This window comes from Peromyscus californicus, unplaced genomic scaffold (assembly GCF_007827085.1).
Source record: "Peromyscus californicus insignis strain IS unplaced genomic scaffold, ASM782708v3 Scaffold_17__1_contigs__length_78620276, whole genome shotgun sequence".
NCBI lineage: Eukaryota > Metazoa > Chordata > Mammalia > Rodentia > Cricetidae > Peromyscus > Peromyscus californicus.
The window spans coordinates 72,477,780-72,621,958 of record NW_026294469.1 but is presented as its reverse complement, the minus strand read 5'-3'; the positions used below and the strand labels follow the sequence as shown (position 1 = coordinate 72,621,958).

General features: G+C 46.7%; 2 protein-coding genes and 1 long non-coding RNA gene across 4 annotated transcripts; 2 read left to right on the top strand and 1 right to left on the bottom strand.

The window, feature by feature from the left end:
• Window positions 1–36,952: 36,952 nt before the first annotated feature.
• Window positions 36,953–51,032, top strand: LOC128113035 (uncharacterized). The gene is made up of 2 exons (XR_008219317.1): window positions 36,953–44,363; window positions 46,570–51,032. It is a non-coding gene; the product is annotated as an uncharacterized LOC128113035 (long non-coding RNA).
• On the bottom strand, window positions 50,794–57,931 carry Ptgr3 (prostaglandin reductase 3). Its single transcript, XM_052742696.1, has 2 exons — window positions 57,606–57,931; window positions 50,794–51,866 (listed from the first exon to the last, which is right to left on the bottom strand). Exons 1-2 carry the CDS (start codon window positions 57,812–57,814, stop codon window positions 50,942–50,944), a joined length of 1,134 nt encoding a protein of 377 aa, XP_052598656.1. The 5' UTR covers window positions 57,815–57,931; the 3' UTR covers window positions 50,794–50,941.
• A 2,549-nt stretch (window positions 57,932–60,480) lies between these two features.
• Window positions 60,481–133,612, top strand: Tshz1 (teashirt zinc finger homeobox 1). 2 transcript variants are annotated; one of them, XM_052742695.1, is made up of 2 exons: window positions 60,481–60,620; window positions 129,030–133,612. In XM_052742695.1, the coding sequence occupies exons 1-2, from the start codon at window positions 60,581–60,583 to the stop codon at window positions 132,254–132,256; spliced, it is 3,267 nt and encodes a 1,088-aa protein (XP_052598655.1). In that variant the 5' UTR covers window positions 60,481–60,580; the 3' UTR covers window positions 132,257–133,612. The 2 variants fall into 2 exon arrangements, with proteins under 2 accessions (XP_052598655.1, XP_052598654.1); XM_052742694.1 differs by lacking the exon at window positions 60,481–60,620 and adding an exon at window positions 101,447–101,573.
• Window positions 133,613–144,179: the final 10,567 nt, after the last annotated feature.

Genomic DNA, 144,179 nt, shown 5'->3' with positions numbered 1-144,179 from the left:
TAAAGCACCTTGTAAATCTGCCTGCTTTAATGCTTTCTCTCTGCCTCTGATTTCCAACTGTGACTCCAGGTGGTGCTGGCTCATGAGTACCCTGCAAAGGTTTCCAAGGCATGTCTGGTGTGTACAGAAGTATGCCTTCCATCAGTTTCAGAAAGCAGTCATTATTCCTTCTGATGCTGCTCGTGCTCCTTTCTCCCTTTCCCAGACTCTGATCCTGCCAATGTTAGACTATCTATGATGTCCTGTGTGCCTTCCATTCTCTTTTCTGTGAGTTCAGGATGTTGCTCTCTTCTGTGTAGTCTGAATTTTCTATACATTACTAATCCTCCTTTCTTACCAGACCCAGTCTTCAGTTAAGCCCATCATCTGATTTGATTTTTCTCACTCATCTCTACAGTATTAATTCCTTTATATGGATTCTGGTTCTCTAATGGAAAAACTCCACTTTGTCATCTGTTTCTTTGACCACATCAATCCCAGACATTGCTAAGTGCATGCCAATGATTAAGCATGGTCATCTATTTGTCTATTCCTGTTTCCTTTTTCCTCTTGGTACAGCTGACCTCCTCCGACCCAAATACCAAATCCAGTGGATGAACCATAGTGGATGGTCTACCCTGTCCTCTGGCAATGAGAGTAGAAAGTATCACCTCTGTTCAGTCTATGGCTGAGCATTTCCTGCTGGGCTTCCAGATTTTCTAAGCCTCTCACTTCTCTCCATTTCCAAGCTATACCTAGAGTCAGTCAGTCTTTCTCTCTCTCATGTATATATGATATATATGTATATCAGTATACTATATATCATCTCCACCATCAATCATCTACCTAGCCTATCTATATATGCCCGTATCTACCTATCCATAGTATATTTATCTATATAACTTCTGTAATAGTTCTTGGCAGAAACACTGACTTCTCCAAAGTGGTGCTCTTCACTTACTTGTGGCTGAGATCTCTCATGTTCCCATTGGCTCATCAACTGAATGTTGAACATTATTGGGAGACACAAGTACAATTAAAATAGTCTTTCCCAAGGGTCTTTCTGGAGTATAGAAATTACCAAAGACATTGCTCAACAAAGAGGACCATATTTATTTACATAAGTTTGGGGGTGTTTGTGCATAATTCTCTCTTGACAATTTGCCATTAAATGCTCCTGGAAGTCATGCAGTTTAAAAAAAAGATTAATATTTTGTGGTGTGTGTGTGTGTGTGTGTGTGTGTGTGTGTGTGTGTGTGTGTGATGTTGGGAATTGGATTTAGGGCCTCATACATGCTATGCTAGCCCTCTACTATTGAGCTATAATCCAGCCTGAGTTAGCCCTTTTAACCTTATGTTTCCCAATCCTATCTGCTCTAAAAGTCTTCTTTCTAAGTGTACTCAATAACATCACAGCATACTTTGATAAATACACCATATCTTCCTTCTTAACAAACATGAATGTCAGTAACCTCTAGCTGATAGCCACAGAATTCAGTCTTTATAATCTCAGGAGCCAGTGTGAAAAGTCTGAAGCCATGGATAAGTAGCCTGGGTACAACTGGTGTTGGCATGGGAAGAGAATGTCTAGGGTAAAAGGCCAAAGAGCATAGCTGTGATTAGGGAGGAAGTCTGAGTGGCCCATGGCCTCTTCCTATATTTCAGAATAGACTAGAATGGTAGTTTGAATGAAAATGGTCTCATAGGCTCATAGGGAGTGGCACTATTAGGAGGTGTCACCTTGCTGGATAGAGTAGGTGTAGCTTTGTTGAAGGAAATGGATTACTCAGGGGTGGGCTTTGAGGTTTCTCTTAGAAGCTCAAGTCGGGACTAGTGGGTCAGTCACTTCCTGGTGCCTGTGGTTATAGATGTGTAACTCTCAGATACCTCTCTAGCATCATGTCCGCCTGCATGCTGCCATGCTTCTCACCATGATGATGATGGACTAAAGCCAGCCCCAATGAAAAGTTTTCCTTTATAAGAATTGCCATGGTCATGGTGTCTCTTGACAGCAATAGAAACCCTAACTAAGACAGAAGTTGGTACCAGGAGTGGGGTATTGCTGTGATAGGCCTGACCATGATTTTGCTTGGAGGAATGTGATCTTTGAATTAGGAAAGCAGTGGAATGCTTTAAGTGGGGCTTAATGGACCATCCTAGTAGGAACATGGAAGACAGTGGTGCTGAGGGTGATTTGGACTGTGGGAGCCTGGCTCAAGAGATTTCAGAGAAGAGGAATATTCGTATATGACCTAGAGACTGTTCTTACAATATTTTGGTGAAGAATGTGGCTGCTTTTTGCCCTTGTTGGGAAAAATCTGCCTGAGGGGGAAATTGAAGAGTTTGGATTAATTTGCATTCACAGAGGAGACTTCAAAACAGCCTAGTATGGACTATGTTGTGTGGTTATTAGTGGCCATGCTTATGCAGATCTGTAATGAAAAGGAGCAAGCTGACCAAGGAAAGTTATAACATGTACAATTTGAAGAAAAAGGGGCACCAGGAAGTAGAATAGGGCTAAGTCCTGTGTCTTGAGGAGATAAACAAATTAAAGACAATTTTGATGTTAAATGGAGTGGTGACCTCAGGGCAAGATTCCACCCAGCTAAGCTTCCAACTTGTGAAAAGAAATTAAACAAAAGCTCAGACTCAGGTGTGGTGGTGCACACCTTTAATCCCAGCACTCCAGAGGCAGAGGTAGGCAAATATCTTGAGTTCAAGGCCCGCCTAGCCTATAGATCAAGTTCCAGGACAGCCAAGCTTAGGTAGTGAAGGAAACCATTGAAAATAGAAACCTAATGAAGATGTAATTGAATGAGAAGGCCAAATCCAAGCCCAGCAAGCAGAAGAACTTGGCAGCTCTAGCCATATAGTTCTGGCTTTAGAGTCAAGGATACAAGAAAGAGGTTACAGAATCTCCCTCCATGGCTAAGGAAAACCTCTGAGCCAGGCATGTGTCAGGGGTGTCCCTGCATGGAGGCCACGAGAGGCTACTGTGTGGAGTTATGAAGGTAAAGCCTGGATTGCCTTGGAGACCCCAAGATGTTGGAGATGCCGCCAGAGTCATGGGGTACCTGCCGAGGAGAGCTGATAACAAGAAGTGGAACCAGCCCAAGAGAAAGTGTATTGCAGTCAATAAAGCTGAAAGGAGTTGTAGATCTGAAGAGCTCTTTGACATCAGACATCGAGGATGCACAAAACTCAAGTCAAAGACCTCAACATAAATCCAGATAAACTGAACCTAATGGAAGAGAAACTGGGAAGTAGCCTTGAAATGCATTGGCACAGGAGACAACTTCCTGAATAGAACACCGTAGCACAGACACTGAGAATGGCAATTAATAAATAGGACCTCCTGAAACTGAAAAGCTTCTGCAGAGCAAAGGACATGGTCAATAGGACAAAATGGCAGCCTACAGGATGGGAAAAGATCTTCACCAACCCCACATCTGATGGAGTGCTGATCTCCAAAATACATAAGAACTCAAGAAACTAGACATCAAAATACCAAATAATCCAATTTAAAAAATGGGGGTACATATTTGAACAGAATTCTCAATAAAAGAATCTCAAATGGCCAAGAAACACTTAAAGAATTATTCAACATCCTTAGCTCTCAGGGAAATGCAAATCAGAATGACTCTGAGATACCATCTTATACCTGTCAGAATGGTTAACATCAAAGATGCTAATGACAGCCTATGTTGAAGAGGATATGGAGTAAGAGGAACACTCCTCCACTGCTGGTGAGAGTGCAAACTTGTACAGTAACTTTGGAAATCAAAATGACAGTTTCCCAGAAAATTGGGAATCAATCTTCCTCAAGACCCAGCTATACCAGTCTTGGGAGTATGCCCAAAGGATGCTCAATCATATCACAAGGACATTTGCTCAACTGTGTTCATAGTAGCATTATCCATAATAGCCAGAACCTGGAAACAACCTAGATGCCCCTCAACCAAAGAATAGATGGAGTATTACTCAGCAGTAAAAAAACAATGACATCATGAAATTTGCAGGCAAATGGATGGAACTAGAAAAAATCATTGTGGGTGAGGAAACCCAGACCCAGGAAGACAAACATGATATGAACTCACTTATAGGTGGATATTAGACACAAAGCAAAGGATAATCAGGTTACAATCCACAGATCCAGAGAAACTAGGTAACAAGGAGGACCCTAAGAGGGATGCATGGATTTCCCAGGGAAGGGGAAATGGATGAGATTGCCTGGGAAAACTGGAGGTGGGGGTGAAGGGGGGATGGGAACATGAGGGATCAGGTTAGTCGAGTTGGGGGTGGCACAGATGGGGAGAGTAATGGAAAAGATATCTTGATAGAGGGGGGCATTATGGGGTTAGAGAGAAACCTGGTACCGGGAAACTTTCAGGAATCCACAAGGATGACCCCAGCTAAGATTCCTATCTGTATTGGAGAGAGTGCCTGAACTGGCCTTTTCCTGTAATCAGATTGGTAACTACCCTAATTGTTATTAGAAAGTCTTCATCCAGTAACTGATGGAAGCAGATGCAGAGATCCATAGCCAAGAGGTGGGCTGAGTCCAGTCCCTGGGAGTCCAATTGAAGAGAGGGAGGAGGGATTGTATGAGCAAGGGGGAGTCAAGATCATGATGGGGGAACCCAGAGACAGCTGACTCGACCTAGTGGGAGCTCAGGGACTCTGGACTCTAGGAGCCTACATGGGACTGACCTAGGCCCTCTGCATGTGGGTGATAGTTGTGTAGCTTGGTCTGTTTGTGGGGTCCCCGGCAGTGGGATCAGGACCTGTTCCTGGTGCATGAGCTGACTTTTTGGCATCTATTCCGTATTCTGGGATGACTTGCCCAGCCTTGAAGCAGGGGGAAGAGCTTGGTCCTGCCGCAACTTGATGTTGCATGCTTTGTGACTCCATGGGAGACCTGCCCCTTTCTGAACAGAGGGGTGGATGTGTGTGTGGGAAGAGACAGGAGGTCAGGGGAAGGAATGGGAAGAGAGGAGGGAGGGGAAACTATGGTTGGTATGTAAAACAAATGAAAAAATTTAATAAAAAAAGAAAAAAGATTGGGATGAATTTCAGAAGAGATTTTGGACTTTAAAACAAGTTTGAGACTCTAAGAGACTATGGGGACTTTGAAATTAGACTAAATGCATTGTGCATTATGATACAGCTATAAGCCTATGGGGGCCAGAGAGTGGGATGTGATAGTTTGAATGATAATAACCCCATGAGCTCATAAAGAGGGGCACTATTAGAAGGTGTGGCCTTGCTGGAGTAGGTGTGGCTTTGTTGGAGGGAATGGGTTATTGGGGGTGGGCTTTGAGGTCTCAGAAGCTCAAGCCAGGACTAGTGGCTTTGTCATTTCCTGCTGCCTGTGGTTCAAGATGTATAACTCTCAGCTACCTCTCTAGCACCATGTCTGCCTGCATGCTGCCATGCTTCCCACCATGATGATGATGATGATGTACTAAATCTCTGAACTGTAAGCCAGCCCCAAATAAATGTTTTCTTTATAAGAGTTGCCATGGCCATTGTGTCTTTGCACAGCAATAGAAATCCTAACAAGACAACTAGATTGTCAATAGTCATAAGGAGATGGATTATGGAGTACCTCATACATACTGTTGTTTGGATATCCCCCATCTGTTCTGAGACAATGCAAGCAATTAGCAGTGCCCCTGACATTTAATTAGTAATCAATGAGTATTGAATATCATTTTGATTTCTAGATATTCATAGTGCTTTCCTAGTCCACATACTCACTTTATTTCTATAATCTCTATCCAGAGTGATAACCTAAATGTCATATTTCATACCTTTCACCACTCCACCCCTAAATTAAAATCAGCAATTTAAAGAATCCTTACCAATATACTTCCTCGAGGACAACCTGGATTAGTCATCTTTCCTCTGGTCTCCTTGAGCCAGAGATTGACATTTCAGAGAAGGGTCTAGAATCAGTCCAATGGCCGATTTACCATTAAATTATGAAATACTGATTGCTTAGCCTTCTTGCAAACACATGCCCAGGATTCCATTAATTCATCCCTAGTAAACCTAAAGTAGGTACCCGGAGAAACAACAGAGCATTTCTAGAATAAAATGGATTGACCTTGACCCCTAAAACAAGATGGAACTCTTGGGCTCAGGCAGTGTATTACACCAACACTACAGTGCCCCCAAGACAGCTCAGGCACTGCATGAGTGACAAGAAACAACCCATCACGGGCAGGGCCAAGTGTTTGTCCATTTGTCTGTCTCAGAGGTCGGACCCGAGGCTCCGTTCTGGGTGCTGAGGGACATGGTGCTTGGCTGACCAACACGGATACTTCTTTCATTTGTTTCCTTCTGTTCAAGGAGACTAACAACAAGATGTGTGCTGTGTGCACATCTGGATGCTGACAGGGGCGAAGATGGACTCTAACAGGGTAGAGACCCCAGAAGCAGCTGGAGAGCTGCATATGTGAGGGAAGAGGCAACCCAGACACCAGGCTCGAGACCTGTGCCATCCTCTTTGCTGCTCTGTTTAGGGGCACTTAAAATTGGCCTCGTAGGAGGTGTACACCTGAGGATTGGAAGACACGGCCAGTCAGGGCCCAACTACTCCTGTTGCTTGTCCCACAACAGTGTGGCCAGAGCGCAGTGTGACTGTGTGGGCTTCTGAAGGTCATTCGTGGAAAACAAGATGATGGCCTTGTAAGGTGGCCGTACCAACCCTAGACGCCATGCGTGGCACTGGGAACAAGGATATTGCAGGTGTCTGTGATATCTGTGGCCTCCATGTTGTCACCGGGGTGCTTGTGATTAAAGAAGAGGCAAGGGAGACAGAGGGTGTGACAGCGCCGCTGGAGTGGGAGCAGTGTTGGGTTGCAGGCCAACGGAACTCAGAAAAGGCAGTCAAACGGAAGCCCCGCACACCCTCCAGAGGAAAGAGTCCTGCCAGCCCCTCGAGCTTAGCTCCATGAGACCATGTGGGACTTCTGACCTCCGAGGCCGTATAATGTGGAAGCTGTACTGTGTAAGCCTCTCCATCAGTGGTTATCAGTTACAAAAACAGCCGGAGAATGCAACGCCGTGACAATTTAGGCTTTCTTTGGAGACAGGTGGAAGGCCTCAGAGAGGAGAATCTGGCATATATGTACAAGGTACCCTGCTGCTCTGAGGGAGAGTAAGGGGGTTGGAAAGAGAAGGGGGGAACATGGGTAGAGCTGTGATCACGAGATACAGCTAGTGATGGTCCGTACAGAAGGATAACATGGGACTGATAATTTATTGGCCTGGGGTGGGCTAGAAGGAGTGTCTACAAGGCCAGCAGCAAGACTTGCCTGAGCAGGAACAGTACTGGCTCCAGCTGAAGAGAGAGGGTGGCAGACAGAGAGGGTGCCCAGGGAGACAGTTGGTGTCTGGCTGGCAAGGATGGAGGAGAAAGGCAGGCCTGCCTACAGGGGTTGGGTGCTTCTGCATAGATGGACCAAGGACTGTGTTCCCTGCAAGTGGCAACAATCAGCGGATGCTTCCAGTTCCTAACTCGCAGCTTTGCGACTCCAGAAAGCCCTGGATCTTCAGATCGGTGGTCAGCGCTGGGGCCGCCCAGGTTATGACACCCGTGAGTATCAGAGTGAGGCTGGCTTGGCCCTGGATGGTGCTGAGTCAGGCTATAAATTTCACATCTTCATTAACTATCTTCAGGAAAGGTAAAGATTCATTAATTAAATGTACAGCTTGCACCAAGTTGGAGGTATTGTGAAGCCCGGCGCAGGAACAAGCAATCATTCAAAGAGCTGCAAACCTGGACAAGAGATGCCATGAGGCTGGTGTGCAAAACCACGGGAGGATTCGGCTACAGGGTGTTAATCCATAGCATTGGAATTCAATGGACAGTAACAGCCAACAAAGTAGAAATGCTAGAACCGCCAATGGGTATCTGGACAACAGATTAATTATAATTCCACTGAGCTTTGGGAAAATGATCTATCATGTTTTTGCCCAAAATTTTTGGTCTTATTAGCTTGAATTGAGAACTCATACCCTCACACACCCTTGCCCCGTGCTCACATGCTTGCGGACACACACACACACACACACACACACACACACACACACACACACACACACTTTCACTTTCCTATTCCCTGGATAGCTCAACAGAGTGACAGAGCCTCAAATGAGTCCCCCACTTCCTGCTCCCAAGCCCTATTTTTCCACCTCCTGTGTCCTTGAGTGAAGGAAGGGCTACACAACTCACTAGGCACACAGGTCATGAAGGCAGACATGGGGCCATACCAGCCCTTGGGTAACAGTCCTTCAGTCTTCGTCAAGATGGACGCCACCAGCAACTAATACTTCAGGCGAGACACAGAGAAGGGAAGGCCTGTGACAAGAGCCATCAGAGGCTGGAAGAGGCAGCAAGGGTATTTGTAGCTAGAGTTTTCCTGCCTGGCCCACAGTCAGGATAAATCTCTCTCACCTGCCAGTCCCACGGCTGCTCAGACCCAACCAAGTAAACACGGAGACTTATATTGGTTACAAACTGTATGGCCGTGGCAGGCTTCTTGCTAACTGTTCTTACAGCTTAAATTAATCCATTTCTATAAATCTATACCTTGCCATGTGGCTCGTGGCTTACCGGCATCTTCACATGCTGTTTGTCATGGTGGCGGCTGGCAGTGTCTCTGACTCAGCCTTCCACTTCCCAGCTTTATTCTCCTCCTTGTCCTGCCTATACTTCCTGCCTAGCCACCGGCCAATCAGTGATTTATTTACTGACCAATCAGCAACACACTTGACATACAGACCATCCCACAGCAGATATTCCTCTGTTCTCTTCAGATGGACAAGCCTTCTGGATGCCCCAACCAGGACCCCAGATGGAGAGAGAATGTAGGTGGTTACCTTACACTACTCACCATGTTATTGGTTACAGAAGTCACTTCCAGAAAGGTAGGAAGTACCCCTAACTGGGAGCAATATGCCAAGTGCCGTCTTCCTTGTGGGTTCCCAGCGGAGTTCCCAAATGTAGGCGAGGCAAGGAGTCCGCACCTTCTTCTACAAGATGGGCCAGAGAAGCTCAGACGGCACTAAGCGCGATCTGATAACCAATGCAGACCTCAGAGGGCTCAGAGCTCGCTTCCTTCACAGAACAGCAATCTTCCCGGGGAGCTGCACGCCCACAGAGACTGTGGAGCTGAACTCCAAACCCACAGAACCGGATCACCTGTTGTGCTCAAGTTTCACAATGCAGCTCCTCTTAGAAGCTATGCCCCTGCCTCCCTTTCTGTGAGTCCTATGGATTCATTGCCCACACCTGTTGTATTGGTTACCTTTCCCATTGCTGTGGCCAAATGCCAAGTAAGCTGAGGGAGGCCTTGTTCTGGCTCACAGTTTAGGAAGGGATAGTGTCCGTCACGGCAGCGGGAGTGTGAGGTGGCTGGTCACATTGCGTTTGTGGGAAAGATGAATGGTAGTGCTTAGCTGGCATTTCTGCTTTTTATTCAGTCAAGAATCCAGCTTATGGTGCTGCCAACATTTAGGGTGGATTCTCTCTCTCTCTCTCTCTCTCTCTCTCTCTCTCTCTCTCTCTCTCTCTCTCTTTATACTTGCAGAAGTATTTAATTTTTACTAAATCCCACTCACTTTTCTAAACATTTTACATGCACTGACACAATCTTTATAAAGATCACAATCAGGTGTTATCATTATCTCTTTTTAACTAAAAAATAAAATGTTTTTTCAAGACAGGGTCTCTCTACATAGTCTTGACTGTCCTGGAACTATGTAGACCAGGCTACCTCACAGAGTTCACGTGCTGGGTTTAATTGCATGCACCACATTATCTCTTATTCCACAGGTGAATGAAGTGGGGGCATTTAAAGATGAATTCATTTCTCTAGGGGTCATAAAACTTGTAAGTGGTGAATCTAGAATTTGTACTCATGAAGTTAGACTCCAGAGCTCACATAAGAAACCACCACACCATGTATAAAACGGACAGAAAAGGGGAGGCAAAAACTGAGTACTCAGCGTTTGGCCATTACATGACACGAAACCTCTGCCTGCCTTGACACAGAACAAATACAGGGTGGATTCTCTTACCCCAGTTAACCCAGTATAGAAATTTCCTCACTAGCATGCCCCAGAGGTTTGTCTCCTATATGACTCTAGACCACTGGTTATCAACCTATGGATCGAGACCCCCAAAGACCTTTGGAAAACATGGATATTCACATTATGATCCATAACAATAGCAAAATTGCAGTTATGAAGTAGCCACAAAAATGATTTTGTGGTTGGGGGTCACCACAACGTGAGGAACTGTATTAAAGGGTCGCAGCATTAGGACAGTTGAGAAGCACTGCTCTAGATCCTGTTACATTGACAACATTAACCATCACACCTCTGCTCCAGCCCCCTTTCCAGTTGAGTAATTGGATCCTTGGAATTCTTCCACCTAAATGTTCCCAACTGGCCTGTCTCCACTGCCTCTGCTTCCGGGGCTCCGGGGGGGGGGGGGGGTTCCTTGCTTCCCGTGTGAACAGTGACAATTTTCAACTCTCCAGCACCTTGACCCTGCTTTGCTTCCTCATCCCAGCTCAATCTATTTTCATATCACAAGTAAAATGATTTCTCTAAAGTGCAAATCCACTCAGTTTTCTGCTGAAAAATCTCCTAAAAGCTTAGCCACCATCACTTTTTAAATCTACTTAACTCAGCTCCAGGCCAAGGGTGCATAGAACACGCTCTGGCTGGTGGTCCTGGACAGCTGGAGTGAGGACCAATGGGTAAAGTGTAGCCCAACGACTGTGCCGTGTCACAAATGCGGTGAGGAACACACCGGGCGCTTCCAGCCCACTTTACAAGACCACTGAAGACATCAGGCTATGGCATCTGAACTGAAGGATGTCACGGGTGGAAGGGACAGAAGACTGGCTTGCTTTTCAAGGATCCTGAAAAAGGAGGTTGAGAAACCTGAGAATGTTTGAGGACAAGCACAGGCAGGGACCAGAAGATGGCAGGGGTGGTGGGGTGGTGGTGGTGCTAGACTTCGCTTTGTGGGATGGGGGGAGATGCTATGGACCTTTAAAAATATTTTAGTACATTTTTAATGTGTGTGTGTGTGTGTGTGTGTGTGTGTGTGTGTGTGTATGTGTGTGTGTGTGTGTGTTTTCATGCACATGCCACAACCCATGTTGATGAGCTGAGGGGATTGTTGTTTGCACTCCACAGTATGGGTCCTAGGAATAAAACTCAGGTCATCAGGCTTGGTTGTGATTGCCTTTATCTAAACTGCTGTGGGATGGTCTGTGTGTCAAATTACTCTGATTGGTCAATAAATAAAACACTGATTGGCCAGTGGCTAGGCAGGAAGTATAGGCAGGACTAACAGAGAGGAGAAAAAAAGAACAGGAAGGCAAAAGGAGACACTGCCAGCCGCCACGATGACAAGCAGCATGTGAAGATGCCGGTAAGCCACGAGCCATGTGGCAAGGTATAGATTTATGGAAATGGATTAATTTAAGTTGTAAGAACAGTTAGCAAGAAGCCTGCCACGGCCATACAGTTTGTAACCAATATAAGTCACTGTATTTACTTGGTTGGGTCTGAGCAGCTGTGGGAATGGCAGGTGAGAGAGATTTGTCCTGACTGTGGGCCAGGCAGGAAAACTCTAGCTACACTAAACTGCTGAGCCATCTCCCTGGCTCTCTAAGCACCTTTATATGAGAAAAAAACATTTTTTAGCATTGTATGTGTACAGGTGTTTTATCTGCATGCGTGTCTGTACATCATATGTATGCCTGGTGCTTGAAAAGGCCAGAAGAGGGCATCAGATTCCTTGGCACTGGAGTTATAGATAATTGTAAACTACTATGTTCGTGCTGAGAATCCAACCCAGGTCCTCTGGGAGAACAGCCAATGCTCTTAGTCATGAAGCCACCTCTCTAGCTCCTCTATGGGCCTTTAAAGAGGACAGGCTGGTATGGTGACATCTGTGGCTGTGTCCTGGCTGTAGCAGAGAGCACAATATGTGAGAGCCAGCTGTTCCTTCACCTGATTCATGTCTGAAACACTCTGTGAGAGTCATGGGCAACGTGCAGCCAGCAGCAGGCCTTGCTCACTGCAAGGACGTGGAGCAAGCAGCATAGTCACATGACCCACCCTGCACAGGACAGTGCAGGACCCGGGGAGCAAATTGGAGATTAGAGCAATGGGAGACACTAAGGGATGCTCCAGTTTTCTCAGCCCTCTCCTGACTCACAGGTTTTATTTTTTTTTTTTTGGTTTTTATGTTCCACGTCATTCTAAGAAATGAAAAACTCAGAGAATTAAAGTTTTAGAATGACTGTTATTCATCTCTCATGCAATGCCAGGATTAAATCCTGATGTTCAGAAATAGTATGTGCATGGGGAATGACCAGAATGTCGATAGCTTGTACGTGTAACTGGTGCACAGGTCTTTGCACCCACCAATGATGGACTGACACCCAACACCTCCTCAGCATGTTTCAGTGGCTTCTAGATGTCATGTGTGTCCCAAATACTTTACCTCTTCAGCCTCTTGATTTGCAGAGAATAAAAAGGACATGCCATGTGCATTTAAGATGGGGGCGCCGGGTTCATCGGTCCTTTGGGTAGCACTGGCTTTGGTGTTCAGTCCTTCACTGACACTGTGGTGACGGAAGGCTGGCTTTGGATCCCCTGCAAGCTTGTGTTCCCCTTCAGTACCCGTGGGGAGGTAGCAGGGAAGGTCCATGAATGGCCAGTTGTGCCTGGAGACTCTACTGTTCGTCTCATTGCTTCAAGGGCAAAATTATCCAGAATTTCACAATGACAAGAAATCATGAAAGCAAGCAAGAATCACTGAACCAAGCAAAGGGACCATTCATTAAGCTAAGCAAAGAGATCCTGAAGGTAGGTCCGGTCCTTCTGAGCTCAGACCTGTGTGACAAGGCAGGTGGGCACAGCCCCCAGCTGCTGTGGAAAGGCTGGGATGTGGGCACTCCTGTCGGTTCTAGTGTGATGAACTGGAGAGCCTGGCTCGACCAAGTGCAAAAGAAGCAGTTCCCAGCCAGTGCCTTGTGTTGTAGAGTTCACACACTATTCTTCCTTCACCTCTAGCCTGTGCCATCGGTACAGCCCACTGGAGTGTGCTGCACCAAGCCACAGCACAGGCTTCTGGCCACCAGACCAGCTGTGGTGGGTGCTAAGGTCTCCTTCAGCAGCACACTTAGCAAGGAGAGCCAGCTGCCCCACCCTGTGTCTCCTCCCTCCCTCCCTCCCTCCCTCCCTCCCTCTCTCTCTCTCTCTCTCTCTCTCTCTCTCTCTCTCTCTCTCTCTCTCTCTCTCTCTGCATGTGTGTGTGAAAGCAGATCTTGGGGATGGCGTATGTGCACATGAGTGCTTGTGTGTGTGCAAGTCTAAGAACCACTTCATTTTTTCTTCCATCCATCTTGTTTTTTAAGACAGGATCTCTCCCTTGCTTGGAACTTGACCCAGCCTAAACCAGCAGGCCAGCCAGTCCCAAGGTCCACCTGTCTCCACCTCCCCGGTGCTAGGATGACAAGCAAGTACCACCACACCCAGCTTTATTTTTAATGTGGGTTCTGAAAATCGATCTCAGGCCCTCATACTTGGGAGGCAACCCTTTTATCTTTCTCTTAGATGCAGAATCTATGCCATCTCATGTCTGCCATAGATCTGAAGGTCTGGATCATTCCTGAGCATAGGCAACCAGTTTCATTCACTGAGAGTTTCCCCACCAGGTCCTGCAGAGGAGCAATCTCCCACATATGTGAAACACATCCCTGAGCAAATGTGATCTGAATCAGCATGGCAATGCTCCCCAGATGTGGTGCATGGGAACTGGCGCATCCCATGAGTAAGGGGTTAGCCAGTTGGGATGGAAAGATGGGCCCTTGGGACTGACTCCAGCTGAGCAGAAGGGCTGCTTTGCCCTCAGGAGTACCCCAGGGTTGGATAGAGCATGGAGGAGGCAAGGGCAGGGATTACATTGATCCTATCTCCCTCTCTGCAAGTCCTTAAGTAGAAGCTACCAGGCAAAGCCTGGACTCTCTGCCACAGAGGCCTTGCTCTGTAGTCACAGCATACTGGCACCATGGAGAGGACAATGGCAGCCCTGCCACGGAGGCAGGAAAATTGTTGATTTTTTTTTCATAGTTTCAGCAATTTTAGGTGACACTTGCCTGGAGCTAGAGGGTGTTCATTTGTCCATTCTTCCTCTTTTGTTGTTGTCTGCATCTGATTTCTGGGGTGGATCTGAATTCTGGACACCCAGCAGCAGGAAACCTCAGACAGTCTCCTAATTCTTTGGAAGGATCTCTCCAAAAAGATTAGGAAGCCTGGCTGGAGGGATGTCGGTGACGTCTTACAAGGAGCAGGAGTGTGTTTCATCGAGGAATACCAGCATTAGAGACTGAACAAAAGGATGAAATCGGCGAACAGATGGGTGGGTGTTCAGCAAAGGCTCATGATCTATGTGAGCAGTGTGGGCTATGCCCTCCCCTTTTTCCTGTTTCTGATGCATCGGGGTATGATGTGATATGATATGACAGAACACGTCAAAAATTTAGGGGAAAATAAAACCCTGTTTTTTGTCTGTTTTTTTTTTTTTTTAAACATCAAACTATTGCTATCAATAGGAACAGCAACTGTTCAAAAATTTGTTTCAGAACTGCCAAGAAGTGAACGCTGGTAGAAAAAAAAAGTCTTTTTCCCTGCTGTTTGCAAGGTGGACACAAATGCAAACGGTAGGAGGTTGACAACTTGACACATGTCTAATAAATCTAAAGCATAAAAAGTCAACAATTCCCCGCTCAAGAAAGCATCACTGGAATAAAAAGTGCTACGCAAAGAAAGAATAACCATTAAAAAATAGATTTTCTGAATTCAGTAAGTAATTTAGCCCTTGGAGTGCCAGCCTTGATAACAGGGAAGCTTTTTCTTCTCCCTTCTTCAACAAGACAGACAGGAGGCGAGGTTTAGGGAGGGGGCTGCTGCATTCAGAACAACCAGGTGAGAACCAGCAACCAGCCAGCAGATGTGTATCTATAAGGCTGGTGACCAGGTCGGGGTGCAGAACCTTCCAGATCCCGGCTGCTCTGTAGCTTGGAGCAGGAGTGGGTTTAATTTGACAAGTTGGTCCGTGTACAGGGAATTCACAAATCATAGACAATGCCAAGCAGATTTGGCCACCGACAGCACTATCTGGTACTGGCCAAGAGGATGGCAGTTGGGAAGCCGGGTCTGTTATCCAGGCACTTGAATGCAGACAGAGAAAGAGACAGAGACTCAGCGAGGGCTGGAGGTGCCTGGCTCAGTTGTTCAAGAAGCGAAGAGAAGACTGAATCATGTCCTTAATATCAAAATAATTAAGGATTTTGTTTTAACCACTTTTTCTCCAAGCTCGGAGTGCTTTCTCCTCTCACCATGAATCCAAGGCTGAAGAAGATTGTAACTGAATCTGAAAACAAATGGTAATTTGCATGCCAGTCTCATGTAAACAAAAATATCAGCATTAATGTTATGAATCCTAATTTGTGCCACAGAGCTGAAAATCTGCATCTTTCTGAATTATAGGGATATAGACACAGAGCAGTGGGTAACATCTCTGCAGTTCAGAAAACTGACAAAGTCTCTCCAATTTATAGGGAAATTGACATAATTTTGCAAAAATACAAACGCATTTGTGAACTGGGTTTTGCATAATGGGATTAATTTGGTTGACTGTCATATCCACTATAGTGCGGAAGGGAAGTTAATCACAACATCATCCCGAGTTTTTTTTTTTTTAAGGGAAGAAAGAAAAGGAAGGTCCCCTCACCCCACCCTGACACATCCCTATCTTTTCATTAAGAGAAAACACCCAGCCCTCCAGACGGCACCTCGGGTGGCTTTAGGAAGCAATGCTAGACAAATTCCAAAGAGATGCCTTCTCGGATGGAGCCGAGTTGGCCCAGCTCCAGTGAGAAAAATTAGCAGCTTTCATAGTAGCAAGAACAATTGCTTCCAAGGAAATGCAGTATTTGATGCCTGCGAGTATGGGTGTGTTTGCTTAGAATTGGACTGTACCCCAGAGCTGAGGGTAGATAGCGCCCACAGTTTATCACGGCACTCAGCTGTCGGGCTTCATGGTGTCCAGCTTCTTTCCATCAATGACCAAGAAGCTACTCTGTTACGTGCCTCTGTTGGTCTGAACGGCTCCGTTTAGCCCACGGTAGCCAACAGTCTCAGCGGTTTAGGGGCTCGGCGAACGTGGCAGTGGTTCCTCTTTCTTGCTAACTGTCCATGCACAAGTAGCAGGGCAAATTTGCTGACTGATGTCCCCCCAAAGTCCCTGGTCATCTGGCAACCATCCGTGCTGACCCAGGTTTCCTGGAGCGGTCAGGCAAAGGATGCTGGGAACAGCGGGAACGGGTCAGCTTTGGAGGTTCCACCTGGAAGGAGTCCCCCGCATTCATCCACAGCATCTAGGCCAGAGCAAGCTTCACGGTGCCTCCTTCCTAAAGGGCTCCTGGGACCAAAAGATGGGAAAGCTGACGGGACAGTTGCCCTGGTCACCGCTGGAATTCCCCGTGTCTCTGTCTATCACTGTGAGGGGTGGTAGTGGGGCCGGTGACAGGAGGCGAGTACTCTGCAAAGACTCCAAGACAGGGTGGCACTTACCCACACCAGGTTCATGCAGTGAGATCAGGGTCCACTCCTGGCCTAATAAAGCCTCTGTTATCAAAATGCTGCAGAGGTAATAGGGAAACTTATGTGCCTTCCATGAAGCCTCACACCAGCAGAAATGACTCAGATGGGAGAGAAGGTGTGTAGCCGGCTTTTTCTTTTGGGCCGCTAACCAGCTCCTAAATCCTGACACAGAAATTTCCTATTAGCTTTGAGTGTTCAGCCTTATCTTAGCTCTTATTTTAATCTGTTTCTCTCTATCGTGTTTTGCCCTGGGGTTTTTTACCTTCTTTCTTTCTTACTTTCCTGCTGTCTCTGTGTCTGGCTGGCGGGTGGCTACTTGGCTTCTGGCCTGGGGTGTATCCCTCTTTCTCCTCTTTGTTCCTCTCTCTTCTTCCTAGATTTCTCTTCCTGCTTATTCTTTCTGCCTGCCAGCCCTGCCTAGCCTTTTCTGCCTAGCTACTGGCTGTTCAGCTCTTTCTTAGACCAATCAGCTGCCCTAGGCAGGCAAGGTGAAACAGATGTAACGTATCTTTACACAGTTAAAGTAATATTTCACAGCATAAGCAAATGTAACACATCTTTACATAGTTAAAATATTCCACAAGGGCCTGGATGGAGTGTGGAGTGGGGTGAGGCAAAGTTAGGACAGGATGCTGGTGTCTTAGCCACTGTAGGGCTTCCAAGCCTTTTGGAGCAGGGAGAAGGGAACAGCTCAGATGCCCATGTGGGACATCCATCGAGAGTAACAGTTTGCAGCAGGGCCTAAAGCAACCTATGTAAGCAACCATGCTGGGAGTCTCCTGCACCTGGGACAGGGAGGTGTGGGTTGTCTTAGCAGCATTAGAGAATGCCTTAGTTCTCCTCAGCCTTGTCCCAGACCTGTATGCTGTGGAATGTTCTGTATGGCAAATGTGTTGCTAATTAGTCAATAAATAAAACACTGATTGGCCATTGGCTAGGCAGGAGGTGTAGGCGGGACAAGGAGGAGAATAAAGCTGGGAAGTGGAAGGCTGAGTCAGAGAGACACTGCCAGCTGCCACGATGAGAAACAGCATGTGAAGATACCGGTAAGCCACGAGCCACGTGGCAAGGTATAGATTAATAGAAATGGGTTAATTTAAGCTGTAAGAACAGTTAGCAAGAAGCCTGCCACGGCCATACAGTTTGTAAGCAAAATAAGCCTCTGTGTTTACTTGGTTGGGTTTGAAAGGCTGTGGGACTGGCAGTGTGAGAGAGATTTGTCCTGACTGTGGGCCAGGCAGGAAAAACTCTACCTACAAATGGGTCGTCCAACGTGGTGGCAAGAGTTTACCACCTAAAAACTGAGAAAGAAAAGATTCTAAAACGGAGCTAAAAAACAGCTTCCTAATTGTCTCTCTCAAATGAGCGGCAGCTGCCTGTTTGAGCTACTGGTGGGTTCCTAGAGTGCGTGCTTGACCTGCAGTATGGCGGGAATGAGGCCTCTGCAAGTGACACATTAAGCAGCATGGTGGATTTAGCCTTTGCAGGTACAAAACAAAAAAAGAGGTTTCTGGGCTACACGCTGCTTGGCTAAAAGCATAGACCCCCGGTAGCTCCCAGAGCTCGTGGTAAACCACCATCATGCTGGGAACGCTGAGGTGGGTGGATCCAGCAGCCACAGCTGCTGCAGTTTAAGGCAATAGATTCACAATAAGACAGATTCAGATGTAATAGTTTGCAATGTGTGTAAAAGATACGTAGGCTTGAAAGAGACAAAAAAGATGATATATAGAGTTATAGAAACAAATACATAGTTTTAAAAAATAAAGTCTTTAAAGAGACAGTAAAGGTAGTATAAAAAATAAGCCACGTAAAAAATGGATATTATACAGAGAATCTGCATTGTGTTGTCTTTGGGACTTTTAACTGCAGAAAAAACATTTGATTGTAAAAGCTGTTGAGTTATGCCAAAATGTATATTTTAAAGGTACCTTGACTTCAAAATTTGGATATAAGGATATGTTACTTTGGAAAGGAGACTCTGCTTTTGTTTCCACAGAAAGCCAGAGGCTATGGATTTGTTCCAGATTAAGACACATCAGGTTTGACCAGCCAAGACCCCCTGAAAGGTCTCTGATGACACCATGGCCCAGATGATCCAACATCCAGAAATGGTTTGAAGGCAACTGGCTCAGACGATACACCCTCATGGACTATTCCATAATCCTAAAATTTTCTTTGTTTCCCCATAAGATACAGCGCCCCCCTCCAGCAGGAAGTAGTAAGAGAAGCTACGCCCAAATTCCCCAAATTATATGTAATTTTACTTTGTTAAGGTTAAAACCTTCCTTTTTGAAAAAAAAAAAGGGAAGTGCTGTGGAATGTTCTGTATGGCAAATGTGTTGCTAATTAGTCAATAAATAAAACACTGATTGGCCATTGGCTAGGCAGGAGGTGTAGGCGGGACAAGGAGGAGAATAAAGCTGGGAAGTGGAAGGCTGAGTCAGAGAGACACTGCCAGCTGCCACGATGAGAAACAGCATGTGAAGATACCGGTAAGCCACGAGCCACGTGGCAAGGTATAGATTAATAGAAATGGGTTAATTTAAGCTGTAAGAACAGTTAGCAAGAAGCCTGCCACGGCCATTACAGTTTGTAAGCAAAATAAGCCTCTGTGTTTACTTGGTTGGGTTTGAAAGGCTGTGGGACTGGCAGGTGAGAGAGATTTGTCCTGACTGTGGGGCCAGGCAGGAAAACTCTACCTACAAATGGCGTCCAACGTGGTGGCAAGAGTTTTCCACCTAAAAACTGAGAAAAAAAGATTCTAAAACGGAGCTAAAAACAGGCTTCCTAATTGTCTCTCTCAAATGAGCGGCAGCTGCCTGTTTGAGCTACTGGTGGGTTCCTAGAGTGCGTGCTTGACCTGCAGTATGGCGGGAATGAGGCACTCTGCAAGTGACAACATTAAGCAGCATGGTGGATTTAGCCTTTGCAGGTACAAAACAAAAAAAGAGGTTTCTGGGCTACACGCTGCTTGGCTAAAAGCATAGACCCCCCGGTAGCTCCCAGAGCTCGTGGTAAACCACCATCATGCTGGGACGCTGAGGTGGGTGGATCCAGCAGCCACAGCTGCTGCAGTTTAAGGCAATAGATTCACAATAAGACAGATTCAGATGTAATAGTTTGCAATGTGTGTAAAAGATACGTAGGCTTGAAAGAGACAAAAAAGATGATATATAGAGTTATAGAAACAAATACATAGTTTTTAAAAAATAAAGTCTTTAAAGAGACAGTAAAGGTAGTATAAAAAAATAAGCCACGTAAAAATGGATATTATACAGAGAATCTGCATTGTGTTGTCTTTGGGACTTTTAACTGCAGAAAAACATTTGATTGTAAAAGCTGTTGAGTTATGCCAAAATGTATATTTTTAAAGGTACCTTGACTTCAAAATTTGGATATAAGGATATGTTACTTTGGAAAGGAGACTCTGCTTTTGTTTCCACAGAAAGCCAGAGGCTATGGATTTGTTCCAGATTAAGACACATCAGGTTTGACCAGCCAAGACCCCCTGAAAGGTCTCTGATGACACCATGGCCCAGATGATCCAACATCCAGAATGGTTTGAAGGCAACTGGCTCAGACGATACACCCTCATGGACTATTCCATAATCCTAAAATTTTCTTTGTTTCCCCATAAGATACAGCGCCCCCCTCCAGCAGGAAGTAGTAAGAGAAGCTACGCCCAAATTCCCAAATTATATGTAATTTTACTTTGTTAAGGTTAAAACCTTCCTTTTTGAAAAAAAAAAAAGGGAAGTGCTGTGGAATGTTCTGTATGGCAAATGTGTTGCTAATTAGTCAATAAATAAAACACTGATTGGCCATTGGCTAGGCAGGAGGTGTAGGCGGGACAAGGAGGAGAATAAAGCTGGGAAGTGGAAGGCTGAGTCAGAGAGACACTGCCAGCTGCCACGATGAGAAACAGCATGTGAAGATACCGGTAAGCCACGAGCCACGTGGCAAGGTATAGATTAATAGAAATGGGTTAATTTAAGCTGTAAGAACAGTTAGCAAGAAGCCTGCCACGGCCATACAGTTTGTAAGCAAAATAAGCCTCTGTGTTTACTTGGTTGGGTTTGAAAGGCTGTGGGACTGGCAGGTGAGAGAGATTTGTCCTGACTGTGGGCCAGGCAGGAAAACTCTACCTACACCTGTAAGTTTATAGATTGCAATATAAACATTCCCTGCTTGTTTATGACGGAGTCATGCTCTAGAGTTGACTGTGTATTCTAAAGTCAGAGAGTCCACACTTGACCGTGTCGCTTGGCCAGTCTCGTTTCTATCCTGTGGGTGTATCAATGCCAATTTTATGGTTGCTTAGAAGATTGAAGGGGCTACTACATAACACCTGTTCAATAAGAAGCTATTAGGAATACAATTGTTTTATCATTACCCCTGTTTCAAGGACAGTAACTTCAAACTACAGGGGCACCTACTGGGGACTCCTGTGCTAAGTGGCCAAGTGAATCACACCAAAGCACAGTGGTGTGGGGCATTTTCTGGGCCCAATGGAGAGGTGACCTGAGCTGGCAAATGTGTGGATGATCAGAGGGCCCAGAATGCTACCTGGGCATCAGTGTTAATAAAACTTGGTTCTCAGACTGTAGAAGACAAGTATGGAGAAGAGTGTGCTGCTGAACCGAGGCCATTCTGGAGAAGAATGTCTCCAGCCTTGACCTCACAGAGGAGAACTGGAGCTTACACTCTGTGGAGTGACCTCTGCTCATGCCACTGCTACAAGAAAAGACCCACTTCACATCTTCTTCATAGTCCCTCTCCAGCCACCTCAGAGATGGCCACACAAAAGCAATTCACTTCAGCCGAGACGTCTTGGCTATGCAAGAGTAGTCCATAAAGGAGCTGGGAGACCCTTAGGAGTTGGGGTATATTGTAAGAGCTAGGGGTGCCCTTTAAGGCTAACACATTCTATAGGAGCCGAGGGGCCCATAGGAACTGGGAGATCCTGCGAGATCTAAAGGAATCTGTAAGATCTGGTGTAAACTGGAGGGGATGGGTACCCTTTAGAGTGATGGAACCCTTACACAGACAGGGATACCCCACAGGAGCTGAGCCCTGTGGGAGCTGTGGAACCCTAGAGAAGCTGGTGCAGCTGAACTGGGACACTCTGTAGGGTCCAGGGGACACTGTAGGAGGAGCAGAGTAAATCAGCAGACTCGGCAGTTTGCTTGTGAATGGGAAGTGGGCCACTGGGTCAAATTCACAGGTCCATTCTGGCCTTGGTACTGGTTCTGCTCCACAGCTGCTGGGAGGCCAGATTAGGGTAAAACTGTCCTTGTACTGTCATTCCCAGGGCCAGTGTTCCCCTCTCTCTGGCCATACACTCTACTCAGGAAAGGGAGAGTATGGGGAGGTGGAGACACATTTAAGAACTAATCCAGAGCACTCCAACCAGGGGAACAGGCTAACTTCAGAGCTTCACCTATCCCTCCTCTCCTCCAAATCCACCCCCCCTCACATCCCCAGCTCTGTAGCACACCACCTACGTCAGCCTCTCCTCACCCTCTGCCCCTATTCCCAGGAGACAAAGCAGGTCCCGGTGGAACACCAGGCTTTCCTCCCTCCTATGGACCCTTCCAGCCCCGACCCTTCAGCCCATCCCCATTCCTAAGTATCAGCTCCCAATACCTAGAAACACATTTTTTTTTTTTTTTGGTTTTTCGAGACAGGGTTTCTCTGTGTAGCTTTGTGCCTTTTCCTGGAACTCACTTGGTAGTCCAGCTGTCCTCGAACTCAGAGAGATCCGCCTGGCTCTGCCTCCCGAGTGCTGGGATTAAAGGCGTGTGCCACCACCGCCCGGCTAGAAACACATTTTAAATGGAGCTCCCAGAGCCACACCTATGAGGATCCTAGAAGAATTTCCTAACAGGCAACATGTAGCTACCACACTCTCCTAAGAACCAGGAAGGCAACAGAAACCAAGGAACAAAATACCCACCCAGCACAGAGAAGACCAGATGTCAGCACCTAGAATTACAGTCTTCCCAAATCCAGACGCCTGGACACCAGAGTAAACACAGGTTACAGCCTATGTAACCCTGTCTCCACTGGAGCCCAGCCACCCTACCACAGCCCGGCCCTGAGTACTGCAGCATAGTGGAAGGCTATCAAGAGAAAGGCCTTAAACAGCCTTCATGAAAATGATGGAGGCCCTTAAAAATGAAATGAATAAATCCCTTAAAGAAACCTATGAAAACACAAACAGTGGAAAGAACCAGAAACAAAAACAAAAACAAAACAAAAAAACAGTTCAAGACCTGAAAGTGGAAATAGACTCAACAAGAAAAACCCAAACTGAGGAAATAAAAAATTTAGGAACTCAAACAGGAACCTCAGAGGCAGGTCTCACCAACAGAATACAAGAGGTGGAGGAGAGAATCTCAAAAGAAATGGTTACCTTGGTCAAAGAAAACTAACTGGGGGCTAGAGAGATGGCTCAGTGGTTAAGAGCATTGATGACTCTTCCAGAGGACCCGGGTTCAATTCCCAGCACCCACAGGGCAGCTCACAACTCTCTGTAACTCCAGTTCCAGGGGACCTGAAACCATGGCAAAAAGCAATGCACATAAAAAGAAGAAAGGAAGAAAGAAAGAAAGAAAGAAAGAAAGAAAGAAAGAAAGAAAGAAAGAAAGAAAGAAAGAAAGAAAGAAAAATATTTGTTGAAAAAAAAAGAAAATTAACTGTTAAAAAAAAATCCTGTCACAAAACATCCAGGAAATCCAGGACACTATGAAAAGACCAAACCAAAGAATAATAGGAATAGAGAAAGGAGAAGAATCCCAGGTCAAAGAATATTTTCAACAAAATCATAGAGGAAAAATTTCCTTCCTAAAGGAGATGCCTATTAAGAGACAAGAAGCATACAGAACACCAAATAGACAGGATCAGAAAAGAAAAGTCCCCTCACCACATAGTAATAGAAACACTAAACATACAGAACAAAGAAAAAATATTAAAAGCTGCAAAGGAAAAAGACCAAGTAATATATAAAGGTAGACCTATTATAATAACATCTGACTTCTCAGTGGAGACTCTAAAACCCAGAAGGGCCTGGACACATGTGCTACAGACTCTAAGAGACCACAGATGCCAGCCCACACTACTGTACCCAGAAAAACTTTCAATCACAATATATGGAGAAAATAAGAAAGTCCATGATTTAAAAAAAAAAAGTAAATTTAAGCAATATCTGTCTACAAATCCAGCCCTACAAAAGGCACTAGAGGGAAAACTCCAACCTAAATAGGCTAACCACACCCAAGAAAACACAAGCGATTAGTAATTCCAGACCATAAAATAGAGGGGAGACATACAGTTGTGTACACACACCACCACCATCACCACCACCACCAACAACAACAACGTCATACCACCACCACCACCAACAATAACAACAACACTAACACCACCACAACAGCATAACAGGAATCAACAAACATCATCATTGATACTCTCAACACTAGTAGCTCCAATTTCCCAATAAAAGGACACAAACTAACAAAATGGTTGTGACAACAGGATCCATCCTTCTGATGCATCCAAGAAACACACCCTAACATCAAGAATAGACATTACCTCATGTAAAATGGTGGAAAAATACATTCCAAGGAAATGGACTTAACAGACAAGCAACTATAGTCATTTTACTATCTGACAAAACAGACTCCAAACCAAAACTAATCAGGTAAGACAGGGAAGGAAAAACCCACCAGGAGGACATTGCAATTCCTAACATCTGTGCACCAAATGCAAGGGCACCTAAGTTCATAAAAGAAGCACTACCACAGTTCAGATCACGTATTGACCCTCACACACTGATAATGGGAAACTTCAGTATACCATTCTCACTGATAGACAGATCATCCAGACAAAACTAAGCAGAGAAATGCTGGAGGTAACTGAAGTTGTAAACCAAATGAACTAACATATTTACAGAACATTTTACCCAAAACGAAAGAATATGTACCTTCTCAACAGCTCATGGAACTTTCTCCAAAATGACCACATACTCGGACACAAAGCAAGTCTTAACAGATATAAGAAAATTGAAATAACATCATGCGTCCTACCTGACCGTGATGGATTAAAGCTGCTTATCAACAGTAACAAACAACAGAAAGCTTACAAACTCATGGAAATGGGGCAAGTCACTACTGAATAAAAACTGGGTTAAGAGAGAAATTAACTTTCTAGAGTTGAATAAAAATGAGCACACAACATACCCCAACTTATGGGACACAACGAGGCTGGTTCTAAGAGGCTGGTTCAGAGCATTAAGTGCCTACATGAAAAACTGGAGAGATCTCATACTATCTCATATTGAAAGCTGAAACAAAAAGAAGAAATCATGCCTAAAAAAGGTAGATGGCAAGAAATCATCAAACGTCGGGCTGAAATTATTCAAATAGGAACAAACATGCAAAACAATACAGAGAATCCATGAAACAAAGAGTTGTTTCTTTGAGAAAATCAATAAGATTAACAAACCCTTATCCAAATTAACTAAATGACGAAGAAAGAATATCCAAATCAACGAAATAAGAAATGAAAAGGGGGACATAACAACAGACACTGAGGAAATCCATAGAATTATAAGGACATACTTTAAAAACCTGTACACCAACAAACTGAAAAATCTAAAAGACATGGATAAATTTCTTGGTACATATCACTTACCAAAGTTAAAATCAAAATCATGTAAGACATTTAAACAAATCTATAACCACTAATGAAATAGAAGCAGTAATTAAAATTCTCTCAACCAAAAAGCCCAGGGCCAGATGGTTTTACTGAAGAATTCTATCTGATTTTCAAAGAATAGTCAATGCCAATGCTCCTCAAATTATTTCACAAAACAGATAGAGAAGGAATATTGCCCAATTCATTTATGAGGCTACAGTTACCCTGATATCTAAACCACACAAAGATTCAATAAAAAAAGAGAATGATAGACCAATTTCCTCTATGAGCATAGTTGCAAAATTTTTCAATAAAATACTTGCAAACCGAATCCAAGAACACATCAAAAAGATTGTCTACTGTGATCACATAGACTTCATCCTAGAAGGGCAAGGATGGTGGAGATCCAAGCTGTTGGCCTGAGTAGCAACTCAACTACGCAAGGGTTACACCAACTCCCCAGCCCCAGGAGCGAAGAGAAGAGTCAGATTGTGCAGATTGTGCTTGCTAATTCCATCCTTCAGTGAAAGGAGTCGGAGGTCTGTGGAGAAAGAGCCCCCTTTGCGAGAAAGGTCTCAACAAGAGTAGGGAATGATCCCAGAAGAGATCTCGAGGGCTACAGGAAGAAGCCCAGCCTCATCTAGGAAGCCTAGAGCTCCTCTTTCAAGTCCAGTGTAAGAACATCAAGCACCACAACTTGCTTGGCTTTGGACTTGACCTGACTGGGGTGAAGGAAAATGAAAAAACTGTGGAAACACATACAGAAAAGCTGTGACCAGGCGGGCTGTGCACTCTAATGGACCCACACCAGCAGCTTGGAAACTCGGTGCTAACCTCTGGAGGAGGAGGAGACTGTGGGTGGGTGACTAGGGGAGCAGTCTCCTGCTGTGGTCATCCAGGGGGAGGAAGATGTGATTGACAGAGTTTCTGCACACACTGACAACATCCCCATCCTAAGCTAGGAGAAGGTCTTGCAACTTCTGTACTGGAAGTAGACATCCATGTTGCCTTTGTATTTTGTCCTAATCCACAAGACTATGGGCAACATTTGTACTCCAGACAGGCTCTCCTGTTAGAACCCAGCTGAACTTAAGGCTCCATGCTTTTGTTCTCATCTCTCTGTGGAGCACCTTGTGTTATGGGATGTTCTGTATGGCAAATGTGTTGCTAATTAGTCAATAAATAAAACACTGATTGGCCATTGGCTAGGCAGGAAGTGTAGGCAGGACAAGGAGGAGAATAAAGCTGGGAAGTGGAAGGCTGAGTCAGAGAGACACTGCCAGCTGCCAAGATGAGAAACAGCATGTGAAGATACCGGTAAGCCACGAGCCATGTGGCAAGGTATAGATTAATGGAAATGGATTAATTTAAGCTGTAAGAACAGTTAGCAAGAAGCCTGCCATGGCCATACAGTTTGTAACCAATATAAGTCTCTGTGTTTACTTGGTCGGGTCTGAGCGGCTGTGGGACTGGCAGGTGAGAGAGATTTGTCCTGACTGTGGGCCAGGCAGGAAAACTCCAGCTACAAATGGCGTCCAACGTGGTGGCAAGAGTTTCCACCTAAAAACTGAGAAAAAAGACTCTAAAACAGAGCTAAAGACAGTTCCTAATTGTCTCTCTCAAATGAGCGGCAGCTGCTGGTTTGAGCTCCTTGTGGGTTTCTGGTGTGCGCGCTCGACCTGCAGTTTGGTGGGAATGAGGCCTCTGCAAGTGGCACATTAAGCTGCATGGTGGATTTAGCCTTTGCTGGTACAAAACAAAAAAACAGGTTTCTGGACTACACGCTGCTTGGATAAAAGCATAGACCCACGATAGCTCCCAGAGCTCGTGGTAAACCACCGCCATGTTGGGAAGCTGAGGTGGGCGGAGCCAGCAGTCACAGCTGCTGCAGCTTAAAGCAATAGATTCACAATAAGACAGATTCAGATGTAATAGTTTAAAATGTGTGAAAATATACGTAGGCTTGAAAGAGACAGAAAAGGTGATATATACAGTTATAGAAACAAATACATAATTTAAAAAATAAAGTCTTTAAAGAGACAGTAAAATTAATATAAAAATAAGCCACATGAAGATGAATATTACACAGAGAATCTGGATTGTGTTGTCTTTGGGATTTTTAACTGCAGAAAAACATTTGATTGTAAAAGCTATTGAGTTATGCCAAAATGTATATTTTAAAGATACCTTGACTTCAAAATTTGGATATAAGGATATGTTGCTTTGGAAAAGAGTCTCTTTTGTTTCCACAGAAAGCCAGAGGCTATGGATTTGTTCAAGATTAAGATACATCAGGTTTGACCAGCCAAGACCCCCTGAAAGATCTCCGATGACACCATGGCCCAGATGATCCAACATCCAGAACAGTTTGAAGGCATCTGGCTCAGACGATACAGCCTCATGGACTATTCCATAATCCTAAAATTTTCTTTGTTTCCCCATAAGATACAGCACCCCCCTCCAGCAGGAAGTAGTAAGAGAAGCGACGCCCAAATTCCCAAATTATATGTAATTTTACTTTGTTAAGGTTAAAACCTTCCTTTTTGAAAAAAAAAAGGGGGGGTAGTGCTGTGGGATGTTCTGTATGGCAAATGTGTTGCTAATTAGTCAATAAATAAAACACTGATTGGCCATTGGCTAGGCAGGAAGTGTAGGCAGGACAAGGAGGAGAATAAAGCTGGGAAGTGGAAGGCTGAGTCAGAGAGACACTGCCAGCCGCCACGATGAGAAACAACATGTAAAGATGCTGGTAAGCCACGAGCCATGTGGCAAGGTATAGATTAATGGAAATGGATTAATTTAAGCTGTAAGAACAGCTAGCAAGAAGCCTGCCACGGCCATACAGTTTATAACCAATATAAGTCTCTGTGTTTACTTGGTCGGGTCTGAGCGGCTGTGGGACTGGCAGGTGAGAGAGATTTGTCCTGACTGTGGGCCAGGCAGGAAAACTCCAGGTACAACCTTGTAACCAGCTGTGGCTGAAGTCAGCTGCCCTTCGGATAAAAGATGGATACCAGAAAGGTAACAGCAATATGCTAGCTGTGGCCCCAGAGCTCGGGGTGGGGGTGTGCCTCTTTTGCCCTCTCGTCCTTTTGCCTTGGCTAGATGAGGGGTGTCTGGGAGCTAGCTGCTCTAAACAACAAGAGACCTCGGGAAGAAAGTCTTGCTGAACTTAAGCCAGCTCTGGTCTACTCTTGGGGCCAAATCTTTGCCCTTTCATGATCTATACCTGCAAACTATCTTCCCTGTGATTGGTCAGTGGTCCTCATGAGGCTGCAAAGTCTTCATTTTGATGGACTCTGTGATGGCTAGGGCTTTTCTTTGTTTTGTTTTGTTTTATTTGTTTGTTTGTTTTTGTCAACTTTGACACAAGCTAGAGTCTTTTGGGAAGAGAGAATTCAATCAAAGCATTGTCTCCATCAAGCTGGACTGTAGGCCAATCTGTTGGGCATTTTCTTGGTGAATGATGGATATGTGAGGGCCTAGCCCACTGTTGGTGGTGCCGCCCCTGGTGGTCCTGAGTTGTGTAAGAAAGCAGTGTGAGCAAGCCTTTAGAGCAGACCACCAAGCAGCGTCCTTCACAGGCTGTGCTTCCCTCCGCCTCCAGGTCCCTGCCCTCCCTTAGTTCCCGCCTCGGCTTTCTTCAGTGATGGGCTGTGATTGTGATGAGAAAGCCTAACAAACCTTTTCCTTCTCAAAGTCCTCTTGGTCCGTGTTTTATCACAGCGACAGGAAGCAAACCAGAACACTTTCTTACTGTGTCCTTTCAGGAAAACCCAGACCCTAGTAGGGTGCCAACCTGACACCTCCTATAGCCCACTCTACTTGAAGCCAAATGAATGCTTGAGAACTCCTGTGAAGAATCGTTGCTAGGAAACCACAGGGAGCAACCTTTGTGGGTGCATATATGCACCACATAATAATAAGTAATGGTTAACATGATAATAAATAAACAAACAACAATAATTATAGCGTGCCCCAAGCCTGCAGTGCCTCCAAAATTAATTTATGATGAATTACAACTCAAATTCCTTGAAACACGACAGCAGGAAGCAGAAAGGGCATGGTTTTGTTCACCATCGGGCACAGCGGGGTCACAAACTGCCTGCCCTAAACCAGCCCTGGTCCTGAGGGTGCTGGACACCCAGAGAGGGACCCCCCAAAGCCTTCTTTCCTTCTCTGTACCCCTCACACCTCTTCTGCCTCGCACAGTTAACTTTTTTAGATACTTCACTTGCATTTGTAATTCAGTTATCCTTCTGAAATTTATTCAAAGGATTTATGCTTATGAAATTATAATATAATGCTGCCTATATGCCAATGAGCTGGAGGCAAAGAAAATAATTTTCTTCAATTTACAGTTATGAAGCTGGAGGAAAATGACGCCTCCCTATCCTCTCTTTGTGTGTCGTGGCCTGTTCAGTCTTCGGGAGGTCCAGGAGCACAACATGCATTCTTAAGCACATCACACTGATAATTGTGTTTCAGAGCTGTCAGCGCGGTGAAGACCATCCCCCGCCGTCTCCTCACACTATTTGTGTCAAGGCCTCTTTCTCAGGGACCTGGGCCTCAGCAAAGCCAGCTTGCCAGGGACACTGCGAAGTTCTCTGATAGGATTATTGGATCGAAAAGAAATTTATGGATGACACACTGAGACAATTAATCAGGAAGTGCTGATGAAGTTTCACTTGTTTCTTTTATCCCCGGACTCAAAATATATGTATGTATAATCACAACAATACTCAGCCCTGCTCCCATTGTCCGACGGCCCGTTCTGTCAATCCGTTTGATTAATGGACCTTCTGGAGTCCCCCAAAAGTCCCAGTAATACAAATAAAAAGAATCATAAATATTGAATAAGCTCACAGCCCAGTTAACCTTGACTACAGTTTGGGACACTCTTGGAGAAACTTCGAGCTACAGAAAATAAATTGCTGTGGGGATTAAAAAAATATGCGCAACTCATACCAACATGGAGATTTGGGAGAATGTCACCCCTCTAACCTTGTCACTCCTATTAATCTTTTGTGATTAATTAGTTTAGTTAGCTTCACAATCGGGTCAGCCAAGTGCCAACGTGCAGCCAGTTCTAGCAATGGGTGTGCCTGAACCAGGAAGTAGCCATGGCAGGGAGGAGGAGAGGCTGGGGGTAGGGAGGACGGAGCCTTAACCCCCTTCAGCACTGAGCTGAACCAGGATGAAGTGCAAGACCCATTTAGGTGACAAGTGATAGGGTAAGAGGGGCGGGGCTACGTGGACTTCAGCCAAGGGCGCCTGCCTGCCTGGTGTTACCAAGTGCCCTTGACTGTCCTGGCTCAGGTTCCTCACCACCTTCTGCCAACACCCCTTTGATATTCTAATTGCAGACTGAACCCATCTTTGACCCAGAAGACCGATTCCAAGGAGACTGTCATGATTCGTAATTTTGGGCTTCAGCATCTAGTCTGATAGTTCAGAATCAGATTTGGGGGCTCCTTCTGCAGTATTGTAGTTCTGTGACCTTGGGGGATTGACCTGGACTTTTCTCATCTGTAAACTGATTTCTGCCTCACAGGCGGATGTGAAGCAATTCAAAGAAAAACCCTGTGAGTGTTCACACAGAAGGAGTATTCTACACTGGGCAGAACTGCCCTCTGTGAAAATATCCACTGAAGGCCTAATCCCTGGGGGTGGGATTTCACTGGCTTTCTCAAGAACACTCAAGGTAAAGGGGGGCATCATGAATTAGAGGGACCTGGTGCCCATATCAAAAGAGAGAACTTGGGCACTGGCATACAGAAAAGGCTGCAGTGTCGTCCTTAGAAACTTTATGGGGGCTGTGATCTTGATGACACCCTGATTTTGAACATCTACCCCCCAGGACTGTGAGAAAATAGGTTTCTGTTTTTCAAGATTTATTTTTATCTTATGTGCATGGGCATTTTGTCTGCATGGGCATCATACATGCTTGAGTCCACAAAGGACAAAGATGGCGTTGGACCCCCTGGAACTGGAGTTACAGACGATGTGAGCTGCCACGTGGGGCATCGGGAACTGAACCAGGGTCTTCTGCAGTAACATCAAGTGCTCTTAACGGCAGAACCGTCTCTGTAGCCCCAGGTTTCTATTTTTTTAAACTATTTATTTTGAAGTTCCATTATTATTATTACTTGTTTGTTGGTTTGCTTTTGTTTTTTTGAGACAGGATTGTTGGCTTTCAGTGAGAAATTCAAGAATGTATTTTCTCCCAAAGAAAACCTCTGTCCTACCACACTACACGTTCTACTGGATGTCACCATTTTGATTGTCACAGACGCTAGCAGTCACCTTCTGCCACAGGTTTCTGAAGAGATCTAATGCTGGGAGGTGAGTCTAGGAAGCCCTAAGTGGTAAGATGGAGGACTGAATGTCTTTCTCTCAGAGGAGAACTTCTGACTCAGGCCGGAAGGTATGTCTAGGCAGCTGAGGGTGAACAATGCCTGTGACATCCCTGGAGAGAAAGCTCAAGGGAGGAAGATGGTGAAGAGGCCAGGAAATGACACATGTTAATCATGGTGACAGAAAAGAACACACCAGGAAGGTGAGATCAGGGCTGGGGAGATGGCTCAGGGGTAAAGGACACTGGCTGCTCCTCCAGAAGACCTGGGTTCAAGTCCCCCCAACCAAAGGCAACTCACAACCATCTGTAACTCCAGTTCCAGAAGATCTGATGCCCTCTTCTGGCCTCAGATGGCACTGGACTCATGTGGTGTACAGACATACATATAGGCAAAAGGTCACACACATAAAATAACAACAACAACAATAATAATAATAATAATAATAATAAAACGTGAGCCCAACAGTTCGTTGGAGCCTGGAGGTGAGGGAAGCAGAGGGCTAAGAAACAGCTCTGGGTGTGGTGCTAAGTCACAGCCAGGGGCTTCTCCTCCAAGCTCGTGTGTTGAAAACTTAAAAGCCTTAGGGTGGGGGTCAAGTGGAGTGAGATGAGGCCGTGGAGTTGGGGCTCCCATTATGACAACAGTATTTTCGGAGGAACAGAAGGGACAGCTGGAGCTGCTAGTCTAATCTTCGCACCACGTGATGCCTCAAACCCTTTGTGATGCAGACCTAGGTCTTCACAGGATGGCGAGCAATTACCAGCACCGTGTTCTTGGACTTCTCACCTTCCAGAACTGTGGACTGTGATTTCTATTTGGGTGTCCGGGATTTGTTGTAGACCATGGACTTCAGTTTTAGAAATCTCATGTGGAAGTCATTACTAAAGGAGCCCACAAAGCCAGTATGCTTTCCTCAGAGACACATATTTGTTTGGAAGGCAATCCATACATGTAATGGAGCATACCAGCTCCTTGACCATTTTGTGAAAGAATATTCCACCTGTCCATTTTTATGTAATGCTTGAATTGTGTGTTCATCCATAGGCATTGGGGTAACTGCAGTTGCTAGAACAGATAAACCCTACATTTCTCCAGTTGGACACAAGGAGGAGGCTTTCCCTCACACACCAGGAAAAGCAGGTAATGCTGATGAGGTACGGCATATGGCCTTCTGGGATACTGGAATCCTGAGATTCTGGAGGGACTTGGGAGTGTACTGCCTTGAGCTGGGAGAGGAACAGAAAGGGAAGTACATGGTGGAGGGCCACACAATCTGCCTGGAAGAAGACATAATACTTCTGCTCAGTGCTGTGTCTGAAGATCAACCGCACAGCCAACCTAATTCCAAAGGAGGCTAGCAACTGTGGTCTACTGTGACCCCAGCTGGAAGAAGCTGATGCAGGAAGATCAGCAGCATGCATGCCCTTGGCCCCAGCCAGGAAGCGAGAACACTGTTGAAATGGGAATCTTTTAGTTGGCTTCTGCAAGCCACAGGTCAACAGCAAAAGCCTACAACCACCCAGTGCCATGGGCTGCTCAACTTTAAGCCTGTGGTAAGGTAATACAGGTGATGGTTAATCATTGTCTGTTTGACAAGATTTAAAATAGGAGATATACCATTCAGGATTTTGTTTTCGGGGTGATTCTGGACAGGTTTAATTGAAGACAGAAAGACCCATTTTGAACGTAAGTGATGCCATCTCAAGGCCAAGAGACCACACTGAACAAATAAAAGGGAAAAGGGAGAAATTCCTATTTCCATTGCTTGTCTTCCTGGTCCACTGAGGTGTGAGGTGGGGTTCCATGCACATGCTCCCACCTCCATGCTCCACCTTGTGTCCCCGATGGTCTGCATCCTATCAAGGTGTGAGTCGGAACACATCCTGCCTCCCACGAATCACTTTCTGTCAGGGATTTGATCACAGAGAACAGAAAAGTCACCCAATCAGGCCCCACCAAGATGCTCCACCTCAGCACGAGCTCACAGCAATGGAGCTAGCTGATCACAGGACGAGACCTCTGAAATCTGGAGTTTAAATCTTCCCTCCATTAAAGTTAATCTTGAATGTTGCTTACAGTAACAGAAAACTGGCTAAGTCCTCTTCTGTGTTTGATATCAAGGGTATTCACCTCAGGCTCCAGGAATCTGTAGGAAGTGAGGCTCAGGCAAATTAGCTGTGGCTGTCCCTTCCAGGAGAAGTACCTTAAATATCCCTTGTGTCTTTATGTTGCTATATGTTTTTTTTAAAGGTTGTTTCTTTTTAAAAGGCGTTGTTATTTTATATGTATGAGTATGTGCCTGCATGTACGTTTGCACCACATGGGCACAGTGCCCATGGAGACCTGGAAATGGAGTCACAGAAGTTGTAAACTACCATGTGAGCGCTGGGAACTGAACTCAGGTCCTCTTCAAAAGCAGCAAACGCTCTTAGCCCTGAGCCATTTCTCCAGCCCTCCGTGCCCTCTTTGATTTGAACCGAGTAGGGTTTAAAGTCATTTTGGTCAGCTATTAATATTTTGTATTTATTTATTTGTGGTGTGTGTGTGTGTGAGAGAGAGAGAGACAGAGAGAGAGAGAGACAGAGAGACAGAGAGAGAGAGACAGAGAGAGACAGAGACAGAGACAGAGACAGAGACAGAGAGAGACTTTATGTGGACCATATGTATGCAGGATCCCGTGGAAGCCAGAAGGCATCAGATCCCCAGGAATTGGAGTTACAGACAACTGTGAATCCCTGATATGAGTGATGGGACTCAGGTCTACCCGAAAAGCACTCTTCACTGCCAGGCCATCTCTGCAGCCCCCAATTTTCAATTCTAAAAAGAGTCTTATCTAATCCTTTCAACTGAGTTCAGTAGGTTATAGGTAGTATTAGATCCACATCACTATACAGAATTTCAAAGACTCTTTGTTTCCATAAAGTTTCCCGGGATCATATGTCATGAAGTTGGAGGACTCTATGAATGACGTTGGCCAAGGTCCTTAAGCAACGCCCCCACCAACTATGCACACAAATGTCATGTTGAATGGGAGTGGGCTTTACCACTGGCTGTGTGATTTTGGGCAAGCTTCTCAGCTTCGTTGTGCCTATCTGCTTCAGATTGTAAAATGGGATGATCAGCAATCTGCAACACTGTGATGACATGAATACAGCATGTAATATTCTGTTCTATCCCAACACCAAGTGGATTGTAGCTGTTGTTACTGTTGTTGCATGGGACTTCCTAAGCATGGTATCAATGCGTCTTCTTGAGGGCCACGTTGTGGGAATTCTGTCATTTGGCCCAATGACCAATTAGATGGAGCCTTTGGCTTTATGGGCGTGGCCTTCTCTAGGATACCTGACACCTTAAAAACTCATATCCACCATTAGGATTGCTCCTAGTGGCCTTAACGGGGATGCCCAGCAGCCACACAGAGAATTGTGATGCCCAGGACTGTTGGAGCCTATTGTGCATCCCAGCCCCTGTTCTTACTTGTGTAGGGGCAGGCCTGTTCCACACGGGTCAGACAGACAATAACAAAGCCAAATCTGTGCTTGCTCATTTGGGGTTCACAGCCAGTAAGACAAAGACGGTCTTCAGCGGGCTTCTCACTCTTGCTTTTAGAGCCAGTGACTTGGGAGTAGAAGCTGAACACACTGGAACACATGAGTCATGTGGCATAGTCTCCAGGTGAAAGTTCACAACCCAGGACAGGCTCTGGGCGAAGTTGCCCTGGCAACTCCAGGGCCATGGGCTTCTCTTGTGTTTCCTACCATATCCTCATGGTGGACTAGAGACTTAATCATGTAGTCCAGGAGGCTGGGGATGGCCCTGGACTGCCCTCACTCCCATAATCATCCACCCCCTCACTTAATGTGATAATGGAGGGCTTAGCTCCTTGAGGGATTGGCGCCAGGTCTTTGAAAACCGCTGGGCTTCTTCCCATTGCTCTGCAGCTGAATCTGATGTAAAATACATGTTCCTGTTCACTGCCATTTATGTGTTCGTTATCATTAACAGCCATTATAATTTTTCCCAGTGGCAATTACATTGATATTACTATATCTAAATCAAAGAGGACATTACAGCAATTACTGTCATGAGTTGATTGGGAACCACCTAATTTTTAAGTGACACTATTTTCTTATCAGCATGACTTTCCTTTGTAATAAATAATATGCCAAGAGAGTTGTGCAACCAAAAGAAGGTAAATGGTCTTTGTGTAGAAAATCCAACCACTATCTCACACACTTTTTTAAAATCAATAAACAGAAAGTGTACTTATAGTTTCTCCTCCACGTGAAAAGAATAGTTAATACCTGAAGTCCTAGGGTTAGAGAATGTTTTAACAGTCTGAATCCAATCTGTAGATCGCTTAGCATAGGGATGCATTGAGTGCTTCCTGCTGTGACTCTCTTTATAAAGCAGAGGAGAAGGGAGGGAAACTTGGAATGAGAAGGTGAGAAGGGCCGGCTGCTTCAGTTCCTCACTGGAAGAGGGGGGTCCCAAGTCTGGGACCCTGGACGCAGCTCTGCCCAGGTGGGTCTCCTAGTGGGACATGCCCCCAACCCAGAGGTGGGGGGCTTCTGAAGCTTCTCCCAGACCACATCTGGGTTCTTCCTCTCTGTCTACATCTACCAGACCACCGCTTCTCTCCCCGAGGGCTAATTCCAACGCCGCTGTGGCTTTTGTGGCTTGTGGATCTTCTCCTGGTGCAGCCCTGTGATGGGCAATCGGCTGGGAGCAGATGTCCTGAAGGGCAAGGGGGCAGCCATTGCCTACAGATTCCTGAACTGTCTACAGGTGATGCCCTGCTGTCTGTCCGCAAACTGTTCAGACTTCTTCCTGCTGCGTGCCTGTTCCAGCAGAGCAGGTGTGGCTCTCCGTGGGGACCTCTGTGAGCCCGTTCCCCCAGTTACGAGTTTCCTGTGCATCATGGGATGCACAAAGTTCAGGTCAATTATACCCACTCCCCTACTGCCAGAAACCATCCAACCCTCTACTGGAAGATCTTCCACTCCCCACCCCCACTTCCTCAGTCAGACAGATGTGATTTAAAGGCCATGTTTGTGTGACACTAGAGAATATACTTGACTTCTCTGGACCTTGGTTTCCCCAGTGAATGGACTGAAGATGCTCCTTATTCACTTTTCTACCCTAGGTCTTCAATGAAATATAAATCTAATTAGTTTTATCAATAAAAACCAGGAGTCAGATATCAAAGTAATAACCTGAAAGATCAGAGAAGCAGGGGAGCAGTCACCAGTGACTTCTTACCTCTCTGGATCCTCAGACCAAAAAGGCCGAGATCCTGTCTCCACTTCACTTTATCATTTCCTGTCTCCACCTCTCAAGCACTAGGATTAAAGGTGTGAGCCACTACCACCCAGCTTCTATGGTTATCTAGTGGCTGGCTCTGCCCTCTGATCTCCAGACAAGCTTTATTTGTCAGAACACAAACAAAATATCACACAACCCTTCAGGGGCCTCAGACCTAATGGCTAATCTGTAGACCCTGATGCCCATCTTACCCACTTGGTGTATCAGACATGTTTTCTTTAGTGATCTGTGCCTCAGTTTCTCTGTCTGCCAAATGGGAGTGACAATGATAATAATCCCTGCCTCTTAGACATTGATGTGAATCAAAGAAGTTCCTGTACAAGACTGTTGGATATAAGGCCCTGCCTTACTGTATGTGAAATGCGTTTGATATTATTGATTTAAAGTGGTTGTTTTCCAGTACTTCTAGGCCTCTATTACAAGTTGAAAGATAATATTTTTGATATATAGGAATATATGAAAAATATTAGAGCCAGGCAGTGGTGGTCCATGCCTTTAATCCCAGCACTTGGGAGGCAGAGGCAGGGTGATCTCTGTGAGTTTGAGGCCAGTCTGGTCTACAAAGCTAGCTCCAGGACAGCCAGGGCTACACAAAGAAACCCTGTCTTTAAAAAAAAAAATTAGAAAAATTAATTTCAACATTTTAATTGTCTACTACAAAAATTTAATCGTATTATTAAATGTGGCTCATATTAGTATTCCTGTGTGTGTGTATGTGTGTGTGTGTGTGTGTGTGTGTGTGTGTGTGTGTGTGTGTGTGTGTGTGTTTGCCTGCAAGCCTCAGGAATCCTCCTGTCTCTGCCTCCTGAGCACCTGAAATTATAAGCACATGCCACATGCTGGTTCTGTACAGGTTCTGGGGATCAAACCAGCTCCTAATACTTGTGTGTCGAGCACCTCCAGACTGAGGTATCACCCCAGCCTTCACATTAATGTTCTCAATGGACACTGATGGATTGAACACTCTGTTTGGAGTCTGAAGGAAGAAAGTATAACAAGCATTTTGCACATGGCCTCAAGCACAGTGGGGCTTGTTAAATATCTCCCACCCCAGCACCACACCTTTCCCTCTCTCAGGGCAGCTGAGTATTTGTGCCCGAGTACGAATCACAACTTTCCTCATGAAGGCTGAGGTTGTGGCAAAAGGGACCATGACCAAGTGTCTCAGACAGACCTGGAAGGATGGACACCAGGAATTCTGTGGTGGACACGTGACCCCACTATCCTGTGATGTGGGTCCGCCAGAGTGCCTCTTGCTCAGGCCACTGTTCATCCTGGAGCCTAGAGCTTGTGGCTTCTTCCTGTTCAGCCAGGGCCCAACCTTGGGTACCGTTCCTGTTTCCAGGGCTCCTGAGGCTCAAGACTGGAGAAGGGGAAGAGGAAGAGCACAAACAGTGCCGTTGGTTAACACGACGTCACCCCCCCCCACCCCCATTGCATCCTCCACACCAGGGTCCGGGAAATGTGAGATAAACATATGTGTGTGGTAATGAGATTGTTGGTGGCAAGTCAGCTTGGGGAGGACAAGGAGCAATTAAGCTTGCTGACTTACACAAGTTAGAATGACGAGATGCTGGGGCTGGCCCCACTCATCACATAATAAAGCCTGTCCCTGTCAGCCATGGCACATCACCGCTGCCGGGAGCTGGGTGCTCGCTCTTCTCCTCCTTACGGCTACCCCCACCAGGCCCAGCAACACTGCCTGTCAGCAGCACCTGCATCCACACACCCACCCTTTCTGAGCATAATCCAGGAATACGCCTCTGCCAGGAAGGCTTGCATCTAGTTTTAACTGGATACCAATCCAGCTGCCACAGATATGGGGTGCTGCCTCTGAGGTGCCTGAGAAAATGTGCCCTGGCTGGGGAAATTCTGTGGAAAAGAGTGCTCACTGAGCAAGTATGAGGATCTTAGTTCAAATCCCCAACAAACGCTTGAAAAGGTGGGCATGGCCATGTGTACCTGTACTCCTGTTGCTTTTGTCGGGGGTGGGGTGCAGAAACAGGAGCATTTCTGGGGTTTGCTTTGTGGTGGTCTAGCTACAGGTTCACTGAGAGACCCAGTCTCAAGGGAATAAATAAAGTGGAGCGTGCCACGCTCCATCCTCATTTACCTCCACATGCACACACATAGTTGCATAACACACACACACACACACACACACACACACACACACACACACACACGCCCTGCTTTCATAGACCTTAGGATTGACACCAGTTTCCAGAGACAGAATACTTCAGAGGCTGAAGCCTGATGACCTAGCTGTACTGGCTGGTTGTATCAACTTGGTACAAGCTAGACGCATCAGAGAGGAAGGAGTCTCAGCTGAGGAAATGCCTCCATGAGATCCAGCTGTAAGGCATTTTCTTAATTGTTGATTGATGGGGGGAGGACCCAGCCCTTGGTGGGTGGTGCCATCCCTGGGTTGGTGGTCCTGGGTTCTACAAGAAAGCAGGCAGAGCAAGCCATGGGAAGCAAGCCAGTAAGCAGCACCCCTCCGTGGCCTCTGCATCAGCTCCTGCCTCCAGGTTCCTGCCTTGTTTGAGTTCCTGTCCTGATTTCCTTCAGTAGTAAACAGAAATGTGGAAGTGTAAGTCAAATAAACCCTTTCCTCCCTAACTTGCCTTTTGGCCATGGTGTTTGGTCACAGATAGACACCCTAACTAAGATACTAGCCCTTTCACACTGTTCCTGGCCATGGGGAAGGTTGTCATTGTTGTCCTAACAAAGAGCCCAGGCCCGGAGTCTGAGGCCTGGGTTGGCCCTCTTATCTGCACACTGAAATGGAGGAGGCTTGAAAAGGCTCTTGTCCATGACAGCCGAGTGCACGAAATTACAGGAGAACATGGGATTCTTCCTGTTTGGAGGTGACCTTGAGGCCCACCCTCAGTCTCATTCCTGTCCCTTTCCACTCCCAATGCAGTGCCAAGGCCTGGGCTCAGTAACAGCAGCAAGAGGACAGTATTAAACATCACATCTCGCAGAGCTGACCACGGCTCCATCTCCCAGTCAGTTTGTTGTTGGAGGTGGAAAAACTCCTCCCATCCTTCTGGACTTTGGGTTGGTGGAGTGATGGGGTAGGTGAGAGAGGAGGGAACGCTTTCCTGCCCCTTGGTGCTGCCTGGGAGTCGCTGGTACCCAGAGTTTCCCTTTCTCAAATTCACAGGTGGTTTTCATGGATGCCCTATGGGTAATTGGCCCTGGGGAAGAGAGAGAGAGAGAGAGAGAGAGAGAGAGAGAGAGACTCTGCACTAAGGCTCAGTTGTGATACCAGTGCCTGTTTGACCCTGACTCTGGGTCCCCAGTTGGGGCGGGTTGTCCATCTGTCTCCACACAGGCCCGGGGGAGATGAGGATGGCTGGTGCGGCAGATGTCCCTGGTTGCATGGCTCATAGCATGTCCTCTGGGATCCCATGTCCCCTTCAGGGAAAACAGGACTGATATAGTTTAGTGAAACATAACTGATTTCCTTTTACGAGACAGTAGCAAGCCTTACCAAAGGTTCTTTTTTGTTAATCATGACTTTCCAAAGGAGAGACTCTCCCCGAAATATGAACACAAACCTCTGCCAGGAGCACAATTGGTTGAATCCTAGACTAAAAAGTTGTATTAAAATGTAGTGTCATGTATCATCTGTAAAGAAGGGAACTTCGAAGTGCTTTAGGCCACAGTGAGTGTTCCCCGGGAGGTGGCCTCTCGCAGGCCTGTGACAGCAGCGTGCTGTGTGCCGTGGGAGTGCTGCCACGCTTTTCTGGTCTTTGATTTCTCTGTTATCTCATTTCTGACATCCTGCTTCGATCTAGAATAGTGTGATTCTCTGGTCACAGCCGTGAAGAAGCGACACCTTTTACCCCGTGTGTTTAACACCAATGCGTAAGAAGTAGGCACTGAATAGAAATACTGTCAGGGAGATAACCACGGAAGCAAGGACCTGCACCATCCAGGGGACACTTCTCCAGGTCTCCAGGACGGTGAGGAACAAGTCCCTTCCACTTGTCCTAGTGACAAGAACCAAGTCCTGTTTGTTTCATTAAAGACGGCGAGGCCTGACCCTTGCTGAGCTCCCGGAAGCGGCAGTGGCAGCGACAAGCTGCATCTTCATGGTTAAACCTTCATCCAATGCCTGCTTTTTTTCCCTGATAATAAAATGACACTTTGTATATTTCCCGTAATAAGATAATTCAACCTCCCCACTTTGAGGGGGACGGCACCTGGAAGAATGGATTGTGAAAACTTCTTATGCCTCCATTTTCCTAAGCTGAATCCCTGCCAAGCCCACGGCCTGGCCTTGGCCTGGTGTTCTGACATGGAGAGCTGCTAGCTTGTGCCTTCAGGCCTCTCCATCCTCCTCTGTAGCTGGTGTTCCCAGGGAAAAGAGAAAGAACCCTTCTGCTATCAATTTTGAGACATCTCCAGGATATGTGTCACACACTTCGTGGCACTGTACCTGTGGCTCAGAGTCGCTGTCCTTTTCCCTTCATAGACGACAAATGAACAAGATAAAGCTGAGAAAAAAGCTGTGTTCTTTAGAATTTTTTTCAAGATGGTAGTACCATATGGAACAATGAAAGAGATGAGATTTGAACTCATGTCCCTCAGAACACACACCACACATACTACACACACACTAAACACCACATATACTATACCTACATACCACACTACACAACACACATATATATATACACACAAGTGTTCATGTGCATGTACACACACATACACACCACAAACACATACTCCACACACACATACACATATATACAGAAGTACTTTCCACAGCACTGTGTCTCTGGAGACTTTCCTTGCATGGTTGGAGCAGGATCCCCTCAGCTGAGCAGAGCATGATGAACAGAACAGAATCCTGAGAAATTTCTTACTGAAAGAAGGAAAACCATTTCTGTACTGGGCCCAGGCATTGATAATGCCAGGCTCTCCTCAGGACCATCTGTGCCTTGTCCAATCAGGAGCCCAAAAGCTGCGTGTAGCCAAGGATAGCTATGAACATGACTCAGCACAGAATTGTAAACTTACTTAGAACACTGTGAGCTAATTTTTATTCTTGCAAACTTTTTAGTGACTTTTTCGTGTGGTGAATTTTGTAGACAATAACATCATGTCACAGACTCCAAAGGTTGGACATGCCCATTTTCCTGACATGTGGAGGTCAGAACTGCCCATCGACTTCCAAACTCCAATCCTTAGATGTTAGGTAACCTTGAGACTTTGGAAATCTGGCGTTTATCTGGAGGATGCATTTGGAGTAGTTCTAAATTAGCACTTTGGACAGATGTTGAGAGAACACTGAGGAAAGTCATTAAAAGGAACATTTTTATTTATTTCACCAATAGGTGGACCCTCTTGAACTGCAGAGCATCTTCTATAGAGCCCTGGGTGCTCAGGTGTCTTCACTTGGTTTTCCAGATGGACAGTCCCAGGCAAGGAGGCCCTGCAGTTTGCCTGAAGCTGTGCTGTGGGACTCAACAGTGCTGAGAGGCTCTCTCAGGTATCGTTTCCAACCAAACACTGAGAGGCTGGTGTCTGCTCTGCGGTCCTGTGATGGAAGGCACTGCTGGAGGTGGATGGATGGGGGGGTGGGGTGGGGGGTGCTGCTTGCATCTTATGTGAAAAACACATCATGGCTGGATGCATGCCTCGGGTGCCACACCTACTGAAGTGTGTGGAGAAAAGGGGCAGCGAGACTCGTCTCACGTTCTAGAGGTCTGTGGTCTTCAGGAGATAGAGTGTGGACATACAGGTGTCGGAGTGCTATTCTAGGAGCTGAAGTGTGGTAGGAAGGAAGGCTGCATGGAACTCAGACACGAGAGTGACAGCCTATTCTTAAGTAAGAAGGCTGGGAACATAAATAGGCAGGTAAGGGCCGAAGCTGCCTCCCTGTCACCCTAACCTGTTTGCTCCGTGAAAGCCACCTCTTTGTAAAGCTTGCTGGTACAGCCAACCCAGGTAAAGTCCCACCAGCAGCAGAGACCCCAGCATTTCTTATGTCCCAAGTAAGATTCTGCAAAGTCCCTGAAGTGTTGACCACTAAGGAAGGCACTGCCGGGGCAGGGGAGGCGGCTCGGTTCTAAGGTGTAAGCACAGGGGACTAAGGACCCACATTAAAACATGAAAGGCCATGGGCTTATGACCCTGATGCTGGAAAGGCTGAAAGGGCAGATCCCTGAGCTCCCTGGCCAGCCACGCTGACCTATTGAGGGTGTTTCAACAGTGAGAGATCGTAAAAAGAATGAAAAGAAAAAAATTGAGGAACTGAAGTATTCTCTGACTTCTACATGTACATTCTTGTGCATTCACACAGGCATATCTGCATATGCCTGTACACACACACACACACACACACACACACACACACACACACACACACACAGCCTTTTTCCTCCTCAGTCTTTCAAAAGCTGCCTACTTCCGTTCACTCCTACCCTGGATCTTCCTCTCTACCCTCCTTCTCTGAATTTATCAATGGTTACCTCCAGTAACCATCTCTTGTCCCTGCCTCCAAGCTGAACTGGACACATAAGCATGATTGAGCTTTCTCCTGCCGGCCTCCTTCTGACTCTTCTGGTCATATATACCCTGTACCACCCGGCTCTGTCTTCTTCTGTGGGTAGTGGGAGAGCAGAGAAGGAGAAAGAGATACAGCCGGCCATTGTTTCCAAGTGAATAGCTACTCTAACCACAGTCACAAGCCCTGTGAGGATGGACAGGTACCAGGGCCACTGAGGGCTCTGCCCAGTTCCACTTGCTCCTGCCTCTTGGCTTGTTCCAGGGCTCCCTCAAATCCCCAAATTTAGATTTCACCTATGACTTTGGCGGCTTCCCGTCCTTACACTTGTCCTCAACAGAGTTCTACTGTGACTATTACAGTGACATATTCACAAGCACGTGCGTGTATTGTAGCTTTTCCCTTAAAAGGCCACAGCCTCTTCAGAGACAATAATTCTATTTAAATAAAGGCTATGTGGGTTGTTATGGTGCATGTTCCAAAAGATCGGATCTGAAGGTGTCAGAGACCTGGTGTCCTTGCATCAGCTCGTAAAATACTATGCTCCACAGAATGTGCAGGGGGCTGCTGGCATTTTTATTTGGTGCTACTGTGTAAGGACTGAAGTATAACTGGTGGTCCCAGGTCAGGGGATAGAGGGCTTAGCTGTGACAATGGATTCAACTTTAAGAACAGGACAACTATGGATGGAGGTCCCAGGACTGTGTCCCTTGTAGACTGTATGGAAAAGCTGTCAGAGTACTGTGAGGATCGGACTGAATCTGGGTTCACAGGTGAGTTTCCGAGGGGATGCTCCTTTGAGGAAGTTGGAAATGTAATAGTAGAGGGCAACCGCTTTCATGGTTGTAGTTGTGGGATGGAGGTCTCTGCAGACTGTAACTGAGCACTTCAATAGTCACAGTTTGGTTCCCAGACCGGCGGTGTCGGTGTCTCTGTGGGAGACGCAAGTTCCTATGTCCACCCTGTACTACTGAGTCTGGACTATCATTTTAGCGGGTGACATGTGTGCATATTTCAACATGAGAAAAAACGCCACTCTGGAGAAAAACAGGTTTGGCCTTAGTCTGATGACTGTCTCAAGTCAGGTAGGGATGACATGAGCCGTCATAAAGTGTGTGTTCTAACCATCCCGTTTTTAAGGTGGATGTGGGGTTGACACATCAGCATCTATACCATTGTGAAGATAGTATTCAAATATGTAAAACATGTAAGTCCCCAGATGCCTAAAGATATGTCAATCTTGATATGATGAATATTAAATGATTCTTTAATTTTGACTTCTGGACAATGAAGACTTGGTTTTGTTTTGTTTTTAACAGCTGAAGTGATGAGGGGGCCCCTTCAACTCAGCTTCATTCCATATACACTGATGTACTGGGGTGTAAGTAATTCCCCAAAACTTGCATTGAATAAAAGCCCTCAAGGAGACAATTCAATTTCCAAATGTAAATTCCAGCCACATGTAGAGGGAACACCACTGCTCCCATCCCCTGGTGAGCAATGAGGCTTCCAACAAACGTGATTGCTGCTGACATTGTTGCTGTTCTCGGGAAGTGGCTTTTCAATGGTAAAAAGAAACTGCTTCTGCTGGGAAAGGATTTGCTCGGGTAAAGTTGAAAGTTTACGCTTGTTATGCATGAGTTTGAGGGAAGAAAGACAGGAATGATGAGGAAAGACATGAATGTTCAATGTCATGTGCTTCGGAACAGCCATCCCCCACTTAGACTTACTTATGATCTGTGTGAGGTTCTCGCCACAGCCTAGCAGGAAGCCTGTACGCACTGGGGTCTCCTCTCTTCACTACCTCACTTCACAACTGCTGCTACCCAGTGAGGGGATGTGCCCCCCCTCATGGGCTGAACTTGTAAGGTGAAAAATTGGATTTCAGTTAGAATAGAAAATTCAAATTTTAGATCTTATGCTACAACAGCAAATATTCTGGTGTCCAGTTATGATGTTTCTGATGGGCAAAAGTGAGCATCAAATTCATTCTGTCCAGTAAATAGTATACAGTTTATATCTGGCAATATTGGTATTTAAGGACACGTTGGCAGGAGACCTTCTTTTAGTGATTAAAAACGAAAGTGTGTGATACTTATTATTTTTAAGTTGTGTGTGATTTGGAAGGTACGTGTGTGTACATGTGAGTGCCTCTGTGTGTGTATATGTGTGTCTATGCCTGTGGAGGCCAGAGGCCAACCTCAGATTTCAGTCCTCAAGAGACCTCCACCTTGTGTTCTGAGACAGGGTCTCTTAGTGGGCCCTGGGTTACTGATTAGGCCGGCTATTTGGTCAGCTAGTCCCCGAGACCCTCCAACGTCCGCCTCCCCAGCGCTAGGGTTACAACCGTGCACCAGCATGTGTGACTTCTTACAAATGCTCTGGAGAGCAAACTCGGGTCTTCATGCTTGCAAGGCAGGTCCTTGGCTCACTGAGCTACTTCTTCAACCCTAGAATGATGTTTAGATGATAAACCAAATTGATAGCGCCCCAACTCTACCAAAGTCTAAATGTGATACTTTCCCTGGGTTTGCCATAGTCCCATTCATGTATAAGTTCTTCACAAAATCCAGCCGTGGTATAACCTGTCAGTTATACACTGAAGGACCCTGGCCGATGGCAAAGGGGTCTGTGCAGAACTCTCCTGACAGTCTGGGTGGTGATCCATCTGAGTTCTATCTTCCGAGTCCGGTGGACACTGTGATGTTGGCTGGACAAAGTGCCCATTCCTTCTAGGCCCAGCTGGACATTTATGAAGTGGGTAGAGCTAGATTATTCTTCAAACTCTAGTGTCACCAAGTAACATTTGGTCTTATTTATAAAAGCCAGAGGAAGACACACTTTCCAGATCTGTGTTTCTGCTGGAAGTGGCACCTGTGAGCCTGCAAGGAACGTGGGGGTTGGCATAGAGGGTCCTGGGTCACGTGCTTTCAGTGAGTGAGACATCCTGGATCACTTCTATATTTCTTCACCTTCCAGTGACCAAAGGAACTGCTGAGAGCGCTCACTCTGACCCCGACTGCTGTGTGTGCTTACAGGGTGGGCACCACGTCAGCAGGCAATGTCACCAGACTCTCTTCTGAGAGCCCTTAGCACAGATCTGTCTTTTGGACTGGATGCTGCCACCCAGCAGCAGGGTATGTTCTAATTATTATTTTAATTTTGTGTTGGCAGAAAGATACTTTGAGGGAAGCACTTCCTTTGGGGGGCTATTCAGATCTCCAGACTTCTGGCTCAGGGCTTCTCAGCACACATGAAGAACATATTGGTTTTCCCCCAAACTGTCCTCTGTACAGCACTTACCCTACTGCTTGTGGGACCCAGGATATGTTTCCTCAGTTCATCCATACCTCCTGGGATGGGGGACCAAACAGAAGGGACAGCCTACAAAGGGTAAAGCCAGCATATCCAAATAAACACTGCCTGGTACTTACGCCGGGCATGCCTCACTGGCTGCTAGGTCACAGTGAAGAATTAAACAGAAGCTCCAGGTTTACATAATCAAAATATGCACCTTACTTGACTTTTTTTTTTCATATCAGCTCTTTGCTACATGAACTTCTTGAACTGACATACACCGGTAAGACATTATTTTGTGTTGTGTATTATGGTATTTTTAGGGGGCAGGGGTGGGATCAACCTCTCCTAGATTGCTCAAGGTAACAGTAGTAAGGTTCTCACAGTGAACATTCCTCCTTCTGAGTTGAAATAGTGTGGTGTGAAAAGGCTTGAGAACACAGAATTTCAGGTTCACAGCAGTGTTGGGCTATTGACAATTGATCTCTGACCTATAGCTTCTGTGCTGTGGTCTTAAATACTGGATTCTAGGCTACTGTGGGAGAACTGGTTACAGAAGCTGTCCAAATAAAAACCAAAACAGAACAAAAAGTCCTCAAACAAAAAACCCCAACCGAAAAATCAATAGTTTGCATATGCATTTTAAATGAATATTATAAGTACAATATTTTTAAGAGTATGGGAATTATAGATGAGTAAGTATACATTCATCAAATCAGGCCATTTTGCATGTGAGTGGTCCCATAAAATTTGTAGAGCTCAGGAAATTAGCATTCCAAGTGGACAGTCCTAGGTCTTATCAAATTTATTCTGAAAGCTGAACGTTGCTGGTCTGAGTTCACAGGATCTGAAATATGGTATTTACCCCATGTGAACATGTGGTAAAATCATCAAGAAAAGCATGTTGTTCCTTTGCACAAAGCCTCATTTTAAAGGGAACCTTCACTGGTAAATGTATGCAGCCTGTAAGTTCCACAAGGGGTTAAAATATTACAGGTACAAGTCAGGTGGACATTATAAATGTTACCCAAATAAAAGCCCAAAACAGGAAGCCAAGAAGCAAGTCCCTAAGGCAGGCAGTGTCTTAAATAATATCATCTGTCAAGTTTCCAGCATCTTGTGGCGGCGGGGACACAAAAAGAAGGTTTTCGTGGTGCTGGGACATTCTAGCCTCATTAGCTGCGGCACTCCTCTACACACAGCATAGGGTTTCACTTTAATAAGCTGCAGCTACTTCTCACACACTTGCATTAGATAAACACCGAAGGAAATACTAATGACCATCTACAGAGGCTCCATTCCATTCCTGATAAACTCCATTCTGGTGCAGTTAAACCATAACAACACATAGAACCGATCTCTCTTTGCAAACCAGTTCCTAGGGTTTTTTTTTTGTTGTTGTTGTTTAGTGCTGAAATCAATCAGCATCTGCAGTCATTGTGAAAAGGACCAGAAATTATATTGTCTGTGCTTTTGTGCATTCAAAACAGGTTAGAAGGGGTAGCAGTTGACTTTTTAGAACTCCTGACTAAGGAATCCTAGAGGTGTCTTTCTCAGGAGGCAATGCCTTTTTCCCGGCTGGGTCAATGGCCTTACACCAAGAACTGAGGATTGATTTATCCCACATCACTGCTCTGCCCCCAAGTCTTCCCTAGGGCAAGCTGACAATGGCCCTGAATTAGGAATGCACTTTTTGTGATGTGGACCACGGCAGAGTGTGGACCCTTACACCATCTCACCTCCCGTTAGTGACTGGACCTGGACAACAACTCGAGGGGACCAAACTAATATTCCATTAGAACCCTACATTTAAAAATCATTTTTCAAAAGAATTAAAAAAAACTTTTAAATGTATTTTTGGGATTATTGGAATGAGCAGAATCATTCATGCTTGTTTTCTAAGAATAAATGAAAACAGCATGTACCATAGTTTCTCTGTTTGGGGACGGAAAGACATGTTTCTTCTTCTTCTTTTTTTTAATGTTGTTTTATTTTAAACCTGGGTGTTTGAATTTTACTTTTACATAGCTGAATTTAGTATATTCCCTCAAAACATAATACATTTTTATTCCATAGCTTAAGGGATCCATCAGATAAAATGTTGGTCTTTCATCTTTATTACCCTCCCATTAAAATGAAGGAAACCGGGACTCACTTCAGTTTAGAAGAGGCAATTTAGTTGGTAATGTCCTCAGTCCTCCAGCCTTTTCAGAGGGAGAGTGCATTATCACTGAGATTTCACACATCTATCTGCATAGGAAGCAACTGAGCCTTTCAGACATATACTACGTTAAATTTAATAATAGTCTTTGATTAGATTATTTTATTACAACATTTTTCCATTACCAGTCATTTCCTGAGCATACTAACATTCATAAAACCTGCCCGCCCTCCGTTTGTTATGTTTGTATACGGAAGAGCCGGCCAAGTCTCTCCTGCTACAGTGGCTAGGTCTGAAAGGGACAGATGAATAACTAGGCACCACACTGGATAAGCCTTTCTAGTTCCCTGCACCAGCAGCCCTTCTTCGCTATGACGAGGACACAAAGAGCCTCGCGTCAGGCTGATACCCTTCTTCATAACTCAAAAGCGTCACAGTGGCAATAGCCTCTAGTGCTATTTGTCTTTAGTGCGGTTCTGACACTCCGGCATGATCCATAACTCGGCAGCTATTTACCGTGACATTTCCCTTCAGTGCGGCCATAACATTCAGTGAAGCCATTATTTGGTTCCATTTACCATATAAATTGTATTGTTGTGCATGCATGCTAGCAGCTACATTAGGTACCTGGAAATGAGTAAATCTTGTAAAATAGATACTAACAGCTACTCGGAAACAGGGTCTCTCTGCTTCTCAGATGCAAGGGAAGAATTAAATCTGGCCCCCAACTTTCACAAAGCACTCTTAATTACATTCCCATTCATTGAGCACGTTTGATGTACTGAAACCCAAGACTGAAAAATAATCAGACAGGCTTCACCTTCGGTTAGAAAGGCACTGTGGGGTTTTGATTCCATGACAAAAGTGGCAGGCAGCCTTTGGACACCAAAGGTGAAGGGCAGTTTGAAGAGAAGCAGCATGTAGGTTGATGGACAGGACTGCACCAGTACATAGCCTAGAGCAGGTAGCTCCTTTCTCTCCACACTGAGAAGCAAAACGGGAACACAGGGTACCTGACTGCCGTTCCCCCACCAGAGACCAAGCCTTCTGCGTCAAGCCTTTGAGGAGAAGCAAACGGTTATGATTTTAGAAGACCTGGGTGCTTACCGTGTTTGGGGACAGGAAGTGAGCTGTTTTTAACCTTTCACCTGCTAGAGTGAGCCCCCTTCTGTGATCCCTGTTACTGTATTACCTGAGCCTCTCCTGAGGAGGTAGCACAGAATTTTCTTCTTCCTCTGTACACAGTAATTTTTTCACAAAGTCTCCCTAAACCATAGCTTTCTTTTCCAAAACCCACTCTGTTTCTAAGAGTAATTTCTTCTTGGAACAGGAACATTTTCTTCACAGAGAATCTTACCAGGATGTGAATTCAAGTCACCAAATAGCAGCTGCGTCATTAAGACATATCTGTTTGCTGAATCACTTAACAGGATTAAATTTGGAGAATTCTCTCCCAAATGTCTATTTAGATAGTTGGGGCTCCTCGCTAAGCATATGGACTGTAAGAATACCAGGCTGACCCGAATTACTTGCTCACCTGTGAAGTACTTATTAACACAAGAGCAGCCGCTTCCAAAGCAAAGGAGACTTGGTGAGCTATTTGAAGACTGATTTAAAAAACTCATCAAGCCGGGGACATACTGACTCGATCAGGTCCCGCATCAGGAATTAATCTACTTCCCTGGAACAATAAAATCTGGAATGAGACCGTCCATGACTAAAGAATCGAATGTAAACATTTTACCTCTTAGCTATAGAGAGAACTTTTATTGAGGCATGTTATTTTCACCCCCAAGGAAAGTGGGGAGCAGAACTCATTAGCACTACACTTTTGTTTAAGAAATACTATGTTCATCCTAAGGCATGGAACATTCCTTTGCTTTGTCATTGATGTCATAGCTTACTGTTGACACTGTGAGGTAATTCCACCACAAGTTTCCCAATATTTTTCCCAGTGTACATATAGTCAACAGCCCGGAATATAGAGTCCAGGCCGATGAACCTCCCCTCTGGAGCCAGGTGTCCCAGGTCCACCTCACAGACCAGTTCCCCACGAGTGTACAGCTCCAGCAAGTGTTCCATGGCGGCCTGGTACTTGGATAAATAGTGGTTCAGAAAGAACCCCCGGAGACTGGCAGACTTCCTCAGGAGCTTGGCCGGCAGAGCTCCTGCTTTTACTGGTGAAAGACCTGAAGGGCTTTGGTAGCCAGAGATAAACCCAATTACCATCAGACGCCCTTTGGTGGCTAAGGCATCCACCGCCAGGTCAAACATGGCTCCCCCAACAGACTCGTAGACTACATCGACACCTTCAGGGTACTCCTGCTTCAGAACTGTCTCCACAGGCTCTGTTTTGTAGTTGATGGGGCGATCACACCCAATGGATTTCAGAAAAGCTAACTTTCCATCCGATGAGCAGGTTCCAATGACATGGCATTTGGCTATCTTGGAAAGCTGCACAGCAAACTGGCCTGTCCCCCCAGCGGCTGCGGTAACCAAAACTTTCTTCCCTTCTGACAGCTCTCCGAGCTCTTGAAGGCTGATGTATGCAGTGGTGCCACTAACCAGCAGAGTGAGATACTCGGGTTTCACTGAAGGCACGGGAGTGGCAATGTGAGCAGGCACCACTGTATACTCAGCAAAGGAACCGGGAGCCACATAAGCCACAGCCTGGCCCACTGTGTACCTAGCGCTAGCAGAGAGGCCTAAGGCCACCACCTCACCAATCCCTTCAAAACCTATGTCAAAGGGGGGCTTCACGGATGGGTCATAGCGGCCAGCAGAATAGTTGATGTCAGACGCGTTAACACCAACGAATCTAGAAGAAAACAAACAGATGTATCAAGATTCTTTTTTGTTAAAGACCTTCATATTCTGCTTAGAGGGAAAAGGCCTTTCTAATCCCAGTGAGTATGAAAGAGCTCCTAGACTATGGGACTTGACAGAATTCGGGAGAATAATTCCTGCTGCTTAGCTGAAAAAAAGAATTCAAACATGTATTAACTCGAGTTTGGGCGGATTTTATTCTTCTACAGTTTAAGGATAATTTCATATTACTTTAATCAGCAAGTGATGTATTTGCATTTCCTGTGCCGCTTGCTTCTGTCCTCTTTCAAAAGGCGAAATAAGGAGGAAAAAAAAAAAAAAAAAAAAGACAGGAAGCCCTCAACATACACAAAGTTCACTGGAGCTCTGAGTTGGAAATTAATTGGTCTCTTAACAGAGATGTTAAAAACAGCAGTGGGATAAAATACACCCGAAGAAACACACTTGTATCGATTCTGGCAACAATTTAACACTTCAGATAATCATAATAATGACAATGATATTATTAAAGATTGATGGACACGCAAGGTCATCCATGTGACATGTTACTGCCCCGGCTGTTTGAAACACCGAAGCAAATTTTCTCTCTGATGTAACTATGCCCAGCATGAACATACTCATTTTGATTAATTGAACAAAAACTGGGGAGAACGATTTTTATGCAGCATTCGGCATTTTACAGCCTTTGCAGATGAAAAGGGGAGCCAGCCCTCACTGTATTTTCCTCAACAAGAAGCAGAGACCCAGCCTGATTAATAGCAGATGACTGCTTTCATTTTGGTATCCAGGCTCACGTTAACTGTGAGGCCGGTATTTTACCAGCTTTTCTTTGTACCCCAGTATACCTCATAACAAAAATATCTCCATCTTCTAAGAATGTCAAGAGGGAACTCTAGCACAGAAGGACCCCAAAATTGCCATTTCCTCCCGTAAGAAAGTGAAAAGATGGTAGGAGAGAAATGAAAAGTATTCACTTTTAATTTATGAACCTAAACTGTCCTGGGTAGGGGCACACTTTCATTATTATCATAGGCAATGCCCTGGACTTCCAAACGGTTCCTCACAAGTATTCTACCACAAAGAAAGATCTCAATAAGAAAGCCGGAAACAGTTTCTTCTGCCAAGTAGCTCTCAGAAGTCAGCTTACCATGACTTCAGTAACTCTGTAAATTCTGCTTTCTGTACTCACAGATAAAGCCCAGTAATGAAAAGTGGGGAAAATCAGTTTCCATACCGAAATGCCAATATTCTACTTTTCGGAAAAGGGGTTGGCTCAGCTTCGGATCGATTTCCCTTTAACTTTACACAGTTCTCCAGCTCTGACCTTTCTGGAAAGGGCTAGCTAGCTCCTTAGATCTTGATTCTGGACCTCCCAGGGCCAGCCCACTAGAGCCAGGATGGGGGTTTCACTGCCCTTCATTCATTGGAAAAGCCAACTCCAGGAGAGAAGGCCGCCAGGGTGGAAGTGATCTTAGGGCAGGGGAACAGGGACCAATTGCCAGTCCATCCTCCATTCGAAGTTAACCCTTCCCACTCCCCTCCAGGGAGCCCTGACTATGGCTCCTAGGAAAGCTGGGGGCAGCCAGTGCTGCGGCCCAGTGGGTGGGGTGGGTAGGATCCGCAGGACGGAGATGCAAAGTCCCTCCTGCCCCAGGCAATTTGCCTTTTCCCTGGAAGAGGTGGAGACCTCGCAGGGCACACTGACGGAGCGGGCAGCTGAGGCCAAGTTTGGAGGGGTGACAGTGTGGCTCAGCTGGAGCTGGACTGGTTGCTGATGGCCAGTAGAGGCTTGGGCTGGAAACACCCCAGCCAGCGGTCACTGTGCCCATCAGCATGCACTAGCAGGCACTGGTGAGATGGCGCTGACCCGCAGGCCCCAGAATCTCTTCCCGCTGGCATCTGCCCTGAGGCACCCTTCCCAGAAAGCGGTGCACCGCTCTGGGGTGCTTCAGGGCGGTCACTGCTGGGAACGGCGGCCTTTCCATCCCCACCACCTCAAGTCCCAGAGCAAGACGCAGCTGACTGCCCGGTTTCCGGGCACCACGAACATGCTCTTCCTGAGTCCCAAGGAAGATACGCAGAGCAAAAACTCGCCAGCTCGTGACCTTGACCGCATGCACCTCCGTTTCCCACCACTCTCAACCTCTCTTCATCGTCGGAGAGGTTGCCTACAGCCTGTCTTCTGGTCCCCGTGCTCTCTCCAACGTCTCTTGGTCCATGGCGCCGGGATCCCTGTCTCTACCTGGTACCTAGTTCTGGCACTGTGTCAGTCCAGTCCGCGGTGGTGGAGACCCCGCCACTGCCCTCGATGCACCTTGGTCCTCACCTGGGCTTTATTAGAAGCTGTGCAAGCTTTCCCTTCCTCAAGAAACAAGTTCAAGGGCAGCGGGCTCAAAGGGAAAGAGGGACCACCGGGTCAAGGAAGGAAGAAAGGAAGGCAAGCCACAGGAAAAAAACAAAAACAAAAACAAAAATCAGGAAAGATGCGCTGGCGCACTTGGAGACCTTCCCTGTCTCCTTCAATTGAAATTGTGTGCCAGTAATGACTGCAGGACCCCGGCAACCGGAGAGGAGTGAAAACCGAAGTCCAGGCACCCCACGAAAATTTAATGGGACCACAGCAGGCGTTTCCCAAATATATACCCTCCTAAAGCCACTTGGTTATTTATACTAGAAAGTGGTGAGTGCCTAGTACATTTATTGTAGAAGCGACAGGATGGGGGGGGGGGGGCTTTCCTTTGAACAAACACCAAACAGGAAAACTTGGATCACAGGAAAAGCCTTGAAAACTGGGAGACAACGTCGTCCAAACCAGACTTTCCTTGGAAAACAAACCAACAAAAAACAGAAGGAGAAGAAGGAAAAGTTAAGGGGAGGCGTGGAAAATCTCAGCTTGGAGAGTGAGCAGAAATATTTTACCCTCCCGTGAGCAACAAACCGTTTATCACACCACCCCCTCCCCCACTACTCACCGCCATTTCTACAAACTCTTTGCATTATCTTACACTTGAGCAGAAAATCGTTAGGAATATTTGGAAACTAACAAAAAAAATCTGTCATTCTCACAAAAAAATACAAAAATAGCACACAAAAAAAGGACTTGACCATCAGTATGGGTCTCTTTTCCTTTTCCGAGGGCTGAGCGAGGGGAGAACCGGAGTTGTCCTGTGGATGCGTGAGGCTGGTAAAGGGACATCAATTACTGATTCCAGAGCGGGGTTCTGTGCACCCCCTCCACACACTTTTCCTTAGGTGTAAACTTCACTCTCCTAAACCCACATCCAGCTTGCATGTGCTGCCTGCCCTTCTTGTGAATGGAAGAATGTGTTTTGCTAACTGGAATGAGGTGTGGAAATAGTTCACTGGAAGAAAAAGTCAGAGGACTGAGCACAGTTAAAAGCTCCAAACATCCTTCCAAACAAATGAATTTGGGCTCAGTCCACCTATTCCAGGGGAGATTTTGTTATGCTAAAAATGAGGAGCCTCCGAATAAAAATGCCGTGCAATTAGCACTACTTAGGAGGCTATTGGCCCTGGATTCAAATGAACTAACTTGCGGTTAATTATTAAACTCTGCTCCTCAAAATAAAATGAAACCGGGAAGAACACTGACAGTATTCATAAGAATAAAAGATCTGCCTTCAGTTGAGTTGGTAGACTTTGTTACAGAACAGCGTCGTCCAGGGAGGCAAAGATTCCGCCTGCTTCCAACTCACAAACTGACTTCATTTTGCCCCCAGTTGTGGATTCAAGGTAGAAGTTAGAAGTCAAGTTGCTCATATAAAGCACTTGTATCAAAGGGTTTCTTGGCAGACATGGAAGCAAAACAGAGCTGTGGATTTTAAAACACCAACAGCTGAATTTTCCAAAATGGAAGTCTATTCTACTGCGACCCGAAGGAACACCCAATTCCAGACCAACCAAGATGACCCTGGCCATCCAGGAGTGCTGCAGGGAGATTTGGAGAAGCGGAAAGGGAGCCAGCTAGATCGAATAAACGTTGGGGGAGAGCGGTGGGGAAGATCTCTGAGACTTAAATAAACTCCAGGGTGAGAGGCCCCCAGACCAGCCAAGCAGAGTAGCCAGCCTCCTCGGGAGTCCCACCTCGATGTTCCCCGGGCTTCTCTCACTTCACACCTCCTCTCAGCCTGTCCCCTTGTGGCACCCCCTCCACATTTCACACCTGTTTCAACGAGGGATTTTATGTAAGCAGTTGTGTGTGTTTATTAGTGTTTACAGTCAACACTATATAAATCACAACAATAAAAGAAAATGAAAGCCCGCCGTGGAACTTTTTTTTTTATCTCCCACGAAGTTTGCTTGGAAAGGTTTTCAGTCTATTCTCACCTCCACTTCGAACAAATCACTGGTGTACTCTGGATGTTCTATGTGAACACAAGCCCAAGGCCTTTTTTAGGTTGGCAGGGCTCAAATTTTTATCCTCCACAGACTCAGCATTTCATCACACAATGAAGCACTCCTCTGCGCCATGAGCAGCCACAGCAAGCATGTTAAGGACATCCACGCACCACCCTTTAAAGCACTCTCCACCCACGCACAATCCCACGCACACTCAAACGCTAAGGTTCCAACAGGTTTCCAAAAGTTTCACAATCAGCATTCTTCATTCCTACAGTCTTGTTTGGAAAGTTGACAGGAATCTTTAAACTGGACTGGTTGAACTAACAATCTTTGCACCCAGTTACTTGGGTAGGTAAGTTTCGTCATTCAGACCTTCCGAAAGGGGACAAAAAAAAAAAAAATACTTTCTGGTACAGAGTTTACAGCTTGGATAAAATCAGAACTCCTCCCGTCCGTAATTTTATCTAGCTTCCAACACATCATGCTGGGACCTTCGAATGGAGCCCAGCAGGTGAAAGGGCACAGAGGGGAACCCCTTCCTGCCAGTCCGGCAGTGAGAGGACGCACTCAGCCGACCTCAGTGTGGTATGGTCTGGACTGAGCCCGGTGAAGTCTTACACTTCTGCTTCGCCACTTACTAAAGATTAGTGATGTGGAAAATCATTAAGGTGGGAAGCATCAGGTAGAACGGTCAGGTCTGGCAACAACCAGTGTGCAACCGAATGTCTGCAAGGCATTCGGGTAAATGCAGCCATGCCCCCGCCCAACGTCGGCCCAGCTTGCTGGTGCACGCCCCCGCTTTGCACTCAAGGGACAGAGCACAGTCAAATGGCATTGACAACGCGCAGACTAGGTGCACACCAACACACCCAAGGACAGGCTCCGCCAATATGAGATGGAGGGGACAGGAAAAAAAAAAAGCAAACCGAAGAAGTGCCCCCTTCCTCCAAAGCACGTTTACCTAAACGTCGCAGTGTGTTTCCAGGCTGTTGATGCTCCACTAAAAATTATAGCAACGCAGGAACCGTGGGTGCGCGCGGGTGGGCCGGGTGGGGAGCCTCCCTTTCTGGGTCCCGTCGTTTTTATTTAGGGAGCGGGAGGGGGAGGAGGGACGGCTGGGGGAGGGAGGAATCCCAAATTAAAATAACCCCCAGATAAGAGGACGTTTGGTGGCATCGGGTATTCACACCAGCAAGTCACATTACATTCGCATTCGCCAGATGGCGGCGGGTTCAACTTCCCGGGATCTTGCAAAGTCAGGCTGTGCGCCCAAGCGCGCGCCGCAGTGTGGGCAGGCGGGCGACCCGGGACAGCCGGGAGCCAGGCTGCGCGGGACAGGGACCGGGACGGGGTCGCGCGCCGGGCTCACCGGTTCCGGACGAGGAGGTCTCCGTCCCCGGGGAGCGGCACTGGGCAGTCCCGGCGCAGGGTGACGGCCTCGTGGAAGTTAGGGCTCAGCCGGGTCACCACCAGCTTCTGCATGGCTCGGGGGATGGCGGAGCCCTGGAAGTCCAGGAAGTGACGGGCGTACGACATGTCCACGATGGCTCGGGCCCCGGCGGCCGTCAGCCTCAGCATAGCCCGCGATCGGCTCCGCCCGCTCCTGCGCCTACGCTGGCCCGGGTCGCGCCCAGCCCCGGCCGCTTGGCTCCGCTCGGCTCCGCGCGGGCGGGCCCGCCCCTCCTCCGGCCCGCGCCCTCCCCTAGGCTCCCGCCCTCCCCTCACCGCCTGGCTCCCGCTCCCGCCCCCGCCCTCCGGCCCCGCAGCCCCGGCGGAACCCGGGCGCGCCACCCCAGGATCCCTGCCCGGCCCCGCTGCAGACGCAGCCACAGCTCCTTTAATCTTTTTGTTTTGGTTTGAATCCGCTCGGCTCACACTGGCCTAGGATCTCCTCCGCCCTCCCCTTTCCTCCGGGCGCGGGAGAGGCCCCGGATATCCCCACCCTCCCCACGCTCTGCGACAGGATTTGATTCCTCCACCGGGGGCGGGGGGCGCCAAGCTAGAGGGCCAGCGCCCTGGCGATCGCCGCCGCCGTAGCCTAAACGTCCCCGAGCGGCACGGCGCCCGGCGGCCGGCGCAGGCGCCTCCCCTTCCCGTGCGAAGCGTTCACTTCCTTGCAAGGTGGTACGAATCAACCCCGAGCGCGGCCGGGGCGGCAGGGCACGGCCGGGTCCCGGGCCTGGGCCGGGCGGGGAACCCGGCTGCTGGTGCACGCGCACCAGCACCTTCCTGCTAGCCGAGGGCGCTTAGTGCACCGTGCATCCCCGGCCTAGGCCTCCGGTGCTCCGAGCATGTCGCTCGCGCCTTTGCTCTCTCAGTCTGTCCCGTGCAACTTGCACGAACTAAGCCATTTTATTTATCTTGGCCTAGATTTCGTGTTTTTCCATGGATGTTTTAAGTAGCTCCACAACACTGTTACAGCTTTCCCATTGGGAGAGAACACACATACAGAGTACTACATGGCCGAATTCCCAAAGCGCAGGAGCATTTTAAAGTTCTAGGTGGGGCCGCGGAGGGGTTTAGTGGAATTGCAGACTTGGTAATGATCTATGAAGACTTCGTTTTCTCACTCACCTAGAAAGATCTGTCTTTCTATCGTGCCAATTTTTAAGCTAATTGTGTCCATTGACCAAATAATTGACCAAATAATTCACCTTTTTTTATATAGGGGCCACATTAAATATTTCCGGACATTTTATGATGAGCTAAGTCCATTTTAAGTTTACATTTTAGGTGTGCATTTTAATTTAAAAATAACTGCTGTTCTCCACTTAACCTGTGAATTGCAGAAATACAAAAGCCAAAAGCCACAGTCCTTCACTAACCAAATCTAAACCCCAGACTAAGGGTGCAGAAGTGAAACAGGTATTTTTTTCCCTCAAATGTAGGACGTGCTTCACCCAAGAGTGGTTCAGATCCACGTGGGCGCGTGTGTATTCATGTACACGCGGGGGAGGGGAACTAACAGGTTTAAGAATCTGCAGGAACTGATGTCTGCCTAACTAGACTTAGGACTCATGGGTTCCGCCCGAGATCAGCCAGTGCATTACAACACAGCCCCCTAAATGTCTTCCTGCAACGTGCAATCTTTTATGTTATGCTGTATTAAGATTTCTTTTCTGTGTCATATTGTTTAGCTCCGAAAAAAAAATAAAAGAAAACAAAGCAATTAAAAAGATTGACAGGTATGGTTTGTGTGAGACCTATTTGTAATTGTCAGGGTGACGTTGGCGAGAGGAGGAGGAGTAAAAAGTGAGGCAGGAAAGCAGCTCGATGTGTCTGTCTATCAGTTGAGACTGTCTGAAAGCTCTGCGATCCGAATGTGTGTTATATTTCACTGAAAAGAGGAGAGAGGGAGAGCGCATCTCCTCTCTCCCAGGAGTTTGGGGGGGACAGTACACGCTCATCTCGCCCACCCAGTGAATGTCCGTTCTTCACCCCCTCGGTGCACACTCTCCGGGTTGTTGTTGGCTTATTTTTTTTGGAGGGGGTGTGTGGTTTTTGTGTGTGTGTTTTTCGAAAAAAAAAAAATTTCTGTTGGAAGATCAAGACCGGCCAAAAATCCACGATCAAAATGTGTTTGCATTAGATTTCTCCTCGGAAGAAGCGGCGATCCTGGCGGCCAGGCCCCCCGGGGGCAGCGCGGTGCACGAAGTGGCGCTCCGGCGGGTGACACTGTTTGATCTGTGACTGTTTGGAAGGTGGAGCGGCGCTGACATCTCCCCCGGCGCATGTATGTACGGGGGCTTCACTCCTGTCTTGTTTGCTTTCTTCCTCCTAGACTAAGTGCGGGGAGGAAAGGACAGCCGGTCGGCCTCGCTGGCGCACAATGAGAGAGCTGCGACCCGCGCACTAGCAGCGCCCGCCGCGACCCCCACCGCCAGCAGAGAGGGGCCGAGAAAGTTGCGCGCGGAGACTCGCGGCTCGCCCAGGAAGGCGCGGGAGCGCCCGGCGGCGCCCGGACAGCGCCCGCCCAGTACAGCGCCAGCGGCATGGAGCGCGGGCCGCGGGCCGGCCTTCCGAGCGCCCGCCGCTGCGCCCGCGGCCCGCGCCGGGGATGACTCCGGGCTCGGCGCCCAGGCCCCGCGCGCTCCGCCCGCAGCCCGGCGGCCCGGGAGCGGCCCGCGCGGCCGCCGCCGCCGCCAGCTGAGCGGCCCGGGCGCGGCGGTCCATGCGAGCGGCGCCCGCCATCCGCGGCGCGCCCGGAGCCCGGAGCCCGCGGGGACGAGGCCAAAGTTGGGCGCGCCGCGGAGTTGCGCCCGCGCCCGGGCCCCGCGTCCCCGCTCCCCGCGCCCCGCGAACTCCGGCGGCGGCTGAGGCGACGGCTGCGGCGGCCCGAGCAGCATGCCGAGGAGGAAGCAGCAGGCCCCCCGGCGCTCGGCAGGTAACGGCGCGGCCCGCGCGTGGGGAGCGGGCGCCGGCGGGCTGGGCGGGAGGAGGGAGGTCGGCCCGCGCCGCCGCGGCCCCAGGCTGCCGTCCCCGCCCCCACCTGGCCGCGCGCGGGGCCGGGAAACTTCGCAGGGTCCGCGCGGAGCCCGGGGCGCGCAGGCCTGGGCACGGGCCGCCCCGGGAGGGCGTGCGCGGAGGGGCTGTCCCGGGCGGCCGGGCGCGGCAAAGTCCTGGGAAGGCGGGGAGGCTGAACCTGACACTTGAAAATAAGGTCACCAGCCAGGGACTAGAGAAGGCAGCCAGAGGCTTCCTCTGGAAAACAGCAACATTTAATGTCCAGGCAAGGGGGCTTTTCTTCTTTATTTTTTCTCCTTTTCTCCCTCTCTCTCTCTCTCTCTTTTTATTACCTCTAAAGACGCCTTTTGATCAGGCCAGCACAAGGCAGCGATAGTGCAGTCTGATTGAACAGAAAAGTTATTTTTCTCTGGAGGAGGAACTGGCAGGAGCTGGTTCTCCTTGTTTTCTGTTTTATTAGAGGATTGCCATCCTTGATTTGATGTGTGATTGATCGCCTGTCATCTGGCAGCCTTTGATCTATTCATTCCTGATAAACATCAATAAATCACTCACCATGGAAACACACATGCTCCTGACAGGTCCACGCTATCAGGCCAACTTTTCTCTCTCTTGCTCCCCCTTTTCTCTGCTCCATTTTAATTTTGTCTCAGAAGTTTTACAGCTGCAGTGTCCTAATCCATTGCTGAAGCCCTGGTGTGGGTCAGCTGTGGTTTTTGTTTTTTTGTTTTTTTTTTTAATGGCAGGTTTGAATGCAGCTCAGTAGTTGTGTCTGGTCTCGGTTTGGGATGCTGTGTTTTGGGGAATTGGGAGTGCAACTGATCTGCCAGTGAGTTATCACTAAATAACAGAGGGAAGCAACCTCCCTCCCCAGGCTTTTAGGGTAAAAATACTAAGAGTGCTTTGTGTCCAACCCCAGTGATTCTTCACTGTTGCAGGACAGGCGAGCACTGGATAAGTTTCAGCTCTGTTCATGTGTCCAAGTCTCTCGGTGATTTTTCCAGAGAAGTACTGGGAACAGAGATTACTGCCCCTCAAGAATTTGGGGCTAATTTCTTCATGGATGAGTGACTAGAGAAAATACGCTAAGAGATATTTTGCAGAAATGCTCAGCCAAGCTCTGAGAAGGAGACGACCTTGATGCCCAGTCAGCATAACATCAAGGGGATAAAACACAGGATGTTTATGTTGCGAGAACTGATTGGAGGAGGAAGAAGCCCCTGAAAGAGTGTCTGTGCCCCTTGCTGCCCCACAACAGGGGACAGTCTGTAGAGGACTTTGCCACTTGCTTGTCTGAAGTGTGACAAGATCCTGTGTTTTTCCCAGGCAGAGGGAACTTGAGGATACAGTGTGCCACGGGAAGTTGCATTTAGAAAGCCCCTCCTTGAGAACTTTTGTGCTCAGTGTTGTAGTGAGTATTTCCAAGGACAAACAGAATGCTAAGGGAATGAGGTACTGTAACTTTAAATACCACATTTTTTTTTTTTTTTAAATAAAAGGTTTGGAAGTTGACAAGGGCATGATGATGCATGGTAATCCATCGTGGCAGCTCTTACATAAAAACAAGCCGTCAAGGCGACTTTTTTCCAATATTGATTTAATTGTCTGTCTTTTGACAGGCACATATATCATTGGCTTTAATGGTCAATCAAAAGTTGGCAGGCTCAGTGTTTCCATTCTTTCCTCTACACGACATTTGGCATACTTAATCAAAATGCTGCAGAGTGATGGTTGTGAAGACTTGATGACTGAGTCATCTGCTGTACAGGAACTTGAGAGGGGGAGAAAAAAAACCCTAAAAAATGGAGCCAAAATATATTTTAGTGGAGAGGAAGTTGAGACGGCACATGTCCCAAATGTCCTGTGTTTTGAAGCAAGATCTCAAAAATAGATTCCATACTAAAAGGTTCAGTGTAAGTTTAATTACAGGGTTTATTATCTCTGCTCTGATTTTGAACCTGTGGGACTCTTGTGTTCATTAAATGAGCCATTGTTTAGCTCTTCCTCTTACTTAGAAAAAGCATTAAGGTGGCCTCTTAGCAAAATAAGGCTGTTTGCTTTCATCTGGAATCCGTTCCATTATCGCACAGGGTTCACACTTGCTTGTTTTCACTAATATTTACGTTGGCATCAGGACTCGGTATATTTATGATAGGCTAGGTGAGAAAACCCTTGATTTCCTTAGTCTTAAGCATTTAATAAGGAGCCCTCCATGTTTATCCTGAGGCAGGAACCAGTGTGGCCTCCTGAAGAAGCAGGCTAGGTGGGCAGCGAATAGGACTTGTTCATTTCTGAAAAGGGGACATGGCGGTTGTGTACGTGTGAATGCAGCTATTTTTTTTTTTTTATGAAGAGTTTTTATTATCACATCCTGGCTGGCTTTTTCCTTCTTTGAGCTGTGAGTTGTCCTGCCTCACCGTTCCATCCGTAACTGATGAGTTTTTCTTGAGAATATCTTAGTGTCAAATAATTGATTGTTTGGTAGCCAGGAAGTTGGTGGATGACAGATGCAGAATTGCAATACTTCATAGTGATGGGAGAGGAAGGGAAAATTATCTAAATGAGTCCTCCCTATATAAAAAAAAAAATACAGAAATACTGCTCAGAGGAAATGGTCCCTTCGTAATGAAGCGGCTTCTTAATTATCAAAAAAGGTAAGGTTGTTTAGCCTGCTTCATTAACAGGCCCCTAATTATCTGTAAACCTGATGGATTTGTGACAGGCGTAACGATTAATGCCGACAAATTCAGTGAGCTGTCAAGTTTGCGGCCCGCTTGATGTAATCACGTTGATATTATACAGTCCCCATAGCCTGTAGTGGAGTATTAACTCAATTTGCGGGTGCAGGTGACAAATGGACTTTGCTACCTGACTAATCATGTCACAGAGACAATGCTGCTTAATGACCTCCGAAAAGCCTGCCTTTGAACTGTGCAATAAAGCCAAGGCAGAGAAGCAGCCGCTCGGCTCCTCTCTCTCTCTCTCTCTCTCTCTCTCTCTCTCTCTCTCTCTCTCTCTCTCTCTCTCTCTCTCTTTAATTCCAAAAAACCTTAATTGTTATACTTCCAGGGAGTTAGGTGTTTTTAAGCGTGGGGGTGGGAGTGGAGGCAGTTGGTGGCTGAATAAGTCTGAATTAAAAAGTTCGCACCCCTCCATGTTTTCAGGTATGGGTGTAATGTCTATACCCATGTAGCAGGCTGGAGCCCTCTGATCCACCTTAGTCTTTTTCATGTGACCTGCAAGTATGTGGTCGAGGAAGGGCCTGTCTTCGGTCAGCAAGGGTCACACCTGTGAGAGGCAAGGAACCAACCTTAGATACATAAGAGGGTGGTGACAAGCTCTCTTTTGCCTCAGTAGGCCTGAGGTTGTACCCTGACTCAGAAAGGGAAAAGGACCTCAAAAAAGCCAACCCCTCAGAAGCTGCCCAGCTGTAGAAATAGATTTGTATATCCACCACACTGGTTGTAGCTCTTAACCTCACAAGGGAGGGAAGCTGTGAGGGCCGGAAGGAAGTGCACCTCTCCTTCCTGCATTCGGTGCTAAGGAGGACCTTCCAACTGCTCTGCCACCACACAGCACCAAACGTGTTGATGCAGAGAGTTAATGAGTTTTCAGAGGTAAACTTATTTTAGAAATACTGAGTTAAAAAAAGGCTAGGTAGACAGTTTTTCTTGGTGGCTGGCTGCTCTCTCTCTCTCTCTCTCTTTCTCTCTCTCTCTCTCTCTCTCTCTCTCTCTCTCACACACACACACACACACACACACACACACACACACACACACACAGGGGTTGATATCCCACGGGAGGGGCCATGGCATGTATTTACATGTGTTCCTTTGTTAGTATTTTGTCAGCTACTTAAGACTCCCTTGATCTGCTGTGGGAGCGTTGTATGTGGGGTGTGTGTGTGTGTGTGTGTGTGTGTGTGTGTGTGTGTGTGTGTGTGTAAAACTGAGGTGAAGCCCAGAGGTTTTGGTCAGGCCCATTCATTCATTCATTCATTCACTAAAAGATTTTAGGTACCACCTGCATATGCATTAAGAATATTTAAGTTTAATTCTGTTAATTATTATTTATTCATACAGGGTGATGAAAATAGAGTTTTGAATGAAGACCGAAATATCTTTTTTTTTTTTAATTGTAGGCATGTCTTATTTTCTACTCCTCGGCATCTCTTTTGCATAACTGTTAGCAAACAATGGATAATTTTCTTTCATTGCTTATTATGTTAATATTATGATAATGTATTTAAAAACATCTAGTTGTGTAGTATACTTCAAAATTACTCTTTTAAAAAAATGATGGTATTCTAGTCTCCTACGGAGAGGCTCTTGAGGTTTATTTATGGTTGTGATAAGCTGTTCTAGGCCCAATGTAAGTAAAAAATAGATTTGGGTAGAAAGTTAAGAGATTTTATGTTAATGTGTTGGGAATCATAACAGATTTCAAAAAGTTTGGTTGGGTCCTAGCAACCAGTCCTCCCAGTTCTGGGCATCTTTCCCCCCGACCCCGGACAGGATCATTCCTTTGGTTGGATCCAGAATGCTGTTTTGGAAATCGCTCAGCCCAGTTCTGGTCATTTGATGGATGCACATGGTGCAGATCTTGTAAGCTGGTTTTGCTGATGGTTTCCAAGGCATGTTGGCGATGGAGCTGAACCCAGGACTGCATCCACAGTGATGCCCAGGAAGGCAGAGGGAGCAGCCAGGAGGTCTGGGAGCAGGGTCAAGAAAGCGGTGGCTGTAAGGGCTTCTGGAGAGGCCTCCTCGGCTGGGCTGGGCCCTCACTCCTCTCTCAGCCTGGGTGTGTTCACCCCACCTACATGCCAGCCTTGCTGTGGAAGAGGCCAAGGGCAAAGGTTAACTGCTGTGTGCTGGCTGATCATGTACAGTGAGTGCTTTCAGCAGCACATTCCTGATCAATGGTGCCTGTCTCGGAGGCGAGCTCCAGCTGTGGAGGGAAGAGCCCCAGTCAGGGGTTGCCAGGAGTCTTGGCTGCTGAGGCCTAGACCAGGGTCCCTGTGGGTGGAGTGGGGCCTCAGCCCCTGCCGTAGGAAAAATGAACCAACAGAACATCTCAAGAAATAGATAATTATTGATTGTGTGGCTCTGCATTGACAAAGAACTTGTGACGATAATTTCATCGTAGGCAAACAACTTGAGCTATGTGGAATTTTTGAATTGAATTATTAAAAACTGGCTTCTCTGTCCCCCGACCTCCGAGCGCGCCCCCCCATCTGTCTTTTTCTTTAATAGCCCCAGTGGACCCCCCTCCATGGCAGTTCTCTCAATAGGCAGAAAGGGGAGGTGACTGCTGTGCTCTGGAGGCACTAGAGCAGTTAGTTGTACATTATATATTCTGGATTATCCTAAAAAAAAATAAACACCAAAGCAGGATTTCTTTTTAGAGAAAGGAACCCCTGTGCTGTTGTGTCTTTGAACCCTTCTCTCTCTGCCAGACTACAACTTCGGTGTTGCCAGACTTCCGCACTCCATACACAGTCTTATGCAAGTGTGTCTACCTGTGCAGGGTGGAAAAGGGTTTGGAGGGACTGAATATTCTCAAGTACAAGTTAGGAAGCAGGGTGAAGACAGGATAGTGACATACCTCTGTCTCGGGAGGCGAAAAGCGCCAAAATAAGTTTAAAGAATTAAAAATAGATAGATAATTCCGTACCTACTACCTTTCTGAGTTCTTCCGGTTTTTAGATACGCCCCCCCATCACCTTTTCATTTTCATAATCAAACCCTAAAACCTTGACTTTGTGAATACGGTGTGTGAGATTATTAAATCATGGATGGACAGATATTAGGAAGGGATTAGCTGCTACCAAAAACCCAGGTTTCAAACAAAAGCCAGGACAATTTAGGTAGATTAGAGCAAAGGAAAAAAATATGTGCATAGGAAGGGTATTAAAGCTGACAGATGAACAGAGTAAGGGACAGATTCCCCCGCAGCAGCTGCGGCTGCGCCATTATCTTGACAGGTGTCAATTAAGAATTACTGCCGGCTGGAGTCGTTTTTTCCAGCCCAGCTGTCTGCGTGTGAAAGAAATAACACTTTACCCTTGTCACTTTGTTAGTTCTTAGCTATAGCCTCAAAATGAGTGTTGGTGTGCTAATCGATAACTAGTGTATTAGCAATTTTGCACATTGATTTATGAGGGGAGCGGCTCCTCCCGTGCGGTTATTAGCTGCTGATTAAATGTGCTTGTGCCCAGCTCAGGGTGGATATATGTTCCCTGAGAGGCCAGGTCTAGAACAATCTTCTACGAGACTATGGTTCAAAACACTTTCATCATTGTAAGTCGTTAACTAGACAAGCCCCACTTAGCCAAGGGCAGGAGCCGCACCTGTGCACGGAAGCCGCGGGTCCCCATCCGGGTAGCCTGCCCTCACGACACACTCTTATTGTCCCTCTCGGAAAACCCTGTAAAAAGTAATGGTAAATTATTCCAAGTCAGGCTCAAGTTCACAGTGCACAAAGAACAGAAGGCATTTTATTGGCACCTTCTCAGGAAGGAGGTGGTGCCTCCCACTGCCTACCTATCCACCAGGAAGGACAGTGCCCTTGACTAGGGATGGTTTTCTTGGCTCAGGGGAAAGGGACATATTACTTTTTTCTTAACTCATTTTTCCCCCAAGTCAGGAATAGCGTTCATGGCAATAATACAAATAGATCACAACACAGACTATTAAAGATTACGAGAACCAAAGACAACATGGATATGTGATAAAGCGTTGAGACATTTGTGAATGAATACCTTTGTTGTGAAGTGGTAGGTGTATTTTAATACGACATTATTTTAGTATTGATTAAAGGTAACAGGAGGCTGCTGACACAATATCCAGGGGAAGACTTTGACCTGAGGAAGCAGGGTGGTAAAATGTAAACATCAGATGCCGGACATACACGCCAGAAAGGTGTGACTGGGCAGAGCAGAAATGGGTAATTTTTAAAGTTTTTATCAATAGGGTTGATAGAGAAGGCCCTCACCGCCACAGTGAAGCACCACTCTGTTTTTCACCCAGGAAGGTATTTATTTATGAAGTTGATAACATTTTGAAAAGCAATGAATATAATTTTTGGGACAACAGTTTGCTGGAGCGATAACACTCCTTGAATTGTGTACGGTCTGGACCGATCATTTGTCCTTGAGACACCCCCAGTGCCATTGTTATGACACCAGCTAGGTGAAAGGGAAGGTTCAAGTGTGCACACTTCAGGCTCTTTTTCTCGTTCTAAAAAAACAGGCTTTCCCATACAGACGCTGCTTTTTGATGTAGCCTTGCTTTTTTTGTTTTGTTTTTATTGTTGTTTGTTTGTTTTTATCTTGAGCCCCCCCCCCTTTTAAGATTAATTTTGGAAGTCTTAAAAATACTTAAAAATTCTTAAAAGAAGTCTACCACCACCAGACTTCTTCAAGAAGACTCCTTCTAATCATGGTGATTTTTGATGTGGACCTGGTGCCTAGGAATGTTAAAGCCAGATAGCGAGCCGATGATGGGGCCACCGTTCTTTTCATGTGATGCTGCTTGTGCACGTGTGTGTGTGTGTGTGTGTGTGTGTGTGTGTGTGTGTGTGTGTGTGTAGTGGATTGGTTGGAGGCAGAGGTGCATAGGTGTGCGCTTGCTCGCACACCTGGTGGTGTGATAACTGAAGTAGTCACATAGTAGTCCCTTCTGGAGATGGCAGGTCCCAGGGTGGTAAGCTGCGGTATCATGCCTGCTGGTTATTTACGTGACCCACCCTAAAATTAAAAAATCTTAGCACTGCCAGGGGAAGGGACAAACACAGTCTTGGTGGTGGTGAATCACACCAAGCGGTCTTATTCCCTTTGAAGTCCAGTTGTTAATGTCTGCTACCCGGGAAGCCTAGTGGGCGCATAAAAGGCTGCAGTTGCAGGCGGGTCCTCCTGCATTGAAAACTCGGTGGCGCTCTGTGGATAGCTAAAGTGATGGCTGACAGTGAGTGACTCAAAAGATCAGTTTTGTGTGTTCCTATTTTTTTAATAGACATGGACAAATACTGAGTTGGGTAGGGATACCTGAAACCCTTTTTACATTTTAACTTTACTGAAGAAAGACACTGTCAAATTTATGGACTTGGGGAAATTCATCAGCGTTGTTTCCTGAGATGGGAGTAAGCAGGCCTCCAGTTACCATTTTTAATGGTTATTGTCAGGCAAGGAAAAGAAGGTCATTTTTAGAGGGATTTTTTGAGCTGGGATCTGCTTTAGTACTTCCTGCATTAATCACCTGCTTGGATATTCTGGCTTGGGAATATCTGGATTGGATTTCTGTTTTAATTAGCATTAAATTGTTTATAGATGCCACTGTTCCACTGTGAAATAAACTAACAGTGAGGGAGAGTCACAACTTTGATGGTCTTTCTACCCGGTGTTTTCCTAGGAAGGCCTTTCAGCCCAGCTCCTGCTTACCTCTTCCTGTCCCCAGCCTGTCCTGTCTGGGCTGGCTTTGTTGTTAGCCCCACACCACTGCAACAGCAGTCCACAGTTTCCTCAGAGGATAGACATTGTTCTCTCTCCACGTCCGTGAGATTCTGTAACAGCACAAACAAGGATTTGCCTGTTTTTTTTTTTTTTTACGGGGGAGCGGGGGGGGGGGGGGGGTCGAGTCTCAGTTACTCGATTGTAGTATTTTTTAATTATTGTTATTTTTATTTTTGCTGGAAACTCTACTGCAGGGTTCCCTGGCTCTGGCGATTGTGGCGCATTCTGCAGGGAAATATCCAAGGTGAATCCCTGGAAGCTCCCTGCACAGGGTTTCATCCTGTCCCACACTTCTGCTCCCAGCAGCTCAACACTACCGTCAGCTCCATATTAAATCTCAGGTGCCTTTTCCGGGCTTGAAATAGAGGCAGGGGCATGTCTGCCTCAGCTTGCTGGCTGCAGTCTTAAAGGTGTGTTCCCCAGCTTCTTGCTGGAGAAAATAGTGTCTGTGAAATATAGGTCAAATAGTTACACGCCTATAAATTCTACACAAAAGCTGGTTGGAGTGAGGGTGAGTAGAAGGTTGTGATGGACAAGGGGAGGGGGCTGGATTTTAGAGAATTTGGTTACAGAGAATAGTCTCAGTTTTTAGTGAAAAGTAAAACGCATCTTCAGCAAGATGTGATCAAATAAATTAAATCAGCGGTGAAGGTCAGTACACACTCCGACTTGGGAATGTGAACTTTTCAGAAACCTGTATTTATTACATTTTACTATTTTTAAAAAGCCAGCGGTAAGATTCATAGCAAGAAATGGCACGACATATCAATGGACACCGTGCCGAAGAGAAGGCTCGGCTCAAAGTGGTTAATGTGCCTTATTGGCGAGTCACCCTGTGCCTGTGTCACCGCTGCAGCTCAGCCTTAAAATATATGGAGTTAAAACGCAAGTATTGTGACTAATATTTATTTCAAGTACAGAATGTGTCACGGCGGTGGGGCATCCTATTATTAATGCAGTAAACTGTGTAATACTCCATAAGAGCCTGCCCTGCTTCAGTTCCTAGCTACGTGAAAATAACAGTAAAACATGTCTGGTTTCGTTTGCTGTGCTTTATTATTACCTGGGAAGGTACTGGCATCGAAAACAGCCAAATATGGGCAAATAATGTGATCGTAAACAATACTATTGTGATGGGTGTAAATCCCTTTGAACTGTCTCCAAACTTTAAGAACATGTATTGTATTTATGTACGTATATGTGTGCATATATGCTTGCCTCTCTCTGTGTGTGTGTGTGTGTGTGTGTGTGTGTGTACAGTTTTAAAATGGAAGGAATCTGCTAGAACCCCACAAAGTAATGGAATATAAATATTCTCCATCAGCCAGGAAGTACTTCATCTTGTTAGCACTCAGGGCACTGCAGCAGTACTCTTCACACACAAGTACACGGGGGGGGGGGGGGGGGGGGGGGGGGGGGCTTGAAGAGGTGGGAGTGTGCAAAGCTCCCTGCGTCTGGGTTATACCGCCTGGTGTGATTGTCCATGTGGGATGGTGCTCAGTGGTTGCACGTTAGTTTGGTAGCATGAAGTTCCCTTCCTCCCTTCAACCCCAGCAGGGATTGAACTTGTATTATCTGGCAACTTCAAATCCACTGTAAGAAGCTGTGGTAGAGAAAGGAAGCAGAAAAGGCTGGCAGACCTGGTCAGAGGTCAGGCACCCAGAGGTCACCCAGAGTTCATAGGGGAAGCTTCTCAATTGCCCCTTTTTTCATTCACTGGAAAAACCAGTGTCTTGAAAGGTCTCAAGGAGAACCGACTTACAACTGTGGTACCCACAGAAGATCTGGCCGCCTCCTCCTCCTCCTCCTCCTCCTCCTCCTCCTCCTCCTCCTCCTCCTCCTCCTCCTCCTTCTTCTTCTCCTGGCTCAGACTGGGCCTGACCCGATGGCAGCTCCAAGCCAGGACAGCTGTCCTGCGGTTAGAGCCGAAAGGGTGGCTTTGGTCCGGTCTTCCCTCTGTTCTTCTGAGCTGCACAAGATGAGGTGTTGACTGTCTGCTAGAGACAGGCTGTGTTTAAACCCAGTTGCTCTCTGCCACCGTGGTTCTTTTTCATGGAACCAATTTTTGAATCCGGTAGGAGCCTGTGTGCATTGTAACTCAACCCCAAGGTTCTCTAGCAGTTTCTGAGAGCAGGATCTTGTGGTGTTTGGCTAAATTTCTGGGAGTAACTGGCTGAAGGCATTAGACTGCAGAGTCTGGCTTATTCTCAAAGGGGTTCTGCAAATTAATCACCCTGTGAGCTAAATTTGTTTATAGACATATTTGGAATGGAGAGCCCCACATGGGATACAGTCTCTTCATTTGTTGTGTGGAGCACCTGCCCAGAGCATGATGTGGCAGAGCCTGCTGCTCCCTAGTCCTGCAGTACCTGAGAACCCACAGTGGGGCGAGGGCAATGGGGAGGCAATTGACACACCAGTCTCTCTCCACCTCCTGGGGAGGCATGCAGTCATCTCACACGAGATGGAGGTAGTGCACAGGATTTAGGGCTCCTAGGACAGTGGGGTGTGTGTGTGTGTGTGTGTGTGTGTGTGTGTGTGTGTGTGTGTGTGTGTATATGTGTGTACGCATATATATGTGTGTATACCTGTACCCACATACACACATATAGTTCATTTGTCTGTTTCTATAGCAATTGCCTCTTAAAAACAATTTAGTAGTTTAATACAAAGGCAGTAGATAGGTTTTATGTGCTCGTATAGGGAAGATTTTTTTTCACACATTCGGTTTTAATGGGTAATAATTACATCTTTGTATTTTGGTGTCAGGCTGGTTATAGGGCCTAATTCTTCGGGCAGAGTTTTGGCTACTGCCGTTTTAGAGGGACAGAGTCCCAAGCCAGCGTTGGTTCTGTTTCTAAGATGAGCTGCACTTAGCAAGGGGACCTTTGGTTGCATCTCAACACTCACATTTACTTCCCTGGACTTTCCTGCTGGAATCAGATATACATGTGGCATACTGGTGGGGTCTTTTTTGGAAGATGGGTTTCTTTAAGGGAAAATTGCCTCCGTCCCCCCGGCCCTGGGTTCCCTTCCGAGATGTTCTCTTCCCACTTCCTTCCTCCTGTGTGTGTTTTGCAGGCCTGCTGCTCTGCAGCCCTGGCCCTGTGTGTGCAGAGAAGGCAGTAAAAATGAACACCCATCAATCTTTTCCCGAGAAGCAATGGGCATTAGAAGGCCACTATCCTGTGACTAAACACACCCCCTTTATGGAGTGTTGGTACTAATAAAGGGCAGCTTATTACTGAGGCAGAGACCAAAGCCTGGATGAGGTCAACCATGACTGACAGTCATCAGTCATTCTTAATGATACTTTTTCCCCAGCTTTCTAAGGATTCTCAGCAGAGTGCAAATCACTCGGGGTCATTCATAGTTCATGTACCCACAGATGGCAAAGGTTTGGAAAGACTTCACTTTAAACTTGTGAAAAAAAAAATCCCCACTTTTTTTTAAGGAAGGGAAAATACCCCCAAACAAAACATAGATTCCCCCTCCCCGTATTGAAACGTTTTCATGTTCTTTCAACCTAATAGATATTTTACACACTACGCCACTTGTGCATTATTAAAATAGACATAAATTTATGTTTTATGACGTCTGTCTTCTTTAATTATTACCTTTGATGTCTATTGGTGACTAAAGAGAGCTTAACAGGATTTCTTTCTCTTCTTACATTTCGCATCATGAAACCCAGCCAGCCCCTGACAGATGTCTGCTCCTCACCTTCAGGATTATTTTATAAATCCCTTTCTGATGAGCGGAAGCGTCAAATCAAGGACAGGTCATAAAGTAAAAGTAGAAACCTTTTAAAGAGAGACCCCGGCCGTATATAAACATTCTGCAGACTATCTCAATTTTTTATGGACTAAAGAAAAATTATATTTCAACTGGAGGAAGGGAGGCGTTTAAATACCAGCCCATGCTTTAACAGATGACACCCCCGCCCCCTCCCCACCCCCACCGCCATCTGAGAAGTCATTGGGTTTAGTGGCTTTTAAAACATTTTGACTGGATTTGGAACCTGTCTATTAATTGTATGTGTTTCCATTAAGGAGGTTGACTTTCATAAAAAACCAATCAATTCTTGAGTGTATCTGGTGTTGTAAGCAATATTAGATGGTAGATGCAGGCCTGGGTCTTTGTTCTATCACTGATTTTTTTCCCCTTTGCCAGGCCTCAGTTTACTTCTCTGTAGGTGAAGGGTTTGCATTATTAGAGAATTCTAAAAGCATTACTATTTTACAACTCTGTAATTTATTTAGCTACATCTGACATGAAACAACAGCTGTATTTTATTTTATTTAAGAAAAGCTGATGGTGCTCAGAGAACCTACTTTGGGTAACATCTCAGTTTATTTTTAATTGTTAAATAGGAAGCAAGCTGAAACAGGCAACTTGGGTCCCTTCTGCTCTTTTGGTGTCATGGGGCAAGGAATCATGTCTGCCTCTGTGAGATCTGGAAGTTGTGGGGCAGGGGATCCTGGAGGTATGGGCACATCTTTGCCCTGGAAGAGTGCACCGGAGATGCACTTTTAAGGGCAAATGCAGGTTTTGTTATTCATTAGGCATTGCTTTGAGCATTTGCTTTATGAACCAGGCCCAGTGCTAGGGAACCGTGCTTACGGAGGGCGGATGCGGCTTCTAGTATTACCTGTTGGCTGTGTGGTGCACACACTTTCTCCTGGACACGCGTGTTGGTCTCTGTTACTTTTGAACGCCACAAGTCTCCCCTCAACCTCAGCAGATTTCTTAGAACCTCAACCCTGTGGGAGTAAGCTCATCAACATGGAAGGCCAAGGGTCACAGCAACTACCACCTTCCCTGTCCTGAGCCTGGAGGGGAGGCTTTCCTGGATGAAGCCTTGGTGAATTCATACGGCAGCATGCACAGAGCATAGAGGAGTTGACTCTTCACGGTGGGCTTTACTTAATGTTTATTAGGTCCCATTGTGCTTTTATTACTTATAGTTCATTCTTTATTATGACAAACGGTGATACCTTAAGGCCAAGTGTGTGTGTGTGTGTGTGTGTGTGTGTGTGTGTGTGTGTGTGTGTGTGTGTGACTGCATTATCTTGATTGTGTGTTGGTGGGTGGTAAGTGGGTTGTGAATTGCTTACAACTCAGCCACACAGAAAGCCAGTTGGCTGGGCGGTGGACTGGGATGGGCTCAGTGCTTTAATGTATGTGAATGCCAAGTGCCAGTGTGAACAGTAAAATGTGGGCATTATTGTCTCTTCTAAATAATTTTGAAATAAATCCCATCTCTAGGGAAATTCCCTTACTAGGGATCAGTTAAAAGTTGTAACTCAGTAGGTCCAGGTTCAAAACTGGCAACAGATTTTTTTTTAAGACAAAAAGTCTAGGAACACACATGGGCAACATGTAAATATCTTGCATATTGAGAAAAACGTAATAGGTCCTGAGGGAGAAGCATTCGGAAGTTGCTGTCCGGCTTAGTTTTCCTTACACAACCAGTAGGTTTGTGTCTGTATGGGATGGGTCTCTTGCACTGCTCACCCCACTTTGTTTCCAGAACTTTCCAGGTGCTCCCCTTGGGGAGCCCCCTGAGCCTTTGACTCCTTCCTGATTTCTCTCAGGGAGACAGCTATCAGACACCATCTTATCTGTTTATAAGGCAGCTCAGGCCTCAGATTTAAGTCCTGGGTTCTGGCTACAAGTTAGAGTGTGATTAATAATTGACTAATGTAGCTTTTATTTATCGCAGGCTAGCACATTTCGCCATTACCCCAGTTAATTTATGTTAAGTGTAAGCTGTCGTTCAATCTGTTTTTCAACTCCCCACCCCCCAATCCTAAGTCTATCTTTTACTTTTTGAGAAACAAAATCCTTACACAGGGCACAGACTCACTCGGTGCCAAAAAGTGGATTCTCTTTTCACTGGGGCCATGCATCACCAGCCCTCCCAGCTGCGGTGTCAGCCCTGACAGAATGACATGTGTCATTTATCAAAGGGGCCAGCCTGGGCCTTGGGAAAGGCAGCCACAAAGCCTGAGAGAGTTCATTTAGCAGTCCCCTCCTACCCTCGGTGAGCCCTTGCCAGGAAGCTTGTGTGTTGTGTCTCCCAGCCTTACTGTAAGTCCTTCAGCTCAGAGTTAACCCTCCCTGTCCAGGACCATGCGGCTGGCTGTGTCTGCTGCCCAGGAGACTCTGGGGCCAAACCGGGGATTGTTCCCAGCCTGGGAACAGACATCCTGCATCACTCTGAGGCACACCCCATGAAGTCCCAACTTCCCTGCAGGGAGTGTGTGCCTGTTCCCAACCACTCCCCTGTTTTAACAGGCCCCGAGTGAGTGCCCCTTCCATGGTCAAGGTCAGAAGCATGAAGAACCTGCCAGAGTGACTGCCCTCTGGTAGGGGAGCAAGTTTGGTCTTATTTATTCTAGAGCCTTCCTAACAGTGTTTTACCCCAGGCTGTTTTTGAAATTGCGTCCAAAAACTGGGTAGATCTGTCTTTTTCTAGCTTGCTTAGCATTTGTAACCTGCTTCCTGCCCGCCTGGCCTGCAGAAGACAGTAGTTCACTTCCCACGTAAAATGCGCTCAGGGGTTTTGAGGACTCCCTGTCTTTCAAGGCCCATCTTTGCCCTCAAATTATTTGCTGCCTATGTGCTTTCTAAGACCACCAAAAAAAAAAAATTAAAAAAAGGAAATTCAACAACAATAAACTGGCCAGGGGGATAAATGGTGTTAAAATCTAAAAAGTATTTGCCTAAAATAAAATTCCCCCCTTCCTAGAAGAGTGGAGTTTTGCGTTTTAATTGCACTGGGAATGTGAGCGGGTTTTCTTCTCCCTGCCCCTTACACTGTGTGCAGTCCTTCCCCATGGCGGTCATTCACAGCACCAGATAATGTTTAAAGAGATGGCAGGGAGACTGTTGCCTCAGCCAGGAACTTTCCAGAAAGATGTCCTATAAATTAGCCAGTGCTCAGGAGTGGCTGCTTCCTAGGCAGAGCTGGTCCTTTCATTTGTCTACATAAGGCTAATTTATTTTTGTGGCCAGATGTGGGCTGACAGCCATCACTCAGGGCCTCCCTCCCTCTCCGTCAGGAGGGCTGGGAGACAGTCACGTTTCCCATTTTACAGAATCCCCATCAACATTATTGAAGATGGATGTATCTTTAAAGCAAAGATTGATTGTGGATATCGGAGTTATGGTGTCATTTATCATGGTGAATATTATTTAGACTTGGGTTGTACAAGGCTGTAACTTGAGACACAGTCAGGGGAGGGACAACCTGAGAACTGGGATCTGTGAACTTTAATGGATGGATGCTTTTTTCAAAGCTCAACTCACTATAGTGTGATTTACTTTTCTTACTGGAAGGAAACAAGCATTTCAGTCTTAAAGGGACAGCATTCCAGATTGTCCTGCTCTCTCAGTCTTGCTCTTCCTCCCCATCTCAAAGGCCAAGGCTGGTCAGAGGCAGGCAGAAATCCTGAGAAAGCCTGAGAGGCATAAGGGTCCATAGCCATACAGTGTGAACTGTGAATGGAAGGCTGTTTTCCCAGTGACCTCCGTCAACCTCTTGAGATGCTGTGGTGTTTAAAGTAGAGAGACAACAGAGAGCACAGTTGTGTCCGGGGACAGTGAAGATGGTGTTAGCTTGAAGCCTGTGGGTCAGAAGACAAATGGAGCCCAGAGTATTCCAGGTCAGGACTTGGGAAGATGTACGGGTGTCTGCAAGGGCCCAAAGTAGCAGTCTAAACAGCCAGTTATAATCAGGGCCTTCACTTGGCGTCCGTGTGGTGCAGGTACCAACATGTGCTTAGTTCTAAGCTCCCAGGAACCTTGATGCATAGGATCTGAGCTGCCATAGTCAGGCCTGTAGCTCTCCTGGCCCTCCTGGCTCCCTTCTTGGGAAATGGCAAGGTTTTGTTGCTTTGCTGGATGCAGCAATAGCTAACCCATGGTCTGTGGACCTACATAAGGGAGGTGAGTTAGCTGTGACTGCAGGCCAACACAAAATCATAAACCTACTTAGAACATTGAGGGATGCTTTTGTAATTCTATTGCATTGGTCTTGGGGAGAGATTCTGTAGATGACAATATCATGCTACAGTGTTAAAAGGCTGGATACTCCTGATAGCAGATCTATTCCTTTTTCCTGGGGTATGGATTTAGGAATTCACACTTGAATACACACACCAGCAGCAAGATAGCCTGCCTCATTTCTGATGAGTACCCAATGCCTGGAGGGAATGTGTTGGCTACTTAGGCCATGGCCCCTTGGCTCCTCAAACTCACTTTATTAGTTTTTATTTCTTCCATCTCAGGACCCTAAAGTGGACGTAGGAACTTTTAAAGCCAGTGTGGGGCATACTGCTGCATTCTGCAAGACTACCAGCAAGTGTGGTCTGTGTGGCACTGAACCACACCAAGCTGTAGGGCTGTCAACTGGTCTGAGAGCCAATGTGGCCACCTGGGCTTTGGTACTGAGCATGGCTTAGCATCTTGCAAGTCTCTCGTGGTTTCTTCTACATAGAAGGGTTCTGGAACTGTAGAGTCTGTTGGGCAAAAAGTAGTTCCTCTTACTCAGTGTTGGGCATTCTCAGTTTTGGGGGAGAGTTATATTGTTTAATAATGTGAGTGAGTTTCTAGTGTAAAAGATGCCATAGCATGGTACCCGTCAGAACGCATGTCCTAGTGCGTCTACGCTCTCTGGGAGGGTGGAACTCTCTTCTCTCCTGCCGTCGGAGCTGAGCACTGTGCCCGGCCCATCGTCAAAGCATCCCTTTGATTACTGAGTAACTGATACCCTCCATGGAGTGTGCCAGCATACCCGAGGACAAGTGAGTGTATAATCTCTTCACTTGGGCAGCCCCAGGATGCTGGTAGTGTTGAGGGCAGAGGGAGCAGGGACCCTATTTTGTGTTCAAGGAACTCCCATTGGGTGGTGGATTGGATTACCAGGGAGCAGCCTTCCATGTAAATTTGACATTAAAAAAGGAAGAAGGACGACAGGAGGTCGACAAGAAGGGAGGGAAGGAAAAAGGACGATGTGAAGAAGAATTGCCTTCGGAGTTAAGGTGAGGCATAGCGATTCACATCTGGAAAATGAGGGCCTGTCCGTCACCCCTGTGCTCTCTGGGACTCGCTCTGGGGCTCAGGGTGATGTGGGATTCCTTACAGGGCATGTACCAGGAGTACTTCTTCCTGCGATGACGTATGGGTCTGTGTTTACCTGCAAGTTTAAAACACATTCGTGGTCTTTTAGGACCATATGAAATGTCTACAAACAGGAAGTAGTTTATCAAATTCATATGAATCATGGCGTCTGTAATGTTGGCTGAGGTCAAGTCATTACACTAAATATACCATAACCATTATTAATGTATGGGGCACTCTGCTGTCTTTGTGATATAGGACCTCCATTTCCTGATGAAATGGTGTTTAGGGATGAGGGATCAGCAGCGGCTCTGTCTCAGAGTGACTGACGGGCTCACAGGGGCCTGTGTTTCTGACAAGCCGAATCTGTGGAGAACTAAGAACACAAAACATAGAAACCAAAGGGACTCTACTTGGGCAACCCTGGCTCTGCATCCATGAGGAGGCCAAATTTATCACGGCGCATTATGGAGTGCAGCAAATGTCATGAAAACCATTGTTTTTTAATTTTTTTCTTGGAGAGTTTGAATGAGGTGATTTATGGTAGTTATTCATCTTAAGGGTCATCCATCAATTTTTAGTTGCTAGGCAATCAAGCCAGCAGCTGTTTGCTTTGAATCAAGCTGAAAAGTTGTCAGTCAACACACGCAGGTATGACCTTAGTGGCTGCGAACATCATGCGTGCAAAATTAAAGCGATGTCGTCTTTCCCCCTAGTTCCCTTGTCCTCCCTGTGATTTGTTGGTGTGGTGCTGGCCCTTCCTGGCTAGCACCAGAAAAAACGAGAACAAAGGAGTGTGTGGAAAATCCCTTGACTGGGAGCTCAGAAATGCTCCTTATACAGCGTGTTTCTCTCACATTCCATATTTGTGCCACACAGGATGGATGACTCCAGGAACTGCCTCTGGTGGATGGAAGGTGAATCACATGATTTATAGATTTACATAGTGGTTTAAAAAAATCCACCTTCTTGGGGGGGAACCAGACCTCAATGGGTGGCACATGTTGGCAGCCGACCTAACGTTTCTGGGTTGGAGTGGGTGGCAGGAGATGTGATGTGGTTCTTACCTGGTAGTCCGGTGTGGAGAGGACACTCAGGCAGGAGAGGTGCCCATGATTACCTGCCTTGGCACCTGCCTCCTCTCTCAGCTGAGACCCTAGACCTCCCTTAAAGCTGGGCAGTGACTGTGTAACCCAGAGCCCAACTGTCTCTGCCAGTCTTTGCTCTGTCCTACTTTCTTGTCCTCCAGGGGTCATAGTCATGGTCACATGGGACTGGCCCCTGTTACATGTAGGTCTCTGTCACTCTCCCCGGAAGATTTTGAACCTTCTTAGCAGTAGACTCTGAAGGCACTTTTCTAGATATCTGTGTTCTGTGTTGGCTGATGTTTGAGCTCTGCTTCCTGCCTGTACCCTGTACTTTTAGATTCCAGGCCTTCAAAATTGATCCCTGATGAGGAAGAAAAAAATGCATGCAACACCTAATTTTTAGTAATTTAGGCCAGATTCTGATCTTGGTGAACCTTCTAAGAAGGACCTATTATTGCTTTTGTATAACTGCACAGGGGATTTAGGCCAAGGGAGTTGCACTGGCTGCTGTGTCCACTCATGTCTTTAGGAATCTTTCCTACATCTTGATTTTGCAGAGACTGTTTACACCACTTCTCATATACTTTGGAAAGTCTGAGACACATTTATTTAGGAAATTTGGTTTGCTTACTCAACTTTTCATGGAGATATTTTGCTTTTCATGCAAATACATGATAGGTATTTTCATGAAAATACATGATAGGTATTTTCAAGTCAGAAACATTTCTCTCTTATAGGAGAGGGAGTTTTCTGCTTAAGGCTTCTGGATTCCAGGCCTGTGAATTCAAGGACTCCAGGAAGACTTAACGGACCCAAGTGTCCTGCACTCGTGTGTACTTTCAGGAAGGACTCAGCCCCTTACTTGGAATTTTTAGTTCAGATACATAGTGGAGTGTGTGTGTGTGTGTTGTATGTATGTGAGTGTGCAGGTTTGTGTGTCTATGTGCATGCATTCAGAGACCAGAGCAAGATATCGCATCTCTCCCTATCCCTTTGTCTTATTGGTCTCTCACTGAACCAAGTGGCCTTTCTGGCTAGGCTGCCTGGCCAGCAAACTCTTGGGATCTGACTCTCCTGGCCACCGCTACCACCCTGCCCACCACCACAGGCACATTGCTGGGGATATAGGCACACATGCTCATCCTTTTACATGGGTACCAGGGATTCAAACCTCAGGTATTCATGTTTGCAATGCATGTGCTCTTACCACCAAGCTGTCCCCCAGCTATGGTTGCGAAAGAAGATTCAGTGAAATATCCTGTCATTTTGTGGTATTCTCAGCCTAATAGAACCTGAGTTTCCCACAGTGATGTGTGAATATTCTATTAGGATGCAAAAGATTTTACTGCTAGTTGAGCTCTGGCCAGGTAGATTCACAAAAACAAAACCAAAAACATAGGAAAACTCTCCAATTCACAAAGGCGTTTGCACTGTGGGGTCATGTCCGGCCTGTGGGAGCTCACAAACCTTCCCAGGCCTACTGGGCCGCTTCCTTGGGAGGCTGGGTGGTAGCTACTCTTGGAACCTCCTGCAGCCTCACAGGCCTGGAATTCTGGGTTGGTTTTCAGTTCCTTCCTGCCGTGGGGATTCTCCTTGGAGTTTTGTTCTACACCCACATATAAAGGTGGTATCAGTCATGTGCGTAGCCCCAACGCCTTTTTGGAATATGCTGAAATATGGAAGCATATTTACTTGCAGTGTGTTCTCATGTGGCTTATAGCATGTGACCTTTTTTTACTTTTTTGGGGTGGGGGGTTTGAATTGTAGGTTGCTTGTCTCAGGGGGAAAACTGCAAATCTCCCTTAACAATGCTGCTATGCATGCGTCGATCTGAGCATGTAAGGACAGTAGCAAGACTAAACGGAGCATATTGTGCAGCATGTGAGCTCTGCAAGGAATGTACTAGAACTTGGGCTGGTGGTGATTGCATGGTTCTGAATCACCAGTGGCTTGTGTTGGAGAAGCACAGATGTGTTGAGGTCCTTTTTAGTTTGGGCTGGAGGTGAGCAGAGTGGAGGTGAGCAGAGTGTGTCAGTCTAGTGGGTTCACACGAGATAGCTTCAGTTGTTCGTAGCAGTGTGAGAGAAGAGCACTACGTACAATCCACCGCCTTCCTGGTCACACCTCTGTGTGCTTCTTCCTTGCAAAGGGTTCATGCTGGGCTGTTTTGCATTCTCCACAGCTCTGTTCTGCACTTGATGGTGGTGAGTTGTCCTGGGGTAGATGCAACTTGCTAGGCAGGAAGGTGTTCCTCAGGCAATTGGTTAGGATCATGGATGAACTGATTTCTTCAAGGCCTTTAAGAGTCTTTCCTAGGGCCTGGGGTGATGGCTTTGGGTAAGGTGTCCGATGCTGAAGCAGGAAGACCCGAGTTTGATCCCCAGGACCCATTAAAAAGCTGGGTGCAGCAGCAGGCATTTGTAACCCCAACACCAGGGAGGGAGGCAGCTCTCAGGGCCTGTAACAGCAGTGTAGGGGAAGCAGGAAACTCTATGTTCAGAGAGAGACACTAGGATGAAGTGGAGAGCAATCAGAGAAGATTTCCAGGATCAGTCTCTTCGTGCACACGTGCACACACCCACATGAACACACACACACACACACACACACACACACACACACACACACACACATACACACACACACCCACCCACCCACATGAACACACCCACATGAACACACACACACACATACACACACACACACACACACACACACACACACGCACGCACGCACACACGCACGCACGCACGCACGCTCCTCTCCGTGTAGGTGGCTTGTGAGTAGGATGTAGTGGGTAGCCATTCCAGCTTTGATCTGGAAGTTCCAACCCCCATTGAGACTTCGGCAACTGTCACGCCTACAAGGCAGGGCCAAGGGAGGCTCCTGGGGACCGGAGATCTGGATGGGGGGGGGGGCGCTCTCTGTTGCGGGACCCTGGATAGTGGAGGTGGACTGAGCAGAGCTCCAGAGAACACCCTGGACTGTGATACACCTTCCCCAGACTCCGCGACCTACCTATCCCTTAATTTGTAAGTTACGCCATTAAATAAATCTCCTTTTAACTACGTGGAGTGGCCTTAATAATTTCCCCAATATAGACCTATTTGCACATGATTAAGCCCACTCTGCTGTCTTTAGAGCCCTTTGCGTTAGAGGCTGCCACACTAGGGGCTTTGTGCCGATTCCCATTCCTTTACTAGTATTCATAAGATGTTTACTTTGAATGGGACCCCTCACTTCAGAACAGAGCAGAGCTGAGATGTACCCTGCAAATTGGGCTGGGGGGTGGGACGAAACACCCCCTCCCCCAGGCAACAGCCAAGGAACACCCGCTGGCCAGCCACAGTTGTAACCACCAGAGTCAGAGGCTGTGGGCCTAGTAGCAATGTGGCAGCTTACAGAGCCTCATGTTGGAAGGACAGTGGTAGGCCTCCTCATGTTGGAAGGACAGTGGTAGGCCGCCTCGTGTTGGAAGGACGGTGGTAGGCCTCCTCATGTTGGAAGGACAGTGGTAGGCCGCCTCGTGTTGGAAGGACGGTGGTAGGCCTCCTCGTGTTGGAAGGACGGTGGTAGGCCGCCTCGTGTTGGAAGGATGGTGGTAGGCCTCCTCATGTTGGAAGGATGGTGGTAGGCCTCCTCGTGTTGGAAGGATGGTGGTAGGCCTCCTCGTGTTGGAAGGACGGTGGTAGGCCTCCTCGTGTTGGAAGGACGGTGGTAGGCCTCCTCATGTTGGAAGGATGGTGGTAGGCCTCCTCATGTTGGAAGGATGGTGGTAGGCCTCCTCGTGTTGGAAGGACGGTGGTAGGCCTCCTCATGTTGGAAGGATGGTGGTAGGCCTCCCAGCACACCTCACCTCCTGTCCCCACTGGCACCCTCTTTTCCCCATCTTTCTTTCTGTCCATTTTCCTCGCTCTCCACCACCTCCTCAAGCGATTTTCAGTGATAGTTGTATTTCTTGTAAGGTTTTCTCAATTTTAAATTATTTTGTAGCATTTTGTGCCCATCAGCAGACAATTGCTCCCAAATCTAATACGTCATTATATATATGGTTCCGGAGGATGGGCTGGCAGTGATGGGCAGGACATACTCACTGGCTTGCCCAGACTTTGCACAGCTGTGTGCAAGGGCTTTTCCCCAGCAAGCTGTGCAGGAGACGCCCTTGGTTTCTGTGTTTTTACACTGGTTGGTTGGTTACCAAGTTGAACTAAGAACACGCCGAGTGGGTCTTCAGATCACTGTTAGCTTTTCTGTTAAATATGGTATAGTCTCTTACACACTTATTTCGGTAAACTTAGTTCAAGGTATCTGCAAAAATATCTTTTCCTCCTTGCATTTGCTGTTCATAAAACGCTCAAGGGAGAAATTGTTTCTGTGATATTTTAGATGGTTTTTACAATAAATTTTAGATATTGTGGTATGCTGCAGCGCCTTTTATTTCATTTTCTCAGTAGACCCAGAGCATCGAAAGATTTTTATCTGTTGAGAAACTTCCTTAACTGAGTAATAATTATTAGGTTTTTCTTTTTTCATTTTTTTTCATAATAAAATCACAGGCCCCAGTGTCTAGGATTTCTGGGGCTTGTGAAGAGGGGGTGCCTCAAGGGTGCTGGGAGGTGTTTTACACACATTATCTCGTGTACACAAAAGTGAGGTTTTAATCAGCATAGTCTTCCTGAGCATAAATCAAACTGCCTTAAATCCTCCTCGAAGAAGCGGGGGATGTAAATAAGAAATAAATATTGACATTAAACATATAACCCCCTTGGCTTCTTGGCATACGGCCCTGGGTCTCTGGCTCTTATTATTGCCTTTCTGGAATCTTCTGAGGGGGCCCCAGTTTGTGTACTGGGAAGAACGCTGGAGTGGAGAGGGTCACGTGAATCTTTAAATGTTCGATTTCTCAGCTGTAACTGGAGATGCTGCTGTGGCTGGCGCTGATCCTACCCACAGAGGAAGTTCATTTGCCGGCTTCTTCCATTGCTCCCTCATTCATTGGTTTATTTATTCAATAAATACTTATTTTGAGTACGTGCTTGTTTCCAGACTGTTCCAGGGAAAAGAAAAATCATGAAGAGGGTCCTCAAGATAATGACTCTCACAGGATGGCAAGAGCATGTCGGAGACTAAAGTGGTTATCAATATTAACTTTATATAAAATATTTTATTATGCATCCCTTGGATGTAAAAATCTCATTGAGTAATGAAATAAATGTTATCAGGATTGAATGTGTGAAACAAAAAAATCCATTTTCCAATTTATCTCACCTGCCTTCTTCTCTTTGCTCCCACATAACTCAGCAGCTCACCACCCCTTGCCTCTGGCACTGGGAAACCCCCAGCCTTCTCCACCATCTGCCTGACTGCTCCTCCATTCTCAGGTGGGAAAACTGGGCTGTGATGTTGATAGTGAGGGCTCCCCTAAGCTCATTTCCAGCCCCAGCACCCATATCTGTATCTAGTCAAGGGGCTGTATTTCGCCCAAGGTAAACAAACCCATGCTACACTGCTGGTACCCGAGGATGCTAGCACACTCGGCCTTTATCTGACCAGACGTGTGGGTTTCGTTTGCGCTTGCTTTAATCTTTCAGGGCTCATAAGGCCGCGGGCATGGGTCTCCAGTAGAACCCTTCCATCTGTTTCACCTTTCTTGAAAACCCTCTACTTCCTGGTGGGGGCCTCCTCAGCCTCCTGCTCTGGAAGCTGGACAGGGAGACAGAATGCCTGCTGTCAAGGTACAGCTGTTGGATTTGCACCGTGGATTGTTAGACTGTTAAAAAGAAAACATGAGTGTAGAGGAGATGGCCTATAGTAAAGTGCTTGTCCTGCAATCTGAGTTCAGATGCCCCAGCACCCAGGGAAGGACCAGGGGCAGCATTGTATCCCTACCTGTAGTCCTACACTTGGGCAAGCAGGGAAGGGCGGACCTTTGGGGCTCCTTGGTCTGCAAGGCTAGCATAACCAGCAAGCTGCAGGCCAGTGAGAGACCCTATAAGGTAGAGTAAGATAAAGTAAGGTAGAGAAAGGTAGAAGAAATGCATGTGACGTGGACCTCTAGCTTCCACATGTACACACACCTCTCTTGCACACACAGCAGACCCATATGCCAACATAAACAGGCACATGCTACACATGCATGCATACCCATAAAAGAAGATATGTGGGAGGAGTGAAGTTAGCTATTCAGTTACCGAGTGTTGGGTGTGACTTCCTGCTGTTATGCCCTCTGCCTTTTGGGTACCTTTGTAAAATACCAGTGTCCAAGAGCATTAGCAGCCAAACCCACTCTAGACCAGAAGCCCCGCGGGAAATGGGCTTTGTCTCTTGACTGCTCTTGTTCTTAGACCAATCGCAATGCTGGGGAGAAGCGGCTGGGAAGTGGTGGGTGCTCCCTGGCTGAGCCAGCTAGGTCCCTGGCGCCCTCACTGTGTTACGTGGTTTAGTTTCCCTGTAGATCCTATTATTATCTCTGTGTGCTGAGGTTTCCAGAATTTGAGGCTCCTTTAGAGTGGGATGGATAATGGAGCCCTGGAGGGTCTGATTTCCCCGACACTGTCTGCAGGTCTGAACGTCCCCATTTTGGACCTGTGTCTGTCTTGGCACCTGTTGGGGTGGTACCGGAATGGTATTGGAGTGGAAGCTGAGATGCCATTAGCTCTCCGGTTTCCTCAGGTTGTAAGCAGCGGACATTTGGCTAACAGACATTCTTGACTGTTGTATGTCATCACCCTGGTTCCCATACCTCTTCAGTGACTCTCCCTTCTGCGCCCATGTATAAAATAGGAACAAAATCATACCTATCATGTGCAAGCTCATGAGTGTGTATGTGTGTGCACATAGATGCACACACACACTGTCAGCTGTTTCTGCTTTTATTTCTCCAGCGACTCCGCTGTCACGCTGTGAGAGAAAGTGGGTATCCTCCATTACACTTTTCTCTGCTCTTTTAACCTGCCTACGGTTAATGTCAACGTCTACAACGTGGGCAGGGAAATGACATTCCACGTGAGTAGGCAGGATGCCACTGTTGTGAGGCAGCCACAGCCCTGTGGACTAAATGGTTCTGGACAGCACAGAAATGCCTGTGTGTGGATGTGCTGAAGACCTTCCTTGGGTAGCGTGGGTCTGGGTTGTTTCTGGATGCTGACAGGGGCATGCCGGGAGCCCTAGGATTACTATTAAAAGTTGGCTAACTAGGACAGGAAATCACAGTTTCCTAGGAAGACAGTCTACATGGATGATATTTATTTTGTTCCCTGTGCGTGGGTAGCATGTGCTTAGGGTGAGATGAACTGTTTACCAAGGGTAGGGGCTTGTATTGTATCCAGAGTCCCTCAGTAGATGTGGAGTGAACGACATCACAGGCTTCCCCGTGTGAGATGAGGACCAGAAAGCTGGTGTTTTCATCATGGTTAGTGCTGGGTGAGGACCCTGAATTTTCTGAAGTGGGGGGGGGTCTTTTAGAAAAACACAGGATTATGTATATTATATACAAGAGTGACTCATGTGAGAGAGGAAATTATAACAAGCAGCAAATCTTGGAAAGCCAAAACCATGGCAAACCCAGCAAAACCATGCATCATTGTTAATTAGCCGCCTGACATATTTTCCTGTGTGTTTTGGCTACATGGAAAGCTAGTCCAGTCTACTAGCAGAGGGGACAGGGATGGTCCAGACTGTGTCTTTTCTATGTGATGTCATATCAGCTCCGCTCTTCCTTCTGTTACCTGCACTTATCATGCCAGTGGGAAGAGGAGGAGCGGAAGAGGAGGAGCGGGCCACAGCCTCCCCAGCCATGGACACCACGCCTGGACGCTCTCCTACAAAGAGCCTGAGGCCTTGTGGTGGCATAGTACGTCCATCTTTGTTTGAGTCCCGCTTGTTAAGATAATGGCCTTAATTTTATGTGTAGTTGACAGTATTTCTGTCTTTATTTCTTTAAAAATCTTATTTTAGGCGGTCTATTACCTCGTAGCCTAGAGTGATCTGTAACACTATATAGCCCAGGTTGTCCTCTAACTGAAAATAATCCTTTTGCCTTAGCCAAGGCCTGCGATTATAGGTGTGAGCCACCATACCCAGCAGCAGTTGATAGTTCTGTTTGAATTATTTTTAATTTAAATTTAAAGGGAGACTCAAAGTTACACTCCTTTAGTACACCTGCAAGGTGTATTCCTGTGTGTGTGTGTGTGTGTGTGTGTGTGTGTGTGTGTGCCTGTGCGTGTAGCTTTTCTTGACCCGTGTGGTGGTATTGATTTTATTATGGAAAGATGTTGAGACCTCAATCGTGCATTTGGTTTAATTTCCAAAATTAAAATTTCTTTTAAACTATTAGTTGTGAAAAAAAATTATCATTCCCTTGAACATATCTCTGGGTGAGGATAAGGTCCCAGTCCTTTTAAAAAATATATTTTAAGTTTCCGTTTCCCTCCATAGGACATACATATGTCTGCTAGAAAGAATAGACTCAGAGCGAGCACCCAGCATGCTTCCTGTCGTGAGAAAACCCCATATTTCTTGACAGTTCTCCATCTGTGGCAGGCCATTTGTTTCCCCGGTTTTCTTTGTCATCTGTTATGAATATGGGAAAAATAGGATTAAAGTGTTTAACACTCCTCCTTGGGCCCAGTGGTAGAATTTATCCTTCAAAGATAAATTGTGAACTTTTGACCTTAGGAAATATAAATATCCTTGGAGAGTCTAATATTTAAAAGAAAAAAAAAGTAAATTGTGGTTTTACCAAGCAAATCTAAACCCGTTTTACTGCTGTCTGTAGTATGGAATTTCACGTTCAAAGACTACCCCTCCATTTCTCTCTAATGTGTGGTTTTAGGCATGCCAGTCTTTCCTTGGAAATAATGTTTATGAAAATCTCAAGGACCGTGAGTTAGTGTTTGAGAAAGAAATTAGTAATGCACATTCACATATACACACTACACACGTACTAGCACATGCACACACATATATACACGTACACACGTTCTCTCTGTCCCTCTTGTCTCTCTCTCTTTCTCTGTTTCTCTCTCTCTGTCTCTCTCTCCTAGCCAAGTCTGGAGTTTTTGTGAGATACTCTGAGAATGTGATCTGTAGAACTCCACCGTCAGACCGTCAGAATTCCGGCAAAACCTCATGGTTTGCAAAGCGATCAAGGTCCCATGCATATCGAAGGTCCTGGTCACTTATGTGCTGTGTTTTCGATGGACCACCCCCTCTTGGTTGCCACCTCGGCTCTCTTTCCCTAATAACAGTGCCATTTCCCATCCCGTCCCTGGCTATCTCTTGTAGGTCTGTCAGTTACGCAGGTCCCTGTATACATTGAGGCTGTTGTCTTATGTGGCCTGCCTCTCTGGTGGGCACTCCATGACTCATTTAGTCCCTGTGACCCCTGAGGTGGCAGTGAGTGCTGCGGCCTTATCCTTGCATATGGAGGCTTCTTGTGTTGAGAGCATCAGCTTCCCTTCCCGTGAGATCCTTCAACAGAATGATCCCAGTTCTCAGTGCTGAGACAGTCACAGAACACAGATCTCCTCAGTGTTGATGGTTAGAGTGACTTAATAAGCCATTCAATCTGCCATCTATTTGAATAGTTAGGATGGTGGCCCATGGAATGTTTGCTGTATGGAGTGACTGTTTTGGTGTATTGAGATAGAAGTCTCTATATGGCATCTTGATAGTACTGTTACCATGTGCCCTGGCTTTGGGACACATCTGTGGGACCCCATAGACTGGCCTTTCCCAAACAGAGTGTGGGAATGCAGTCATAAACAGACCATGTTCCTCATGAGAGTGGGCTTATCAGTAGGTCTGCAATCTTTGAATCTTCGTTTGGGTCTCATTGTTTCTGGAGTTTGAGGAGCTCTCATTTCTTGCCCCATTTCCAGCAGGACCCTCTAGAACAGTGGTTCTCAACTTGTGGGTTGTGGCGCCTTTACCAACCCTCTATCTCCAAAAATATTTACATCACAATTCATAACAGTAGAAAAACTACAGTCAGGAAGTGGCAACGACATGATGTCATGGTTGGGGGTCCCCACAACATGAGGAGCTGTATTGAAGGGTCGCAGCATCAGGAAGGTTGAGAGCCACTGCTCTAGAAGGGGTACCCATGTGAGCGTGTAGTTAAGAATACATCATAGGGTTTTCTGGCTGAGTCAGGCTCCTTTGCCCATCCTGGAAACCACTCATGGCCTTGCTGAGCAAGTCAGGGCAGATTCGCCATCCTGAACTAGGAGATTGAGGACAGTAGGGTGACCTGGAAGGGACAATGCCCCTGGGAATAGACCACTCCAGCCATTTTATTCTGTAGTTGGGCATCTATGTTACCAGTGTTATTTCATGATGTTTACAGTTCTCTTAGCTAATGTCTTTGATTTCTTCTTTAAATCACAGTAACATAGAGATAAGTATTTAAAATTTAAAGAAGGTTTAGTCGTTACATCAGTAACGAAAGCAAGAGTTTATTCCCTACCCGTCCTAGAGGCCATAAGTTGAAGATCAAGACGTGGGCAGCCATACTCTCTACGCAGGCTCCAGCAGAAGATCCTTCCTGCTACTTTCTGCATCCTGTGGCTTCTGGCAGGCTTTGGCCTTCTCCTGGACTTTTGGCATACCACTCCCATCTCTGCCCCTGCCTGCATGTGGCCACTGTACTCCCTGACCTCTTGTTCTAAGGCCACAGATTATTGCATTTAGGACCAATGACATTCAGTGTGATGTCATAGCGAATGCATCAGCAGAGACTCTGCTTGTAAGAAAAGTGACATCGTAAGGTTCTGGGAGGGCTAGACTTGGGAGGGAACTGCAGCCCTTTAGAGACACCACACAGAAAATTTTATGAGCAATTGGTAGCAGTTTCTATTGAAGACTATTCATAGTGCTTTAAGTGATTTTGAATTATAAATTTAATCAAAGGTGTATGAATAGCTATTGTTGACAATAACCAAGTGACTTGGTGTTTCTCCTAACTCCTTGGTATTTTGAACTTGGCATTGTGAGCCCACACTGACATGGGAAGGAAACAGCTGATCTTGGATGACACGTTGTATCTGCAGAGCTGACTGATAGCTGCAGTGGGCCCTGAAACTTTGCCAGGTGGGAGGGTGAGACAAAAGAAGGGTCCCCCAATTGTCATCGAGGAACTTGTAATCTGACTCAGTGGAACATCTCCGAGGAAGTTGAGGTCTGTATATGGGTGTATCGTTTGTCATTTTGAATATGTTTCCATAAAACTTGACAACTGAATAGCAAACTATTCCTGCTGGTATCATCCTCAGACAAAGTGGTCCGATGCCTGACAGGTCAACTGCAGACATTAAATAGATGAGAAAAACCTTGTCCAGGATCCAGCAACAGCAGCAGCAGCAGCACTGGTATCAGGAGAGTGCTTCTTGTTCCTTCTGGTGACAGGGCAGGTGGGAACAGCTCTGTTGAAGTAACCGTCTTATTAAATAAGAAACACAGAGCCAATGTAAAGATAAAAGCCCAAGAGGTCAGAGCTAAGAGCCTTACCCTTCCTGCGGCAACTATCCTCTTCAGCCAAGAGACCTCTCCAAAAGAGACCTACTTCCTGTGTGTTTGTCTTTATATAGACTTTCTGTTCTGCCTTCTCATTGGTTGTAAACCCAACCACATGACTGCCTCGTCACTGCCTGTCTGTACAGACCTCCAGGTCTTCTATGGTTGGTATTGAGATTAAAGGCGTGTGTCTCCATGCTGACTGTATCCTTGAACACACAGAGATCTACCTAGCTCTGCCTCCCAAGTGCTGGGATTAAAGGCGTGCACCACCACCGCCCAGCTTTTGCTTTGGCTCTAATAGCTCTGACCCCCGGGAACTTTATTTATTAACATACAAATCACATTTTAGTACAAATAAAATATCACCATATTTCCCCTTTACTATTTTAATAAAAAGAAAAAAGGAAAAAGGTTATAACTAACATAAGAAAAACTATATACAAAAGTACAATAACTATATACAATATATACAAGTAATAAACACCTAAACAATGTCTAGTCCATTTGTATTTGACAAATTCAGAGAAAATAATTCCATTATCGATCCTATTTTGTAAGTCCAAAATGTATCTAATTCACTTTCTATCCTAATTAATCTTCAACTATAACTAACTAATCTTCAACTATAACTAACCTTCAACTCCCTCAGAGACCCAAGAAGGAAATAATATTACCTAATAAAAAATAAAAACAGGAAGTGCATGCAAGCAGCTTCCAAAAAAAAAAATGTGAGTTGACAGAAACAGCCAGCTGCCTGTCACCTGAGGTTTCTCCACAGTGTTGGGGCATCATCTTCAGCCTATAGGCTTAGCGTATCTGACAGACTCATTTGTGAAATAGGATGTACACAAGGTCAATAGTTTGACCTCACATTGGGTAAGAGCAGTCCATGTACCAGAAGCAGTAGTTGGTAATTGAATAAGGTTGGGTTGCTTGGATTTCGTGGCCTTGTGTTGGTTTTTCTGGCATCTTGTAAGTCATCACTTTGATGCAGATTGTGGCCTAGACCCTGAAACTCCTCCCTTCCGATTTTATTGTTGTGTCTCCTCCCCACACTGAGGGGCCTTACCATCAAACAAATGTAACCCTAACCTGCTTACTGGTTTTGGCCTTCCCCAGCGTGCAGACGCTGGGGGCTTGTAAACCTGAGGAACACCTAACCCTGGAGATAGCCCGAGGAATGTAAGTGCAGGGTGCCTGGGTGGGCGCCGTCTTTGCAGGGATTCTGAGGCATTCGGGGTGTGCAGAGCCTGTAGGCATACCAGACCCATTTCACTCTTTTGGGTTTCTATGTCAGTTGCGGGGTTAGAGAGTCATTCACACAATAAAGCGGCTCTGCACGCTTCCAGTTCATTCTTCAACCTACGCGAGCATCTCCATGCCCAAGATCCTCTGCTGGATTCTTGGAGGAATGCATCAGTTACAGGTCTGTTAGCATTCACATCTCCAGGGGGTGAAAGGGCATGCATGCAAACATTTCTCTATAAATTTAAAAAATAAAAGTGTGTGTGTGTGTGTGTGTGTGTGTGTGTGTGTGTGTGTGTGTGTGTGCGCGCGCATACTCAGGGGTGCCCATGGAGACGAGAAGAGGATGTCAGATGCCTTGGAACTGAGTTTACAGACAGTTGTGAGCCATCCAACATGGATGCTGGGATCTAAAGTCTGATCCTTGTGGCTAAGAAGTTAGTGCTCTTAATCATTGAGACAGCTCTCCAGCCCTCAGACATTTCTCAATAAAGTAGGGTGATATAGGTAGTCTAGGATAACTTGTCACAGTTCCTGTCCGGGTGGGTTCCAGGATGAGGGAAGGTGAATGGATAAGGGGTCTTGGAAAACTGGTGGCTTTTATTCACAGGGTGAATAAAGTGGATTTGTGGTTTTATATGGCAGCCCCAAAAGGCCCTCACCTGCCATGTTTGTACCAGAAGTTTTTGGCTGATTTGGTAGGAATAGCTGAGGAATGTTCAGACTTAGAGAATGACATATACCATACATTTTCAAACGCCTGGGACATAAATCCTCTGACTTAGCAATCTTAAATTAGTCCAGGAGCCCAGAGATGTGTACATAGCCCTCCTTTGAGTTTAACTTGGATAAATTTGCCTTTTCTCAAAGTTATTAATAGGGTCTCCATGCAGACTTTTAGCTATAACGTAACATGCATTCTTGACGGGGCAGGGCTCATGGAAAAATAGGGCCAGACCATTCAAAAATCCATGTAGTTTGGTAACTCTGGAAAACATATCAGAAAGAAAGAAACAATAAATTTCCATTAAATGAAGAGACGCTGTAGTGAGTGTGGAACACTTAGGAACCGTCGGGAAGCAACCTGGAGACCGTGAGGTCGCCACGTTCAGCAGGTTGGGTGATGAAGGAGTGAGCAGAAAGCAGGCTGGAGGCAGTGTGGGGCTGAGCTGTGGTGGGGGTCCCTGTTTAGGAACCCTGGGTTTCCCCAAGCTCTAGTAAGGCCTGAGGGAGATGAGCTTTCCCATTGTTGTTGGCTCTCTCACAGTAGTGTAACACGCTGGAAAAACTGTGTTACCCAATGTGATTCCACGATGGCCTCACCACATGCCTCATTTAGCCAGAGGAGGATGACCCCAGTCCCCAGGCAGGCCGTGGAGCAGCAGGCACAAGCCTGTTTTCTCTCGCTTGCTTATGTTGTCAGCTCAACCAGGAGGCAGGAGTCTCTCTTCCTGAGGGCTTTCTTCTGCCAGTCTCCAGCCTGGCTCCGCGCTTGCCTTTTCCTGGGAAGAAAGTTCTGGAGTTCCACAAGGCCTTTGAGGTTTTACTAAAGCTGCGGTATTCTGGGGAGGCTCTGGGGTCCCACGAAGGCTTACTGTCTTGTGCAGCTGTGGCCCTTGGTTCTCCCCGGAGGACTTCACCTGCGAGTTTCCTTGTTGTGACTTACAGACTGTGAGCTGAAGTCTTAGTCTCATAAGATTTGGTTTAGATGACTGACAAAGGAAGAATATTTAACCTAATTCCTTTCAGAGAACCCAGCCTGGAGTATGCAGAGTATGTAACCGCTCCCATCTCCTCTGCGACTGTCTGTCTGTCTCCGTCTCTCCACACCTCCGCCCAGCGCTCTAGGAGAGAACTCTTTTAAAAGTTAATGAAGGAGTTCCAGTAGAGCCCTATTAGATTTTCCTCCCATTAAATGCCTGCTGCCGACTTTTAATGGATGTTTTAACTAGGCATTGTTATCAAAAGGACTATTGCACAAATTAAAACCAGGCCTACAGATCTGTGAAGAGAAACTGGATTTACTTTTTGCCTTTAGGTTAAAAAAGAGAAGAGCAGAGGGGTGAACTCCTCTTGGTATTTTTAGAAGTTAGTTTCAGGAAAACAGTCAGTGCTCCCGACAGCTACGGAAACAAACGGTGTGTGGTGCTTTGGCATGCCACTTTGTAAAGGGAGGACGTTTGCATGGACCCCTGATTGAAAGGCACGTCATGGTGATGGTTGGTTATTGTCTCCTGCGTTCTTTGGACACTACATCGTGCTTCCTGTTTTCAAAGCTCTACCAGAAAGAAAGCCAACACTCTCAGACTCCCACTTTCCTGCCCACTCCCTCTACTAACTATAAGGATATTCGAAGTTCCTGGAATTTCTCACTTTATCCTGGTTTGTTTTATTTTAGTGAAATCCTCTCCCTTTGCCCCTTGAAACTTTGCCGATTCAAACTCCAGATTGTGTTTTAAGTCTAGGGTTTCCTGTCTCATGCAGGCGGGTACCAGAGGCACAAGTGAGTGATCTTGTTTCCCCATCCACAGCTTCATCACAGAATCACTGTCATTGAGTCCTTGTCACCGGTTACTCATAGTCACGGCGCTCAGGAGAGTTCTTCAGTGGCTGCTCCTTTTATGGAGAACAGAGGGAAGTTGTGTTTCGTTTCATTGAGCGTGGGGATGACTGTGCTTGCGGATGAGTCTCGGGAAGAAGCTCTCTCTGGTGTCTGTCTGCCAGCAGGACTCGTGGAGCAACAGAGCTGTGGTGGTGGGGGGGGTCGATTTCTCTCTTCCCAGGGACATGTGCTCACATCTTTTGTGGCCCTTCGTGGAGATCTGAGCATCCCATCAGAGAGGGCTGTTCACATTTTGCTCTTCTGAGCTGGACATTTTGCAAGGCGAGTTGAACATTTGTTAGTGGGGCATTCCCATCCGAAGAGGCTGCTCCAGCTCTCTGGAAGTGAGTTGGCTCACAGGCATGAGCCTCCCAGGGCTGTCTTACCACAGTGCTTTCGTGTAGCCTGTGTGTGGGTTCATGGCAGAAGCAGAAAGTCCTGTGACCCTACTGCATGCAGGGAGGCTAACCCCTCCCCCTCAGGAGGGGGGAGCACAGTGGGTTCAGTGTTCAACTCCAGTGAATGGAGCGCCATTGATCGCCTTGCTGTCGGTACACAGACACGGATGGGTAATGAGAGAAGGAGGGGAAGAGAGAGAAGCAGAAACAGACAGACAGACACACAGACAGACAGACACACACAGACATAAAGAGACCCGCATCAGGCTGATCAAAGTGCACCCTAGTGCACGGCTCGATCCAGGATTGCCAGCTCAGAGCACAGTGCAGCTGAAATCTCTATAGTAGATTTAATTTTATGAGCTGTAGCACCCAAGAATACTAAGCCATTTAGATCACTCCGGAGTCATGGGGTTTAGAAAGGACGATGGCTTTGGTTGTTCGCATAGGGGAAAAGCCTGTGCGGGGGGGGGGGGGGGGACTTCTTTTAGGCACAAAGCTAGTTTAATTGAAGGAATAATTTGATTTGCTGCTGCTACAGTGGAAGGGCTTGAGATGTGGCAAATTTTCTCTCTGCTCACCCAAACTCAAGGATTTAATGCCAGCAGGTGAACTTCTGAAGGCTGCTATCAAGAACACAGAGACAATAACTGTCTTCAAAGCGGAATTTTGTCAATATTTTTTGCTGTGGGCTAAAGAACATTCACAATAATGGAGGACTAAAGCCCTGCTTGGAAATGCCGTGGAGTGAGAGGGAGTGGAGGATTTATTCCACGGGGGAGCCTGCAGTGTTAGGGAGGGTATCCTGGTGGCTGAATAATCCTTCTGCTCCGGCCTGTGGGGGCTTAACATACCTCTCTTGTTCAGAGAGCACACGTGTGGGCATTTCCACCCAGGGCAGTGAGCTGGTAGCTAGCACCCTGAGTTTCTTTTCACTAGCTGCCTCAGCCTTCTGTCTACCTTCACCAGGTGCCAGTGTTTAATGGCAGGTGATGCACAGTGGCAGGAAGGCCAGTACCGTGTGGTCAGGCCCAGTTGGGCTGCTTAAACCACGTGGCCAGTTCAGGGAATCGAGGTGCGCTGGAGGATGCTGTCTGTGCCTGGGTGGAGGCGGCCCCTGCTCTTCCCTCATAGAGACGTCCCTTTTGCCCTTGTCATGCTTCTGCACGAAGTTGGTTAAACCAGGGCGTGTCCAGCGGCAGGATGGACTCTCCTGATGACTTCAAGCAGATGGTAGAGCAGTCACCCCAGTTGCCTCACCCTGAACTTATGTCACTTTGGAGAGGATTATTTCTTGAAATTTCAGTTTGGAAAGCATCCTGTCCCCCATTCTGTTGGTGGAAACTCAGGTTTGTGTCGTTAGGCCTGTTCCAGGAAAGCGGTTTTTCTGATCACAAGGTGAAACCACTTTTTAAATTTTGCTAATGTTCTCTGTGTTTCATATAATTGGAAGGGGAACCTGGGAAAGTAGCTTCACATGAGTGTGAGCTCCCCCACAGCAGTGGAGTACAGCTTAGTCCTGCCTGTGAAGTATGAAAATATCTGTGACCTTGTCATTAAATGTGTGTGTGTGCGTGTGTGCATGTGTGTGTGTGTGTGTGTGTGTGTGTGTGTTTTATGCTTAGATTTTAGTTCACCACCCCCCTTTTTTTTTAACTTCCTGTGTAATTAGAATGGAAAAGGTTTTATTTATTCTGGGCCACAGTGCAGGCAAAGTGAAAGTAATTCCCAAGCTTCCGGTGGCATTTGAAAAACCAGAGAAACAAGACATTGTTTTCCAAAATGAAAGGATAAAGAAGGGAGACAACTCAATTCTCAGAGGAAGTTTGGGAGGAGAGAAACTTCTAGAGCTGTTTGTTGAGGCGATCTCTGAAAGCCTACAGACATCTTTTTAGTACTGCAGACAGCATCTAGGCGAACGGGCTTCTGTATGCTCGCCAATGGCGGCAGCAGAGCATCTGGTCACAATATCAGTGGCTCTAATCATTGTATTCTACCTCCAGTGTAAAATCCCTACCTGGGCCTGATTTAGTAATCATGCTGCCTTTAATGAGGACTTTCCCTCCAGAAATATGTGACCAGGGTGGCTGTGGAGGGTGATAGAATTGGATTAACCCTAAGGTGTGTCTAGGAAGAAACCATGTGGCCTACTGGTTTCTCCCACGCTTCTCGTGTGTGTGTGTGTGTGTGTGTGTGTGTGTGTGTGTGTGTGTGTGTGTGTGTGTGTGTGTTTCAAGCATTAATTTGGGACTGCTTAGGTTCTCATTCATTATTTTATATAATCCAAAGGTTGTTTTTATTATTAGATAGATTGAGTAATGATGAACTTAGAAATACAGAGCAGAAAATGAAAAAAAAAAAGATATCTTTGTAAATACACTTGACAGTTAATTGGCCCGTATTAATGGAAGGTTGAAATGAAAGAAAATAGAGCAGCCACTAATTAAAATTTTTTTGCCTCATTTGGAATTCATTTTATACACATTTTAGGAAGCAAATGCGTTGGTTCAGCGTGACATGCGTATTTACGTGCCCACTTGTATTTTCTGTCTTCACCGTGCGCAGTGGATTTGCCGAGCAGGGCCATCTAATCATACCCGCTTGTGTGTGCATTCTCTGCTCTGTCTGGGGAGACCCAGACTGGGGTTCTTTATAGGAGGTCTAGAAATGTCAGCAGAAGCTGGGGCGTCATATATAAATAAGCGATGCACTGACCAGCAGTCCACAGGCTATTCCATGATCCCCTTCCAGCAGGCAGGAACCTCAGCTGTGCGCTGGAGGAATGGGAGAAGACATGTGCTCGGTGGCCCAGTGGCTCTACCCAGTGGCCTCACAGTCTTTGTTTGTTTGTTTGTTTTAAGACAAAAACTCTCTGTGTAGCCTTGGCTATCCTGGAACTCAAAGAGATCCTCAGGCCTCGGGCCTCCTGCACAGTCTTGTCTGTGCCCTTCTTGCCTTGCCCAGAGTGTTCTCCAGGCCTGGGCTAGGCAGTTTCTATACGTGGTCCCTGCAGAGAAGCCCTGGTGACTGGCAGTGTCTGTGACTAGGCCAAACAGTCCAAATGCCTGCCGGTCTTCACACACACTGCCTTCCGGCGGCTCTCGCCACCGTGACCCTTGGGGTGCATGTAATATGCAGGAAAAGGCTAAGGGTACAGGTTCCTCACCACCCCAGGCACTCACCGTTCTGGGGCGCTAAGGAGCTCCTCTGCCCCCCCTGTCTGTCCAGGGGGAGATGCAGGTTGTATTCTGCTTGTGCTCCTCCCATCCACAAGGAATCTCCCAACCCAATTCCCAAGCCAGGGCCTAGAAGGGCTGCCTGTGGGTTGGAGATCCCCCGTCCTCGCCCTCGGTGCTGTCTGTGGGCTCTCCCTCCAGTGCAGGGGCCAGCTGTCACTCTAGCCAGTTCTGCTCCTGGTACTGCCCTCCAGCTGGAGCCAGGGCAGCCCATTTCCCTTGCCACTGCCCTGGACAGTACCCGGCCAACTGGACAGTGAGTAAGTGTTTGCGGAGTGAATGGGCGACTGACAAGCTAGCCAGCCAGGGAGTGACTGGACCTGTCTCCCCTGCTGGTCTCTCTTCATTGAGGTAGGATTGTCCCATCACAGAAGTGGAAAGAGCCATTCTTCATTCAAGGCCCTTGGTCTCAGCAGAAGGCAGTTCGTAATTCCTTAGAGAACCCATGAATCCGTCTCCTAGACGAACAAAGGCCTTTAGAGCCCCAGACATTGGAACTCCAAGTTCATAGCATTGCTACAACCAGGCACACAGGGACCCGGAGAGGCCATCTTGAATGAGATTCCCCATGAGGGTCATGGGAGGGCTGCAACCCAGATAGGCCAAGCTCCTTCCTTGCCCAGCATGTGTGGCTGAGCGTGGCTGAGGCTCTGGCTCTGACTCCAGCTGCTGTGCACCAGCCCCTGCAGGTTTGCAGGGGAGAGCTCTTCTCAGGGAGAGCACAGCTCCTCTCAGGGCTCTGTGCGGAGTTCAGCTCGCACTCTGCCACTGCTGTGGGGGTTTGTCTTTCACCTTGCTTTTATCTGTGGTCTTTTTACCGGTAAAGTTCATCTTTGGAGAAACTGCTGTTTCATGCTTCTAGTTTCAGAAAAGAAAATTAAGGCTAATAACTCCTGAATTATCTGATTTTTTCTCTTCCTTGCAAAACTATTCATGCTACATAGAGGATTTGGAATATATCATTTTACCTGATATAACTACTGTGGAAATTTTTCTCTGAATCCCTCCAAAACCTTTCTTTTCTTTTTTTTCTTCCTTTTTTTTTTTGCCTCCCTTTATATTTTTAAAACAAAAATGGTAATAGTATTTGCCAGCTTACGTTTTTACTCACTGTATTGTGAACACTTTTGGCATACTCCTTTATACCTTTTCCACAATTGTCTCTTTAGGCATTTTTTTTTTCTTTTTTTGATCAGGCATTGGCACTTATTGAAAAATCTGACTTCAGAGTATTTCCAGGTACCTTTCTAGTTGGAGCCTGTGAACACAACACGTCCACGTCTAACCATGCTGCGCCACTACGGGTCTAACTGTGCTGTTTTAGCTTAGAGTTCTTGGATTACAGGTGAGGGTGGAATTCCCTCTCCCTGCATGTTTTACTAGACAAATGGGTTTCTTCCTTTCTGAGTTGGTTTTGCTTGTGGTATTTGCTCATTTTTCTGTCTTTGTTCCTTTGTCTTGTTGATTTGGAGAAGTTACAATAACAATATTACCTCATCTTTCTGGAAAATGGTTGTAGATGATTCCCCCTGGAAGGTTTGACATTGAAAAATAGTTCTCCAGCGTTCGCTGCCTCCTGTTACCTCTTAAGATGATATGGACGATACGTGTTTATTTTGGAAAAAGTTTGAACACATTTAAAATTGGATGAAGCCTTTGTGAAATCCCACCATCCAGCAGTGGTCCGATGTGTGTTTCTGTGTCTGGCTGTGCCCTTTACCTGTGCCACATGTCAGCGGCAGTGTGTGTTTTGCACCACACTGTATTGATAGACACACTGTGGTGGGATGTAGGATTGTTGGAAGGTCGGGTCTCTCCCACATTCACACTTGTAAGCAACTGTGCGTAATTAATATCTTGGCCACCATCTCGTCATCTTATTGATAAATTCCGACAAATAAAACTTGTCGGGTCAAATGTTTTAGATGCTTTATATTATTTTGGTGCCTTTATTGACAACGACTTCCCTACTTAGGAGGGGTTCTCTGGGTTATGGAATTTTATTTTTCAATGTACTACGTTGTTTTTATGTAGTTTAAATGACCCTTTTCTGTGTAGTTTCTACCTTTGAATTAACACTTAAAACCTTCTAATTCTCAAGATTATTTCAATATTCAGATTTATTTTCTTGGATTTTTTAAAACTTAAATAGTCAATGACCATGAAATTAATTCTGGTACATGGTGTGAGATTGGCATGTGGCATTTATTTTTCAAAAGCAGTTTTTCTGATGCCATTTTAAAAATCTAACTTTTTTATGTTGATTCTTAAATGCTACCCTCAGTGTACACTAAGTTCCTGCTCAGGGGTGTTCTCTGTTCCCAACCTGTTTGCCCTATTGGATTATTATGGCCTTTTGATGTGTTTTAGATGGACTATAGTTTCCTATCCCCATGGCCATTGGTCTTTATGGAGGGTCTTTTGTTTACCTGTATTAGGTAAGCCATAGACTTATTTGTCAGCTTAAAGTAGTAGTTTTGGTGGCTTTTATTGGAATGGTATTACATTAATAAATGAATTCAAAATTACTTAGCATACCTATAATAAACTTTCCAGTCCTAAAAGTAAAATGGATATATTTTCAAATTTATTCAAGTGTTATTTTATTTGCTGTTGTTGGGTCCTTAGTTATTGTGATATTTCTCTTTATGAATGGAGTTGCTTTTCTGTTGTATTTTTAGCTGGTTGTTATTGGGGGCATTACTACACTGTTGAGTTTTGTTTCTTCCTAATTAGCTGTCTGTCTTAACAGAGGCTCCTGTTTGCCTTTGTGTGTGATAGTACAATCTAGACTTTTAAGTTCTTACTTTTTTTATGGCCTAATCCAGCAGCTTTTCTATTTTGAGAAAACATGGTATCTTTTCAACATTTGTGAAAATGAATGACAAATGGAATTTTAGAAAAAAAGAATTCCTTAGTATTCTGTGTTGTTGATGATCCCTTAAAATGTCTTTTGCAGTGCAAATACCCACAGAGAAGCCGTGCCCAAGATGTAGGTGTTTGTGTGGGGGTGGGGGCAGGAGTTCTCTTGACTGGTATGGGAACAGTGAGACAGAGGACTGGAAACACTCACCGGAGTGTGAAGACTGATTGTCTAGAAAGTGAAACTTTCCAGAGTGAGCTGGCAGGAAGAGGGGCTCGAACACCGGGTGAGCTATGGAGCAGAACTGTATTTGAATATAAAAGATGCCTACCTCATAGGGTTTGAGGCTGATTGTCACAGGGAGCATTAATAATGAAATCCTCTCCCTTCCTCAGCCTTCAGGGTTGGGGGCCTCTGCTGTTATCAGCTGGTCCGTCACTTTATAAATACTTACAGCTTTTCAGTAAGTCAGCATTATCTGGTGACAGTGAATAAATCTTTAAAAACTTAGGGAATCATATCCGTTTGTATTCTGGGCCTTTATTTTCATGGCACACCTCTAGTTCCTAGTGAGGACTCAGGGCCTTGGGGACATGAGTTCATGTCTGCTGCAATATTGATATGCTTGGGGGTAATTCCCTTTGGTCATGTTTCACTGACTATAAAATAATTAACATCGTTTTATTTGCTCTCTGTGTGCATGTATTGTACTTGTTCATGTTTGTGTTTATGCGTGTGTGTATAGGTGCATGTAAACATGTGTGTCTTTGCATATAGAGGCCAGAGGTTGAAATATGTTGCTCGCTAACTTCTTTTTTGAGACATGGTCTCTCACTGAACCTGGAGCTCAGCATTTTGGCCAGACTGCTGGCCAGCATGTTCCAGGGATCCCGTGTTTCCACCTCCCAGAACCGGGATGGTAGTGTAGCCGGCCATGCGTACCTTTTTTCAGATGAGTGCTTATCACGTCCACACGCTGTGCAGTAAGTCCTTCACCGACGGAGCCACGTCTCCAGCCACCACTGGTTTTCTTTGGTTTTTGAAGTGAAAATCACACTTGGTATGTTTCCTTACGTGCTGCGGTCCAGAAGGGAGAGCAGCGCTTGAGTTGACGGGGACATTTCTGTTCCGCTGCAGTCATGGCAATGTCTGCCTCTGACCTTGCCTCTTCCCTGCCTGTGCACAGGGACCGAGGATGATAGAGTGCTGTGACACATAAATAAGACTTTGGGGCGTTAATAAGGAAACACATTTCTGAGACACAGGAAGGCATCAGCAATGTATAAAGGCAGTAATTACCATCTACATCTTCCAAAACAGAGCCAAGAGCCAGAGGTGAGGCATCAGAAGTCGGTGTGCTGAGTGGCCACAGCTCCACCAACGTTCTCACTCACCAGTTTAATCCTGTTTTTCTGTTGCGCTCGGTCATAACGTTCACGGATGTCCGCTCTTGGCTCTAGCAAATTAAGAGTTGTAAGTTTGAGGTTGTTGGGAAGGGTCCCCAGTAATGGTGGGAAATGACGGAATGACCTACCAGGCAGTGAGAAGGGGACCAGAGGATGGTAGAAGGTAAGCGATACCGAAGGCACGTCAGCAGAGGCCTTGCGTTAGAACTGGTGGGGGTCCTTGCCTCAGGTGCCAATCACTGTTGTTCCTGCACTTTATTTCTAGTCTTCTGGGAAATTTTAATTTGTACTCAACACGGTTTTAAAATAACCACCACAAAGTCAGATATAGTACATGTAGCTTTCTAGCATGCAAACTCTTAATATACAAAGTTCTGGCTTAAAAGGGAAACCCCATTACCCCAAAGCCCAGCCTCCCGTGCTCACTGCCCCTTTGGTTGTAGTATTACTTCGAGATGTACCTTCAGAAAGTGGCTGTGTAAATTCCTCATGTATTTTTGGGGGGATGTTTTTGCATGTAATGTCTACATGTGTTTTAGTGTGCCTGTGTTTTGAGTGGATTGGCCAACCAGCAATGCTTGGTTTTGCTCTCCTGTCCTGTATTTCCTCTCCTGCTCCCTACCATCTGAGGCGCTTTCCTCACTCAGCATTTAGAGACAGGATGGTACTCAGGGGGTTGTTTCCGCACACACGGCCTGGGTGGGTTCACATCCACCCATTCACCATTAGCTGTCATCCTCACAGGCCTGTGGAAGTGGTGAGCTCTTCCATGCCCAGCCAAGCTGAGCTAGTTCCACCACAGTGTGAATTTGACCACTGGAGTAGACGTAGCTGAGTATGAAGCAGATGTGCTATAGACAGGTAACATGCTATTTGCACTTATGTGTTTATTCCAAACAGTCTGTTATCCCAACATAGCTGGAGATGCAAGATGAGCCACTGTCACATCTTAACATGCATTTATTTTATATTTAATGCGTGCTATTATATATAATAACAGTATAGGTATTAGGAAAAAATGTCACTTGCATATTTTAATAGTTATATGCTTTTCCTAATTGTTAAAAATGTGGATTTAAAATTTACATTATACACAAGGCTCCACCCCTCACTGAGGAGTGATTGCCAGTTGATGGAGACTGGCGAAAGACAGATGTTGTGTTTTGGGGTAAGGCTGCTGGTAGGCTGCCCACGTTCCAGCAGATGACTACACACCGTACACACAGAGGCAGAACTAACTGGACAGGATAGAATATTTTAAAAAAGGGGGGAATGAAGAGAACATGAAATGGGGAGGGGGTATGGTAAGAGGTGGAGTCTGGGGGAGTAGATCAGGGAAATAGGGGATAGATATGAGTATAATACTTTATATACATTTATGAAACTTTCAGAGAATTAATACCCTGTATAAATTTGTATATAGTCACATACAAATATAAAATTTATCTGTTGAGATTTAGCATAAATGATATAAATGAAGTCCAATTTTTAACATCTTTATTAGTTTATTTCTTATGTAAATAACCAACCAAAATGTCTGATCTCTGCTAAGCAGGATAGGGTTGTTACAGTAATGCCCTAGGTACCAAAGCCAAAAGGAGCAGATAGACCACTGCTCCTTGTGGCTGTTTTTCATCTAGAACTCAGGAGGAGACTGAAGTATTGAAGAAAAATAACATTTGTACTTATGCTCTAGAGAATGTCATGAGAGTGATTTATTACTCATGAAAGAAATTAAATTACTTAACAAAGGTGAATTATTAACTTAATTTATTAGGAATTTAACTTGGGAGCTGTTTTCATAGGGATACTGACCAGAGTAAGAATGCGAGCACTTTAATGAAGAAGGACGCTCACATGACTTTAAGTAAGCGTGCAAGCCCATTTCCACAGAAGCAGGTGTTTCTATGCTCCATGGAAAGACAGTGTTTTTAAAAAGACATGTTATCAGTACAGTCCTGCAGTCAGTAGGGGAGCACGGTGTCTGTAGGAGAACAAAGTGGAGAGAGAAGAGCTCCCATGCTTTTTATGTACACATTAGAGATGATAGTGGAAACCACACTGAGGAGAATTCACTGCCATGCTCCAGGGAGATCTCCACCGAACTGCCACTGCAGTGACTCATGGACTAACGAGGAGGCGATGGGGCTAAGTTCCTATCCCTTCTTATAATAAACTCTTTTCCTCTTTGAAGCTTTGCAGTTTAGGAGGTCCATGATCGTACACACTCGTATACGTACATATATCCAGGGCCTTCCAGTAAGTTCCGAAGCAGCACAAGTTAGGTGGAGAGATGTGTTTTACCTACTCTGCACACACCCATACCTAGCCAGGTAGCAGGAGGCGGTTTTGTGCTTGAAATGAAGACTTTGGTTTTCATCTGGAAGCTGTGTTATTTCAGAGGAAGTATTTCTACTTATGACAGACTTATGGGGAAATGCCATCGCTTTTAAATACCCAGATAACGTGATGTTGTTGCCTATGTATCCAAAAGCAGCAATGATGTATATTTATTGTCCTGGCGATGTATGTGAGGCATGCTTCTGGGCCTGCATCCCTGAGGCTCAGGCCCTTCCTGCTATTTGCTACGGTTTTAAGGAAGACAGTTAAAAAGCTTTATCAAATTGATCTTCAGTTGGGAGATCATTAATGAACTGGCCTTCTTCACTGACAGACCACTCAAGGCCACAGATAGCATGTGATTTCCTTTCTGTGGCAGTAACTCATTCGAAACATTTACCAAAAACCTTAATGCATACAGAAGATGCTAAACTATTTTTAAGTGATGGGTCCTCTTTATTGCTGTGATAAAACTATGCCTCTTCTTGTCGTATGCCAAAGAGAAGCATGTGATTCTGCTCATGTTTCAGAATCTTGGCTTGCGCAAGGTGGAGGAAGGGCAAGAGTTGGCTCGCAATAATCGGATGAGCCCGAGAGAGCACAGCTTCCTATGAGGAGATGCTGTAGAGTCATTGATTATCTGAGGATATTATGTCAATTACCAAGTTAAAAGATCTTCATTTCTAAAACGTTGGTGTTATTTTGCTCAAGAAGCCTGTTGTTGGGGACGGTGAGATGGCTTGGTCTGCTGTACAGGCATGAAGACCTGAGTTTGATCCTCAAAGCTCATGTAAAATGTTGGCCATGATGCCATATGCTTGTGATGCCAGCAATGGGAAGGCAGAGACAGGGACTGGCCAGCTAGCCTAGCCAAATCAGTGAGCTCCAGGCCAGGGGGAGATCCTGTCTCAAAGTAAAATCAAGGGGCACGACACCTAAGGAGACGTACGCAAGGTTGACCTCTGACTTCCAAGTGCACACTCTTTCACACACACTCACACATCCACACACACAGAAGCATGCATACACATGCACACGCAACATAGTTTGGTGCTAGGAAAGTAAGTTGTTACCTGAAGATCCATTAGCAAACTTTTGCATTGGTCTCTGGCATGTTTCTGCGTGACTTGATGTCTCTGTTTGGGGTGCATCGTATCAGCAGTCCCAGTCCCCATTTGCAATCTGTGTGTCCTCGTGCACTCAAATGACACTCCCACTCTAATCAGTGTCAGGCATGCTCATTTGGGACCAGATCTTCCTCCCCTTCCTTCCTGTGGCCTGGGGTGCATCACCTGCCTCTGTTTCTTACTCTGTAAGAGGGCAAAGTTGTGAGCAGTGAGAAATGAGAGAATTTGGTGCTGAGAGCGCTGCAGCCTCCTGGGAACCGAGACTACAGGCGTGTGCCCTACAATGTACACCTGTAATTTCCAAAGCTTTTTGTCAGTGTCCCTTTTTTGATGGGGTAGAATGTCCCAGGTTCTATGTGAGCCCACTTGGGCTTCCCACTGGCTCTGGTTCTGTTGGCTGCTGCCGTCGGCTCCTTCTTGCTGGCTTGGCTTCCTAGGCACAGTCCTGAGTGTGAATAAGTGAATGAAGGAAGGAAGGAAGGAGAAAGACAGGAGCAGCTGAGGAGTCCTTTCTGTGTCCCCTCTGGCCTTGTAGCCGACTCCTCGTGTTCCCTTGGCCATTGTCCACCAGTGAATAAATTCACTGAACAGCAGACTTGTACGGGTGTTGTCACAGACAAGACAGGAGTCCACTCTGCTGCGTTTCCCTGACGTTTGACCTGTCACTCCAGGAAAATGCTGGTCACGTTGTGACTCACGTCACGTGGGCTGAGGGCATCCTTCCTGTATCCTGCATCTAAGTTCTGTGAAAGAAAAGGCTGTATTTTCTTCTTGCTCCCCAAGCAGAAGGGGCCTGGGGTCAAGTCGGTGAAAGTCAGGCCGTAGGTGTGTGATAAGCAGACAGAAGGTCTGTCCAGCTGTGCACCGTTCCTCTTTCCTGCCTCTCTTGCCTTTCTCTGCTTCCTTTCCGAGTTGGAGAGATGCAGGTGACTGTGGACGCACTGTTCAGCAGTGTTGGTGGAGGACGGTACTGGGGAAGGATGACCATTTCCCGGCTTCCTCACTGTAGTCTTCTAGGAACACGCGGCTAGAGGCCACCTTCACCTGTCATTGATCTGAAGCAGTCCTCTCGCTGAGTGCTCAGGCCCCAGCTGCAGCCTGCAGTCCTGAATCACGATGTGTCAGGAGAAACTCCAACTTCCCCAGCTTAAAGGGACCCAAGGGAAGGCGCTCCTGCTATCTTTATGGCACCCCTCTTTCCATGTAAGAGGGACGAGGCCTGAAGCCCAGTGGTGGGAAGTACACCCTTTCTCCTGGCTGTTTCTCATCCTGGGTCTGATGTTTCTCCTCCATGGCGCCTCGCTTTTCAGCCAGATTCAGCATCTGTTTCATGAGGGACCTGGGCTAGCTGAGCCACAGCCAGCCTGATCACTTGGGCACAAAGAGGATAAAGGATTGGATCAGTCAGCTTGGGATGCTGTAGGAACAGCCCTGGTCTTGAGTGGCAGAGGATGCTGTGCTGCTCACGTTGCACATCCATTTCTATGTACACCCCCAGAGAGGGACGAAGTGGACATGTGTGTCCCACCTGTGATGCTGCGGATTGCTGTGTCAAGCTGAGGGACCTGGCAGCCCACACGCATGCTGGTTCCTGAAGGCTTGCTGGAGGGGCATGGTATCACTTCTGCCCATGCTTTATGTCCTATCTCAAGGAAGCATAGAAGTGCAAATTGTACCGTCCACTCAGAAGGGGATATCATGCGTGTTGACACCCTAATGCCTACGTCACAGCTGAGCAGAGAGAGGAAAGGCAAGGAGACAGAGAAAAGTGTGGCCCACAAGCAAGAGACTCTTGAGAGACTAGCCAATCCAATCCGCTGCCAGAAAGAGTCCAGGCATACTTGGTTAATGGCATCTAGGTTGTCACACAGCCATGGCTTTCTACAGTAACTCTTGTAAAGGCCAAGACTCATCTCCAGATATTGTTCATTTTTCTCAGCATGGTGCTGCCTGCGTGGTGAATCTGTTGTGTTTAGAATGCAGTTTTGTTAACTGTTACAATTAGATTGTCACCTGTGGTCAAAGCTGTTTTAAAAAAAAATAAAGGGCCGGAATCATTTGTCAGGAGCGTCATCTGTCAAGATAGCATTACTTCTGGGGTAAAATCAGACTCAACTTTTATCTCTGACTTAGGCAGGTGAGCAGGCTCCACCTGCGTTTCTGGCCTTGTTGCTACTGTTTTAACAATCTTTGGACTCCTTTGTTCTTAAAATGAGACACACTTTCATGTTGTGGTAAATAGCAGTACGAGTGAGTGAGTTACCAATAGTCAACGCAGCCTGGGAGACCACATTGGGTATTTTAGAAGTACCTTTCTTATGTGCAGATATTACCACGCCTCACCCTTAACACAATTAAATTAATTTAGATATGTGTTTATCAGTTAAGGAAATGGCTCGCTTTAGTAATGGTGCAGGGAGAAAATAGCCATGTCCAATATGTCTGTTTCTTCTTTCCATCCTGGCAATTAGGTCACAGAGATTTTGGTTTCTGTTAGTCTTGGTGTAGGTATCAACATTTTATACAGATCCAATAACTCAGTGTGAAGGAAGGGCAGTGTTTTCCTGAGCCGATTTACATATGCGAGGCTGATCCAGCTAGGCTCTCAGCACTGAGGAGAACAAAATGACCTTTTAACCAAGTTTTTTGATCCCGTATTTTGTACATGGAGGGGAAGCAGTCTCCAGAAGAAAAGGGAGGCCACAATTGTTGATTTATACCCTGACTCCAGCAGCAATCAGGAATCTGGGGTGCTTTTGAGCTGGGAGTGTGTCTTTGCTCAAGGCTACTGTAGTTATACGACGTTAAATTCCATTGCCAGCCCCTTAAGTCTGACCATGGAACAGCCCAAAGTATCCTTTGTGTTCCTTCTCTCCTGTGAAACACAGGGTTGCTTCCCAAGGTTGGGCTATGGCCCTCATTTATAGAGTTACAGTGTCATCCTTACAGAGGTATGCTAAAAATTTACCTCGCTCGTTACACGCTTAATGTCCCTGGGTTTTGTTATGATTTTTTTTTTCCAAAAAGGAATTGAAAACAAAATGTCATCCAGTAAATATGTGTGTGAATAGCAAATATCTGAAATGGATAGTTTACCCTTAACAGGAACAGTAAAATACACGAGTGAGGCTTTCAGCTGGCTTCTATCAAAATAATTATCTTAGCAATTATCTCTGCTGTTCAGTTAACTTTTGCATTCGGATGGTGTTTCTCTGCTTTGTGTTCATCAGCCTCATGCTCAGCGTCTCCCAGGAGCTATTACACTGGCAGATTTTTTTTTTTTTTTATTTTAGTGTAGAGGAAAGGAGAAGAAAGGGGAAGAGGTGACTTAAAAGGATTGCACTCTGATACACAGGTAGTTAGCAAATTATCCCAAGATCAAGGTAGCAGCCTGAGGTGGCTCCTCTGCAGGGTCTTCCCAAGGCTCATTAGAGGCACAGCAACCTGCCCCACAGTCAACAATGGCAGCGTTTCTGAGGGGTGGAACCCCGTGGACATGAATCAGAATAAGATGTGTGCTTAGTGTCCTGCAAGAAAGTTCCATTTTTAAACTTTAGGTGCAGATCTGTTGGTTTTTTTACGTCTTTAAAATAGAGGGGAAGGGGATTTCTAGGTACAAACTCTTTAGGTATGTCTTGTGTGTGTGTGTGTGTGTGTGTGTGTCTGTGTGTCTGTGTGTCTGCATATATGTGGAGGTCAGAGATCAGCCTTGAGTGTTGTTCCTAGGCGTTGTTAGCCTTGCTTTTTGAGACACTGGGATTTTGCCACTCTCTGGTTGGGACAAGCTGACTGGCCACGAGGTCCCAGGGAACTGCTTGTCTCCATCTCTCTCCCCCAGCACTGGGATTACAGGTGAGCACCACCATGTCCGCCTTTTCACCCAGGTCCAAATGCTTGTGAGGAAACCCCTGGGCTGACCTGCCTCCCCAGAGGCATCTCTTCTTCTGTAACATTTTAGTCAGAGATGGACAGACCTGGAAAAGTGCTTTCTACTGCTGCTTCTCATCTTTTCAGAAGATTTCAGCACATAAGAGGCGTATTAAAGATTTGTTTTCTACTTATATGGGTACATTAAATATGCCACTGTTGTAGAGTAATTTAATGGAGTGAATTTTACATGCGGAATGTGTTTGCATCTTGGACCATGATGATGATGTTTTGAAAGGAAGCCTAGGTTGACCCCTTCAACTTTTCACCTGGGGTTTTAAAGCAACTTTTTTTCTTTCTTTCTCTCCCTTCCTTCCTTCCTTCCTTCCTTCCTTCCTTCCTTCCTTCCTTCCTTCCTCCCTCCCTCCCTCCCTCCCTCCCTCCCTCCCTCTTTCCCTCCCTCCCTCCCTTCCTTTCTTTTTATGAGAAATTTGCCTTTCAGTGCACTGAGTTTTTGAGGTTCACCACTGAGATTGGATCCCATGCCTTCTTCATGTGCATACATGGGATCCAGGCAGAGACACTTTGGGAAAAGTAAACTCTGCTCTCCTCTGCTGTCCTGTCTCATTCGGGCTGTGTCCTGACATTGTTTGAAGCTAACGTGAAGTGCGCTGCCTGTCTGACCCATGTGAGCCGCCCATTATCATAATTTCGCTGTCGTATGGCCACCGAGTTAATGTACTTACAAATGACAGAGAAAGTGTGTTACATGACCTCAGGGTTTTCAAAAATTAAATGACGTCTTAGGTCGTATTTCAAAGAATAGCTAAGGAGAGTGGTTTTCTTTCCTGCATGAAGAGCCGCTGTGCATGGCAACAGGATATTGTATTTCTTTTTTATTACACAAAAATGTGAAGCTTTTAAATTCCTAGATTTCCACATAAAATTTAATATTGGGGTAAGGAATGATATATCAGTGGATAAATCTGTTCTCTGATCAGAGCCCCTCACTCCAGACTAGACTCCTTCAAACTCAGGACTGTGGGAATACTTTGTAATTCTTGCCTGATGATGAATTTGGTCTTTCCTCCCCATATACAGCTCATGAATTCCCACCTAAAAGGCAATAAAGCACTTATATTTACTGAATACACTTGCCAGGACAGCTGAACTATAGATCATTTTTTTTCTCATGTGCTTGTGCTTCAGGATTATTTTTGTTGCTTTTATAATGTGTGTGTGTGTGTGTGTGTGTGTGTGTGTGTGTGTGTGTGTATGTCAGTGCATGTGCAAGTTTGTGTGTGTATGTGCATGTGTGTATCCATGCATGTGGAGGTGTGTGTGTGTGTGTGTGTGTGTATGCGTGTGAATGTGTGTGTATCCATGCATGTGTAGGTGTGTCTGTGTCCAGGGACATCAGAGTCAGGAGCAGCCGTCCACCTTGCCTTTTGAAAGGATCCTTGGCTTTACCCTAGAACTTGTTGACTCAGCTGTGCTGGCTGACAGATGGGCCCCAGGATCTGCCTTTCTGGCCTCCTACCTGCATGCTAGTGTGCCTTTCCCAGTTATCCTTGTTTGTTGGCTTCCTGTGAGCTCTAGGAGAGCAAACTCAGGTCCTGCCGCTTTTGTGAATGGAAGTACCTCCTTCATCCCCACTTTCAGTTTTAAAATGCCTTGCTTGTAAAGTTCGAAAGTCTTTTTGACCTGGAGGTCCCTGGAGACCTAGAGGAAACTCCTAAGCAAGGCTAGTATCTGTCAGCACCCAGAATCCTGTGCCTGACTGTGGACAGTGGTCCAAACCCAGGCCACACAGCCTCCTTGTCACATGGGGGTACTAGGTGACCAGCTACAGGCCATGATGTGTGTAAGTGTGTACCCTTCAGAGTGAGGGCCTCCCTGCCCTCCTACTTATCTGTTGAGATTGACCTATTCATCTGTTCCAGAATTCTCTGGGCAGTTCAAGAATATGATATTAAACAGGAGCTCTTTGGGGAGGGAGAAACCTGGGGACTTCAACCTATTACACTGATTTTCAGCTCCTAGATAATATTGGGCCCCCACAACAGGAATCCAGTCTCCTTTTGTTATGTAAAAGGAAACCGGAAGCCCTGAAAAGGAGGTAGTTGTGGGCCACAACTGCTTCCTGGCTGGCATAAAAAAGTCCTAGTAATTAACCTAGCTGTAGGATGGAGAGAGGAGTCCACCCTGAAATGTGATGTCCTGGAAAACCGAAACCCAGGACGGATTGGGGCAGCTGAGGCTTTCTTTGGGCTGTCTCCCTGCACACTGCAGTTGAAGGCACCTGTATCAGAAGTACCATATAGGTTCCCAGGATTCACCTGCAGAAGCGTGGATTCCTGGCAGGGGACTCCCTGGGAGTCCTTTTGATAAAATTTGCAACCTTACAAATGTCATCTTTCTTGAGGCCCTTGGCACTATTGACATGACGAATATTATTTAAAGTTACTGCAATTTGTTGAAGCTTCTAAATTTAAGCCATACTTTATTATGTACTAAAATTAAATTTCAGGGGAAAAGACGTAGCTGCAGTGTGTGCTTAGAGATGGCTTAATATAATGGGGAAAAATTAACCCAAATAATTGGAACATTCAAAGAATTTTCTGACATAGCCATTTTTTTTTTGTTTCTCCTGTAGATGTAGAGGTTCCAGAGCAGTTTTATTTCTCTGATTTAAATAGACAAGAATTGCAGGAGTCTTTTTTTTTTTTCTGGAAATGAATGTGTGCCATGATCACAGAAATATTAAAATGTCCAGCTGAGAGGACCTCCCTGTGCAGCTGACCTCCACCTACAGTCCATAAAGGTGATTCTAAAGCCTTTTTGTGGTCTGAATAAGGGATGTCCACAGAGGACCCAGTGGTGGCTCCAGGCAGACTGTCTCACCTACAAAACACTGAGCCCAGCATTATACCACGTTGATGGCCAGGGTCCTCTGGAGGCTGGGGAGATGGGCCTCTAGAAGCTGGACTGTTTGGTCCCTGCCCCAGGGCACCAACAGTGGGTGGCTGTTTCAGTCGGCCTGACACCGGGTAAGCAAGGGGCTTTGTGCTTCTCACTGTATCTCAGGTGTGTCCAGTGGGAACTAGCTCCTTAAAAAGCAATTGAGGGGTTTGTGTGAATGTTTAGTTCTGACTAAGGAGTTCTTCAGTAGGGGGAGAGGTTAGGATTGTTTTGAATCTGTGGAACAGTAAAATGGGGTGTTCTAAAACAATAGAAACAACATCCAGCATGATTGTCAGATTGTGTTGCAGACACAGGGCAGACAAGACTGTGCCCCATGACTTCACTTCTAAATGAATCTCAGGACCAAGGTCAGAACCCCTCCCCCCAGTTGGCTTCTTAAGAAGTGATGGGTACAAAGGGGTTTATTAGTACCATAAATCGCTTCCCTGTCAGTCAAATGCTAAGAGACACGGGACATGATACTGGCCATTTTGGTGATGGATATAAATCACCAAAGATTAAATTATTAGATAATTTGGAAACTTAACCGCTTGCATTTTACACCTTCCAATTGTTTTGCTGACTTGCACTTCTCTTAGCTGTCCGGGATTTTATTAAGTGTCCTGAAGACATCTATCACCTCCTTCCTCTTCATTTTCCAATGGGCAAATTTTCCCAGGAAGGAGAGTTGCAATAGTGATGCCTGCAGTCGTTGCTCCAAAAAGATTGCTGTATTTTCATTGACGTGCAGTGCATTACCATAATTGGCTTTTCTACATGATGGGAGAGAGGAAATAATAATGTCATTTTATTTACAGCCAGAGTGTCGCTTTATGAGACTTCTCCAAGTTTCTGCCATGCTGTGTAGGTCAAATGACATCTTTTGATCAGCCCTGTCCAAAGACATCAAAGCTGAGTGGCATGTAATGGAGACCCAGTGACAAACCAAATCTAGAAAAGAAATAAGACTGCCAGTTTCCCATTAAACAGCCTGCTAAACAGCACAGCTTCCCCGTGTCGGCCGCGGGACCGCTCTGACCACCTAAATCAGGGGAATGAAGGAAGGCTGAATTGGACATTAGTACCGCAAATGACTGCAGCGATGGCCGCCACTTCCCTCCCCTCCTCCCCCCAAAAATCAGCAAGCAAACCATGCGAGTTACAGCGCGGCTGCTCCGAGCCCCTTCATTTCTCTCCTGCCACTTGCTGGTTTTCTGATCTGGTTTATTTAGGTTTGACATCAGCCAAATGGTGTAGCGGGCTATCTCTGACAGATATTCTTACTGATTTAACGGGAGGCACATCTCAGGAAAGATGGATCTTCTGAGACAAGATTTCAGAGTGGTTGTTTTTTCCTTTTCCACCCCATTTTCTTCCTTTATGATTCCGCTTGATGTGTTGTTCCTATTCACAGTCAAATCATTAGGGCCGTCAGAACTTTGGCAGAACCATGTTTGATTGACGGCTGAGAGGTTCCGTGTTGACGGATACAGGTGCTAGCTGGCCAGCACGTGGGAGTGGGATTTTTTTTTTTTAAGCAAGTGTTTTATAGTAAGGATTGGTAAAAGAAGTTTCTCTGCTGTGATTCAGAAAGGCCCTTCATTGCATCTGTGTGAAAGCAGTAACATGCATTTATCTGTGTCAGTTTGCTCTGAATTAAGTCACTGTCCTCTCTCTCTTTAATTCGTTCTTCTGGCCACTGATTCTGAAGCATCTGTTGTATTCCGGGCACCATGCTAGCTGCCAGGATCTGCCAAGGTGTTGTTCCATGTTCAGGGAGACCCACACCAGCAGGAGGACCCATTCTGGACCCATAGCCACCTCATGCCACCATAGCGACGCCATAGGAGGCAAGGGCCACACAGCAGGGGGAATGCTGGTGAACTGGCCTGGGCGGCTTGGCAGGAGCCTCTTCAGTGGGAAGGCTGGTGATGGCAGAGCAGGGGGGACCCCATACAAGGAACCTGGGTTGACAGGGTTAGGATCTGACGTTTGTGTGTCATCCCCCACCCCACCCCTGTGTGTGTGTGTGTGTGTGTGTGTGTGTGTGTGTGTGTGTGTAAGTGTGTGAGCACAAGTGTGCACATCATGTGGAAGCTCTCACTGTTACTTGGAGCTTACCAATTCCTGGACTGGCTGGCCAGAAAGCCCCAGGGATCCAAGGAATATTTGATGAGAAGTATGTACCGTCATGCCCAGCTCTTTATGTGGACTGTGGATGTTGGACGTGGGTCCTCCTGCTTGTGTATCTTTACTGACTAAGATGTCTACTTAGCCCTGCCTCCCTTTCCCATGGGAGTTCCATATGCATCACATAACATCATGGTAGTAGGGTGACGCTCACTACCCAAACATGAACAACACTTACATCAGGCATCCGTCACCATGCACGTTCTCAGGTCTTCTCTGGAGAGTGCTGACCTGGTTTTGGTCTGTGTGACAGAATCTGGCCAGATGTGGCTGCAACAGTCCCATGGGGGGCTCTGCAGAAGCCTGCAAGTGGAAGGCCTGCCAATGTCCTGCACTGTAGCCCGTGATGACCAGGATTGCAGCTTGTAGGCAGCGCTGCCCAGGCCTGTGTTGTTGACCTCAGTGGAAATGGAGACCTTGTGTTACAGTCTATTTTGAACTCAAGACTTGCTGTTGTTGATGGAAAATGCTGCTTAGTGACAACATGGGTGTATCAGGAGCCCGGGTTGGGAATAGATTCCTGGGGAGAGGCCTTTGCATATTCCTGACTGTGTAGAGCTCCTCACTTAAGTTCTCTGCCTCAGCTTCCTCGCCTGGAAATAGGCAGAGTGATCATAGGATTGTGATTTCAAGACAGGGAGAGGTACTGAGGAGTGCTCGGTGTTGTGCCTGGTCCAGGTAAGCTCATGAAGCGTCCTCTGCCACACCCCCCGATCCTCTCATGCCAGACACGGTGCTGGTGAGATGCTCTGTGGGCATGCAGTGCTAACGCCAGACCAAGTCAGTTGTTCCTTCAAGCGGGTGCTATAGTTCATTCTCCAAATGAGCTGCTTCTGTAGTCAGGGAATCCTCGTCTCAGAGGGAATTCTTTTCCATCGAGATAGTGCGTTTTGTTTCTGTTCGACATTGGGTTTCGCTGTTGCCACTGGGGAGAAAGTACCTGTGCTGACAGTAGTGGGCTTCCCTCTCCTAGAGAGGGGTGTGTGTGTGTGTGTGTGTGTGTGTGTGTGTGTGTGCTTGTGTGGGGTTTTGTTTCAGCCAGTCCTGTAGGCACTTGAGGTCTGTTAGTCATGTCCATCCTCTTTCCTGTGCCTCACTTGGCTTTGCTGTCTGGGGCTTTGGAGCCCACTCCCGTCCTGTGCTGTTGTTTAGAGTCTTGGAGTCTACGTTTTCTTTCTTTCTCCTAGTGAATATCATCTTGTATTCTCATCACTGATTTAAGCGAACTCAGCATTTCCTCCCAATGGTTTCAGGGGCAGAACCAAGGGAGGGAACGGGAGGGATAGATGTGGTGGTGGTGGGGTCAGCTGGTCTAAGAGGACGGAATGTCATTTGTCAGTTTCTTACTCTCCACAGATGAAGCTTTCTGTTTAGACTCTTGCCTAGAAATCCTGTTGCCTCTACCTTGAACGTTTTCAAGCATATAACCTCTAGCTGGCATCTGGACGTGCTCAGTGGGGAAATGTCCTCAGACTAGGAATTGGTGTTCAACATAGAAAATTTAAACTCAAGTCCCGACTAGTGGGCCAGGAGTCATTCTGACCAAGGGTCTTGTTGTCCGGGAAGTGTTCTGAGCCTGGACTGTGGCTTCTGTGCCCTCTTATCCTCTGGGGAGCTCGGCCCCCTTCGCTCAAGGAGGCAAATGAAGTGAAATGCACTCACCTGCCGACTTCCCTCCCTGGGTGCCCCAGGCATCCTGGGCCTGCAGTCTTCCCAGCGAGCATGCTCAATAATGCAGCAAGACTTTGCTCTGCCACAGTGTCACCTGTCGAGGTGAGTTATGCCCGTGCCTATCTGAAGTGACAGCCATCTTTGAGTACCAGGGGCTCCAACCGACTTCCCTTTCATCATTCCCTGGGGAAGGGAACATTTCGACAAGGTGTTTCCCCTTCCAAGTTCTTTCTTCCTGTTCCTCCCTCCTTCCCTCACCCTCACCCCCGCCCCCCGCTCCCCCAACACACCTGATCAAAACATTACCCCTGACAAAGGTTTCTCTCTCCAAATTAAATGAGTCCAAACAGCCTGGGAATTTTCACAGAGAAAGTGCAAAAGCTGATGTGCAAAGTTAATGAATCCGGTAGCGGAGCGCACATGATGGAGTCAGATAATGTGATCCAGCCGCCTTCCTGCTCCTCACACTCCCGTAAAGGATGTACGGAAGTTAGTTATATGGCGTGATTCTAACATCTGTCCTACCCCATAATGGCAATTTGTATAAGTAATGGAAACAGGTTAAATACTTCCATTCTAATGTTGCCGGCAGGGATGAAAATGAACATTTCAATGAAATCATCCGACAGAGAGGAAAGGGGAGGGGGTCCAGACGGATTCATCTCCACTCCCTTTGGTGATGGGAGCCTAATGAGAATGCTGGGATGGATAGTTTATCAGATGGAACAGGAAGAGCCAGTGAGTCTCTGAGATAGAATCACTGTAGAACCACACAGGCACCTCAGTCTCTCTGGCAGACCTTTGCTAATAACATGCTCTTTTCACTGTGAGGGAGCCCGGGAGGGAGAAGGTGGGGGGCTCTGCATCTGTGTGTTCCTCTAATGGGGTATGGCGAGGGTCATCTCCAGCTGCAGAAACCACCAGGGCGAGCTTCCTTGGTGGTGGAGGATCCTGTCTGAGATGTAAAAGGAGGAAGCGCTGCTGCCGACCTCCCGATTTCCTTGTTGATTATAAGGAATCCACCTTTGGAACGGCTATTTCTTTGCTGGTAAAATCTACGTGTTTCCGGGAGTTGCTCCTGTGAAGAGGCATTTTATGTGCACTGCTGATGCTATTTGGGAATGTTTCTAAATTGGAACTTAGCTCTTTGCCTCCACAGCCACTCTATAAACCCCCATACCTCCAGAGCAGCAGCAGGCTGCTGGCTGCTAGCAAGGACGTCCAGGTGTGCCCAGGAGCCTGTGGCTGTATGAATTTAGCACTTGAGCGTGGAGTGTCTGCCAGATTCTCCTGCTGAAATGCCGTGTCCACAATCACCACTGCCTCCTACCCAGACTGTATTGCTTGGCACCCACATGGGTAAAAAGGGGAAACCCTCAGGAATGGGGAAATGGCTTAGTAGATAAAGCACCAGCTCATTGGGCAGGTGTGCCTGTAATCCCAGCAAACTCCAGAAGCTGAGGTGGGAGATCCTTGGGGCAAGCTGGCTGCCTAGACTAGTGAAATCCACCAGCCCTGGATTCAGCAAGAGAATCTGTCTCAATAAATGCAGTGAAGAGCAGTTGAGAAAGACACTTCTGGCTTTCACAAACATGTGCACATGCTGTATGTGTGCCCATATACATGAGCACATGAATACACGTGTATGCTTTACATACAAATACAGCACGCACGCGCACACACACACACACACACACACACACACACACACACACACACACACACACACACACACGAGGATGTGAAAACATTTGGTTAGCCAGGCTCTTGTCCTGGCTCTTCGGTACTGAAGACGGTATGTGAGAGATTCCAGCCACCCACATTTGGAGCATTCTTTCCTTGAGAATGCCTTCCACTTTTCACCAAACGCCTCCTGTCAGGGAGCGCAGCCGCAGGTGCATGCTACTCTGTCCTGCGGCAGGGTACTGGGGGCACCAGCTCGGAACCTTTGATTCTCCCAGTGGCTTCCACGCGGGCGTGTAGAGAGCAGAGCGTGTTCCGGGAAGCCTTTCTTCTATTGTTGCCTCAGCTTGTGGAGCAGAGCACCCACACTTTGGTGCATCTCTCCCAGGAACAATGGTGATGATGAGGAGGCAGAATTCTGGGAGCATTCGCCTCTGATGGAATACAAAACAGGGCGGCTCAGGAACGCACCTTTACTTTGTGCATAATTGGGGTGCAGATTAAGATGCAGGTTGGGGGGGGAGGGTAGGGTACAGACCTGATTGCTCAGAGCCACTGTTATTAAGACTCAAGGGGATTCAGAACTTTACTACATTTAGCCGTTAAAAAACAAATACAGCTGTCACTTCTCACTGTCCTTAAAAATGACTGTTGACAAGAGCGAGCTGTGTTTTCTTTAAAGAAACAAAGATGTTTTAAACAATGTTGCGCTGCGAATCGAGAAATATAGTTTTTATCCAATTTGCCAAAGATACGATGTTTGCGCCTCATTATATAGTTAGGATTTGAGATGAAAATATTTTTTCAGACAATATGTGTGTATTTACGTGGTAAACCGTCAGGGCACACATGGTTGGTGTCACATTAAGCTGTAACAGGGCTGTGTACGCTGCCTTCTGTCCACTCGTATCCAGAGCACATGGAGTCGAATGCGGTTCAGGATGACAGCACATCTTCAGGGACACATTGGCATCCAGAAGGCACATTTTATGACAAAAAATATTAACAGGATTTAATTAAAAAAAAAGTGGAGTCTGATTATAGATTCCTGAACGGTGGGGAGAAGTTTTCTGGGTTTGCACACACGAGCACACACCTGTGTACGTAAGCATTGCACACATGCGTGCTTACGCCTGTAGCCTTTTCTGTGTTGCTGGTCCGCATTTGTTCTTGTGTCCCTTGAGACAGCTCCCTGTGCCACTCCCCCCACCCCCCAGCAGGACATACTGTATGTGTTCACACTGTCACGATTGGCACCGCAGTGCCAGGCTCAGGGAGGGCGGGGGAGTGCTGGCGAAGCTGTTTTGACACAAAAAGAAATAGCAGAAATGATGATTCGGAGTCTTTGTTTTAGTTGATGGGGAAAATGTCATTTATTTCTGTAAGTAATTGTGAAAGGAGAATTTTATACTGCAGTTACCAATTCCTGGCTGCTCATTCATCAGATTTTCATGGTGGGGGTGGGGAGGGCAGGGGTGTGTGGATGGTGCTGGGGAGGGGGGGTTCCTGGAAAAAATGCAATGGGGGGTGACTTTCCTGGGGTTCATCAGACTCTTCTTTAAAAACCTGTTAGGCCAAAAATTATATCCATTCACCTTGTGAAGTATTTTGTTCTCACAGTTTCATCTGTAGAAACAGCGGTCTCTACAAATATCATACTGTATTCCAGTACATTTGTACACAGGAAAATGAAAGATTTTTGGAAAATTGCAGCCTATATAAAACAAAAGATCTTTAGAAATGTCACATGTAGTGAAAACAAAGGATGGTAATAAATAATCCTGCTACCTGAATTTGAAAGTTCTCTCCTCCCCCTGTAAAAAAATCTTTTAAGAAAGCATCTTTGAAAGCAATTATGAGGATTCACTGATAATAGTAAAAATAAGCCTAATTATTCTGATAAAATTACATTCTCTGTCATGATAGGGCAGATAAAATTCAGTTCAGACACCAGGATTGTTACTAGAGAGACTTAAGGGGAGTCGAGTGCAGTGAGACCTTGTGTGTAGTTTCTGACCAGATATAGAAACCATCATGGGCTATGCTGGCGCATGGTTCATCATGTTCATAGAAAATTGGTATCTGCCCATGGCATGCTTAAAGACAAAAGGTACCCTAACACGGTGCCCAGATTGGCTCCTCGGTGTCCTGTTACCAGCTCGCATTAGTACGAGCAACATTCTCTAGTCATCTTGTCTTAGAAGATAAGACACTTGGCTTTATAAAGGAGACGCAATTCTGAGAAGTGTGTTGTGGTTTCAGTGAAGCCTGTGCTTCTTTTCCCTCCAAGTCTCAAGACCCCCAACTGAGACCCTCGGAAGGAACTTTGTATAAGATGTAATCTCTGGGTTGCCATGTGGCAGGGAACAAGGGCGATGAGGGTCTGGTGGCATTCCTTACAGGCTTTTCATGCTGGTTGAGGTGTAAGTCAGGGTAAAGGCCCTGGTCCTGAATCATGGTTCTTCTTTTATCAGGGGAATCCCACCTGTTGATTAAAGTGCACTGTTTTCAGGGTGCCGGACACTACCAGGCTGGGACCCCTGGCTCTGGGGGTGACTTGCTAATACTGGGTGAATAGGCCTAGACCCTTCCTCTGCCTTAGGATGGGGGGGGGGTCTGTCCTTTCTGACGTAGCGTATCGACTGAGAATATGTCTTTCCCTGGTGCTTGGCTTTGGATTTGCACATCTTGAGTGAGATTACTTGATCTTGTAGAGCCAGAGACTGTTCCATTGTATACCTGCGTGCATGCATGCAGCTGTTGAAGAAACCCAACACTGTGCTCTCAGGAGAGCCTTGCGCCTCCCCCCCTTCTCAGTCCGCTCTAACTTCCCTCTGGCCTTTCCAAGTTTCTCCTGTACTGTTTGTTCCTCTTCCTGTTCTTCCTGACACCATGGAGCATCTTGGGAAGCTTTTCATCGTTTTACGTGCGATCTGTGCCACCCTTCTTGTAAAATGTGTTGTAACCTGCAGTCTGTGTGAGACAGAAGATTAGTATCTGATTTGCTTATGGGCAGACTGGGAAGGGTCTTGGAATGTGCTTCCTTATTTCTAAGCTAATTTTAAATTGAATTCTGGGGCGGCGAGAGAAAGCAGAAATTGTATTTATTTTAGGGCAGTTACCTATGGATTCCTAATTAAAATTGGAATCGAGGGGAGGTCATTTTTATTTACCGACCCTGCACTTCTTAAAGGTGGCTTCTACTGGGGCTTAAGTAAAGAAAGACTTCCATCGCAAGGCAAAAAAAAAATGCATCAGCAAAACGGCGTGCTAACAGTCGCAACCAGCAACTCAAATTTGCAAAAGTGATAGAAACATATTTGTCCCTATCACATCAGAGCAGAAGTGGCCTTTCAGCCTTGCTTGGCAGGGCGTCAGCTTTCCTGTGAGAAATCAGAACCATGCTAGCAAATTAATGTATATCTTGCTTGCATTTTTATGTTCTTTTCAGGCTGGGAAGGGATGTCTTGTGCTGTATCTGCTTTCTCTGCATTTTTTTCCCCCGATAGATTCGGACTCTCATCAAAACCACCTGCTCTCTCCATGGCAAAGGTGAAGTTGCTTTACACGTGATCAATTATAAATTTGGAAGAAGTTGTGTTTTGCAAGATTCTAGGATGAACTGAAGCCACACATCCATCCTTTAGGTGTGTGTGAGCCTCTTTTGTGAATTGGTCCCTTGGAGTAAATGTATTTTGATATAACGGCCATCTGTTCATGAGTATCACGTTTGCCAGTAAGAAAAAAAAAAGTTTGGTGTAGATAAACATGCAATTTGGTCTGATTATAATTTCACCAGGTGGCAATACAATAGCAAAGTTGGTGTTCACTGTGAGGGCAGTCACCAAGCGGGACTAAAGGCCTGGGGTTTTATTTGATACTTTTAAACATCCACTTTCCTTTCACAGCTGACTCTCCACGACAGGGGCTAATGTGGAAAACAGAGCATGAGTGGAAAGCACCCCCACGCCTGCACCACGTGGATTGCCCCCCCCCCCTTCAGAGGTTCCCAGGAGCGGCTCTCATACCCACTTTGGGCTTCCTGCCTTTCTTCCCCGGTGCTATGGGACATTCTTAAAGTCGGTGAAGCTGATGAAAGGCACATGAGAAGAGGGCCCCAGATAATCTACTGGGTCACACCTGGTGTCAGGACACTGTCTGTACTGGGTCAGCTTCCATGGGGACAGACCGATTGTCATTCTCTTCCTGTGGTCCCTGGGGATAGTTTGAGTGGCATGTGGCTGAGCTGGGATGCCTTTCCACAGCAGCACAAGAATATACCAGTGGTCATGTTAGTATGTGTTATGGTTTATGCTGTGTGTACATCTTCCGGGCGCAGCAAAGATGAGCAGGTGTCTTGGTGCCTTCTAGCCACTCTGATAATATCATAGACTGGGTGAGAGAGAAACAGTGAAAACTGACTTTCTTCCAGTTCGGAGGCCAGAAACCCAGGCTGAGGTATCAGCAGATCTTTTTGTCATTTCTCTGTGTCCCCCTGTTGGGGAAGGGGCAAGGCAGCATTCTAGACCTTCCTTTATGAGGACACTAGTCCTACTCACATGGGCTCCACCCTCGTGACCCAATCACCTCCCAAAGTCCCTCCTAATCCCCTCACACTGATGATTAGAATTCATAGGTGAATTCTTTTAAAACAGAAACATTAGAGCCATAGCAACAGATAAACACAGTGTTGGGTGTAATGACCACAGTGATTCCTGTAATCTTAAAACTGCTTCATTACCATGGTTGCATTTGGGGAGGAATCAAGGCCCCAAGGAGTGAATTGGTGTGTTGGGCTTACCCTGTCAACTAGGATCAACAGCCTTGAGTCTGTCCTTCTTCCTTCCTCTCTTTGTGCCAGACTGACGTTAAAGGGACATAAGGTGGCTGTCCCTTAGGAGGGAACCACAGTGGTCATAGACCAAGTGCAATCAATGCAAGTGCACCCTGTTTCTCCATATCCAGGCATCCTGGGAGCATCCTTTTCTTTGGATCACCCCTAAATCCCAGGGTCACTGGGTTGACCTGCTTTTGCATGACTGGTATTGCAGTTGGGGCCCTTTGGTGCATCCCTCTCTGGTTGAGACAGGCCTGCTTTTGTGGCTATTCAAGTCAGGGTATGGGAAGCCCTTCTTGCTGTCAGCCTGCAGAATCCAGGCTAGGGAATTCTTTCATGGCCTTTGTCCTGTGACATCAGCCATCCTTTTCTCTGTAGGTGTTCAACTTCGAAAGGAAATTCTGCAGGCTCTGGATTCTTAGGGTTCTGGCTGGGGATGCCAGAAGTCTGTCTCTGGCATTTGGAAGTAGAGTTTCTCACAGGTGAAGCTGGGAGCTGGTTGGGTGCTCAGCAGCCCCTTTGGAAGGTAGAAAGATCTAAAGGGTAGCCCAAACTACCGGGCAAAGGTATTCAGTGGTTTGGGCTGCAAGACACACGCCTGTCCCCAGCTGTCGCTCAAGGGTTTGTGCTTCCTCATGTGTCACAGTGAAAAAGTAACTAATTAAAATAGATACAGTATGCTAGAGAACATGGACAAACAGGAAACAGCTGAGAAGTAGAAGGAACTGGGAGAGCGTGGGATACAAGGGCAAACGTGAGGTCAGAGGTGGAGGCTGGAGTGAGCCTCGCTAGCTAAAAACCGGAAGAGTGGGCTACCTGCTGCCTGTCTGGAAGACTCTGCAGCTGCCTTCCAAGGGGCCACTCAGAGGGGACATGGAATGAGGAGCGAAGGGGAGGTGGATGAGGGCATGCCGGACAGCCTGGGAGGGACCACAGATGTTTGATTGATTGGTCAGCATTAAAGAAAAGGCAGAGTAGTCACGTCCCCGCCCAGTAGGAAAAGTTATTCTCTGTGCTCCTTGGACCTGTTGGTGGCTACACCCAGTGGGTGCTCAGGGAACGTTACATGTGGCTAGCTGATCTCAGAAATGGCATGCAGTAGCTAATGTGAATTGAATGGAAAGCTCTGGAGAAGATTTTGAAAATACAGTATTTACCAGGAGGCACTCCAGTCAACATTAAAATACCAGCAAACAAACAAGCAAACCCATGCATCCATTAGCTTGAAGAAGTCACCATTAACTTGCTCTGAAAAGGGTCCCCCTTGGACTGCACACACAACTTGGTTCTGCTTTCCTTGTCTTTGACTTTCTCCGTGTCATTAGATCATGGGGTGTGTGTGTGTGTGTGTGTGTGTGTGTGTGTGTGTGTGTGTACACATGTGCATATATGTAGGTGTATGTTTATGCATGTGCTTGTTAAGGCTGGAGGTCAACCTCAGGTGTTGGCCTCAGGATCTGCTCACCTGATTAGGCTAATTAGTTGAGACTGACTGACAGGAGAGCCCAGGGCCCACCTGTCTCCTCCTTCCCAGGGCTGGGATTATGATGTGCTGTTTACATGTGGGGTCTGGAGACTGAACTCGGATCCGGATCCTCATACTTGAGTGGTAAGCGCTGTGCCACCTGGCTGTGCCCTAGAACCTGCTTTTTAACATTTGAGTGGCATTTCCTTCTGGGAGTGAACTTCTGTTCTCTTGACTATCCCTCACTCTGGGAGACTTGGGCTTTGATAAATGTTCTGTGCCGTGATGCTGTGGGGAGGTCTTCGTGCGTGAAACTGTTGCTTCATTTCACACCATCTTACCCACCCAAGACTAAAGTTTTTGGACTAGAAGCCGTCAAATTTTAAAATCCCTCTCCTTTTTGCCTTGGGTATTTGATATTCTCTTGTTTTTAACTGTCTGGTGCCTCATAGGCCTTAATCCAAAGCCATACAGGCCGCGGGTTGATCACGGCTCCCCCTGTTCCCCGGTGTGTGTCCTACACCTGGTGCCATTGTCTGTGCCTGACATGGGGGTTCTGGAAATAATGGAAGGCGGCCCAGGCTTGCCTTTCACTGGCAACCTCTGTGAGGTGAGCGGAGCCCCAGGCTGGTGGTGATCAGTGTAGGGGTCATGGAAGGCTTTGGTGGTCACAGGCTTACGGGCTTTGGAGGGTGAAGTCAGGGCCAGTCATCGAGACTGCAGTGTGACAGACTCAGGAGGCCCAGAGCCAGCCAGGGCACACAGGGATGCCAGCCTGAGGTCTGTGGACCTTTGCCACTCGCAGGAGTATATGCAGGGCAGGAGAAACAGAAGCCACTTCCAGATAGGGGTGTCTGCAAGGTGGACGAGCTAAGTGGGACAGAGAGAAACCTGGCCGTCAAGGGCCCAGCTTCCACACAGTCTCCCACTGCCCCCTTCCCTCACCCTGACATGCTCACCCTGCTTTATTGAGACGTAAGCGCTGAGGATCAGGTTCTTCTCTCCTGCATCCACCCTCCAGAGAACTAGTGGTGGCGATGGGTTCGGGTGGAGGGTGGGGAGCCCTGTTCTTTGTGGTTCTGTTCCATGTCCCCAGGCAGTGGCCTGTTGTGCTGGCTTTGTGGGAGTGTTCATGATTTACATGTCAGCCCAGTCTGGGAGGCTCAGCATGCAGACCTGGAGGAAGGAAGGTAGAAAGGGTATGGTCCCTGTGACTACACTTCTGCTTGGACCAAAGGGAAGGCACACTTGTAGGATGGCGTGGGAAGAGGCTGCCAATACCAGATACCTGTGGTCCAGACGCCAGCCACTGCCCATGCCCGTCACCTTTTCCCCAAGCAGGACAGCCCAGCCCCACTTCCTGTGAGGGAAATGGGTCTTATGGGTGGCTCTCCACATGGTATACCAGAATTGGGTATCTTAAACATTTAGCTCTTGTGAGCAAAATGGAAATGTGTGTGAGTCCGGCAGTCATCTTAGGATGTTGCAGGCCTTCCATTTTCCAGCAGGGCTATAGAATTACGTGACGCACTACCCCGCAGTCGATGCTCACAGACAAAGCCCGGGCCTCACACTGTTGATCGTTTCTCACCCTAGTGGTGCAGCATTAGCAGAATTGTAATTCCTGGTTCATTAACGGACTGCTACTCCACGCTGCTGTGGATGGACCAGGACCTGTGTGTTCTGACTGCTCTGGGATTGTCCCCAGAGGTGGGCTGAGGCCAGGTGTAGAGAGGTAGTGTGCACAGGTATTCTGTAGGGCCTCAGGGTCTCCATGTGGCAGATTCAATGGTCTCTCACTGTGCATGCATATGTGTGTGCTTCTCTGTGTGGGGTGATCATGCGTGTGCTGCCACATGTGCTCACACATGCATGTTCATACATGTGGAGTGGTCATACATGGGCCCACATGTATGGTGTAATCATGTATGTGCTATCATATGTGTCCTTGTAAATATAGTAAATATAGTGACTGTGAATATGCTGTCAAGTGTGTGCAGGAGCAATCATGCACATGCTTTCATGTGTTCTTGTGTGTACAGAAATGATAGTGCTATCGTATTGTGTTTCTTCTTACACATGTGGATGACTATGCATGTGCCCTCATGTGTGGTTGCGTGCATAGGGTGACCATGCGTGTAATTGTAATGCATGTGTTCGTACAGACAGGGTGACTATGCTTGTACTGTTATTATACATGGTCATATATACATGAGAAGTACATGCGTTGTCATGCATGAGCTCACACATACTGTGTGACTGCACACACTGTCACGTGTGTTTGTGTATACAGGGCAGCCATTCCTGACCTGTGAGTGCCTGCTCCTCCTCAGCCTGAAGCCTTTCATTTGCAGGTGTGGAAGCTTCACCCACCCCTGGCAATTCTCCCTTGGGGCACAGAGATATTCTTTGTCCCTCCTGTCACTCCTGTCTGGAAATGCTTGTGCTCTTTGCCACGTTCCCTTAGGATCTGGCTCTGATAATGTGATAATGAATGATCATGTTTAATGAGACGCCCCTCGCAGGTCACGTCAGTGCATTTTAATAGGGGCTTGCTGGAGAATACCTCAACCTCGAATCCTCTACTTTTTCATGAAACACTAGGTCACCTAGTTTTTCTGTCAGAGAAAGGAAGGGCAGAGGGGAGAGGGGAGAGGGAAGAGGGGAGAGGGGAGAGGGAGAGGGAGAGAGAGAGAGAGAGAGAGAGAGAGAGAGAGAGAGAGAGAGAGAGAGAGCACACATTGCTCAAGTAAGTTTAGGAGGTGGTAAAATATGTCAGTAGCAAGATATGTCACATATCAAAGTGTTTAAAATGATCTTAGTTAAGAATCAAGGTACCTTATGTGGCCTTCAGCCTGCAGTCCTGCAGGCAGCCTTAGGCCTGTGGCAGCCATAGGGCCCTATACTGTTGCCTTTCCTAATAAAAATTATTAAGATAAAGTTTTCATAGCATCAAAGTGACCATTGTCACCATTTTTCAAGGTATAGTTCAGTGGCATCCAGAACATTCTTGCTGCTGGGCTGCCACCCTCATCTCCAACTAGACCTTTCCTCATCTTGCAGAAGTGAAACTGTAGCCATGAGACATCCTTTTCCCATTGACCTCCCCCCGACTCTGGCCCTGCACCCAGCACTGTCCTTCAGTGTTGTGACTGCTGGACAGACCTTGCATGAGGGCACAAGGCAGTGTTTGTCCTTTGTAAGCAGTCAGTCCTCCTTCACAAGCTACCCTCAAGGCCCGCCCATGTCTTTGCAGGGCCAGGGGTCAGGGTTTTCCTTTCTAGCGCTAGATGATGCTCTGTGGTGTGGATGACCACATCTGTCCATATGATGAATGTTTGCCTTATTTCTTCCTTTAGCTGTGTGTATGATGCTGCTTTGGGTCTTGGTGTGTGACAGTGGCCTTGGTCACCCTCTGGCAGTCTTTCATAGGTAGCACTGTGTTTTGTCCTAGATGTGATAAGCGTTTGTTTTTAGTGAAAACCATATTATTTTTACTGCTTGCCATGAAGGAGTGTTTTTATTTATGGAAACCATCGAATATTGCCTGGGAAATATATTGTTCTAAAAAGAGAGCTGGGCCCCTCCTGATTTCAACAAATTTGCCATAAAGAAATCACAGGGGGCTCGCAAGTCTAATGAGGATAGCATGTGGGAGGGGTCCCCGGGGCATTGGTGGGATTCCCTGTTTGTCCTCAGCGCTCAACCGAACTGTCTTTAAGAAGGGGCTGCTGGCTTGGTGCTGCATGCCTGTAATGCTAGCATCTGGGAGCTGGAATTGAGAGGATCAGGAGTTCAAAGCCAGCCTGGGCTACTTGAGACCCTGTCTGGAAGGAAGGGAGGAGTAGAGGGCGGGAGGGAGGGAGGAAGGGAGGGAGGGAGGGAGGAAGGGAGGGAGGGAGGGTAGAAGGGAAAGAGAATAGGGTGACAGGAAGTTAGAGAGAGCAGTGTGGAGGTTTAGGCTTCTTTGCTGAGAAGTCCTGCACTTTGTGGGGGATGGTCTCAGTATAGCCTTACTCCTGGCCTGCTGTGGTCCAATGGGCAGGCACATGGAGTTGATGTTGAGGTGGCCTTGTAGTCTGCAGGGAGCCTGGCTGAAAAACATCATTTTAAAGATCACCTAACTGCTGGGGAGGCTGCGTCCTTGAAGATGATTTACTCCTTCTGACTGTGCTTCATTTTTCTCTCCTAGCTTATGTTCCTGAGGAAGAACTGAAGGCGGCCGAAATAGATGAGGAACACGTGGAGGATGGCGGGCTGCCTTTGGACATTCAGGACAGCGAATTCGTGTGCAATGAGGAGACAGAGATCAAAGAGGCCCAGAGCTATCAGAATTCCCCAGTCAGCACTGCCACCAATCAGGATGCCGGCTACGGATCGCCCTTCAGCGAGAGCAGTGACCAGCTGGCCCATTTCAAAAGCTCCTCCTCCAGAGACGAGAAGGAGGAGCCACCGTGTCCAGATAATGTCTCCTACCCCCAGGACAGCTTGGCACAAATCAAAGCTGTGTATGCAAACTTATTCTCCGAGTCCTGCTGGTCTAGCCTCGCTTTGGATTTAAAGAAGTCCGGTTCGACCACCAGCAACAATGATGGCAGCCAGAAGGAGAGCTCCACACCTGCCCCCACACCCCCGACCAGCACCGCCAGCACCGCCGCCTGTACCACAGCCACCACGGCCATCACCAGCTGCAGCACCAGCACCAGCCACAGCAGCACCACCAGTAACAACAACAGCAGCAGCAGCAGCTCCGGGTATGACTGGCACCAGGCCGCCCTGGCCAAGACCCTGCAGCAGACCTCGTCCTACGGGCTGCTGCCTGAGCCCAGCCTGTTCAGCACCGTGCAGCTGTACAGGCAGAACAACAAGCTGTACGGCTCCGTGTTCACAGGGGCCAGCAAGTTCCGGTGCAAGGACTGCAGCGCGGCCTACGACACTCTGGTGGAGCTGACGGTGCACATGAACGAGACGGGCCACTACCGGGACGACAACCGGGACAAGGACTCTGAGAAGACCAAGCGCTGGTCCAAGCCCAGGAAGCGCTCCCTGATGGAGATGGAGGGGAAGGAGGACGCGCAGAAGGTGCTGAAGTGCATGTACTGTGGACACTCCTTCGAGTCCTTGCAAGACCTCAGCGTCCACATGATCAAAACGAAGCATTACCAGAAAGTGCCTCTGAAGGAGCCTGTGCCAGCCATCGCCAAACTGGTCCCGTCCACCAAGAAGCGAGCGCTCCAGGACCTGGCATCCCCTTGCTCCCCGGAGCCCACAGGCATGGCCACTGAGGTTGCACTGAGTGAGTCATCCAAGGACCAGAAAACGGCCAACCCGTACGTCACGCCCAATAACCGTTATGGCTACCAGAACGGTGCTAGCTACACATGGCAGTTTGAGGCCCGCAAAGCCCAGATCCTCAAGTGCATGGAGTGCGGCAGCTCCCACGACACCTTGCAGCAGCTCACCGCCCACATGATGGTCACTGGCCACTTCCTAAAGGTGACGACCTCTGCCTCCAAGAAAGGAAAACAGCTGGTGCTGGACCCTGTGGTGGAAGAGAAGATCCAGTCCATCCCCCTGCCCCCGACGACTCACACGCGGCTGCCTGCCTCTAGCATCAAGAAACAGCCGGACTCCCCTGCAGGCTCTGTAGCCTCAGAGGAAAAGAAAGAGCCGGAGAAGGAGAAGGAGAAAGCTCCTCCTCCGGCAGCCGGGGATGCAGAGAGAAAAATCAAGGAGGAGACGGAAGACGCCGCCGCCGAGAAGTTTGAACCCACCACCCTCTATCAGTACCTGCGCGAGGAAGACCTGGACGATAGCCCCAAGGGGGGCGTCGACATCCTAAAGTCGCTCGAGAACACTGTGTCTACCGCCATCAGTAAAGCCCAGAACGGTGCGCCCTCGTGGGGTGGGTACCCCAGCATCCACGCAGCCTACCAGCTGCCAGGCACCGTGAAGCCGCTGCAATCAGCCGTGCAGAGCGTGCAGATCCAGCCGTCTTACGCCAGCAGCGGGAAGTCACTGCCCTCCACAGAGCACAACGCCCTCCTGCACTCCCCAGGGAGCCTTACACCCCCACCCCATAAGAGCAACGTGTCTGCCATGGAGGAGTTGGTAGAGAAGGTCACAGGCAAGGTCAGTGTGAAGAAGGAGGAGAGGCCCTCGGAGAAGGAGAAGGTCTCCCCCGTCAAGGCCACCTCCCCCGTGGCAAAGGAGAATAAAGATCTTCCCAAGTCAGAGGAGACTGGGAGCAAGCCGCAGAAGAAGGGCTTAGACGTGGAAACTGGGAAGGCCAAAAAGGAGGGTCCGTTGGATGCTCACACCCCAAATGGTACAGAGCCTCTTAAAGCCAAGGTCACCAATGGCTGCAGCAACCTGGGCATCATCACAGACCACTCGCCGGAACCTTCCTTCATCAACCCCCTGAGTGCTCTGCAGTCCATCATGAACACCCACCTAGGGAAGGTGTCCAAGCCTGTGAGCCCCTCTCTGGACCCGCTGGCGATGCTCTATAAGATCAGCAACAGCATGCTGGATAAGCCCGTCTACCCCACGACCCCTGCCAAGCAGGCCGATGCCATCGACCGCTACTACTACGAGAACAGCGACCAGCCCATCGATCTGACCAAGTCCAAGAACAAGCCCCTGGTCTCAGGTGTGGCCGATGCTGTGTCCTCGCCCCTGCGGGAGAGTGCCCTCATGGATATTTCAGACATGGTGAAGAACCTCACGGGCCGCCTGACTCCCAAGTCCTCCACACCCTCCACGGTGTCGGAGAAGTCGGACGCGGACGGCAGCAGCTTTGAGGAGGCCCTAGACGAGCTGTCACCTGTCCACAAGAGAAAGGGGCGTCAGTCCAACTGGAACCCGCAGCACCTGCTCATCCTCCAGGCCCAGTTTGCCTCCAGCCTTCGGGAGACAGCGGAAGGCAAGTACATCATGTCGGACCTGGGTCCTCAGGAGCGGGTGCACATCTCCAAGTTCACGGGCCTCTCCATGACCACCATCAGTCACTGGCTGGCCAATGTCAAGTACCAGCTGCGGAGGACAGGGGGAACAAAGTTCCTTAAGAACCTCGACACAGGGCATCCTGTGTTCTTCTGTAACGATTGTGCCTCTCAGTTCAGAACTGCCTCCACGTACATCAGCCACCTGGAGACGCACCTGGGCTTCAGCTTGAAGGACCTCTCCAAGCTGCCACTCAGTCAGATTCAAGAGCAGCAGAGCGTCTCCAAAGTCCTCGCCAACAAGACTCTGGGCCCACTGGGGTCAGCCGAGGAAGACCTGGGCTCCACATTCCAATGCAAGCTCTGCAACCGAACTTTTGCGAGCAAGCATGCAGTAAAACTGCACCTTAGCAAGACACACGGCAAGTCGCCAGAGGACCACCTGATCTATGTGACCGAGCTGGAGAAGCAATAGTGTCCAGGTGTGCAAGGGACCGTGGAACATTGCACTACCATCCTGATTGTGCTGCACTAGGCCTGGCCTGAGCCGCTGAAATCAGTCTTTCCTTTGTTGCTGAACTGCCTATCTGGACTTGGTTTTTCTTACACATATTTTGTAGTTATATTTATATGCTCTTTGTCTGATCTGTGCATGTTATTTTTCTTTTTTTCCGTGAGTCAAAGTCTGACCTTTATTTTCAGCATCCCTTCTTGATGTTAAGCTATCTTTTGTAGGAAATAGTGGGGCACGCTCGGAGACATTGTTTAGCGGTAAAGGAAGATACAAATAGCAGCGATCAAGAGACATCCTAAAATTACGAAGTTGCCATGACAATAAAGGTCACAGGACCTGGTAGTGTCGAGTTTAACCCTTTGAGGACTTTATCTCTGTGCCTTTCACTCAAAAATTAAAAAAAAAAAAATTTAAAAAGAAAGAAAAAAAGGGGGAAAAGGCGCTTAAAGGCATCTCATTCAGATCAAAAGCTGTGTCAGACACAACTTATTTAATAATTAAAAAACGAGCTTTTATATGCAGGACTGGTTTGTGAAAAGACATGCATGCAGCGGTCGGAGACAGAGAGCTGTCTGGGACTCACGGGGTTAGGAAGCCACAACTTTATATGTTCAAAACAAAAACAACGTATACCCCAGTTGCCACTATGCCCAAACCCTCTGGATGCTGAAAAATGCCACTTTTGGCAAAAAAAAGTATGCAAGCTTATTATTTAAAAAATGTGTAAAAAAATGCTATTTCTTCTTTTTTTTTGTTCCTGTAAAATACTGCAGTTTATAGTTATTTACAAATGTAAGCTTTGGTATCAGCTGACCTTTCTATAGCGTGATGCATTGGTAAATGAAAAAAAAAACACAGAAAAAAAAACAAAAAAAAAATGGGGCAAATGTTGGATCCTTTCCTTGTGAATTGCCAGCGTCAGCTTACACACGCCTGTATGTTACATATCATATCATTTTAATCTATTCAACTTTCTTTGTACCTTCTGGCTGTATGCTTTCTCTTTTAACTTTTTATATTGTCATTTTATATTAAATTTCTGTGTATATAATGTAAAACCACAACTTTTGGATAAAATTTAGTTCCTGCAGCTTGATTTAAATAGAGAAATTTTACTGGCACCTGCATCTTCTCAGATGCATGTACTCAGAGGAACTATCAGACAAAAATAAATAAATAAAAACAGAGCAAGCAATGCACTATTAATTATACATTTTGATGTCCCATCATTAACACTGTACAGTACGTTTTGGTTCACACAGTTAAACCCACTGTTTTCTCAAATGTAAAATAAACCCACACGCAGTTCTTGATTTACACAGATTGTCATGTCGTCATTATTTTCCCTTTGAGATGTTATTTCAACCACAAGAGGTATTGCTTATGCAATCAGCCAACAAAAATTTTATTCAGACTCATCATTCCATCATTGGTGTGCTGACACACTTCATTCCGATGAGCAGCACTGGATGTTTACAAGTGATAATTAACATTCATACCTCCACGGGGTGCCAAGGCTTCCCAGAGTTCAGTCCTTGGGTGATGGCCACTTGGTCCCTGGATGAACTGTGGTGATTCTTTCAGATAATCCTTGAAAACTGTTAGAAATAGCTGTCATCAGCCCCTTGTGTACACCTGGGCTTCGTGGCCAGGAAGCAGGCGAGGCCTCACGGCAACTCAGGCCCTGCGGATCTCGGAATTAGTTTTGCTACAAAGGAGGAAAACCTGGTTTGTGAGCTTTAAAAAAAGTGCTTTTAGATTGTTACGTCTGGCGGTTTTTCTGTTCAGTCATTGAGTGGAGTCTTAGTTTTGTCGTTTCCAAGCACATGAGGGCTCCACCAAAAGGTCCAGCACTGGTCCTGAGATGTCATGACTCTACTAGCTTCCTGAAGTTGTTGCCCTGGTCCATTTTCAGCAACCAAGGAAACTGAGACCTCTGCTCTCCTCCCTCAAAACACTTAGTAACATGTGTCGTTGGTCTTTGTTTTGTTTTGTTTTTTTACCATTTGCTTAAATTTTCATAGAATTACATCCCAAGAAAGGTAAGAACTCATGCTGTGTTCAGAGGTGCCTAAGCAGTCATGATGTCTTGATGACTCCCTGGCTTGCTCCAGGAGGTGAGGCGCCATCCCATTTCTGCCAATGGCGGAGGAGCTGGCACAGGGCGGGCCTGGCCAGTCATGTTTGCACAGGCCTCTGCACAGGGAGGCTCGCTGAATTTTCTAACTTCTTTCATTGGCAAGTAGCTGTGTCCTTTAGGAGTTTTCAGCTGCTAGACCCACCCGTTCAGTTACTGGGGGGATTTTGTACGTTGGGCCGGAGGGGTTGACAGAGTGGGCTAGCATTGAGACCCATGGCGTGGACAGGGGGCTCCTTGCATAACCACCTTTGGACGACAGATCTGTGAACATTTCACCCTCATAGCAAGAGCTTTGAAGCAGCAGTGTAAGGTGAGGAGTGGGAGGTAAGAATTTCTGAGGAACAGCCCGATGAGGACAGTCTTATGTCCTCAGTGCACCTTGAGTTATGATCCTGGGGGACAGGTACAGAATTCCAGATTTCTTTTCTTATTATTTTTCCTTGTAATTCCTCAGCTCATTGGCATATTATCATCATTCCAGTTCCCCAATTGGTGGGTGGAGGTTATCGAAACACCACCAAGACGGTGACCCCAGCACATCACTGAGTGCTTCTACAGTCCCAGGTCCTACTCTGTGCTGTACCTGTGAGCCTGTCCCTTCCTCACAGCTCTGCACCAGGTCCCTGTCAGCCCAACTTGCAGACCTGGAGAGCAGTAACAGCAATGGGCAGGTTTTTATCCTTGTCACATGGCTTGTCATGGACAGAAGTTGGATTTTGAGCTCCTGAGTACTTATTGTGGTACCAGAGGATGGGCCCCAGGTGAAAAACTCTGATTTGATCCCAGGAAGAGGCCAAGGAGGTTTTTGTTTGTTTGTTTTGTTTTTAACAGGGAGATGAGCTAGAGCATCGCCCTAGAAAATGGAGAGCTGAAGTTTGGCCTGTGTTGGTAGGCAGCTACCAGAGCAGTAATAGTAAACAGACATCCTAACATCCTTCCAGCCACCTCCAACTGTGGCTGCAGAGGTCACAAGCTTTGGTGACTTTATCTTCTGCTGGATCTGGAAAATGAGTCGAAATGACGTTGGCTGTGAGTTTATAACTGGAACTGCACAGAGGATGCCCTGTGACACAGACACTCAATTTGGATAGAAAGAGCGAGAGAGGGCTGGAGAGAGAGTTCAGCTGGTAGAGCGTTTGCCACGGTAGCACCCGAGATGGGTCCCCAGAGCCAGGTGCACAAAGTCAGGTGTGATAAGCACACACTTGCGATCCCAGAGCAGCAGAGGAGGGGGAAGGTAGATCCTGGGCTCGTCGGCCAACCATCCTAGCCCGCTTGGTGAGTTCCAGCGCAGTGAGAGACCCTGCCTTCAAAAACAAGTGGATGGTGCAGGAAGAATGGGACCAAGGTTGTCCTCTGACCTTCACACACGTGTACATGCATGCACGTGTACATGCACGCACGCACACACATGAGCATACACCTGGACACAAATAGACTAACCGGAGGGGTAAATCAAATGCTCACCATTCCTTCACTGTACGGGGGCAAGCATCTACCATTCGTCAGTCCCAGAATACAGGTTTCTGTGCACCATGAGATCCTCCCTGTTTCTCCCTCCTCGTCCTTCAACCCTGAGGAGAGTGGTTGGGTGGGGACAGGTTACCTGTACCCTTGGGATGTGGAAGGAGGTAGGGAAGTCAGATGGCTGCTCCTTTAGTCCAGCATTCTTGTTGGGTCAGGCTGACAGTTGTGCCTATACAAAAATAATCGTGGTTTGCATTTTATCTGTGGTATGACCACTAGGTTTAATGACTGATTAAACACTTTCCCTCTTCACATGCAGGGTTTTAAAAGCTTGAGCTGTTTCTCTGAATGTGGGTTGCTGTTGTTTAGTCAGTATTTGAGGTGGGATAAAGTCTGTGAACTAACACTAGACAACCGTTTATGTAAGAGAAACTAGCATTTAGGTAGTGTACGGAAAAAGGAATGTTTAAACACTTCAAGATGCATGTCTCTTATGGGCGGAGAGATAGGCAGGTCAAGTGCTTGTCGCACAAAGATGAGGCCCAGAGTTGCTCGTCTCTGGAACCTGTGCAGAAAGGCCAGATGTGGTAGCAGTGCTTGCATAAGCCAGCTCTGGGGAGGCAGACCCAGGAGGATCCCAGGGACTCACTGTCCAGCCAGCCTCGACCAATCAGTCTAAAGGCGACAGATGGGATGTCTAAGGACGACTTCCCAGGTTGGCCTCTGGCCTCGTGCACACACACACACACACACACACACACACACACACACACACACACACACATGTTCACATACACATGAACATGGACACACATACACACATGGCTTTCCATTTCAGTGATTGATAATCTTGAAAATCTGTCTAGCTGGGCATTGTCATACACGCCTGAAATCCAGCACTCAGGAGGCAGAGCAGGTAGATCTCTGAGTCACAGGCCAGCCTGGTCTACATAGCAAATCCAAGGCTAGCCAGGGCTACATGCTGAGATTCTGTCTGAATTTTAAAAAGAAAATAAGCTGTTGGTCTGAGACAAATGACATCTTAGCCAGTTCTGAATTCTTAAAAACCAGGACACACAAATGATTTCAGTATTTTTATTGAGGCATAATATTTTTGTTATTTATTATAATTTCATAGAAGACAGCAGATTCTAATGAAACTATACACTTAAGAGACATGGAAGAGTAAAAGTTGTTTTGAAGAGAACTTGAGCTCTTTCTTAACTTTGATGACAGTGATTGAAGAGACACACTCATCCCAGAAAATCTGAACAACAAAAATAAGGAAATAAAAACCACTGTCTACTATTTAGAGACAATTGCTGCTCACATTTCAGTGTTAATGTCCCCCACCCCATTGTAACAAAATAGGGATCACATTGAACATAATTCCTTACTTTTCTTGCCCAGCAGTTGATCGGTTGTGTATCTCTCCTTGATTCTTTTAAGTACTGATTATTTGAAATCTTACTGGGATGAACTTTAACACAATCAAGTACCTAATAGTTAAAAATTTAAAAGTAACCCTTAGGTTCGTTTATAGATTTTCACTGTTCCTCTCAATATTTTTGTAAATAGTTTTGATCACATCCTTAAAGCCAAGTACTTGTAGTTGGAATTTGTCTCATGCTGTAGTGACACACGTGGCCCAAACACCCACAGGCAAGCTAGAGGAGGCATGGCCTGAAGACAGCCCCAACCTGCTCTGCTTCGCCTTCTACACAAGGGAGGATTTTTTTTTTTTAAGTTTTGGGTATTTTCATTAATTGTCTGATATAATAATATTTTAATTTATAGTACTTGCAGTACTTGTTACCTGTTGAAGCTATGTAAAGGAAATGTTGGTTTGGAACATGCATGGCTTTGGGGGCACTTTCACGTGGATTATGATTTCATTTAAATTCAGGCAGTTGGGAATACATGCTTTACAGACACTCCAATAATGAGGAGAAAAAGGCATCCCTAAGACACCTGGCTCACCTGAGTGGCCTGAGGGCTAGCTCAGTCTGTCTTACCATATCTCATTTGTTGGCAGAGTGCTTATCTAGCTTCCCCAAGCCCTGGGATCCATCACCAGTACTGCAGAAACTGGGTGTGGTGGTGTTCAGAAAGCGGAGGCAGGAGGATCAGAAGTTTAAGGTCGTCCCCAGTTACACAGTGAGGTGGGGGCTAGCCTGGACTAGAGGATACTCTGTCTCAAAACAAAAAAGCAACAATAACAATAATTAAAAAAAACAAAGCAAAGCAAAATCTTGCCTAGGCTGGGCTTGGTGGTGCAGGCTTGTAATCTAGCTGCTTGAGAAACTGAGGCAGGATCACAACTTTCAGACTGTGTGAGTTCAAGGCTAGACTGGGCAACTCAGTAAAATCCTATCTCAAAGTAAAAAAGTAAAAAGTGAGTTTGGAGTTCAGTTCATTGAAAGCATCCTTGATAAGGAAATGGCAAGCAAACCAGACCCTGAGTTTGGTCCCTCGTACTAAACCACGACCCCATCCTGAACAACTCCAAGTCGGTCACCAGCGCCCTTTGGAACTGCTTCCAAATAGCACAACCTGCTCATAGGAAGCAAAGGTTATAATCCCATGATTTACATGAGTAATTAACCTTTAACACTAGCAAAACAAGGCCCTCAGAATCAAGCAGTGAACAGAGAGAGACCACCCAGGGATGGCTCTATCATGTGAAGTTATTTCATGATCATTAGCAGACAAGGGTCTCCCTGCAAAAACTTGTTAGTCATTGTCTCCCATAGCTGAGTTACTCCCAGAGTTGACGTTCAAGGGCACTGCTGAGGACCTACCTTCTGTGACCCAGGTTTTTGACGAATGGGTGCAGAAGTCCACCAAAAGGTGAGGGTGACATGGGAGGTTCATCAGTTACAGTCAGGAGGTTCTTAAGATCGATGCTTTACCGTGAGCAGGAGATGTTTCTGAGAACAAATGTTCAGACATGGGCTCACCCCAGTCGGTGGTCCCAGGATGACTGACTCTAGCAGATGATGATAGATCTCAGGTCTCTTACTTGGAATCAGAGTAGAGGCGGTGGGTCTGTACATCTGACCACATTTTGTTTAATTATTTGGTACATGGCATCCCTCACATTTAAAGAGAAGCTTATAAAAACTAGGAGCTTTCGGGCTAAGAGGATGCAGGACTTGAACAAGGATTTAGAAGGTATTAAAGTATGAAGCATGGTAAACAAAACCACCATTCCAGGGATATTTTTCTTTGAAAACTTGTTTGACCAAAGAGTCCATTAGTGACAAGGGACTAGGGACAGGTATATTGGGAACACCAGTTTCTAAACAGATAAACAGCAAAAAAACCTGGTTCTGCATAAGTAGAACCGTCAATCAAATTCTAGCGACTCCTATCAGCTGGCTTTCCCAGGAGTCTGTCACAAAGTACCACTCAGTCCCCAAGTGAAAACATCTTTCTCCCATCTGTAAATTTTCTCTTTTTAATACATTTAACTCATTTTTAAAAGAGTGATTTTTCAAGTTTTCACTGACTAGAAGTCAAGAATTTCCTTTTCTCTTTATAATACACCCAAAAATGTAGTGTGAAACTTAAGCCCTATCACAGCAAAACTAAAGGGGACTTTTAAATCTTTTATAATCAGGATAGTTTAAAATGATGTGGTGAATCCTCTTTGTATGTGTATGCATTTGTTTGTACACTGGTGCATTAATGTGCGTGTGTGTGCTCATCTTTGCGGAGGCTCCAGATCAATGTCAACTGACTTTCTCCATTTTTCTTTAGTCTTCTGGAGACAGGGTGTCTTACCGAACCTGGAGATCATCAATTTGGCTAGGCTGGCTTGCCAATGAGCTGCAGGGATCTGCAGGTCTCTACTTCTCAGTACTGGGATAGCAGTTAGGTACCACTGTGGATCCTAGGCATCTGAACTCAGGTCCTCATGCTTCCATGGCAAGCACATTGCTCTCTTAGCCACTCCCCAGACCTCTAAGAGACAGTTTCTTTATATGGATCATAATATTCTTCTCAATTTATACCAATTAATTATTGATCAATCATTAACATCAACTTTTGACTCCTAAATATTAAAATAACAGGTGTTGGAATCCTTGGTTATGTTCTAAGGTGTTAACTTGAGAGACTAATGTCCCAAATCCCTGAATCTTATTTGTAAAACACTTATACCTTAGACCTAGTTTTCACTTTCAAAGCAGTGGAGTGTCCTCCTGGGTTTTCCTGTGCCTGCTCCATGAGAGCCATGGAATTCACAAGTCATCAGTGTGAATCTGCAGGACCACAGATGTGTTCAAGGAGCTTTTACTTAAAAGGACTCTGAGCCTTTGTGTCATGGATTGGTGTGACAAGTGATAACCTCTCAAAACTTGGCATCTGGATATATTGGCTAAAGACTCATCCTTTTATTCTGCCACTCCTTTACCAATGATTAGAAACTGATGGCATTAAAATCTGAAGTAATTTGCAAGAGGAAATCGGAATGAAAGGACTGTGTTCACGTGATAGCGGGCTGTGAAAAATAATTCTTTTAAAAATGAGGACATTTAAAATGGTAGTTATTTGCACAGATACAGCATTCTTAAACATCGTGTGAATATTCCCCTTGAGTTCTGGGGAGATGGTTGGAACCTGGCAATAAATGACATCGCATTTGTTGTCACGGAAGCATTGTGATCCCCTCCTAAGAAAATCCTCCCAACGAAACAAAGGCGGCTGGCAGAGGCTCACAGTTTCCCGAACCTGCACTGCTCAGAGGAAAGCCAAAGATGTATAAAAAGAGTAGCCAGGTGACCCCTCACTTTTCCTAGAATGTGTTTCAGTGAAAACGTCACCTCCCTGGTCTTGGGGGCACCTAGGGTTTTGAGTTCCCCCTCTTGATTTCCTTCAGCAGCTGCCTTGGAAAAGTGGAGCCCGCTTAGGATAGGAAGTCGGCTGTCTCGGAGCTGGTTTGGAAGTCCTCTGTGTGCCAATGATTTCCATGCTAGGAGAATGATCTAATTGCATTGTTTTGACATGAATTGATGCATGAACTTTTTTAAAAAAAATCTTTTTGGTATGAAATTGGCAGTACCCTTGCTCGATGCAATCCTGGCAGGTAGTACCGGGCTGTGCTCATCTCTGCATGGCTCTCTCCAAGGTGCAATTGGTTTCTCATAAGCTTAATGCATCAAAGACAAAATAAACATGTTTATCCTAGTGCAGTAAGAGCTTTCTTTAAAGGCCCCACTATGTAGAGTGCTTTGGATTAGGAAAGCGCTTCCAATTTCTGGGGAAGGGGCAGGCGGGGGCAAGGGGAAGGTGCTGCATAGAGCGCACGCTCCATCAGCTTACAACCCATGTGTGCCAAGTGTCTTCTGCCTCCATGGTCAAACCTTGTGGCAGGAAGAGAGACGCTGGCTTTGTGTGTCAGTGGGAAGAGCAGAAGAATGGCAGGAAGCCTGAGAGTCAGGGGAACAGCATAAGTAGATGAGTCAGATAGCCTGGAGAACTCTGGGTTGCGAGGCTGGCTTCACCATGACCACTGTTAGACTTAAAAGTTCTTGGTGGCATTCTGTCACCTCCAGTGGGAAGGAGGAAAGAGCAAATGAATGATCACTAAGGAGAGAGAAGAAAAAGAACAAAATTGGAATCAAGCCACTGATCCAGTGAGATAGCCAATGAAAGCTGCAGGTCTAGCTATGCACCTTGGGTGAACATGACCCAGCCCATGCATGACTTGGAGGAGTCTTGTGACCATGAGGTGATACCTGCCTGGTGGGCAGGACTACAGCGATGTACCATAGACGGATGAAAACTAAAGCAGGCAATCAGAAGGGTCCAGACCTGACAGCTGTCGATGGTTTTGGTGTCAGTTGGCAAAGAAAACATCAGGCAAGGGGACTGGAACATGGCCTGTCTAGGGTTAAAGATCTTTAAGCTTTCGAGAGAATGTATAAAAGAAAACTCTTTCTGAAATAATTTATGGAAATGCCGTGCTCCCTTTGAAGGCTCCATGTCACTGTGTGGCACTACGCAATGTTCTTTTTCTTCACCTGTCAGGCAGAGACCACCTCGAAGAGCCTCACTGCTGATTACTAGTTAATTGTCATTAATAAGTGACAACTGACATTATGGGGGCTTAATGCAGAGAGAACAGAAAAGAGCCGCAGATATTCTAATGAGCTGACTCCTACGTGCCCTCTATTGTTGTCGAAAATGAGGAGCTGTCGTCATTGTTCAGGAGATGGGCTTCGACTGCTCTGGAAAATATTCTCTTTAATTTCTTTATGCATAGATAATTCCTGGTACTCTGTATTTCTCTCTCTCTCTCTCTCTCTCTCTCTCTCTCTCTCTCTCTCTCTCTCTCTCTTTCCCTCCCTCTCCCTCTCCCCCTCCATTTCCTGCCTCCCCTCCTTGAGCACACACATGCACACACATGGGCATGCATGCATACCTTTCCAGCCTTTTCCTCTGAGCTGGCTTAAAAAAATAAAGAAAGAATGAAACCACTTTAAGAACAGCTGAAGTTATTCCTGGACAAGGGTGCAGTGTGCTCCAAGGCACATGCATGCATATATACATGCAGATGGACAAGAGGTGTTGCTGTCCAACCTCATCATGCTTGTTGACTGAGATGGGAACAGAGGTGGAGAGGTCCACAGTGGAGAACAGAAGGGTGGAAGGCAGGAAAAAGAAGGGTCTAGCACGCAGAGATCTGACAGTCCTGGCTGGAGCACCGAGTGATGATCAGGAACATATGAACACGTCACAGCAAGTCTTCCAGAGAGATGCTACTCTTCCCAGCCCTTTGAGCACACAACAAGAGCAATGAAAATCCCCACAGAACCTTCCAGAAGAGAAACCAGAAATGAGGGGAAGTGACTTAAGAGCATCAGACTTTGGGCCTTGTCAATTGTCATTCATTTTTTGGTAAAGTTTATTCACACGAAATGAGCCTGTTAAAATTCTTAATCATAGGAACATCCTGAGCGCCAACTCTAAGCTCTTTTTTTTTGCCTGTGGGGCGGCGGCGACAGGGGGGGGGGGGGGGGGACGGGCTGGGGAGATAGCTCAATAGGCAAATGACTACTGTGCCAATATGAGGACCTGAGTTGGGGCCCCAGCACCCACATAAAACTGACATGATAGCATGTAATTCTTGATAGCATGATAACTTGTAATTCCAGTGCTGGGAAGGGTGGGTTGCTGGCCAGCCAGTCCAGCCTTATTAGTGAGCTCCTGATCCCAGTGAGAAACTGTCTCAAAAAAAAAAAGTAAATAGCGTATGAGGAACATTAGTAGTTTAACTGTGGCTCCATATGCACACACATGTGCACACACGTACCCGCCTACACACAAATGTGCATGTAAATGAACATGTACACACCTGTGTGTAGTGTATACACAGGACAGTGATGGATATACTAAGTAACCTGATTGATTACTCTACAATGCACATGTCTATCAGAACACTACATTGTGCCACTACATGGATACAATGGTTATTTGTCAATTAAAAGTAAGAGGAAACAAAAGGGTAAATCCAGCAGAATCTGCACCGACAGGAAGCTCTCGCTGATCCTCCGTGTTGTGTGAGGAGAGGGCGGGTGTCAGGGTGCATGTTGCACTTACTATCAGCTCTAATTCTAAACAGGAGCACGGTATCTGCGAGAAGGCTCAGGCTGACACCAACAGGAAAGAGACGTGTTGTTTTCCAAGTGCCAACACCTCCTAACAACAATTTTTCGTGCTATCAGATCATTTCACACCCCGCCATTCCACCTTCTCTCAAGTCTTATCACACACATGCATTTTCGAGTTGGAGATCTGGCGCCCACGCTGGGAAAGAGAGTAGTCGTCCCTGTGTGCACGGGGGTCCCCTCTGCCTCTGTTTTTGCTGCTCTGTGGTGGGTTTGGAAGACCAGCAGCCATGGGGGCTGACTTCCTCCATTTCCAGAATCATCCTTGGCTTCCTGATGAGCCAGGCAGGCCAGCAAGGGATAGCGCAGGATGACCCTCCTTACAGATCACGGGTGGGGAGCCAGCTCAGGGCACACACACACTCTGTTCTCAGTTAAGAAATGCAGTGCTGTGTGCTTACAATACTTAGTCCCATTGGACGCGGCTGTGGTCTGAATGAGAAATGCTGCCCACTGGCTCATGTGTTTGGACACCTGGTCCCCTGTTGATGGTGCTGTTTTGGGGGAGGTTATGGGACATTTAGGAGGTTGATGGGATCTTCTGGAGAAAGTGGGAAACCATGGAAAAGCCTTATGACTTTGTAGCCAGCTGCACTTCCTGCCT

Bases quoted from the DNA above. Each gene is read 5' to 3' on its own strand.
- Ptgr3 (XM_052742696.1), bottom strand. From the start codon at position 57,814: ATGCTGAGGCTGACGGCCGCCGGGGCCCGAGCCATCGTGGACATGTCG. The intron at 51,867-57,605 runs GTGAGCCCGGCG...GTTTTCTTCTAG, and splicing joins GACCTCCTCGTCCGGAACCG to ATTCGTTGGTGTTAACGCGT.
- Tshz1 (XM_052742694.1), top strand. From the start codon at position 101,462: ATGGGAACAGTGAGACAGAGGACTGGAAACACTCACCGGAGTGTGAAG. The intron at 101,574-129,029 runs GTGAGCTATGGA...TTTCTCTCCTAG, and splicing joins AAGAGGGGCTCGAACACCGG to CTTATGTTCCTGAGGAAGAA.